Source organism: Acanthopagrus latus, chromosome 6, assembly GCF_904848185.1.
Source record: "Acanthopagrus latus isolate v.2019 chromosome 6, fAcaLat1.1, whole genome shotgun sequence".
Taxonomy (NCBI): domain Eukaryota; kingdom Metazoa; phylum Chordata; class Actinopteri; order Spariformes; family Sparidae; genus Acanthopagrus; species Acanthopagrus latus.
This window is the reverse complement of record NC_051044.1, coordinates 26,393,676-26,535,009: the sequence shown is the minus strand read 5'-3', so window position 1 is coordinate 26,535,009 and position 141,334 is coordinate 26,393,676. Positions and strand designations below refer to the sequence as shown.

The window sequence follows — 141,334 nt, the reverse complement described above, 5'->3', positions numbered from 1 at the left end:
CCTCCGCCTGAACCTTAAAATTATAGACCCGGCCCTCACTTTCAGTCTCGGAAGACACTCAAAACAGATTTTTTTTTTTTTATTATTTCTTTTAAGGAGAATTTATTTAGTGCCACGCAGAGACCTCAGAGTTCAGTAAAAGTTAGAGTGAAGCCTCTAGCCTCTACTGCCCTGTCAGCAGCTCCCACATAAACAACGCGGGCAGGCACGTGGCCTCACGGCACAGCGGAGCATAAATTAGCCAGAGGTTGTGATCTGGGGCCCTGAGGCCTGCCAGCCGCGGGAGCCAGTGTGTGCCGGTGGAGAGGTGAGTAATAGATTGTCTAGAGGTGGAGAGAGAGGGGGGTCAGAGGACGTCTGAGCTGAGGTGTGTGTTTTTGTGTGTGGTTAGTTAGGTGCACTTTGCGCTTGGACATCGCCAGTCCTTTCTCATGTCAGGAGGACAGAGGTGGACTCCAGTGTCACAGGCTCTGTACCCCTGTTTGCTGTGATGGGTTAGGGTTAGGGTTAACCCTTTAAATTCACAGTTGTGCAGAATTTTTAGCTCAACTCAGTTCAAGGAAATGTAACAATGTAGAAAACGCTAAAGCTAAAGTTAAAGTAGGTCTATAACAGGGAATTGTGGATGCCCAACAAACTGATGTGCCTGGTTAAAAACATACAAGGGAAGTAAAAAATGTCTTCTTTCAGACGTAGTGCAAAGAAAACGCCTTTTCAGATGAGAGTCTTGCTCTGGAAATTAGCATATATTTAATTAGATAGGCTCATTTGCATGATTAAATATAAAATCTTAGACAAATTTGACCTGATTCAGAATCGTTGTCTAAAAATGTTCAAAACATATCTTTAATGGCTTTTTTTTATCTAAAGTTTTATTTCTTTCTCTTCCTCTGAATCTCTATTTCAGCAGCACCTACATATTCTACTACTTCCTGTTTTACTCTGAAGGTTTTTGCGCACCGGATTCTTTGCCTGATTCATATTCCATGAGATTAATAAAGACACGGCACAAATGGCGCTGACAGCATTCTTTCTTAGATTTATGGAGTGATATAAAGAGATTTCCTAAATTCCCTCTTTCAAAACATTTGACTCTCATGTGTCAGAAATGATGGAGTGGTCTCGAACTTGGCGCTGGATGTGATAAAGCGGAGGCAAACGGAGCGGGGGAGAGCGGCAGTGATTTCACACTGAATTGACAGCTGACAGTCGCAGAGAGGGGAACAGATTTAAAGTTTCGACAGCAGCGACATGATTGACTGATGGAGATCGTGACAAAAATCCGCGCGGTTCAACTGGAAGAGTAATGTGAATATCTCATAGAGATAGTGCTCCTGATCTGAACCGACAGTAATCTCCATCAAGACAAGTCAAACAACAAATAATGAAGAACCATGAGGCAAACGTGATGCAGTGAATAGTTTTTCTAAACACATCTGATGGTATTTTCTCTTCAGCGGAGGCTTAGTGATGTTTCAGTCACATGTTTCATGTAGCTCATGATTTATTCACTAAGTTAAGTTTCTATTGCACCTTGTCAATACATTGAAAATGCACAAAACTGATGAATGGAAACGCTGTCTTTGAAACATTTTTTTTTATCAGGAGACTGTATGCATTTACTGTAGGAAGTTTAGTGCAACTCGGGTTTTCACTTCCATGCAACAAGTTCACCATTGAAAGAACTGATATCTCAGGATACGGGGGACATCGCCACAGAGTCCAACAGGAAAAGACACAAAAGCGGCCGGACAGCCAGGACTTAAATGAGCTGCAGTTACTCTATGTAAATAATCAGTATTATCATTTTTTTAATCATATTATTTTACCTGCATTTTTTGTCAGTAATGTGTGAGAAACTACAGCAGTTAAATTAGGTTGAACCAGGCAGATCAGAACCAGAGTTGTCTTGTTCTAAACTGTGCTGTATGTTGACAACTGGAATTCAAGTAAAATTGCAACTCAGATTATCTCTTGGGTAATAAGTTTGGATCTTATTTTTGGCCCTCACTCCAGGCCGTAATTACACTGCGTGTTCACACGATCCTTGGCTGTGCTCAGAGTGTAATGAACCGGAATTATTCTGTAATTCATACCGAGGTTTGGAAATATTCTCCTCATAATTTGCAGATTTTGCACTCTGAAAAGGACAGGAAATCTGTATGAACCCAGGCTAATACTTGAACTTGTGAACCTGCTGACTGTGAGTTGGAAATATCTGTAGTATTTACAGTAGTAGTTCATGCATAATACATGCTTATGGATTATCATAACTGCTGAACATACTTTCAGTCATTAAACTGAATGAGTTCCCTTTTGAATATTAATCTTAGCTACATTTGCAGGTTCTTGTGTTTTTACGTAAACAGTGAAATAAACGCTACACACGACTCAGGAGCACACGCAGGAGGTTTATTACATACATGATCAAATGTGTAGGAACATATATTAAAAATGTCTAAACGCATAATTTTTATATTGTGTAATATGCTGGGGCCATACGTGTTAACAATGTATATAGAAGTCATGTATGTGTAGATATAAGTTTATAACATATATGAAATACCTCTTGTAAAATCTGCATATGTACTGGAGGTAGGTGGGCGGAGTTACCCAGCATGCTTTGAACAGTGTGTATGAAGCAATAAGCCAGAGTAAACTGTGTTTCAATGTCTAATGCAGTAATTATTGTTGACGTTCATAACAAACTCTTCTATAGGTTGCAGCTGTGGTGACATTTTAGCACCAAGAGTTAAGACACTGACACGGTGAGTGACTTCCCACCTGTTAGAAAACCGTTGAAGTATATTATATCATCAGTCATTCATGCAATTTGTTTGATAAGAGTTGTGTAACATATACGTCAAAATGTGGGGTTGACATGCACTTTTGAGTATGTTGAACACTACAGTGTGTCAATATATGTAATAGTTCCAATATCTAATAGGTTTCATAGACTGTTTGTACACAATATAAACAGATTTCATATATGGAAACTCAATATATGTCCCTATATTACATTTGAATATAGGATCATTGGGTCTGATGAAACTTTTTCCTGCTTCTTCGCATGAAATATGAGCCAATAATTAGAAGAGGCTCCAGCTACAGTATTTCAGCTTTGTCTGTTGGTGAAAGAGAGTGGGTGATCTGACCTCGGGGGATTTTATTTTACACACTTACCGGCATGTGACTGCTTACTGTACATCCATCCCCTCTGGTGGGATCATTGTTATTACATGAAGGTTCCATTACATGCTGTAGGTGCCTTGTTCTTTGTGACTGGCTTCATGTGGGGCCCTTCTTAAGCACCATGTGCAGGCATTCCTGCTTTTCTTATGTCGATATCCGCGGCTTCTCCCTGACACTCCTCGTGCCACCTATGGCCTTAAGCAGCCAAAATGGCTCTCTAACATGGCACAATGATAATACGACTCTGTTTCAAAAGACCACCCACCCAATAGACTCTGTAAGACGAGCTTTTGAAGTATGTCTGTGCCGCTGTAATCAGATTGTGGCTCTAGCTGTGACTTCTATGTCCCCGCACAATGTGACATAGTAGGCACATTATGTCACTGACCACATGGCAGCCAACCATGACAATGTGCTGTAATGTCATCACTGTAGCGTCTTGGTGTAATGGTGTAACTGGTTGTACTTGGTATATCATCGGCGGTGATTCTGTCGGGACAATGAGCAGCTCAAGCGCCTCTTCCTTTGCTGTTGCTGGGAGAAAGAGACTCGAAGTAAATTGGTTCCAGCGTCTCGCAGAGCCGTACATCGAGGCACTCGTCTGATGCATTCACTCAAAATGTTTGTTTTCATCACGATAAGACAAAACAAAAGATGCGTATCGTTTCCACATGATCTCATCGCAGTCCAAACTGATTAAACCTCTGTGCCTTCCTCAGTTTCCCCCTGGAGACGCACATTAAACGTTAGCGTGCATCTTGATTGCAAAGAAGAGGAATCCAGTCTTTTATCTTTTTGAATGACATGAGGGGAGCATAATGTCTCTGAAATCAGCAGTGTCTCTGCAGTGGGATGACAGTTTGCCCTGACTGTTTGAGTGTGTTTGTCTGTTTATCTAAACCTTTATCTTTCTGTCTCCTGCTATCATCTCAGTTGAGTGTATTTCATGGCTGTCTAGTCCTGATCTGAGACGCTCACAACGGCAGATTGAATGTGTCACCACTTTAGATACAGATAAAAGTCACAATAGGTAAATACAAAAGGTGTATGAAGTGTGCAGCGACTGAAGCATCATCACTGACACGGGCCTCCTTTGATAAGAGTTTGTTCTGGCAGCCATAGCTAAATGGTATGTCAAGATCACAATGACAATGCGGTGTCATTGGTTTTGCAGTTATTTAGTCATAAACTGTTTTTTTTTTTTAACCTCAGGATGGTGTGCATATGTTGGTACCACATATATCCACATAATCCAATACTTAATTTTACCAAAAGTAATAAACATCAACCTGCTGGTCACGCTTGAGAAAAAGTAAGGAAATCACTAAAATCAGCACCATTCAGTCCTTGAACCATGAAAGTCTGTAAAAGAAAGCGTCATGACAGTCACTCTCCATCACCTTCAAATAAGAAGAACACACATCAAAAGAAGAAGAAGAAGAAGAAGAAGAAGAAGAGGAAGACACTGTGGCAGACTGCACTCTGTGCTGAGTTCAGATGAGACATTGGAGCTGGAGGCCCAAGCTGCTTCTTTCCGAGTGTGAGTGGTGGATCAGATGAGGGCAGTGTGCCGCCCTTGTTCGACAGTTTGTATGTGAGTGGAAACAAGTCGAACATGCTAATGTATATCAGACGGCACCACCCAGACGTGTCAATCACCGGAGCGAGGCACAAAAACACACAACAGTGTAGCCCCATCTAAAGCTGCTGAATGTCAAAGCAGAAAGGGCCAGAGACATTACTGAGTTATGCACTGAACCCCTCTAAAAGCCCTGCAGTTGTCCAAATACAAGAGTCAAAAGTCAAGTAGGTGAAGTTTAACTCACATTACTAACATTTAGTTTTATGAACTCTACATTTTGATGTACAACAATGGCTGTAACTTGTATAAAAATAAGACATATTTCTCTCCACGCAGCATGAAGTGAGCCTGAGTGAGAAGTGCCACACAGCAGGGATAAAGGAAAAAAAAACAGCTCAGTGGCTCAGTGATAATATGGACACAGTTGGACCTGTGTATGAAATGTCATTTTGTTTGTCCCCTGTAACCTGTGATTACATACTCCAGAGTGAGGCGCTGAACAGAACCTGTTTTCATAAAGACTTTTCCTTGAGGGGCACCGCAGTTTTCCTTTATTAAGCCTCAAAGTTAGAGAAGAAGGAGGATTGTATTTCCCTCATATTGGGGGACCAGTGCCAAGCATGACTAACTTTGGGTCATTTTGAGAGTTCGCTCGGTGTGTGCACACAGTACCCACACATATATACATGTACTACCTCTCACATATGCTCCATATGTGCAGTGAAACATACTGTGCATGTATGCACACAAGAAGCAGTGTTATTCCCTCTAACATACTTTGCAGGCACACCCCGAGACCCACTTGAGTTCTCTTTGAAAACCTAATTAGAGTTGTCTGAAAACCGCAGTCACTGCAGGTTAGACAAAAAAAAAAAAAAGTTTTCATTTCCGTGATACAACACAAAAGTCACCGTGACCTTTTCAAACTGACAAGCTGTTTCAGCCACACCTATTAGCTGAACGGATGCCAGAATATCCCTGCCAATTTTGGAACCAATCTGACATGCTCTGATTTATATGGCATTATACTGAACAAAGAGAGTTCCTGCCTACTGGAAAAGGTGGATTAAAGAAAAGTGGTGGAATGCAACTACGTACATTTAACTAAGCACAGTACTGTACAGTACAGTCCATGTCCAGTGGTTTTTTTTAATGATATTTCATATTTTTCCGAGTCATTTCCTGATTCTTTGCCAATTATTTATATGAAAAATAACTTAATTTTGTGCTCACACATAAAAAAAATGTAAGCTGTTGCTAAAATGTAACAATGACATATGACCATAGTAGACTTAGGAATACATACGTCATCCTCCAAACTTGGCCTATATAGCCTATAAGAGAAGCATGACTCCTTTAAGGAATAGGGCAGTGTGTAGTGTGTGTGTGTGTGTGTGTGTGTGTGTGTGTGTGTGTGTGTGTGTGTGTGTGTGTGTGTGTGTGTGTGTGTGTTCAGAGAGAAGACAGGTGTTAGCCACAGGAGCAGAGAGAAAGTTAAGTGGTGACGTTGTCTAGTGGCAGTAAACATACTGTACAGCTTCTAGTTCCAGGAGTTACTGGAGTTTTCTACATCTCCTCAATACCCAGAAAGACATTTTGTGAAAGTGACCAGCCATGCCGTCCCTGATAATATCCGTGCTATCATTATCCATGCCAACATCCATGCTATCATAATCCAGGCTAATATCCATGCTATTGTGCCTCACACCATTGGTGAGATAGACCCGCTGATCCAACAGATGTCAGCTGGCGGTTTGATCCCACAAGTGCGTAAAGTATGGAAATGTATGAAGGTACAGTATCCAAAGGAGACGACAATGATGGGTTGAAAATACATTCAGATGCTGCATGTTTGTTATTGGAAACTTAACAAAAGAATGAACATTTCAAGGACAGGAGAGGTCAAATGCAACAGCGACATGGTGGACTGATGGGTCAGTTACACCGTTTGGCATGATACCTTACAGAAACAGCATATAAGCTTACAGACAGTAACAGTGACTGTTTTACTGCACAATGAGTTTTACTTGTCAAATGTTATTAACATTTTGCCAAATCAGCTTTTATTTAAAAGGGCTCCATGTAACAATAAGCATGCATTAGCAAAATGAAGACCTTCCCTGTCGCTCTTGGTGACACCTGCATGGATGATTTTTCGAATTTTATCAAAGGATGTGACTTAATGCACGTTCTTGAGTGCCTCTCTCTAACTCTCTAACTTTAATTCAGAGATCTGTTTGTAGCACAACACAGAAGTTCCAAAGAGCACTTAAAGGGGATTTTGCTTATATCGGTGTATTTTTTATAGTGTGGTATTGGTATTTCTTACCTAAGTAAAGGATCTGAATACTTCCTCCACCACTGTGGAACAGCAGATGTGACCCTTGTACTTGATATTCAAACAGATTATATCTTCTCCATCTCTAAGCTGAGTAAGGAACATTTGGGAGGAAAAGAATTCCAGTTTCCAGAAATTCAAACCAACACAAGAAACTATATGCTTCCCACTCCTCCCAGCCCCCTGCTGGCCGGCTAATAGGCCAGGAGTGATTGACAGGAGAGAGTCACGCCTTCTGCCCCTCAGACTTGTTAGGGTGTATGGGTTTCTGCACATTCAGTTTTAAATTAGGTTACACAGGAATGCAGCTAATATCTTTTCTGTGAATTTGACCTATAACCCTTTTTATATTTGCTCCTGAGCTTTGACTAATGTATATTAATCCATAAAATGTAAACACTGCAGCATTAACAGTAAATCCTGTTTAACCTGATGGATAACCATTAAAAGATTAAAAACTACTAATATCCCAAAGTGTTAAACACCAGCTGCCTTCATGCCCTTTCACAACTCAGCACCTCCTGTTTTGCACTCCAGTTGTGTGTCCGCATTCTTATTCCATCCCACATGTCCTTTTGTTTCATTTCAGTGCTGTCCTGCCTGCAGATGCTGGTCCCGGGAGGGTTCGGGGCTCCACACTCTGTTACCTGCTGACACTAATCGACACTGAAAGTCTCCAGCCGCTACAAGGGCCAACAGCTAGCTGCAAAAAGCTTTTCAGGTCCCCCTGTACGTCCATTTCTTTCCAGCTGAGTGGACGTGGACAGGACTGTTATATTCTGCTGTAATGTAGCATACATGTCACTGCTGACTCTTGGAGATTCTCCCTATATGTGCATGAGTGCTTTGGCAACGGGGGAAGTTTTTTCCTGCAGTTTTCTGGATTCTAGCGCCCAATACATCATAGAAAAAAAAGAACCGTCATGCAACTGTAGCCAATAAACAACAGAAATTGAGACTTCGTTCTTATTATACGATTACAGCTAGGATCAGTGCCCACATGACACATCTCCTTTAAAAGAAATGTTCACCCAAAAATTAAAATTAAACTCCCATGCTTAATCAAGAAAACATTTCTGGAATGTCACAGCAAAATCAGTGTTAAAGCATTCTCCTAAACAACTGAAGTAAACAGGCACTTATTTCAAAATGTTTAAAAAAAACAAAAAAAAAAAACAAGACATAAAATAACTCTTTTGTCTGGTCTAATCCAAGTATCGAGAAGTCCAGAGACCTGAAATTGCTTTGGAAAGATATTATTTACACTTTCACTGCGTGGTCGAGCTTGCGCATCCAATTCAGACAGGCAGGGCTCCAACACTTTTAGCAGCTTACAAAGGGTTTAAAAAATGTCTTTTCAAAACAGTTTGGGATATTTGGGCTTCTGGAGAATTGGATCAACTTGGGCGAGCCATTTTGCTTGTTCAGTTTCAGTTTGTTAATGTCTTAAAACAAGTCCCCACCTGCTTCAGTTGTTTAGGGGACAGTGCTGCAACGCTGTTTTGCTGTGAGGCTCCAGAAATGTTCTGTGGACTACGAAGCACTCAACTCTCCATCGGCATGGGGAGGGAGCGAGTTGGTAACGCCTGAAGTTTCATTTTAGGGGTGAACTTTTCCTTTTAAACACACAACCGCGGGGCAAAATCCAGCGAGGGTCAAAGAGCAAGAAAAGCAACGTTCGTGTTTCCACTTGGGACGGCTGTTATGAAGAGACTGCTCCATGTCCCTAAAACCACTCAGCTTTAAACTTCCAAGAACAAAAAAACTTCCACAACAGTTGTAAATATGTCAGTGCACACGAGTGGTGCCTGCGAGCATCAAGGGGAGAGTCGACGCTGTTCAAAGAGCAGGGGACGATGCTGTGAAGCTGGAGAGCTTGTACATCAGACTGATGTTTCGTCATCAGTGTTGGAAGGACCTTAAATCTCTCTTTACAAACACTGTGTCACACAGTTCGGCCAAAGTTGGCTTGAAAAATACTTTTTTTGTCATCGCTGAGATAACATCAAGCGAGCGCTGGAACGAATGTGATGACAATCTCGGCATACCTAATTAATCAGCGATCAGTCCCACGTTCGGTTCATGAGCAAAAGTTCACTTCTTATTTGTTGCTACACATGTGAGAATGAGGCTGATGTGATGACAGATGTTTGTCAGAGGAGCTTAACTCTTCATTGGTTCTCGTCAGCCAATTATATGCCTGCATTCCTTGTTTCATACGGACTGTGAAGTCAGGCTGATAACAACAGTCACTTCCAGGCAGGCAACTGGTGGTTGAATTGTGCTTTTGAGATATTTGAAATCATCAAACTTATTTCTGTTTCAGCCGGAACTGTCACGCTTAAAGATATCTGGCTCAACATAGTGGTCCGAAATATCTGATCTTTCTTCTCAGCTTATTTTATGTACTGTTGCTTTGCTGGCATTGATGATATCTACCCAACAGGACATCTCAGACTATCTTTGGCGAAACATGACCTGTCATTTTCTTCAGCCTGTGGCCATTTCAACCCTAACATTAGAGAAGGTTTTGTCATTAATGAGATATGAAAGCATCAAACATGCATTTATATGACAGTGATGTATACACTTTGAAATAAAATCATAAAAAACAACAATAACTTGCATGTAAACTGGTAGATGTGGGGGTTTTCTCTCTAAAACACTGTGATTGGTCTTTTGGTCTTCAGATAGACACAGAATAGAGATTGGAGACACATCCATTCTTCCATTCTAAATGTTTAGCTCAGAAATTGTCAGATTTTAATATATCTAAAGTTAATGTAATTAACTGTGGTCTTCAGAGAAGTAAATGTTTGTGTCGGCCTTCTTCTTTGTTAACTTGTTTGTATGGGCCTGAGCCGAGTGGAGCAAACTGTTGATCTTGTTTATGTTGGGAGCACAACAGAAAATGTTTCCATGCTGATAGACAATGTCATTATGTGGTACATGTGCTCTGCTACAGGCTAAATCCTGAAATGCACGGGCTGATTTGTCTGCTTGTCGGTCTAAATAACACGACCAAAAAGTAATCAAGACATGTAAATAAACTCATTGCTCTGCAATTATTTAATAAAACAGAAACAATGTTGCGACATTTGTTTGGTAGACAGATAGACCCTGATGAAAATTCAAAGCCACATGATCCTTTTTACGACAGGCACGATCACTCTGCTTCTTCTGGGCTTGAACAACACTGTTGGGCTTCTTCGAGGTTTTAGAGATTCTCCTCAGCACATAAATGCACCAAAAGTCAGACATAAAATAAGATACATTTACTGTAAGTCTTCACCAAGTTCAAGCGTTTTTCAAGCCTCTGTTGATTAAAGGACACCAAAGGTTGCTTTAAAAACAAAATCATTCAGCAGATTGATGGTCTATGTTTTTGAAAATGACTGGTGACGATTTGTGATGTATGGCTACAAACTGGTTTGATCTTTGCAGGACAAGGGACGGTGGCCCTGAGGGTCAAAATACAGGAACATTTCAGAATACAGAAACGGTAGGACAGCACAGCTTGTCTGTGATTGGACAGAACACAAGTCCCTGGCTACAGTTCAGTGTCACTTCCTGTGTCTATTGTGCACCACTCTCAGCCTCAGGCCTAATTCTGTCAAGCATGCTTTCAGGGTTCCGTGGGACATTTTAAAGGGTTAGTTCAGGTTTTTACAAGTTGGACTGTATGAAGTACTTATCTATAGTCAGGGTAGTACCTACAGTAGATGGCAGTGGGCACGCCCCCAGTTTGGAAAAGCAGCAGGAGTACTGGTGGAGGGAGCTGAGCGCATCACTGCTGTGGACTGGGGTTGCAGCAAAATGCATCCAAGACACTTAAAAAAGCAAACAGCAAGTTCAATATATCAAAAAAACCGAAAAGTTGTGTTTTGATCCGTATGGCCACCTCAATTAAGAGAGCTACATTTTTCTCCGTCCCTAATTCGAAAAGTACTTGCCAAATAAATGATTTGAATTATTTTGCAGGACACTGTGTGTTTATTCAGGAAATCCCTTGATTTACAAAAATGATAAAACACTATAAAAAGGTTGTTTCAAAGCACTGAATGTGTTGGGTTTTCAGGAGCCTTGGAGCCAAGTTTCTCAAAACAGAGTTCAATTAACTCAGGCAGAGGTAACGCCATGTATGTACCCCCTGCTAATCACCAAATGCTCCACCTCTCTGATCAGCCAAATATGGTGAAAAAACTCACTTCAATAAGCAGTGCTGGTAATTAAAAATGATTGACAAGGAGCCAGGTTAATCCAACCGTCCCAGTCTTGCATAAATCCCTGTGAGCTGTTTTTGGGCCCTGGCTCCGGTCCACCCAGGTCCTGAGCACATGTGGCCTCCAGATGTGGCTTCTGGGATGGATGCGGTCGGGCTCGTGCCTGACTCTGTGAAGTGAAGTCCTCAGCACTGACACAGTCACATCCCTCATGTGTGTCCCTCACTGGCAAGAGCCTGCCTGTCTCGGAGCAGAAAACTGTGAACAGTAAGAGGAATGACTGTTGGCCATCATCAGTGCCAGACCGCTGTGAACTAAGGAAATGTACCTCATTTCAATCCACTAATAAAATGTCATGTATCACACCAGTGACACTCTCAACCCTGGATCTTTAAAGTCATTATGACTGATCTGTGCTTGTGCACATGTTTTTATGAACTGACAAAAAAAGAGGCAAAAACCTGAACTCCTGGCTGTAAGCTGATTGGCGGGGTACTGACATCAAAGGCTTTGAGCAAGTCTGTGGTCATCGACTTAAATTTAAGAAACTCCACACACAAGTGGGGTAAATTACAATGTGGTGTAGGGAACGATTAGTCTTATTGCTGTGACAGCAGGATTACTGTATGAAGAACACTGATGATGTAGCATTTACCTACTGCTAATGTTACATGGCATCTTTAATTGACTTTTCCTTTTAGGTTCTGCTGGATAACCCGAAACATAATTTGGGAATATAGGGTAAACTTTCATTCTTGGCCTGAGTCATTGATTACAGTCTCCTTCATTACAACATAAAGCTTTAATAAACACATCCAATGATCTCTTGAAGGTTTAAAGTTGTAATGTGTAGGATTTTGTGTCATCTGTGAGCTCTGAGTACGGTCAGCTAACAGAGCTAGCTTGTAGCTACAGCACGAAGCAGTTACAGGTTGCTTTGAGGAAACTCTGTAAATCTCAGAGTTGAGGTAAAGCACACTGAGGACATCAAGGGAGAAAAACAAAATCGCCAATAGTTGGTTCTCAATGTGATGTAATCCATAAAGTGTGATGCCCCGTGATGTAATTAGTGTTGGAATTGTGTATCTGTGGTCAGGGTTTAGTTACTTGGGAGGTGAGTGGTCACAGGGGGACTAAGCATCGTCAGCATTTGAACACTTCCCAGTTTTACAGGGAAGCACCATCAATAAGCTGATGAATCTGCAGCCAAAATCTCTGAATTGGAAAAGTATGGGCTCCCCTCATAATATGTGCCTGCGGTCAGCCGCAAGTATCGCTCTGCCACTATGAAAGTTTGCGGATCGAGGGTGACAGGATATACTTATGGTCAAATCTTACCAGACACAGTGGTTAAAGAGAACGACGGGATCGCTGAGAGGAGAGGAAAGGAGCAGTAAAGAAAAGAATTTCAGGAGAGAAATAACAATGGAGTGTTTTGAGAGGCTACTTGAGAATAATGTCCTGCTGAGAAGCCTTTACAACATTCTTCACTGTTATATTCCTTTTGGGCTGAGATGAAAGATGCTGCAGGAAGAGAAAACTTTGCCGTCATCCATCCCCGGGACGAGAGCATAAAAAGCTGAGGCTCTTTCCTTTCGTTCAGACTTCAGAGTTTGGACAACTGGACAGCACTCTCAAGTCAGAGTTTGCGGCTCCGTTTGATCATTTCATTTTTTTGCAGACCCTGGAAAGACTCGGAAACATCCTCACCACGTGGGTGCATCCGTGTTCGAGAGAAAAGGGCGCGCATACCTCTGATCTCGACAGCAATCCCCAGAGAGCAGGTTTTCATCTCTATTCCTGATAAATCTCTGAGCAAAAACAAGAGATTCTGATATTCTTCAAAGGAGGCTGAGAGAAATCTATAACCCGTCTGGGCGGAGCCTTTCATCAATATCACATGAGGATCTCACAGTCTTCTCGTGTGAAGCTGGCGATGGGGTTTTGTTTTTCTACTGCAGCTCTGACCGCAGAAGGCTGGCTTTTTTGTGCGGCGCTGTGGGAATGTGGCAGCTGAAGAGTGTGTGGACACTGAAAACAAAGTAGGTCTTGACAGGTTGAAGGTCCTGAACAGTGAGGGGATTGTAGGTTTGGCCCACAGTTTCACTTTCTTTAATTGGCTGAAGCGGGACTACAGCAGTATTGCCAGCAACTTCGCCTTCAAAGAAACAGATAAAGTTCTTAACATTACATGACTGTTTTGGTTTACTTGATGGATGGATGCTGTCCAGCTCTGATCTGCATACAATCTGTCTGCAATTTTACATGCAGGTGAGATGGCGCTTCCTTTCATTTAGTTATGTAGAAACTAAATGTGTCCTAATAACACAGAAAGAAGATGTCAGTTGTATAATGTGCAAGAATGTCCAAGCAGGGTGGTGATTAGGTTTGATGGATGGGTCAAACAAACAGTCTTTCACCCAGGAGACGGGTGTTTGTGTGAATCCAAAAGTCAACATGACTAGCTTTAATGTAGCTCACTAAGTTTAACTTACATCACCTACATCACGTCATATTTTCCTAAACCTTAGCAGGTAGCTTTGTTTGTCTCTAGTTTGTCTCTGTGTTGATGAAGCTGACATGACCTGGTAACTACCTTCTGCAGCCCGCACCGCCCAAACAGTACAAACACTGCTGAGCAAATACTGCTGATGTCTCAATTTGGAAAGCTTAGATTCTCGTGATTGCATTCATGCAAACCAGTTCAAGATAAAACCACATTCGCGAGGTAAAATCGACAAACGCCTTGACAAACTGGCATGTTGAAATTAACTTGTGACCTCCTTGTGGGTCCCGGGCCCCTACACTGGCCTTGTGGTCGTTCAGCAGGGGAGTCAGCATTATCCGCACATAAACACATTCATACATGAACTCACTAAAATATGCACATTTTACACAGTCCGTGTCAGTATTTTCTGACGTCAAAACTCTGCCTGCACTCTCCTGCTCCTACCTGTCGACCCTCTGGAGGTCAAGTATTATCTCTCTGTTCAGACTTGGCAGCAGCCCTCATCAGCAGCAGCCACACCTGTGTGTCTGTCAGTGTTCTAACCTCTCTGCAGCCCCTCAGGTACACACAAAGACATGCACTGTATGACCCAGCACACACAGAACAAACAACTTTATTCATCTCCGCTTGCTCTCCGCCTCGTTGTTCCCCTTCTGCCGCTTCGCCCACTTCACAAGAGGCGGACAGCAGAAGTCGGTCATCTGGTGGCGAGCTAAATGAGCCTTTGCTGACGAATGATGAAAAATCGCGACAAAATCTCTCATTACAGGAAGCAACAGCCCAGTGGAATGGTTTGGGACATTCTGGTTGGTTGACCTGGAACTGATACCGTTCAGGGGCACGGCATGGAAGGAAATCGTCGAGCCTCACAGGAACAAAGTCAGGGAGAGCAGCGTGAAGACCTCTCGCGTCGGATTTAAGTTGGAAGAAATCCTTAAGTCTTCCTGCTTCAGAACACTTCCTGGCAGAATCTCTGGTACGCACATTGTTGCCTTGCAGATAAAGCATGGAAATAATAACATCACCTGACCTGACCACAGATTACTTACTGTATCACGTTCTTGGAAAAGTCTATCGCTTCCTTGATGTTGCGTCCCCTGAGAATGAAGGGAACAGAGGGCACTGGTCCTGTTTTGGGTCTCGTCAGGCATCTCTTGGCCTGAGACGAGGAGGCACGAGGGGAACCCGGAGAAAAGCCCGGAGAAAAGAAGGAGGCAAAGGTATCAAGTCCCTGCTGACCTCGAGGCCTTTACATTGTCACTCATAATGACCTCAGAGAGCCTGCCTATAACTTGTATGTCTGTCACGGAGGCCCCGTCTGCATGTTTTAAATACTTCACAGTTGCTCATTTTAAAGAAATGCTTACAGCACAGTGTGGTGCTTTCAGATGACCTGGATGGGAAGAACGAGCCTGCTGTCCGTCAAAATGAACATTTCCTCTCTCAGTTTGACACATGACAAAGTAACACCTGCGTGATCCAGAGCAGACCCCTCAGCCTTCTCTAGCCATCGGCTATCGGAGCTGTTTGGATTTAACGCTCATGTGCAGACACACCCTCAGTGGCACATGCGCGCCGAGCTGCATGAAAAGAGCTGGGATGTGAGGCGATTTGGCGTCGTGGCTGCATGGCGAATTGCAACTTCCACGCTTCCCATAATTAACTATTGGAAAAGGGGCTGTTGTAAAACTATGAATGAACTTCCCTTTGAGCATAAAACATTTGGAGAGTTGTATGATTTAATTATCGCTGCTCCATTCATGTGTGCAACCAAAAGTCAGCCAGCTCGGCCAGCGGAAGTCTCACTCACCCGTGCTCTTAATCAGCTCAGCGGGAGAATGATTCTAGTGTCGAAGCTCTATGAGCCCCAGAAACATGGAAGCATGGGGAAGCCAGCAGAGGCTGTATTGTGTTATCGAGGTTTATAGGGAACCAACGCAAAACAGATGGGTTTTTTTTCAGTATTCTGTATCTATTACATTGTGCATTTAACATTTTCTTAAAGTGAAACTCTCGCAAAATAGCAACCTAGGCTGTATTTGTGAATGTATATGAGTCAAAACCTTCGTGTAAAATCATAATTACGACGAAAGAGAATTTACCGTAGTTTCGTTTTCAGGCGAGCTCATTTTCAATGGAGTGCATGGGGCTCTCTTATGCTAGCATCAAAATCTCTATTTTTAAAACACTAAGAAGGCTCAACACAACATGAAACTTTGCTCATAGTATCACCAGGGTCTCTACACATGAACACGAGCACTGAGACTGAGACACAAAAAGTGTCGATCTCCGAGTGCGACCTAACAGGAAGGCTTGAGGAGCTGTCCACCATTACTCTCCTTCCTCTTTCATCGTAATTATGCTTTAACACGAATGTTTGACTCATATACATTCACAAATAAAGCCTAGGTTGCTTTTTAGCAAGAGTTTCACTTTAACACTTGCAAAAGACAGGGGCCAACATGGGGCGCCATCTTCGAATACCGCATCCAGTTTACCTTTATTCATCCAGGTTGTGCATCAGTCCAAAAACATAAGCACTGCCCCCCTCCATAGTTATTGTCACTATGCTTGCAATTTTTCCTTTTTTTAGTGGATAATGCAGTTTATTGTGAGAAGAAGAGCTAATGAAGGGGATGTGGAGCAGGTGTGGAGGGGAAGCAGACTGGGGGAGATCTCAGCTAACTCGACTGGGCTAATTAAACAGATACATGACAGGTGTGGAGGCAAAATCAGGCTGGTGAGGAGCACGGGAAGACAGGAGGAGAAAACAAGACACTGGAAAAGGGCAAAAGACACCACAAATACCTAGAAAACATACAAGACACACATGCAGTGAGCAAAATGACAAAATTATCATGATCATTAGTGGGAGCTCTGCTTCTTGGAACTTAGGATCATTTTTGAAACAATGGGTCCTTAATTTCAAGAGTGTAGTGCGTTTGCCATCTATTAGTATTCTCACCAATTGATCCATGTGGAACACAGACATACTGGTTAAAGAGCAATAACTGCATGATAGGGTAGCTAACTAGCTAATCCTCGTATTAAACCAGAGTACGGTGATGTGAATAAAGTGTTATTCATTCTAAATTTACCCGGTTTAGATGCTTACTACAGAAAAAAAAAAACCCTGCAGAGGTTTAAAGCTTATTGGTTTGTATATTTAAATAGCGTGTTCAACTTTTACAAGAGCAAAGGCTCGGTGGAGAAAATGTGATACTGGCTCAGAAAAAGGGGAGATTTTAACAACATATCAGATTTTTCACAACATGCAGTTGTGTTAGCTTCCTACTGTAGTGTGTAAGGCAGATGGCCAGACCTGCTAATATCTGAAGCATACCATTCAGCAAACAAACACATTATTTAAGGTACTAATATACGCCATTAGGAGAAATCCACCAGGTTGAGTTGTTTGTTGTAAATGGTCAGTTACTGTCTAGAGGCACAGTGCACAAGCAAAAACGGCTGTCACAGGCCTTGGCTGTGATGAAGTAGCAGTTTTCAGCATTCTGTATGAGTAACATGGTGAGTCAGGTTAAGTAAATATACTATAAATGGTTCCTGTTCGGTGCCATAGGGTTAGGGTGGTGCAGAAAGGGTATGAACCGAGCCAATGGTCTTGCTGCGTGTGTCCCTGAGTAAACATGGAGTCATTAGCCACTTCCTCCCGTGTCTCCTCCGCACAGCCATGGCCACTTGACCCTCATAAAAGTGATGAACAGCGTGTCTTGAGATGCTTACTTGTGTTAGCACTAAAAAACCTAGAGAGGTTAGACTTTCCCCCCTCATGGAGCACCTTTTTACTGTCTGCTCAGCTCAGATTGACAAAGACATACAATAAGTTGTCAGACTCACATGACCTGTCTCTCAGTGCCTCCTCGAATCAGTATTTAAAAGCTCTCCTGCTGTCTCATAGTCCTGAACGGGTTTTAAGACGTCTCAGGGCACAGCGGCCCATCGCTCAGTAAACACATGACATTGGTTAATGCACAGCCAGCGCAGTTTCATGGGGTTCACTGTAATGCTACACCACAAGTTGGAGGGCATTAACTCTGCTTGTGTGACTTTAATGGAAACGAGGGAGACTGGAGCCTCCGCGTTCAAGCCCTCAGCTCTCCAGTGTGTTGGCTAACAAGTCTATTCAAACATTTTCCTTCCTTTCTCACAAAAGACACACATTTTCCCTCAGTGTCTGCTAACAATGACTTTTATAGATTATACTTGTCAGGCAATCCGTTGATTTATGTACAGTGCTGCCTCGGTTTCCTAGCTTTAAAGCCTGTCGTGTGGTATGTGGGGATGTCTTGTATACCACATAAGCATGGATGATACACAAACAGAGCTGTGTGGCCGTGCACAAACCCCCTCACTGTTGCTAGGCCTGTCAATCTCACATGCCACTTATTTTAAAAATGACAATAATGGCAGATTTACCACTCAAGGAATCACAGCTATCTGTGCTCAATGGGATACTGAGGTTGCAGACTCATTTCTAGCGATGAATATATGAATTTTAATGTCTTAAATGCCAGAATTTACAGGTACAATCATCTCTAATTAGCTAGTTTGCTAGCAAAAGCAGCTCCATGCATTGATTTAACATGGTTGTTAATTTCTTGCAAGCAGACAATATAAATAACAAATGACAGGAATGTTTGGAAATTTAGCAAAAACTACTTACTAAATGTTAAATTTAACTGTGTACTGTCTAATTGTGTCTTTCGGGCTTATATGCTTCTGATAGCAACTTGAATAAATAAATGTCTAAGCCTGATTGAGAGGTGGTTGAAATATCATCTCAAGAATGAGCTAGCTAGCTAATTTGTTCAAGTAGGTAAAGGTAATGGCTAAATTATCTTTAGAACACCTTACAGTATCAAAAAAGTGTAGTTTGGTGAAAGATTTTTGTTGACAGGAAATTGGATATAATAGCTTAAAATTCTTTTTGATTCTCAGTCCCAACTCTTTGTCTTAGGGATGGTAGGACCAACATCCCAAAGACAAGTTTGGAAACCAAGAGGGTCATCATTTGATGAGTTGTGAATGAGCTATTATCCTTAAATTAGAAACAACCTGTTTCAGTTCTGGTTCTCATCCCTGGATCCTGATACCATTAGGGCTTCTCTGGATGGGTATGGCGCTTTCAATTGTACCTCTTCACTGAGGTAAGTGGACTTGCATTTCTATAGTGCTTTTCCAGTCTGCTGACCGCTCAAAACACTTTACAACACTTGCCACATTCACCCATTCACAAACACATTCCTATACTGAGGCAGAGGCTGCCATGCAAGGTGCCAACCTGCTCATCAGGTGCAATTTGGGGTTCAGAATTTAACATTTTGCCCGAGAGTGCTTCAACATGCAGCCGGGGAATCTAACGATTGACTTTCTGATCACTGGACGACTCACTCCACCTCCAGATGCCCCTATTCTGTCTAGTGATACATTGATCTTTTCAGTATAACTGTAGAACAAAAAGGCTGTGATAGTGGGTTTATGATTGTCAATCTACTTTCACATCAGTGCAACTTTGCGCAACATTTTGCACTGACTCGCCTGGGGCTGCTTCATGAGCCACAGTGACACACACTGACCTGATTGTCTGCCAGGAGAGTTCAACTATGTTTGAACTCTGACCTCCACGATGGCTCTCCAAACACATTCCAACACTGAGGGAAATTGTAAAGTTATAATCAGAATTTCACACTGCAGACAACATCAGGATAAAAAATGAATAGTGCCATATGTGCCTTGTATGTACTGCTTCAGGTAGTGTTTTTAATTCTACATACTTCTGCCTTGCTGTGTCCCTAACTAAGCATGCTTGGAAAGTGGATATAAAGACAGTTTACCTTGTTATCGGCCTGACTTGTACATCAGAATAATTTCCATCCCCTAATTTGAACTGATCTAATGTCAGCACTCAGCCAGCGTTGTGTCAGACAGCCTGCACCATCCACACCTCAATTGCCATCCATCACTTTAATGGTGGGGTAACTTAACACTAAACAGCATACCCAATAAAGACAAAGTATTCCCACCCTTACCTGACTCAGTAAGCCAGTAGTGGTAGGAGGGCTCATTACGGCTCACACGGGGCACAGTGTCATAGCACGACTCATAAAAAACATGGTCAAAGCAGCTGTGGGGGCTACGCAGCTTACTTACACAGGCATTATTTATGCTGGGGGTGTGCAGGGGGGTAGTAAGGGGCAGTTTGGTACCCTGTCTGTCACGCTGCTGGAGGGGTCCAACCTGGGCTCCGTTTTATAAGCCTGTGGTGCCAGGGGCCCCCAGCTCACACCGGCGTGGGAAAGGGGGCTAGCCATCAGGATATGTGGAGGTTTTTTTTTTTTTATGGTGCATTGTCCAGAGTGAGAGTGGAGGCTGGAGGCCCAGAGACCGTGACCTCTGTAACCTCAGTGTACATGTATGAAACATGGCTGCATCCACAAATTGCTCACAACCGCAAACTCAAATCATCTGGCTCCGCTTGTTGATTGTACGATGAGCAACGACGGTAATTTATGTGCTTGGCGGACCGCTTCTTGTTGCTCATCTCTCTCCCGTATCGTATGCATTCAGCCAGGGTGTATGTGTGTTTGTGGTGCGATGCGTCAGCGGGCTTGATGAATCCACATCTTAGGGCCTCGGTTGATTTGCTCCAGTCCACTGCTGAATCATCCCTCTCTCTGTCAATGATTCAGCGGCAACCAAAACTGAGGTACGGCAATGTCATATCCGCATTCTTACTATGACTACTGAAGTGCCGTTGAGCATCATAAACATTCTGGTTCTGGTCATTAAAAAAAATTTTTTTTCTTGTCAGAAGTAATACAGAGTGAGATATAAATGTAATAAACGCATTACTTCCGCTCTCAGAGGTGTCTGCTCTCAATGTCTGGGGAAATAGAAATATCCAATCAAGCAGTGCAATAATAATTAAAAGGAGGGCAGGAAACTGACAAGTACATGATAATAATACTTGCGTTAGCGGGGTTGTGTAATGTTTTGAAGCTAGTATGTGACATCCTGGATCGTTTTAACCGTCTTTTTAAACCCAGCACACACCCTCTCTCACACTCCCCGGTGTTACGGATGTCTCGTCTCTTCCACTGGTATTATAACAGCATTTAAATGAGCATATCTTAATGTTTGGAAGATCTTGTGACACCAGATCAGTGTTCAGCTGCTGTCACAGTGTTCCTAGTCAAATGGATATTTTGGTTAATCCAAACTATACAAATGGAAGATGGTGTAAATGTATGTATGTGTAAGAAAAAAAACAACCTGAAAGAGTGACTTTGATGATGATGGTGAAATGTACTAGTTATTCTTTCACTGAAATAATTTCAAGTGCAATTTGATGCAGATTACAGGGAAAAGCTCTCAGACAGTCACTTCATTTCGTTTATAAGCAGTTGCCGATAAGTAAATAAAGCAGAACAATTATCGAAATGTGCGTGTTGAACCTCTCAATCGTAAGCCTTAGCTCTTTACACAAGATGTTGACAAAAGACAAAAGTGTTTTCCTGAAAACTTCCCTAAGAGGTACCAGGAACTCACAGACTCGCAGAACAAGTTTTAAGATGTTTATCGTGACATCAGGGATGTTTTTGAGCTGTGTTCTTCCCACATCCACCCGGCTAAAAGGGAAACCACCTGCTACATAACTGATGAATCTCTCCCTACTCTGTCTGTACAAACATGTTTTCTATAGTGATTCAAAGTGATGGCCATACTTCATGAATAAGGTTCACAGTATGTATGAGCTATCCTCGTCATACATCTCTGTGCAGTGTGTCATATCTATGCAAACCAAAAGCCAGTGCTTTGCACTGAGGCAGAAACATGCTGTAAGTTCACTTTGCAATTACACTCATCAGCACTGAAAAATATGACTATAACCAGACATATTTTTTAAACAACTATTCAGAATTTCTAAAGGTCCAATTTGTAGGAAAGCTGATTGTTGAGTCTCATCCCAACTCATCCAATACCGACGCTTTAAGTTTACCAGGTCGTCATATATGGTCCCTTTGGGTTAGTAGGTCATGTTTGCTGGGTTGGGAGTGAGATTCGCCTTTGCTGGGATGTATAATATAATTCAAACCATCAGTACAAATCCTTGGAGTGTAAATCAAAAAGCACAACCTCATGTTTACCCCTGAATTTCTATACCACTTAGAGGGAAAGACCCTAAAATCAAAAACACATATTTCTCCTTGTATTTCGTACCCATTTTGCTGTTTATCAGTCTACAGAACATCATTTTGGTGTGGGTTGCAGAGTTGATATGATATTGATATACCCCAGAGATGTCTCCTCTTGAGTATAATGGAATTAAATGTTACCTTGGCCTGTGGTGCTGAAAGCTCCAAAAAACACATTTGAAAAATGTTCCTCAACATTGCTCCCAGACTCAAGGTAATACAAAGACTTTGCTGTGAGCGGTTTAAAGTGGGAACTATTTTATCTCTACCAAACCGAACCCGCCAACCATATCACAGCACAGAGGGAAGCATGCATCTGCTTAGGGACATGAGATTTTCACTCATAAGAACCCAGGTTATAAACAGTAATGGGGTCTGCTGTAACGTTAGCTGGGTGACATCTCCAAAACTCTGCAGCTCACACCTGATTAGGAAAAATATGTGTTTGTGATTTGTCACTCTCTTTAGGGAGTGATTTATATGATACAAGTAGTATTTGGCATGTGTACAGAGGATCCGGATAGTTTGTCTTCTAACTGATGTCTCTTCTTCCGACAGTCCCAGATGTCCCATATGTTCCCTCCATCAAAGCTGAACACTTGACGGGACGTCCCTGTGCTCAGACACAGTGAGGTTCCCAGGGTCGAGCATGGACAAGCCTTTAGCAGGGTGTGTTCCTGCACCTGTCGGGGGTACACTGGAGTATTTGTGTGTCCTCTCGGTGTGTGTATGTGTTCATTGACAAGGTCTGCTGAATGCACAGGTTTTTTAGACAAGTCCGAGACTGATGCTGGGACACACTTGTTTCAAGGATTTAGATGTTTTTGCACCTGCTTAAAGTGCCGCAACTGTCTTGAAGTAAAAATATGGGACATGCATTCTTTTATATTAATATTGATCACTTGTGTAAATAAACAGATACATACATAGATTTGGAGATTTGTCACGTTTGACATATACTGGAATTACTTTTTTGTACAAATAAAATAACCTTTTAATCACACATTTTTAATATTAATTGGTGTTTAAGCAAGCTTTGTGCCTTAGCCTTGGGAAAAAAAACATTCTGCAGATATTTGTCATCAGTTTTATGTGCCTGCCTATAAAAGCTTTTATTTTGGAACATTTAAAAATAGGGTTATAATAATTCAGTATTAATAATAATAATAATCATTGTTCATCATTTCTATCACACCAAACAGTTTTATGTCTCCTTTCTCCCCCCTTATTGTATTCTTTTATTAACTCAGTTGTTTTTATTAAGTTGCCACTCACACTTCATTTGTTAGAGCATAATAAAACGCCTGTATTTCCACAGATGTTTCACATGAGCCCCATCTGCATCTCTATAACACACTATGATAATCCCGCCAAATGACACTTATCTGTTCCTTACGCTAAACAATCAGAGGTCTCCCTTGAGCTTTTAATTCATCTGTGTTGCATCACTCCATACATCTGGGACCAGTTGTTTGTGGCATTTGAAGCCTCCCGATGAGCGGATGGAACCTGAGATCCTGTGCGTTCCCATGAGTTCACGATGTGCTCCGCGTCCCCTGCCCCAGCACGCTGCTGAGCCCAAACCACAGCAGATGTTATTGAGTGCACATTTGTAAATATTTACCCTGGTAGGAAGCCCATACGAAACTGAGGGAGGCGCACGGTCCATGGCGACGCTGACGGAGCGGCAGATATTGGCCTCTGCGTCGGCCTGTGTTTTCAATCTCGGGGGTCGCGCTGAAAAGGCGCTGAAAAGGCGCTGCAGTAATGCGGCGCATTCCAATTTCACAGGAGAGGCTTGGGAGAAGTTTAAACCCAAACTATAGGAGGCGGTCATTAGGTTGGTTGTAGAACTGGCAGTAATGTGCTCTGAACTCAAGCCCATAGCTGGAGGGGCTTAAGTGGAGGGAATAATATGCTTCAGATAAGCCCTCTCATAGTGCCCCCTGCAATGATTTCACATTACACAGTTTCCTGTAGAGCACTGAGTGGTTGAGATATACCGATACACAATCATATTTAGCTTACAGCTGATTAGGCTGATGTTGGTTTATGACTCTTCTTTTAAATGAATGGAAGGAAAACCTTAGGGAAGCTTAGTCAAAACCTTTATTTAACCCCTCCCAGGAGAGCGTGTAGGAAGCACGGGCTTTAAAGAACAAGGAAAGGAAGGAGGGGGGGAAAAAAGGAATTATTTTCAGTCTGATATGAAGCCTGACCTGCTGCCAAGTGATACATCCCAGGAGAGAGGGGTCAAAATGTGCCTCGCTGCTCACAGCCCCTTCTTTCTAATGAAGATAAAACAGGCACGCTGCACCGCAGTCCGGCTGGATGCGAGCCATTACCACAGCTAATTGGTAATCACTAGATTAATCAGCAAAAGAGGTACCTATCATGAACTCACTCAGGTTTATTTAATTTGTTGAAGTTAAGTATTAAATGCTGGCTGCGTCTGGACTCTTGCAAACACATGGGGAAAATGATATTCTTGTTAGATACACTTAAAGGGCCAGTGTGTAGTTTGGGAAAAAAAATCCAAACTCTTTAATATTTACAATATTCATGAGATCATAACATAAAATCACAAATATTTATATTTTCAGAATATTAACTGAATAAACAAGCTGTTCTCAGAGGAATTTAAGCCCCCCACAAAACCGTTTAAAGCTAGAAAGGTGGCAGTGTCCGCCACATATGAACAGTATAACAGCATAAATTGTGTTGTCCTTTAAGGTCAGTTTGTTTATTTAGGTTATTCAGTCATGAAACCGAAGAGAGTTTGTTTATTTCATTTGTTTAGGCGTAACAGAAATCAGTCACTGACGATGTCTCGCGTCTGAGGAACATTTTCTCAGACATAGTGCACCTTTACAAAATCATGCAAAAGCAAACCATGCATGCTATTTCATCACATGAAAACTGTGTCTTGTAAGCACATTAGGCTAACATGTATGTTGCTTCTGCATGCCTCGGGAGCGTTTCTGAAGTGCCTACACGGTGTCAGACATGATATTGCATGTTGTGCCCATGTATCCGGCGGAATTCCTTTGCTTTCCAATGTGAAGCTCCAGATGGGAATAAAAGCATTAATTATACATTATTTGAATGATTATACAAGCATATGAGATCAGGAAGAGCAGTGATCTTCGGTGTTGCAATAACAGGCTGTCTGTGTTGGTACAGCACGCCTCATTAGCACCATTCCCACAGCTGGATGTGGGATAACCAGATAGCCGACATTCACTCTCTAATTAGCTCCTCTGGTACCCCGCATTCCCCTCTCGGAGCTCACCACCGGGCTCCGCTATCAGGGCCTTGCTTTGCCTCGCCGTGCAGGGGGCGAGAGATATTGATTGTGCTTCTTTAATGATAAATTCCCTTTGTGCTACGGAAGCCAGTTAGCGCGGTCTGAAGGACTGGGCAGACCTTTTCTCTGTGAAATGGATTTGGCAAAGGAGAAAGATCGAGGCATATCCTTGGAGTTCTGAATCAGGAGAATCAGAGGCGGCTCTCTGCGCTGTCTGGAATTGGCCTTGAGTTTTGAAGCAAAGCAGCAGCATCGGGAGGAGGGTCAACAGTTTGCTTGTGCACAGCCGCTGAATAATTTGCAGTTAATTAAAAATTTTAAAAAAAAGGTTGGATTTTAATGCCTCACAAAGAATGAGACGCACAACTACGCACATCCTTATCCTGTCCTTAGTGACGGGTGGCCATGCCAGGCTAGTTAGGAGGCATTGTTGGCAGGTCAGACATGACAGCAGCAGCAGTGGGCAAGAGAGGGATGATAGGTCGCGAAGAGAAAAGCGAATGAAGGGGTTCAGAGGGCATAGAGAGGGTCAGAAATCGGGTGCTGTGAACAAGTCTGGGTGAGCCACCCTTTCAGCCAGGGTGTAGGGTGTCTCCACACAACATGCCAGCGTTTATTTAGCACCAAGCAACAAGTTGTAGGGAAATCCAATCTCCTTGCAGGCGGCCGGCCGCTCCTCCTTCAGAAAGGGCCGCCCTGATCTTCATGGCGTCTCCCCGCCCGTCTCGTCTGTCTTTCCCTGCATGAAGTCCCCCGTTAGGTGACGTGGGAGGCCTCTTATAGCCCACCACTCCGGTGTTTCTACCGTGGTCAAGTCGCCACCTCTCGTGTTACAGCGGATGGGGAGAACTCTGTCAATGATGGCCCAAGGGCAGATGCAAAGCCGTGCGAGAAGTTGTAAGGGGAGGGGGTCATCAGTTACTTTCCGAGTACGGCAGTTTGAAAATACTCCAAAGAAAGCGGAGCCTCAGAAGGACCTTCCTGTTCTATGCGCCTCCTGGACCTGTTTCAGCATATGCAACCAGATCGTGAGCCCCGACCTAACGCACTGGTCATTGAAATGTGGTATAGTTTCCAAATGATCTGAGTCCTATTTTAGAGCCCGGCAGTTGATCTCTCAACTGCTAATTCGATATCCAAACTGTTCATGTCGCCAAACTTTGATGTAGGATGACATAATTGATTAATAAAAGCCCCAAGTTGTTATAGAGAGAAAGTACCTCCTAAATACTGTTTCCTATCACACAACATGGATTAGAAAGTGGAAACAGAGGCCATATTACGCCAGTCGTCACTCAGAGCTCTGACAGGACTGACCTTTTGCCTCACTCATATCTCATTAGCATGCTAACATTGATTAGGGATTATCTGTGCAGTATTTGAGGGTTTCGCTGTGGCATGGTGTCGTTTGGGGCGGCATGTCAGGCGCACGCAGAGTCGCGCCTGGCCCGGTTGATTAATGATGGGAAAGGTCAGCCAGGCGGGCTCTCTGGCTCTCCATTTCCAGACAACAACCAGAGGTGTAGGGTTCACTGTTTTCAATCAGCGCCAGATTTATCAGGACTGTTTTATCGCCGCGGCATGTTGCAAGACTGCGGGCTGATGACGTAGCTGTACATGGTACCCCTAAATAGTCTTTTCAATGAAATCCGATGACTAGAATGGAACTTGGGTGACCTGATGTATTATATTTAGACTATCAAGTGGAGATGATTTTTGATGTATTGCACAGTGAAAAATATTATCTGCCTTTTAAAATTTAACAACAATTTTGCATTTGTAATGTCTGGCATGGTAGTGACCCTGAGAGGAGAAAGCATTAAAGTCAAGATGAGAATATTAAGATATGGTAAAATGTTTGCTTATTCAGCCACGTTAGGGAAATAGTGCTAGTGCAAGAGAGAGAGAGAGAGAGAGAGAGAGAGAGAGAGAGAGAGAGAGAGAGAGAGAGGGTGACATGTAGCAAAAGAGCCTCGGATGGAACTGAACCTAGGCCACTTTCATAAGGATTCAGCTGTAGTGCACAGCACAGGCTACCAGATGATGTAGATGCTGACTCTAAGGGTGCCAGTATACTCCATCGGAGCTGCTTTTCAGAAGGTTCAATAGCTTCAGAAAGCTCCTGGCTGCACACTTTCAGACTGGTCAGATTGGGGAGAGAGTTGTGTCCGACAGTTTCTGTAACTTTCCACAACCGACAATCCAACATCCATTCTCCCCTTCACCCATGATTGGGCATCTTTGAGAATCTCTTTAGCGCTCTTCTCTCTAGATACAAGTGTCTCTGTCACTTTGTCACTCTGAATGTAACACTGAGAATGTCTCCCAAGAGAGACTGTCAACAGTTTTGCACTGTTATCCTCATATCTAAAGGATATTGCATCTCCCTGATCTCTATGATGGCCAGCTTTTCACTCTGTCTTCATGTGAAGCCTTGTTTTTCAGTTGATTTGTGATGATTTCTGACAATGTGTCAAATGGACTTCTGTCAAGTATGCCCACCTCGTAAAGTCACTTTAAACTGTAATTTTAAGCTGTTTGCAACAAAAGTTTTGGTAAACACGTTTAACTATCGATCCAAAACTTCTAGATTTTATCCTTGATCACCCACGCCAACAATTCAAACCTTTAACGAACAAAATGCAACCAGTCAGAGTGCGACATGAAATAAAACAGAATAAAACACTTTGTGATAGCACCTGTAAGGTTAAGCAAAAAAACTACCAGCATGCACACAAACCAAAACAATGACAGAAAAACAAAACCTCGACTATTTTGTTGCATTTTCATGCCACTATTATTTACAACGCATTCATTGTACAATCTTTATACAATCTGATGCTGATTGTGTGCAAGAGTTGACTGGCACAATCTGGCAATGACATCTGGCACATGTGCAATACATTTTGTTGTAAGACTGGTATCAGTAATTATTTTCAAAAAGCTTTAAACTATTTTAACATATAAAACATGACCTACCTGACATATATATAGGTCATGTCTCTCGTCCATCAAAATTTCCCAAGCCTCCAGTGATGGTTGCATAGCAATAAGTGTGTGCACACATATGTGTATGTGTAAACAGTAAACAAGAGACAGACATCTAACATCCCCCCAACTTCCAGAACAACGTTTCGGCTGCCATTTCGTTGGCGTTTTTCCTCGCTTAGAAGAGACACGTGATCAGCAGTTTGTTATGGAACACACATTTTCAATCTCTCCCCCCATATGAATTCTATTTTCACCTGATAATCTGTTAAGCGACAAGCCATTTGCGGAATTTTGAGCAGAGACCTGATACTGCGAGGGCCTGCGAAAAATAAAGCGCATGCGGTCGCCTGATGAAAAGCAGATGTGCAGAAACATAACAAAAAGTAAGCTGTAAAGATGATGTACTATGTGGCAAAACCCTCGTGGTCGAACGGCCCGTGTGACTGACGTACAGTCATGGCCTCTGAGGCAGATAAGCGAGAGGCTGTGAGTTTACGGGGGGCGTGCAGCCTGTGCGTGAGCGCCGTGGTCAGACAGGCTCCATGTGTGAGTGATAAAAATGTAAAGCCATACAAACAAAAAGGCATATGAGATGACATCTCTATCTGTGAGGACCTCAGCATTCTCTCAGTAATGATAAGGACGGGTCCCATGGGTGCCTGCATCTGTGTCTGACAGCCTGGGGTCAACTCCACAACACAAGCCCAGTCAGCCAGAGGAGAATACACAAGTGAAAGACAAGTAGTTAACAATACAAAAAAGAATAAACAAACTTCAAAATGTTCCTGATTTTCTGCCAAATACAGATTACTTTGGAGAATTAACTTCACCTTTCTGGAATATCATCTTTCTAATCTTCTCATGTTATACTGTATGATTTTGGGGTTATGGTGAAGATGAATTATTGATGCTCGTGCTGAGAGCAATGTTGGCCCGTTCATTCCCCTCGCAGAGATTCATTGAGAGCTGCAGCAAATGGTGTGTTGCCGCAGCCCACAAGCAATCATGGAGATCTAAGTCAAATACCCCTATTCCCCATCATGGAACAACAAAGGTTTTCCCAGCAGCCACTTGGTATTCCGTGCGGAGAACTTGCATGAAGATGCCTCGACCCACAGCAGGGCGAAGCCTCCCCTCTTTTATATCAGGCATTGTTTTACATATGTCTGTCTTTTGTTTTGAAGTCCGGAGATTAAGACTCGCCAGGAACAAGGCAGGTAATCCTCAAAGCAATACAGGCAATTAAAGCGATTAAAAGATAAGATCAATTTGTGAAATACGGTTGTTTAATGCCAGTTATCGCTGGGGATATAAGTGGAGGCTCCGGAGACATGCAGGTAATTAACAGGGCATGATGGGTGTAAACACGGAGCGCTCACACGGGAGTCACGCTCTGATGGAGACGTGTTTTGCTCATTTATTCACACGAGTTGAAATCACAGTGTTTTGACATGGTGCAGACCCAAGACATGCAGTAGATTGCATATTTGCTTTAACCGGGCGTTGTGTGTGCAAATGTTAGCATTTGGTGACAGTAGGCATGCACAACTGCCAGGAGAGACTGTTCTTGGTGAAGCCTGCTTTCAGTCTACTGGAGACAGTGTGATGAAGGAGCAGCAGTGAAGGTGCCAGAAGGTAGCTTCTCTGCTGGTGTAGCCAAGAAAGCCTGGCATGCTCTGTCTGGTGGTCACACACAACCAGGAAAACCCATTAATTACCTCCGTATCAGACAAATTCACACCTCATGATTCATTTACAACTAACACAGGGAGTAGTGCACCTTGGATGGGGGTGACTGTGTGTAAACGTTACTTCAGTGGACTAATTACTAGTAAGTACGTCAAGGAGCACTGAACCAAAGTACATTCATTCTTTCTTTTTTTTTTTCTTTTTGTAATAAAAAAGGCTTGTTCACAATTAGTCCTCATACTAGATGCTACAAGTGTTATCAGAGTAATATTGGCAGCTGCACTTTATAGGATTTGACTAAGTTAAGAATAGCAGCCCCCACCACTGTACCCTGTTGTTCTGTTTTGTCAGAGGCCTCAGTTATTCTTCATCCTGTAAGTCTCTCTTGTTGTAATGTTGAAAAAAGCAAAGTGCCAAAATTGGAAACTGCATGAAAGCTAAGCTAAGCAGCTAATCACGTCCGATCTCACATATCCTTGCCTTACCAAATAACAGCACTTACTAGCTCTACATACATGGCGCATTGCTTCTTTATTTTTATGTGATCTACTTGGATCACCGACTGCTTAAGATACAGACTTTTTGCTATGTACGCAGGCATGGTGTGTGTATTTAAGACACTTTTTCTAACTTACAATTTAGGACTCTTATCTTGTGACAGGTGTCATTTCAGCCAAAAATTCAATGATTCGTCCGGTGAGATAGTAAGTAAGGCATGAAAGTTTGGGTTAAATGTCACCGATGTTTGTGTCCAGTGTGAAATCAAAAGTCAGTGGTGAGTATTTTTAACTAATGAATGACGTCAAAGCTTCTTTTTGGCGACTCATTTCCGGCTTGCTTTGGGATTGTTGGACGGGTCACATCCAAAAGTGTCCATATTTGACAAGTTGGGAAACATAAAGCATCAGTTTTACTTACATACCAACAGCAGATTTAAGTTATGTCACATTCATAACTGAAGATATATTAGTAGGGTTTTCATTGTAACCCAGTCCACAAGGTTTTCCTGAGCCTAGCCAAATAGTTTTCTTGCCTAAACCTAACCAAACTGTGACATTACAACAAAGGTCCGGAAGGCGGAGCAATAATATGTGTCGCTTTGTGAGTGACTGACAAGTGAGTCACATCCTCATATCTAAAAGATATAAAAATCTGTTGACATCGGCAGACGTAAGAATTAAAATGTTAAAATATGGGTGATAATCTTGGGGTTTTCTCAACAGTTCTTTTGAGGCAATGGGGACATACATACACAGAGATGATCCTACCTCACAGCGGGCCTCTCATCTGAATTGTCCAACATCAGTCACAGAGAGAAATAAATACAGTCAGGGTTCAGATAATCTAAATTTAAAGTAAACTTTCAACCCTCATTCTGCTGTGCTCCCAGTACCTCCAGTAATGAAACCCATAGGGTCTACTGGCTTGTTTTAAAACTGTACTGAGAGCAGAAATCAATATTCTAGGTCACTGGCTTATTAGGAATCCCTGTATCACAAGAGCACCAACTGGTTTTAATAAAGTTCAGGATGAGGCCAAATTCATTCAGTGTGGGCCGAAAAAGTTCAAGAGCTCATAATATGGAGATTGGATTCCCTAACTGTTTATGATTAACATTTCTAAGATGAAGCTCGGAGAAACGATCCAAATGAATTTATTTGTTGTATAGGATCTGATGGAAACATGCTGGTTCTAGAGGAGACATCAAAACACAGCTGGATCTGCGCAGTGCTTTGCATGACATATACACTGTGTTACAAATCAGAAGTTGTATTTATTTGATAGCAGAGAGACTGAAACGCTGACTGTCCAACCTTCCTTTCCTCACTGTTTCACTTGAGAGAGAGGAAGAGGACTTTGTGTTAGTGGCCACACACCGACGTCATTCAGTCAATCATAAAGAAATCACAAACAATAAAGATCTACATTAAACACTGCCAATGTTAGTCTTGTGCCTTGAACACATGATGGAATGAGTCAGCGTGCCCTGCATGCCAAACTGTGGTTCAGCCTTGAACAACCCTCTCCTCTGGTAATCTTTCCACTGTCCTTATCTTATTCGCTAGAGGAAACCGATATTTGTGCGCTAAAACATGCTTCATTGTTGAAAACCATCCAAACCAGAAGTGCTGGCAGCCTGTACTGCCATATACAGTACGCATGTGAACCAGTGGGAGATGACGGAGCTTTGCATGCAGAGCACACTATCGTGCCATGGATTGAGTCTTGAGTTGTTTTGCCTTCAGAGCATGCCTGACTGATAAGAATGGAGAGATGATAGCTGTGATAGCAGGTCCTGTACTCCCAATTCAGAGTTCAGCAAGTGAGCTGGAGACTGATCTGGGCAGACTGGGAGCTGTTATTGAATCATCACTGTCAGCCATCAGTTATGATGACATTGGAGTCTGAATGCTGTGATTCTGAAACACTACAATGAAGTCCGATGGGGCGGAAATGAGCAGTCTGACAATCATACAGGTTGTAAACAAGCCAATAGTTTCGCAAGAGGATCATAGCTGAAGTATTTGGAGATAAAATCTAAGGAAGCACAGAGAGATATGGGTAATAATCTCTCATTGTTCAGGGAGACTGAGTGCACAGTTAAGCAAGAACAGTAGCTAAAAACTGGACCAGTCAACAACTTATGGTTGTTTACAACTATAGGCTCCGTGGTGTGCCCACAAGATACAGATATCTTTATAAAGGCTACAAACTGTACAAAGACATTACATTACCAAAAAATAATGGTTTAAAAGTCAACACAACCTGCTCATAACCATGAAGTGGATGAAACTACTACCCGACTACTAATTAGAAGTTGGAACAACAAAAACATTTAGTGTAATAAACATACATTGAGCTAGGGCCACACACACTCAATGGTCAGAATGTATGATTTCTATAGTGGCAAAGTAGGCGGCATGGTGGTGCATGCTCCACAGCAGGAACCGGGTACTCCTGGCTTCCTCCAACAGTCCAAAGACATGCAGGTGAGGTTAACTGACAGCTCTAAATTGCCCATGAATGTGATGCTTGTTTGTCTCTATGTGTCAGCCCCGTGATGAACTGGACCCCTGTCCAGGGTTTACCTCACCGCTCACCCCATGTCAGCTGGGGTCGGCTTCAGCCCCCTGCAACGCTGCAGAGGATAAGTGGTTACAGATAATGTATGGATGGACTTTGCAATGACTTCAGTTTGAAAGTTACTGGCAGATGCAAAATGACAGGCTTTAGGAAACCATGTTGTTAAATAAATGAAGGTTTATCTCAAAGTTAAAACACTGACATTGTGTCCAAGCCTCTATTTATCTTCATTAGACGACAGTCAAGACAAAGTCCTGTTTCCCGTGGGTGCCCAAACTCCAGAGTACCTGTGGAATCAATGAATGTGTGTTAACACCAGACATTTTAAGCAATAATTGTCTTTTATTCTTAACTTGTTTGAGCAACTACGTTGATGAGAATAACGTGACTGTAACAGATAGGAATCAAATCAAATCAAAACAACCCCCAAAAAAACCCACCCAAATATAAAAAAGGATTTCCTTTGAAAGTGTTGGTGGAGTTTGAGAATGGACTGGAGCCCAGGGAGATCAAGTATTCTAGAAAAACTCTGGCAAACTTAAACATCTTCTCCTCTGTTTGTTCTGGGAATGTCATTACTTTATCCATGATTGAAATATGCATTATTTAGCAGAACACCTTATGTGTAAGCCTCTGCAAATATTTAGAATAAGAGGCTAGGTGATTTGTTTAGCTTTACCAGGATGGTGTAAGCTACCTAAGAGGGAAAGTGAAAAGGCCTTTGTTTGTGTGTGTGTGTGTGTGTGTGTGTGTGTGTGTGTGTGTGTGTGTGTGTGTGTGTGTGTGTGTGTGTGTGGTGAGTGGATGAGAGTGCATTAACCAGACCGTTGGGCTTGACAGGTCTCCTTTAGAGGCTGTCTGCAGAAGCAGAGGGGCGGGAGAACTGTCACAGCACATTCAAATGCCACCGGTTTACACTAAAATCAGCCAGGCTCTGCTCCACATCCACTGAGTTTAACACTACAGGCTGCAGCCAAAGGTCATTGTCCAAAAGGCAGATATCTGCTTCACTGTAACATGATGAACCAAGAAGAATTTGGTCACCTCTTCTGTGAATGTAGAACACAGAGAGCAGCTTTGGCTCATCTTACCAGTCACACGGTTTTGGAGTTCATGCTTATTCCCCTGGTGAAAGTGGGATGCGGAGGCTAACTCATCTACATGCTCGGTCAGACCTTCACCATCAGGCCTCTGTTTGGCACTTTCTCAGAGTTCACTTCTTTAAGAAAAAAGAAAAAAGCTCTATTGAGTCTCTGCTGGCGCAAAGCGATTGGACCTCTGCTCCAGATCACACAGTGTTGCCTGTCCTGCAAAGTGTCCATTTATGGGTTTTGGGGGCCCCTTATGTTGTCATTCAACCTCTTTTCCTAATCATGCTGTGTTGTTTTGCCAGCGGTAGTGTTTCCCTACATCTGCTTCTAATTCCTTGGGGGGAAGCGGGAAAATAAATGCATTTGTATCAGTAAAGATTTAGAGGGAGAGGGTAATTGAGATGTGAGGATTTAGGTTTCAGATTACTCATGTTAATCTGAAACTGATGGAACACCTCAAATTATTTTCTCTTTTGAATCATGGTTCTACCTGTAATTCTTCTCTTGGGCTTTAAAGGAATTTTGGCATACTAGACATTGTAACAAACATAATAGAGAATCATGGATTATTAGTCACTTGGGGCCAGCAGACTGAGCTGGTAACACAACATTATGTCCCCTCAATTAACATGATGAGTTTGGCAAACAATTGCAGAACAACATAAGCACTATATTTTAGCTCTGTTTTGGTCTCTAGAGAGAAATATCTGCCTCTTCAGCTGCTAAATGCTCAACTACATTCAGTTACTAGTTGCTAACTTTGTCTGGCCTTGAAAGATGCTTAGTACGTAGCATACAATTTGAATGTTTGTTTTTTTCCTGCTGCTGCTGGAAACAAGTTTGGAGGGAGCTGTGAGAGTGAACCAAAACAATGAGCTGAAAGATCCTACAATGCTTTTGAACTGCAGAGTTAAGCTCACATTCTTTGTGGGTTTATTTACTAAGAGCAGCACCTTTAAACATTTACACTTTCCAATTTAAAACTTAAGCTTAAAACTTTTGAAGATAACATATATAAGAGTTTGCCACGTATTGAATTCATACTCTAAACACATAGTGAGCATCAAATAACCAGAGTAACCACTAACAGTCACATACTGAAGTTAGCTAGTTAGCTTAGTAAGTTGTGCAGCTAGACATCTGGATAGGGAGCTCGGAGCACCAGGGGAGTGTTAGTGTTTACGTAGGTGCTTTGTACCGGGATCGGGCAGGGCTAGCTGGTTAGCATGCTAGCTTCAGGAGATATCTCTGCAACGTAATACACAGGCATCGTGAAGTGATGAACAACGATTCATCTGTCAGATTGTCAGTACTATCCCAGTAATGAATGTGGCTCTAACTCACTGAAGCTAGTGAGGACATACATTTTCAACACGTCCCAAACAATAACTTCCGAAATCAGTTTTAAGCTAATGCTATTCATACAGAAGTAAACAGAACTATTATCACAGCCACATTATCACTTTTGTTGAGCTACAGATGCAAAATAATGCATGTGGGACTGACGAGTCAAGACTAAATAAACTAAAGTGTTTGTGCACATTATAATGACGGAACATGTCATCCAGTGTAAACCTGTGACTCACTGATGAATGTGTTTTTATAAGCTTAATTGAGCTTGATGGCACAGAGGAATGAGATATATTGGGCTTTGGATAAATAGAAAACTCTTGTTGGTGGAATCAGTTTATTGTGGTTTTTGGTCTTTTCATGGGATTTGGCAGAAGTAAAAGAGTCAAGCTAAGGGATGATTAACTTATTATATGGGATATGTTGGTGTAATTTCTGCTCTGTCAGTTATGAATGGTGCCACTCCCGGATAAGTCTGTAAGTAAGCAAGCAGATAAGTCTTGTGCGCTGTTATTCTGTCACTGAACTCATTGCTTTTGGACTTTCTCACTCAAGTGGGCAGATGATTCAAGGTTCAAAGTTCATTTATTTGTCATTTTACAACAAAATTCAAAAGCCTCTCCCTTTATACGCTGCATAAAACACTTTTTTTATGCTAGAATGTCAAAGATGGGTTCAGGAGTCTCATAGCCTATAGAAAGAAGCTGCTCTGCAGTCTCTGTATCTTTGGGCAGATGACAGCAGGGTGAAAGACAGCATCCACCCCAGCCACAGGTATTGTCTTTTAGCACTTTAGTCCTACCCAACACCAGTAATGCCCTGTAGATGGGTACCAGTGATGTTCCAGGCAGTTTTAATGCTGAGCCTTTCCCAGGTTGTGTTTTCAGTCACTGATGGAGTTCAGGGGGGCTTTTCGTGACAATCAGCATGAGGTAAACCGGGAGGAAAATGAGGTCTTTCTGTTGCGGACCCTGTTGTGCATCAGCAAAAGTGATGGTGAAATGTTGTCACATGCTGAAAACAAGGCACTCCCCTCACTGCTGATGTTTGATCTGACTCAGCTCCTCCACGGTCACTGACCTTTAACTTGACTCTTTGCTGCACCAACTGTGACTTTATTTCTGTTCATATATTTAGTTTTTGGTCCTGGCGATTGAATTCTTTGGTCATACTGTACTTTATAGACCAAACAACCCTTTGACCTTCACATGTTCCACTGTGTGAATTCTTTGCAACACAACACCGGGCCCTGCTACACTGCTTACATTGTTGCTCATAATTTTACTCCACAGTTGTTGCCCCGCCGCCACATGCACATCTGTATTTGATGATGCTTTCAAGCTGAGTTCAAGGTAAGGTCACTACAAATTACAAGAAAGGTCACTGCATTTTATTACACAATGACAACTGGTATTTTAACTGAAGACAGTGAATTACAGCCGTGCCTCCCAGAGAGGAGAGGGGCATTCCTGCACTGAGATATTATCTTCTCTTGGCCATTAGATATTTTTCACCGAGACCGAACACTGATTTCACCCAACCACCGCTCTGCCCACATTATTTCTGCAGAAGACGTGCTGTCCACAGGGACTCCAGCCAGTCACCACAGTATCCTGCGCAGCTTCCCTTGTGGAACAAGTGTGGCTTCTAATTGCACCCAGGAATATGGGTGGATGAGGGGATTCAAAGGAGCAGTGTTAGTTGGTGCCCTCTGCCAAACAAGTACATTTAGATGACATCAGCTTGTTCATTTTAATTATCCTCTAATCCCCTCTGCTTTGAACAAGGCTCATGGTAAGCCTGGCAGTAATGGGCTGTCATAAGCGAGAGTAGACAAGGTTTGGGCTTGTTCGGATAATCAACCAGCTGATGAAGAATGGAAAATCAGGGTGGAGGAAGAGGGCAGTTCCTTTTGCTTCTCCTTTCAGCTCCCAGCGAGGCCTGCTGATTCAGTGATTCTGAACTTGTTTTCTCAATGAGTGAGGCCGAAACAGGCGTCGAACGTCAAGGAAAATCTGTCTGTTCAAGAGTTTCATCAGTGTCAGTATACACAAGACTGCAGAGCAAGTGAGATCCAGCTGCTGCCTTTATGAGCAGATTTTGATCAGTTTTGAATTTGAGTTGGTGACACCTGGGACTGTAAGTTTAACCAATGTAAACGCTTGAGCTCTATTGACACACAACACACTTATTGATCACTGGTGACAGGGCGGGTGCTTTAGCAGTCACTGCTCAAAGCTGCTTGATCCAAAATACATTAGGAGCTTGACTCTGTTTACCCTGCACTCAATAAAACCACAGGCTGAGAGGATTCATCACTTTACATTGCAGTAAGGCCATATTGATGATAATTTTGAAGGCCTTGGAAAATAATTCTTTTTAAAATATTTTTAAAATTGTTGTTGGGCCCAAAAGGATTATTTTATCTTTATTATTTCAGACAAATCTAGTTCCAGCCCCGAACACGGTTTCTGGCCTAATGGCATAACGGTGTTGGTATTTCTGAGTTCCACAGTGTACAACCAGCAAACTGTACTACCCTCATGTTAGCTTGCTAGCCTTAACAGCAAGGTTAACATGAGCAAGTGTAGATGGAACACATCACTTAGCATGTTACCCGTAACACCTTTAAGCAAAGATTAAACAAGAAGCAAAACTAAAGAACAAGCATGTAAAATACAAGCAACAAGTTAGTTCTCTATTTTGAATTCCATATAGCACTTTCACATTTCCTGCATCTGGGTTTAGTGGGAGAATGACGGACTCTGCCACTGATGATGCAACCTACAGTATATAGAGTGGTTACTAATGTGAGTTAATAACAACAAGATATTATTTGATCATTTTGTATTAACTGTCATAACTAGTAAGAAAAATTGGGCTTGATATGAAAGGTGACCTCTGTAGAGAGAACACTGTTTTTTTTTTCTTTTTAAAATTTTCCAGACTTTAGATGTTTTCAGGGCCTTAAAGCAACTATATGTAACTATCTGGAGAAAGCTGTTTGATAAGTCTGATCCCCGGGTTGTCATATACTGACACTTTTGGTCAGTGATGGACCCACCAACCCAAAGCATCAGTGACACTTAATCAAATGTCTTGCTCCAGAAAGATACATATTGTTGCTTTAATGTCAGCTTGTTGACTTAACCCACATTTCGAAGAATACATAAATATAATTGATGGGGAGTCATTGGTGCAGATACATTTTGGACAGTGTTAAACCAAATCCAGATGGTGACACTCATCTTCTTTGCACTCTGACTTTTCTTTTTGTTCTGACTTTGAGAGAGTTTGTTATGGAGCTGTAGGGGAACTTTTTGGTGGTAAATCATATTCAGATTGGATGGAAATTATCTATTTTTGGACACAAGTGTAATAGGTTTATTTGCAGAGCCTTGCTCAATTCAACAAGGGCAAGTGAGCATAATATACTAACTGGAATTGCCAGTGAGTTAAAACATGTACAGCACATTTAAAGACGTGTGTCGTCAAAGAGCTTTAACCATTGTTGCTTTGTCACAGAGTCGTGCAGCTGCGCCTTCAGAGAAGAACATTGGAAATCGCAGGCGGCAGACCAATCAAGTGCCTGCTGCTACACCCTGCTTACAGCGTGCTACCTTTAACAGATAATGGAGGCTTTCACTTTAACACAGCTCTCTGTTAATCATTGCCATGCTGCTTCTGTGACTGCTGTGGTAGATGAGTTATAATTTTGGTCTGGCATGCACAGTACAGGAGCGACTGTGGTTTATCATTTAAAAGCTCTTGTGAATGACCCGCAGTTCATTAAGTTATTAACTATTTTAATATTTCAATTTCTGTGTTCCATTTTGTGTTGGTTAAATTCACCAGTGAGCAATCCCCAGAAGGGTGAGGGTTAGGTTTGTGTGTTCTGTACAATCTTCAGCTTACAGTAATGTGTTCATTACATGTTCTGGCTGACCTCCTCTGCACACCTTCTCTTTAACCTCTAAAGAAGATGAAAGATGACAAATACGTTGTGTTGACTGAAGAGCCAGAGAACGCACGAGGAATCCAGTAAGAAGAAGGAATTTGACCTCTCGGAGGTGTTCACCACAGATGATATAGTAACAGCTGTATTCATCTTCAGAGTAACTGTGTGAGGGTTGCTCTCTTTTGAAGTGTGAATGGCACAGCCAGTTAGTCTTCGCAGGTCAAAGTAATTACAGAGCGGCTGGAAGAGAGAGGCCACGGGGTCAGAGAAAGGTGCCTGCTCAGGCCTCAGATTACTACCTGCTTCAGCCTGACCGCCTCCAGAGGTTACTCTTAATACGGAAATCTTCTCTATGTTTTGACATCATGTAGAAGGCTATAATTCAATTTACACCTAAAGGTCTGTTTAAAGTCAAATAATGAAGATATCTACGATCATATGATAGGCCACACGTTTGGGTTTTGAAAAGAGGGGGTTTTTCTTCTCGCATTTACAACAAATCCTTCGTCTCTGCAGGGAGACAGGGTTGTTTGAGGTATTATGCAGCGCCGTAATGTATCTATGGCCATCACTTATCATGACTAAAGAGTACCTTTACAAAGATGTTAAAGGGACAATATGGTGTTTTGGAGAAGAGACTCAAACTCTGAATTTTAATATTCACAATATTAATTTGGTGATAATACAAACTCAGAAATATTTGGTTGAACTGAATACAAGCTGTTCTGAGAGGTGAAAAAGCTCCCCAGGACACTGTTTGAAGCTTAAATGTGGCAGGGTCCACCACATATAAATGGCATAAAACAGTATTACAGAAATATACAGAAATTGTGTTGTTCTTTAAGGTCACTTTGTTTATTCAGCTCATTCATCTATGAACACAAGGAGAGTTTGTTTGTTTATTATTGGCAGAAAAAAAAATATGTCAATGACGATCGTTCTCTTGTGATTAAAATTTGTGATGTAGCTCACCTTTTGAACAGTGTAACATTGTGACCTCACACACAGAAACTTAGACCTAGATCCTCCAAAGATCCGATCTGCTTACCACATGCAGCTGATTAAAAATGGAGTTGTTTCACACGAGTGCAATCTGGCACCGAGTGCATCTGGACAATTCTGTCTTGATTAACTTGAGCCCTTTTGACACCGAGATCTCACAGTACTGCCGCCACGGACAGCCTTCTTTAAGCCCCCTTCGTTAATTTACACTGAACCAAACAATAGCAGCATAATGCCGTCTCAGTGTGTGACTCATGACACACCAGCATCTGCGTCTAGGGTAATGTTTTACATATGCGCTGGGCAGCATTTTCTAACATAATGTGGTGTAACAAGGCAGATAAAATGAGAATGAGAACATGGAGAAAATGAAAACTATGAACTCTAGAACATCTAGAACCTCCACCAAGGCCCAACAGTCCCCTTTATCTACATCAGATTGTACTCTTAGGTACCAGCTACCTAAATACTATTTTTCATCAATGTCAATGCATTACTTCCTAAGAAATCAACAAAAATGCTGAAAATCGCTCTGTATCTCGATGTTCAAGAAAGTTAGAAACACCTCCTTGTTCCGTTCCCTTATCTGGGTCTGGTCCAAAGGTCAGTACAGTCTATTCTGGGCAGAGAACCGTCCTACAATCTGCTCAGTAGTTCACAAACCAACCAATCAACAACAAACGGGCATGGGCAAGAAAAAAACTTCCTTGGTGAAGGAAACAACCCCATCATATACCGTCTCTGTTATGTGACAGTTGGTATCGTCTGCTGCTTGGAGGGTAAGGAGAGCCAAGATGCTGTGATGTCTACAATGTCCCTGGCATTTTGGGCTCCTGTTGCTTCCAGTCTCCTAGTTTTGGGTTGCACACATAACACATTATCAAAACAGGGGCTTTGGACAGAGCTCTAATAATGCCCAGTTTCAGAAAATGCCTTTTTAAACTACCTTCACATTTTGCTGCTGCACTTGTATATTGTACTTCTCAATGTCACAATCAAGTGAGATCTCGCAGCAACATCAGAAATACAAAACAGATGTTTCTGTCTGTTTGTCTGGCATCTCCAAGCACAAGGCTCAAAGTCTCAGCTAATGTTCAGTCTATAACAACACTAGAAGCTAAGAGCCACGTGAGATCCACACATTAATTGTATTTTCTATATTTAAGACGTGCATTTGTCATGATCCTGGATTTAGAATACAAACAATAATGCAAAGTCATAGTCATGGAAATAAGAGGTCATACATTACAGTAGCCACCATGAGAGGAGATTGTTGTCACCTGTGCACATTTGTTGGTTGGTTGCTTTGTCAGCAGGATTACACAAAAACTGCTAAAAAGTATTTCCATAAAACTTGTATGGCTGATGGGCCTCAGCCTGGAACTTTTGGTGTAGATCAGTACAAAGGGATAGATACAGGATTTCTTTTCTCATTTTCTTTTACATTGTAAGCCTCTCCCTAATTTTTTGATAACTAGTGCATTGCCCGTAGGAAGCATGTATTCCTATAGAAAAGTGAGAGGTTAAGTAGCTTTTTCATGGATGGCCAAATGAGGTTGTGTTTGACGCAGACACAAAGCAAACGTGACGGCAATGTTCGCGAGAGACATTATTTACCGGTTTTGGACATGCTGGTGCGTCCATCGACTCGGGAGGTGGGCTGTGTGGGTTAGGCGTTTAGTCTCTTTAATCCAAAACGGTCAGTTTAGATGCACAGAATGGGACAGAACCGCCGGCAAAATCCTGGTCCAGCTTGCGCCGCTGCAGGTATAAATCTGCTTGTTTCTTAAGGTATGTTGTGGAAGTGAGCTGTGCAGTGATTGGCTCTGGTGCACATGACTGTGGTGTGCAGTGATTTGCTGTGGTGGCTCAAACTCAGAATAGGCTGATTGATTTCTTTTCCCCCTGAACACAGTTTTGAAAGTGGTTCCATAGAGGTATAAATCAAAGCTGCCACCTGTAATTTATGTCTGCTTCATGTTTTGTGTTGACTTCCTTGTCAGTTGTCCATGTAACTGTCCTGCTGTGTGACAGAGCTGCTGCTGCTGCACAGCTGTCTGCTGGCTTTAAGACTCTGTGGTAAAACACTGGAACATGTGTGCCAACCATGAGGTCAGTGTGTGGGAAAGCATGTCAGTCTGTGTGTGAATGTGTGTGATAGGTCACAACCCTGGACTGCCCCAGATACCATGAATGGTCCCGCGACAAGCGGCATTTTAGCGCATTCATAAATCACTGTTAGATCAATACAATACAGTTGACCTCGCTCAACGCCGTTACATGTTTTCTGAGGCATGTATGTCGTTTTTATAGTTATAGTTTCTCCGTCTGAGCCAGAATGCTATTACAACAACACCTCGTTCATACCTCATGTGCTTGTCCAGAAATAATGTACATACAGCCAGTGTCTGAAATAAAGTCTCCACTGCTTATTCCTCAGCTCTCTCTCTCTCTGTGAGGCTCGCAGCCATAAAAGAAAGAGCAGGTCTGGGCCTGAGATGAAAGGGGATGTCAGTCAGCATCTGCAACGAGGCTGCCCACCTGCTCCAAATACCACACAACCAGATAGCTAATGAGATACCTGACTGGATTAGCAGAGGGATGCTGGAATACAGTATTTCATTAGGGGTCACTGCTGCTTGGCTGCAGCCCTGGTATTGAGCGGTGGCAGGGCATGGATGCAGCACAATGAGGTGATTATCTGTCACTCGATAATGCTGCCAAATACCAGCAGTGCCATGTTGATTGAGCTGCTATCAAATGCCAGGATCTGCGTCTCTGGGGAACAGGTGGTAAGTGCTTATTGGAGCCTTAAGAGACCCCTCCCAGGTCCCCCCGCGGTCTGCAGATGCTTATCTCATAATATGTAACTACTCTCTTCTTTTATGGAGTTTCGCTTTATTGGCCATGTTGACATGGACAGGAAGGAAACACAGGTCTGCAGGGTCTCTCAGGTAAATAATGAGCTGGGCTATGTTTAGAGAAAACACTTAATTATTCCAGTGTTCAGCAAAACAGGTCATTAAATAAGAATGTAATATCTTTACTGTGTATTATGTCTGTGCATGGATGTATAGGTCCTTATCTCATAACTATATCTATATGCCATAACTGCCTAAAATTGGCAGTACCAGTTGTTGACACATCTTGTTGCCTTATCCTGACATGTGTGTTCTCAGTGTGCATTCACATCTTCACCTGAAACTGGTCTACACTGTTGACTAGTTTAAAATGGCACAAAAAAGGACAGTTCTGACCGAATTTGGTCAATAGATGCTGTGCCAAGTTTCCAAATATCCCTTATGGGTACCGAAGGCTTAATTAAAAAAAACAAAAAAACAACAACAACAACAAACTTTTCTTTCAGAAGCCGAGGTCACAGCAAAGCGCGGTCACACTGCGATGGCTTTAGCCTGCAGACATGAACAGGTGCTACAGCGCACATCCAACTCACACTTGGCCCCCGACATTATTCCCTCAAACCCTCCATAACTCACACCTCATTGCTTTTTTCGTGTGACAGGGAGCAGTTGCTCTGTCAGGTTTCGTGGAAACACAACAGTTAACTATATTTGGACTAATACCACTACATCAAACCACTGTAACCAAAGCAGACCGTGTTTTTTGAGGCTTGTTGCTTCGCTGATGAGCTCTGTGAACTGACGCTGCCCTGGAGGAAAGTGTAAACACATCTGCATGATACTGTGATTCTCTGCTGCTGTCAAATAGAGAGGAGTTGGAACTTGTTTTATTTCGCATCAAAATAAGAGAAACATATTAATATGAATATTGCTGCGTCATTACATTAACACTGATATCATTGCATATGGAGTTTAGTTTATATAGAATGCATGAAAATGAAAGAAATGTGACCGTTAGACATTTTGTTTTACTGGGGTGAATAAAATGTCTCTCATTAAATGGTTATGAGCATGATTTGTCTGGATGCCCTCTTAAATAACACCATTTTATTTTTATGATTTAGGGTATTAAAACACTTAATCTTACAGTTAAGTGTTGGCTCAAAAGCAGTATCTGTTTTTGCATTATCACATTAAAAGTCCAGTTTGAATATTGATACCATGAATGGAGTAGTTCACTTGAACTGTGTTATTATTCTAGTTCTCACATTTACCAACAATGGCACACAATAAGAGTGTGTCCGTGTCTAAATTTAGGTCAACACTCACTATTTAGCACATTACAGTATGGAAACACTGACAATGGAATGAAGATAAATCCTTTTTAATCCCAAATGGTAAAAAGTAAACTGCTCCAGATCTGAGCAGTGGCTCCCTCCACAAAACACTCTGCAAATGTCTCATATTTTGTTTTGATGGGGAGTCCTCCAGTGGCGCTAACTGGATTTAATTCCTTAAGATGCTAAAGTTAATGGATACCTTATGTCTTGAAATGCATAAAATCTCTTGTTTATGTCCATCATTTATGTTCCCTATTACTGGGCAAACTTCTTACATATTAAGGTTGTCAAAGGTAGCACTGCTTTGATCCTCTTTCGATACCACGTACAGAAATCAATATGATATCCACATTCGCTTGTATCAAAAGTACACAAACTAATAAAGATTGATCCACAATCGTTTTTAACCTGAGGCTCCACAGATATGAACAATACAGATGTGTTCAGCCACTCTTTCTGTACCGACACTTTGCAAAGGTTGTTAATCAAAATAAAGAATCCATTTTGTGTGACTGAGACTTTTTATCTTCATGCCCTGGTATCCAAAGAGTTGTCAAGTATATATACATATTTTTTTTTTTATTTTAAGGCAAGTGCTTCTGATATTCTGACAGCCTTAATATATATATCACATTTCAGTACCTTGCATTGTGCCCACATATCTATTAGTGTCTCTGTTACTTCAACACACATATTTAGATGTCCTGATCGTGCACATCAGCGCTGCTCTTGGACGTGTCTGCTCACGGTCAGGCTGAGTGTTTGGCAGACTGCTGAGATGACAGGGTGGTGAATAATAGCCGTTTATGAGGGAGACAAATCAGCTCCACCAGACACGAGCTGTAAATTACTATTATTATTCGGGCGACTGTGACATGCTCATGATCGGACGGACTCAGTGGATCTGTGTTGAACTGAAAAAAATCCTCACTTTCTGAATCTGTGATTTCCTGTAAATTACATGTGTAGAACTGTAGGTCGACAGAGTGATTTATGGGGCAGGTCTGTTGGTGTGGATCAAATCAGGCATGTGCATGAGGACATTTATAAATACCCATAAACCCTCTCTGATAGCCACTTATGTTTAGAGCGGGGCACCAGCTATTTGTAAGAGCTTCTTCGCACTAGTGAAAGTTTGATTTCTCATTTAAAGTTGCCTTTTTTTTTCTCTTCACTGGGTAAACACATATGTTTCAATATTTCATCAATAATTCATATTGAATTCAGTGGAGTCTTACAGTAGCAGCACTTGCACAAATTAGGTGTCAAATTTCTGAATTAATGTCAGGCTTTCATGTACAAAATTCTGGCGAGTGAAGAAGTTGCTCAAAAATGAATAATTCTTTAAAAACTACCCACAAATGCCCTCAAAATCAGGCAACTCGTTTCTTGCACTCTGATATGAGACAACTATCGGCTGTCAAATACCACCAAAACTGATTCAATTTAAAAAATGTCGTTCTGAGGAATCACAATAAAAGAGGCAGCGGGTTTGGTGACCTGATGGTTTTGGCATCGCTCTTACCAACAAATAAAAAGCCAACAGTGTTATTCACAATCGCCGGTTGCTATGGCCACCTGACAATGAAAGCGAGGCTGAGCTGAGAGCCGCTAATACGGCTGAAAGTAACATTAGCATGGCTCTGATCTAGCACATGAAAGCGAGACGCGCCAGGCTTGCTTCGCCCAACTGGAGACACTTACAGGGTCTAGACACACAATGCTGGCAGAGAAACCCTCCCTTTAACTATGGGGTGGTCACCATGGTTACCACATACTCAACACCAATTTCTATTACTCTCCACATGGCACTGTGTGAAGGCCACACTACCTCAGAAAATCCAAAGCGTCAGAAATGAAAGCTTTGGCTCTTCCTGCCCGGTGCACTATCGCAGGATGGGGGGTCACTGTCGAACTGATCGTCGTTTTAAATGGTGCGGCCAGATCACGAGGGATTTGACTCGACACGTTGTTAACTCCACCGCGCACCGTCGGCATCAGAGCCCATGTGCTACTACGATCCTGCATACACACATCCATTCATGAGGTCTCCCACATGAAACACAATCCTATGCACACACTGCAACCTCAGAAAGCCTCAATAATTTAAAGCCCAAAGTTTCTCTGCCTGTTTCTCCTCTCTGTTTTTATCAGATATTCCTTTTGCTTGGTTGCTCTCGTGGGAGCAACAGTGCAGGGCTGGAGAATTTCAATCTGGTTTATTCATCCCCCTCCCCACCTTTCCATCTCTATGTCAGTCTGGATCAAACAGTGGCATCTCGTCAGCTCCAACTCACCTAAACCTGCCATGGCCAAAGTTTTTTTTTCTTTTAAATAAGAACCAGTTGTATAATTTTAGAAAGCATCGGTTATAACAGTTTGCCCCCAGCTGTCTGTGCTGTATTGGAGGTCAAGAAGGCATTTACAAAGTTTTCTGAATAGGACATGTATTTGTGATAAGATGTACCCATTATTACAATGTACTTCTGAGGTTTTTTTCAAAATGGATCTGAAAAAAAAAACAAAAAACCCTCAAATAAGTAATTGGTGTAAACTCTAACACAAATATAGATACCCCTTTCACACTGGACACAACCCCCACTGACATCTGGCTTTTATTTTCCATGCTACAGGATACGGTCAGATTTCATTCCCCGCTCAAATGATGCGACGCCATGACGCGTACTGAAGTTAAGGACGCTGGCATGTAAATCCTTTTATATCTGTCACACTGAACAACGCTCAGCCAGTATTGAAAAAAACTACCTCAGTCACTGGGTCACTGACCAGATATGTCACCTATTTTCTTTGTGGGTTTAGCTGCTTTGAAGAAAAAGAAAGCCTGTGTTAATTTTGGTGTTAAAATGGAGTAAGCAGTTCTTTGAAAATGTACTTCATAGTAATACTTTTGCTAATATTAGTATTCTCATGCTTTTAAAAAGTCAGTATGTCGGGTGTTGATGTTTAGAGGGTACAATGTTCATCATGTTCTCTAGCGTGCTGACATGCGTGCTCAACGGACTGCTGTTTTCTTTTGTTATGTTTCTGTAGTCCTTTGGTGACCTGAAAGGCGCTTAAAAATAAAATGTATTATTATTATTATTATTATTATTATTATTATTATTATTATTATTATTATTATTATTATTATTATTATTATTATTATCATTAAGGAAGGCAAACGGCTTCATGCTCTGGGGACCATGATCTGTCTGATCATAGAAATCAATCCAATAATTGAGATATTCTGCAATGAGTGAAAATTCTTCATGAATTCTGGATTTAAACAGCCCTCGTCAAACAGTCTTGGACAGTCCTGGGCAGAAGGCGGCAAGGTCCTCGAATCTGAAAGAGCTGGGAGGTTTGGACATTTGTTGGCCTTTGTTTCTAAAACCAAAAGTCACAGTCAGCACGCGGTTCCTGTGCTAACTCTGACTTCACATCGCATCACTTCACTGTATTGTCCCTTCCGATGAAACTCACCTAACAACAGCAGTAAAAAAAAAAACACGACGAGAGGCATGACACACGAATGCATTTATTATGTAAAAGCCAGCAAACATCAGCAGCAAACAAGCCAAACACCTGGAGGCAGGAGAGCACCGAGCAGCAACTGTGCAAGTAAAGGAGGAGAAAATGTTCTTTACGCCTCAGTGAGCTGCTGTTCCTGGAAAGACACTCTTACTGATCTCTGTGTGATGCCGCTGTTAATAATACACCGTTTCCTAATGACAGACACATTTCCCTGACAATGGACCTCCAGTGTCCCGCAGCTGCTTGTGATGTAAATACACACAGCAAGGAAGGCCTGAGGTGAGGGTACAGGTAGTGGTCGAATGAATGCATGTATGCGTGTTTGTGTGTGTATGCAGTGGAGGGGGGTCAGTGTGTGAGTGTGTGTGTTTGCATGAATGTGCATGAGAAAGGAGGAGACAGGAACAAAGAGGGAGAGAAGACATGGGTCAAAGAGACAGAGCAAGACTTCTGTCGGGCACGAGTTGTGTAAGTCACATCAGGCGGGGTCAGAGTTCACTGAGCAGCACGCTCACTACAACCTCCGCAAGTGCTTGTTTGCACAAGCTGAAAAGCCATGGATGGGTTTGTTTCTGTAACTGAAGGAATGTCCTCTTCAGTACGTCAGCTGATCATTTACCAAATTCAAACAGACGTCAGGACGCCCGCTTCTTTCATTTAAAATTCTTCTTGAAACAGAAATGTTTGTGGTGACATGATTTTAGCCATGACAACAGGGTTCTGCAGGATAATATCAGTCTACGACTTTGGTCCTGACTGAAATAACTTTACAAATAGTGGATGGAAATTTTAATCATGGTCCTGGAGGGTGAATCCTAACACTTAATGATTGTAAACTATAAAGATGACAAGTTCATTTAGTGCAATTAAGCAATATTTTATTAAAACATGAGTTGTTCTGACTTGATAAGTTGAATGACAGTTCATTCAAATTAAGTTTCTTAAGAAACATGATCACTGTATTAGCTTACTTCCCAGCATGCATTGTTTGAGATATAGCTGTGCTAACATAACTGGCAACAGTTCTGTGTTTCCACTGCATGGTACGGCTTGGCTCTACTTGACTTGTCTGTACTTGAGTCACTTTTGGTAAGAGGTACTTCTCTTGATTTCATTTTCCACTGCTCCCTCGATGTAGACAGGGCCCTTAGCTGATCGTCATTGTGATGGTGAGTAAAACTGCCGTGAAATCAACTTTAATGCAACACAAACACGCACACAAACACACACGAACGGAGAGTTTGGGAAATCCTACATCAGGGTGCAGACGACGAGAGGACTGTGGTTGCTCTGTGACACGCAAGTGATGATTTTCTCTGACCAATCAGTGGTCTGCAGTGCGCTAACCTCACCCTCAAGTGTCTGCGCAGAACTGACAAACGCATCAGGTGCTATCAACTTTTACCACTGAAACCCAAAAAAGAACGGTTCTGAGTGAGGCGCAGTAGTATCGCTGTGTCAGATGCAGTTCCTTCAAACTGAAATGAAAAGTTGATCTGACTGCACTGAGTATCAGTTTAATGGTTTAAATTACTCTGGTCTGATCTGGGCACTCATCAGGTAAAATTTTGAATCAAACCAAAGACTTGAAATACAACTGAAGAACCACCTTGCTGGACACAGCAAAAAGCTGTCATGGAAATAATAGGTTGTAGAGTGCAGCGGTGCCGATTGTCACGTTGTGTCTGAGAGACCCTCTGGCATGCTAACACGCTAAACATTACCTGCTCAACATCAAAGCATTAACACTGGCATTACAGTACAGTACATCATCACAGAGTTGCTGGCATGGCTGCAGTCTTGTATGATTCATTCTTATGACTCAAGGTAATACGTTATTGTGCCATGAAATGAATCCCTTATCATGACAAATCCCAATTACTCCTCTCAAATATGAACTGTTAAAGTAAACCAAATTAAAAAATAAATTTTGTCCTGGCTTTTCTTTAATGTCAAAACCGCCTAGAGTTTGCACAAGCTGAATGACACTGACACCAACCACTCAGATATTCCTGTAGTACTAAAAAGTTAAAGAAAAACACAAAGTGGTGCAGTCTTACAAAAAAAAAAAAGCCCATGCCCATCTCTTCCACTTCTTTTGTTGTCAGACATTATCTCTCCTCTCTAATCGCTCAGCTGTGTGTCACTATCCAGACCTCCATCAGAGAGCTGCTTGCTAATACTTGAGTGTGCTGCCGGGCTGCCTGCTGGGATAGGGGGATTATCTGATCACCTGTTCCACACTGCATTCTCTCTCTCTCTCTCTCTCTCTCTCTCTCTCTCTCTCTCTCTCTCTCTCTCTCTCTCTCTCTCTCTCGCTCTCTCTGTGGGAGAGCTGCAAGTTTTATTTGCAGGTGCTGTTTTTCCTCTTCAGCCCTCCCTCTGTTATATATTCCCCCATTACCTTTTCTCACCTTCTAACAATGGACAGTCCTCCAATTGCTGACCATTGAGGGTCACTATTGATGCCATAGATTTGCATGTATCCCTGCAGGTATTTCTCGCGAGAAAACTTTCGATGTAAAAGTAAGGAGTCCTTCCAGAGGCCAGCAAGAGATCCTTTCATCCTTTCTTATTCGAGAGGGGAATAGCCTTTGTGCCCTGGAGATATTTGCTTACACATCGCTGCAGAGGGTCATTTCCTACTGTATACTTCCAATAAAGACAAATAAGTGGTACAGACATTTAAGGGAGATGGCAGACTATAATAATGGTGCCATAACAATGGCGCTGTCGGCTGTTTACTCCTAAATCTAACTGATGTTCTGGACATTGCAGTCCAAGCCGGGACAGAATCTTTTTAAACTTGTACTCCAAAACATGCAAACAATGATCCTCCCCTCAATGAGAACCAGCCCAACATGCTTATCCATTGGCTCCAGTCTGTGCCGCTGTGAGGTGGTCTTTAATCACGTAATGGATTAGGACAGTCCCTCCTGACAGCGGATTTGTTTTTTTTCCCCCCTTTTTGTTTGGCTTTTTATAGAGTGCTTTGCCTGTCATCAATACTGGCTCCATAGAACCAACAGCAACAGATCCACCCTTGGAAATAAGTCGTGTTTTTTGACTCTGATCCATCTGTGGCCTGTTTTAATGACCTGGCATTGGTCCGACTGGGTGACAGGCGCGTGCATTGTCCATACTTAGACGTAAACTCCTGCACAAATATGTTTTCCTTATGCAAACCCAAAGAGCCCGCTTTGAAGTCAAAGTATTTTCTGACTGCGGGTGAAAGGGTGTCTTTCGAATGTGAGTCATACTGACGTGCCAGAGGTCTTAGTAAATTTTCGTGCATTGGGCTAACGTTTGACGCCAGGGAGCAGATCCATGCTGGAAAACCCTCTCGAGGTGACACTGCCAATAGGTCATATAAGGAGAGCACAAAGGGTTTCAGGGGAGGACAGAAGCGCAGCCAAGCCTCGAGACCGAAACAGTTTGTGGTTCAAAAGGTTCATGCAGAGTGCTGTTTGATGAAGTCCCCTGCTCTTGTTTTGAATGAAATGAAAGCCAGTGTCATTTCAAACAGCGTGTTACTGACAGGATCGCTGTGTAAATGCTAAATAGAAAACTATTAAAGGACATGACAGATGGTGGTTAGGGGAGTATGGGGGGGGCCCCCCTTGGCACGGGCCGTCACGTAACTTGCTCATATATCATCTGAGGAGTGGGCGATCCACTGTGGCACTCAATAATTAGAAGTGCATAAACCCTGATGACTTTGTCACCTGGAGCCCCGGGTTAAACATCTGCAGCATATGGGCATGGGATGTCATCTGATCATGATGTCTTTTCAAGATGTCCGCTCGGTCGTGCACTCACATCTGAACTAACGCTCAGTGACTTTTTTTTTTTTTTCACCGCCATTTATGGAAAAGAATAAGAATTTGCTTTTGATGGATAGGGTCAATTGCTTTTAATTAAAGGAGTGGTTTGTCCAAATTAGGAGCAAAAAGAAAAGAAAAATCCTATTTTCCAGCTGTAGTGGTATCTGTCCATGTAGATGGTTTCATGTGTACAGATTTGGAGATTTCTGTTGCCACAGTAATACAATAGAGATGAGGTGTCTGTGGGGCTCACAACCTTGAAAAATTACATTTAAAAGTTCAACACCGACATCTCTCTCCAGAAACAGCACATGCTGTTAGCGGTTGAGGATTGGTTTCTGGGTAGAAAATACATCTCATAACTGAAAAACTGCTCACAGTGTGGTCTGTGGGTTATCTTGAGCAACAGGAATGTTCTCTCTTGAAAGACACAGTGTTGTTAAATTTATGAAATGTCATTTTCAGTGCCAGGAAATGCCACAAATGACATGCAGTTCATCTGAACTGTGCTGAAATTGCAGCAGAATCACTGCCGGTAGATGTAAGATTCATGGCAATATCAACCCTGCTTAAAGTTCAATTTGGAAGCTTCTCAAAAAAAGCTTTATACATTTGTTGTTGGTGGTGGTGGTTATACACTTGTATCATTGTTCTATGGGAGCACAATAGCATTTGTTGTCCAGTAGTTGTTGATGTGGTGTTTTTGCAAGAGCATTATAATTAATGGTGTTCTAGGACCTTCATTGCACCTAACCAGTCACACTGCTGTGATGTCATAGCATAGCAGCTCGTGTTGGTGTTGTTTCTGGAACATCATAATCAAAGAAGCTCCGGGATCATCTTTGTAATTCAGCAAAAAGTGACCTCTGGAGAAAGCTGGTTAAGTACAGGAGACTGGAGTTCATGTCAAACACAATTAAACCCAACATACCTCCAGAAAATCAAAGAACACACTTCAGAGAGTAGGGTTAACAACTGTTTTTTTTTTTTTTTTTATCGAGATGTTCATGCCTCGAGTTCATTTGGAAAAGGCATCTGCTCGCAGTGTAAACGCAGTCCCATCAGCGATATTTGATTAGACCTGCTCCGTTTGGTCACCATATCAGCAATCTGTCAATCTTTTGGCAAAAACAAAAACATATTATTTACACAACCCAAAATCACAATCACATTGCCTCAGTGGGCTTTACAGTGTGCGCAGTAAATCTCTGTCTGCTCACGCTCGATTTCAGTTTGAAAAAACCTGCCATATAGGAAAAAAACCTTTTGACAGAGGAACACAGGATGGAAGACACCACAGCAGGAAGATCCCTCAGGATGGATGGACATGCAATTGATGTCCAGCACAGAACGACAAAATCACAGTTTCATTTAAAGAATATCTAACACATGGTATTTGCATTAAAAATAGTTGAAGAGTGTGGATGCAGCAGGAAGACTGAGCAGGCACTGCCAAGTCGTGCCCGAGCCACAGGGCCTCCACTCCACCATAGTGACAGATATTAGGAGATAGGGTTGTTTATGTGTTTCTCCATGCATCTCCCATAGACTTCAGTACATGTGTCAACATAGTCGGGCCCCAAAGCAAGACTCATTAATGTTTGTTTGGATATGGATGGATTGGTATGGATTAAAACAGACCCTCACACAATGTAACCTCATGTGTGAACTTCTTTGTGTCTTATTTCCGAGTCACAAAGCTATGATGCTACAAAAGGCAACACTGATGTTGTTTCAGGAGCAACACCAGCACAGCAATAGTATATTATGGACTGTGTTTACCTCACCATGGTATAAAAGTGTATTACTTTGCACCAATGTCGAAGCATCGTACCAACAGCAGCACAGCCCACTGCATTTTTTAACACAGTGCTGTTTTTAGTCTGAACGCCTGATAACTCCTCGGCAATCGTCACCTCACTGCACGTTTTTTGAAAAAAAAAAAAAAAAAAAAAAAAAGGCAGGAGGAGTTATTGAAGACTTCCAGGGGCACACGGTGTTCAGAGCAGCAGCCACTCCCATGACATCATTCAGTCCCAGTGGGTTTAGTTCACACCCAAACACAGCGAAGGATTAATGTATCAGAAAGGATTGATCTTGTTTATGTAAAGTCCGCAAAAGTCTATTGTAGTAATTAAGGATAAATCTAAACCTGAATCTGTTGAAGTATACAGTACATATCCTTTATTGACGTTGACAGTGTTACCCTGTTCCCAAAGAAATTAATTCAATCCAGGCTTTGGCCTTCAGTGCCTGCTGGCGCTGTGTAGTCTGCAAGCTGAGCAGCAGAGCGGCCCAGACATGCCGGGCCCACAGCCCCTCCAGCACTATGGCAGACAACAAGCACCTCACATAGAGAGCGGGAGTCTCACAGTACTTAAAATGCAGCGTTATTAAGTCTCCTGTCACCCTCAGAACCCCCATGCAGGCGTGTGTCTGCGCCGTCCCACAGGCCGAGGCCCATGTGGGGTGACTGAACCTCAGCTGCAGGCCATCAAAGTGTACAGGCAGCGTGCAACTGCTACAGTCGAAGATGGCTATCAGACCATTTTCAAATCCTTCCTGCTGCCAGCCTTTATTGGAATCCTGCTGAGAGATTTATGGGAGATACCGAAGTGCCAGTATGTGTGTTTTTGTTATTTCCTCAGGCTCACACCTACTGTATCTCAGTCACAGTGGCACGGCAACTGAGAGATAACATGAGTCAGCAAACAAGGTTTTGGCACAGGAGGGGAAATTTGGTTTCGGGATGCCATGTCATGACAGCCACAACAGCTTTATATTTAGAAGTGAGTTTCCATCGATATTAGGTGGTTCACATGCAAGTCACCCGCTAATGTGTGTCTAAGCCACACCCGTATCTACTGGTACTGTAACCATGGCCCTGGTATCCCATGAGCTGGTGAACAGGAAACACGCCGACGTCAGCAGGGAAGGGGAAGTAAGGAGGGTACAGCGTCCTTCCTTTAAGGACAAAATACGTCAACAGTTCTCGTTTGAAAAGTTCCTGTTAGTAAGATAGTCGATTTTCATGTCTCATTCAAACTCATCAAATCTGGCATTACTATTTGGTCCTAACACTTTTTTACCAAAGGAAGACAATCTCCTCCCTGATGGTTACGACTGTAAAGGGAAAGATGGTTTCAGTTGTAAGCGGTAGGTAACACAATGTGGGCCTGTAATAATGAAAAACATTTTTGTATAATGCTTGTATGCTATACAGCACAATGACTTACTCTCAGTACTCTCCAGACGCCTAAAACAGAACATTTCTATGTCCACAAATATGTAGAAAAAGGTTCTATCCTCTCTTGGAAAATGAAAAATGTGCTCAATACCTGAAATATCAGAAGAGTTATACTTGTATGTAGCAGCACATTATATTACCCAGCAATCAGAGCTTGGTAAGAATAGATTACGTGCGCTCAGACTTACATAATCTGGTTATGAACAATAAAGATTACATTAGAAAAAATGGTTATTAGATCATAGTAACATTGTCAGGAATCACTCGATTACGTTTTTGATTATGCCTTTCAAATGTAGCAATTTCAAAACAATGCAACTAATAATCAATGCTCCATTAACTCATGAAAAGTAATCAAAAAGTATACCAATGATATTATATACTAAATCATCTGATCAAACCTTGTCAGAGATGTTGTGAAATATCCAATTAAACTTTTTTTTTTTTTTTTTTAGACTTACACACCTCACCTTCAACTGTTTTGTTCATCTTTCAGAGATTCCTTTAAACCTTTCACCAATTCCTGGAGGACACGTCTGACCTTTCCTCCAGCAGAATGTAGGCTCATCATTCAGGTGGAAACAGCATTATCAAGACGCAGCAAAGAGAAGGAGGTTTACCTGGTGAGAAAAGTTATGACACTGAAACTCTGATATGGTGTTGATATGACTGTCTACTGCCGGTTTTCAGGCCGTGGTAAGAACAGGCTCTCTGAATGATGAGTCGCTGCAGCTTTGTTTGACACGAGCCTGAGAAGGTTGACTCATACAGGAAGTGTGGCTGCTCTAACCTGTTAACATGGACGCCGAAATTAAGAGGCAAGACTTGAAGCCGGACATGTACTGCTAACACAGCCAGTGTGTCCAACCTGCAACTCTGTGTCCTTTATACGAAAACCAATGATCTGACAGTCAAAAGTGAGAGTAATATTCAGTGCAAAAGGAATAGACCCAGAATTCTTAGTAAAGATACATATTGTATGTTTTAAGTTGCATTACATTAGTAAGTCATGTAAATATATTAAGTTTGATATTGCGTGGGTGACTTCATGGTGGCATGAGTGAGGGTGTGGGAGAGGAAGGGAGTATCCTGTCCCTGAAGAAACAATGCAGCAGTTGTACGAGCCGGTATTGAGAGTTTGCAGGATTAGTTCCCATAGAGAGTTTAAGATAACCTTTCAGCTCTGGCAGTGGCAACTCCCAACACCTCAGCCGGGCTGGCTTACACGGTTGGCATGGAAATAGAGACACAGAAAAACAAAAGTGGCGCCACAATTGTGGTTTTTCGCCCGGTGGGTTGCATTATCTACAAAGACTTCACTGTTTCACTGTTTCGGTGTTTCACATTTTCGAGTGTAGATAAACTAAAGCACGGAAACTTTGATTCTTCATGGATATTTTGTCTTTCAGGATAATTAATGTCAGGATCTTACTGACTCACACTCGGTATGGTAAATTGGAAAATGAAATGCTAGATCAGAGACAAGAGAAACCTTCAGGTTGAGCTTCCTTCACTCTCTTTTCAGCAACTATAATTATGCATGCTTTATCAGTCTTTTTAATGTGGGATTAGCCCCTCAAGCGATCTGTGTTCTGGCTTCTGTTTTTCGCTATTCATGCCATGTTAGCAAACAAGGCTGACATCCATCTCATCAGTCACTGCTAATGATGTCTGCAATCATCTTCTTGACATGCACCTAAGGTGAAACTGGCCAAGCAGGTTTGAGAGATTTCCACAGTATTTACCCCTGATGGAAAAATGACAGGAGCTCCGTCAGATGGGCAGAACCTGAACATGTGTTCGATTGATGGGGTCACGACCTCAGTGTCCTATCCACTGGCAGGAAGAGAGCTGAAGCCTGGAGGAAGTGTTCCACTCCTACCCACTATGAGTCCCATGACATCCTCAGGAAGCGTCCATGAAGCCAAGTCACTAGCACAATAGATAACAAGCCAATGGAAGAGAGTGCACACTTGTTTTTTTAAAAAAAACTGACTAGGAAGGCACTGTGTTTGTCAGGATTTAGGGAGAACACTGAAACTTTGTAGGGGAGAATTTATGGCATGGACTCTGAATCTGTCAACCCAAAGAGAAGGCACGCAGGAGCTGCTGACAGAGGCAGAAAGAGTGGTTGTAGTTATTAGTGTGGTGGATGTGTAATGGGTTTCTGGTAAGTGTTTGAGAGTTGTTGTAGCTGCAGCTTAGGGAATAGAGTGGGTATCATGTGGCCGGCTTTTTAATATGATCAGCACACACTGAGGGAGCACTTCATCTCAGAAACACTGAACAAACTGATTAGCATCAAATCTGACCATGAAACAACCTGAGCTGAGAGATGCAAATAAACAGCGCAAGTTCAATATCCTTAATGTTAACTCAATAACATTCCAAAGCAGACTTTTTTTTTTTTTTTCCAGAGCTGATCAGGCAGCTGACGAGCACAGAAGCCAATAACGGCGGTTGAGCTAACCGGCTGCTGGCTCCAACCGCATGTTTATCAAACGCAACACGCAAGGCAAATCTTCATTCAGACAATGGGTGGGACCATCCGGGACAACAGCTACCATGATGGAGGCTGGCTGTCAACCAAGTTTTCCATGCCCCAAGCAAACTCTGAATAATGAGCCTCAGGACAACATGTCAACAATATTGTTATGCAAGTGTTGTTCAAGTTATACAATGTCTTGAGGCCAGTGTGAGCACACGCATGTACGAACAGATACACTCCCATCATCTTCTTCTCTTTTTCCCTTAGTGGTACACTGATATACTACAGTACTAGTACAATGAATGCTGCTACTCAGGTATTGAAACAATGAAAAGTATAAGTATATAACATTTCTCTAGGCTTCCCTGAGAGTTGGCACTGCCCTGGTTCCCTCTGCAAAAATCCAGATGGGGTTTTTGGATTAAACACACGTTTATGATACTTTCAAGTTTTGTGCAGCAAGAGAGCTTTCACAGATGATCACCACGTTCTTGAGCATGAATGAATTACCAAAAGTGAAAAAGCTAACGTTAGGCTAACGTCAACACCAAGCATCCCACTACAATATACTATACACACTTCACTATAAACTGATCACTCTGTAAATTGAAGAGTGTGATTTTGGTTGAATAATCTACAGCTTAAACAAATAATCAACTTTTAGATTTTATAGGTATTGAGGATGGAGCTCTGATTGAATATCGCTTTGATAATATTTATGATGGGGGGAGGTCTACTGAGTTTGATGATGTCCCTGTTGTGATGCCGCTGTATTGTGCTACTTGATGATGATTAACATGCCGAATGTCTTCATTTGTGTTGTGTCTGAATAATTCCATGAGGGGATGGGTCATGACACGAAAATCAATTCATTCATTCACACGTGAAATTTAGATTTTCAAAGAAGCTTTTCACGTAAACAATAGATAAACTCAGTGGGGAGCATGAGTCCTGTTGATGGTGAAGTACTCAGGGAGTTTTCTGGAGAATGGGCAGGCTGTATTAGGCAATATGTTACAGCTAATCTGTTGAGGAGAATGACCCTTGCCAGAGCCCTTCCCATTTTCCTGTGAATTTTATGGTTATATTGTTGGATGGTAGCGGGACCTCCCAGATAACTAGTTTTACAGATTCTGATACATAATCAGGCAATGTGTGAAAATGATTTCTGTTTCGTATCTAAACACTTCTGCAGTTCAGTGATGTAATCCAGTTTTAACCTCTCCCAAAGGTCCTCGCAGCACAACATAAACTCTGTCCTAGTTCAGTACCTCCCAGAAAGTCAGCGTGATGAGGAAGTATGACGCATACTGAGTATGAATCATTTTTGACCCACCTAGAGGACTTTCTTTTTTTTATATAATCCTGCCCAGTCCTCTACTGGATGAAATCACCATTCAAACTTGGGTAGATGGATTATTTATACAAATTTTGCCACTCAGCTGTATAGTGACAGCCAAAAAAGAGAGCCCAGGCGTCCAGCCTCGGAGAACAGAGGTGTATTGAGAATCTTGGAGTGGGTTGGCTAGTTCTCCTCGGGCCGATGTCGCGGTTTGTGATTTTATTCAATTACAGAGCATTTACCTTTCACATAATGTCAACACTGATGTAGAGCAGCAGCGGGTAGAAATGAACTCACCTGTTCCTCAACACACGTTATATTGTGTCCGAACACATGCACAATTTAAATGACACAGAAAGAAATATGCACGCGCATGCACGCACACACACACACACACACACACACACACACACACACACACACACTGTGGCATGAGTTTGTTTATCCAGCTCGGTCGGGACTCAAGCGCACGCTCGTCGATCCCCTGTCCATTTGATGTGTGAAAAGTGGAAGGAAATCAAAGTCATTTCCTTCATTCGGGCCGGTGTGGGTTGTGGTTCCCTGGGGCAGGACGGGCGAGACTGGCAGTAAAGTATCGTTGAGGCTGCAGAGTCTGGGAAGTGTATGGAGCGCCACACGTTGCCAAAGTCAACAGAGGAAACTGTTGGTCACAGGCACCAACCGCAGGTAGGGGAAAAGGAAGGTGGTCCAAGCGCTGAATTGTAATCTCCGCTCTGAGGAGTTGCACACTTTCATTCAGTGTGATCAGAGAGCCTGAAATCCCCTTCTTCCCTGCTCTCGCGCCTAATTTGTTCATTTGCTTGTTTAACTGAGTCACATTCTCAGGTGATGAGAAAAGTTTGCTCTAAACACAACTTGAATTGTCGAACAAGTTCTACACCATTGAGAGCTTTGCTGTGATCTAGATATGATGCCTTTCCTTTCTCATTTAAATGCTAATAGCTTTGAGGACATCATCTACAGAAAGTGCCGGGAGCAAAGCTTTTCTCCTATCTGGTGGCAGCACAAGGTGAGCACCTGCCTGCTGAATTTGAAATATTACTAAGTCCCGACGTTGAGCGCGACAAAAGGCAGTTCGAGCTTTGTTTGAAGGCTTTTCTTGTTGTGTACGTGCGCACAAACATGCGAGTGTGTTTGTGTGTGAGGGAGAGTGTGTTAGCTGCGCACCTAATACTTTCAGGAATCAGTATTAGCCTATGTTCAGATGCCTGGCAATGAGGTGGTCGCAGGCCAATGTGAAACAAAGAGCACATTGTGCTTTAAATTCACTTATTGGAGAGCAGGGCCAGGGACTGTCCAGCACCTCAGGTGGCGATCTAAAAAGCATTACTTAGTAGGCCTAATTTGTTAAAGTGCGATTAGCTGTTGCCAGCAACAAACAGTGATTAAAACGAGAAATTCAGTAACTGCATCACAGTTAGTTTGCCCAGCAACAATCAATTACTCCCAAAGTTTGGCAGTGCCGCACCAAAACGCCTCGCCATCGCTCGCTTCATCTTCCCATCACTCGTGGGTACTTAAACTCCTTCACCTGTGGCAGGGGCTCACCCCCCCAGACCAGGAGGCAGAGAAACCGTGGCCTCGGACTTCAAGGTCCTGATCCACATTCAGACCACTTCACGATCGGCTGCAAACCGCCCCAGTGCCTGATGCTAAGCTAACCAAATTAGCTTCAACACTGAGACAATAAAAGTAAAAATTAAAAGTACATCACTATAGAGTCTCTGACTTTGTGGGATTGCTACTTTTATTTGATTAAACTACATTAATACTTCTTCCATCTTCTATGCATGTTAAATTGAAAAGTGACAAGTTAAGCAACAAAGTAGAGGAACAACATTAATAAATATGTTTGCCTCTGAGTGAGTTAATGCTTTTACTTTCTGAGTAACTGATTAATGACTTGAGTAATTTTCAAAGTAACTTACCCAGCACCGGTCATGATTTATGTTTTCAGTCTTAACAGAGACAGGGCTATGAAGGACAGATGATCCAAAAACTGTGAAGTAAATGAAAAAAAAAAGAGAAACATCAAGAAAAAAACTCTTCGCCTTCGTTCGTTTTCATCTCACCAGCTTGAGATGAGAGCAGAAACCTCTCACGGTTCAACACAATGCAGACACACAAAGCAGCCTGTATGGAGCATGCAACAGTGTCCCATCTCTCCACACTCACTGAGACCGGGATTGTGTTACAGATGATCTCTTGAACTGTGTAAGAATCACAAATGCTGATATAACTCCTGGCGTCTGTTCATGCCCTGCAGGCAGAGCGCCGCAGAGAGCAGCGATCACACCTCGGATGGAATGCAGGTTCCTTCTGCAGAACATTAAAGCAGCTTCATACACCACTTAGATAGATGTCAACAGCAGCTTGGAATCGTGCGCTGGCAAAGAGTTTTATGTGAATTATTACAGTCCAGGCCCACTTAGGAGACGTCTCTGGGTGTAAATGCACACAGCTCACCTTGGATTACAATCAAAGCAGAAATCTACAGGCGATCAGGGCTGACAGCTCCTTTTTTGTCTCTTTCAGAAAAAACTGGACCGAGTGAGGAATGTGTAGCGACGTGGCTTTGGAGGCGCTGGAGGCCCAGATCCTCACAAAATCTGCCGTGTCCTCGCTGAATAGATAAAAAGCGGAAGAAGTCTGCTCGCGCTCATCGAAGTGATCCTTTCCTATTTGACTTCTGCCAAGTCACTGTAAAAAAAGAACCTTTATGTCGGGTCAGACCGCAGAGCCAACATCACGGCTTCATATGGAAGAAAAAGTTGGGCCGGACAGCTTCTTTTGACCCCATTGAGCTGACACCTGAATAACTGACAAACTTTCTCTCCAACTCCCCCGACGAACTGGCTTAATGGTGAATTGAGCACACGTAATTTAAAGCTCAAGATTGAATGGGGGGGGGGAACAGATAATGCAGGTGTGAAAGACCACTGAATGGAATATGATTAAAAACGGGAAAATGTTTAATTTTCTCAATGAGCTTTAGAAAATCTTCACAGGCGGTAACTCTGCGCCTTTGAAGCGTCCAATCAGTGTTTGAATAGAGCGGCAAATTAAGCATTTTAATCGACATTTTTCTTGCGTGTACCACCAAATGAATTTCATTTCTCGCCCCTTTATTTTTTTATTTCAAATCAGTGGGTACATAACCACGATAAGACTTTTAATTTCTGATAAGTTGGACCCAACAATCATCGCATTGTCTGCACTCCAAGTCAAGTAAAATTGACTGGGCAGGTCAAACACCGAATGGGATGAAGTCAAGTTACACTGTGATAAACTCGCATAATGAAACTTTTACCCAGTGAGTGGTCTTCATAGTGCACACTTTCGAAAGTATAACTCAGGTAGGTTAAAGTTAACTTGTGAGAATGCGCGAAGAGGACTGACTTTAAATCCACCTGCTTGTTGAGTGAGAGAAAAAGAACACATGTAGACCAGTTTTAAGCCAAACCCTGTTGAACGGTTTCCCTCCCCACCTCATGTGTGGGTGGCAGATGGTTGCTCGCCCGGTTGTCACAGCGATAGAAGACGGGAATACAGGCGACTGATTCAAACACCTCCTTTGTGGGAGACGCTCCTCTTACTACAGCAGCTGTGGGAGGGAAAGAGACCTGAGCTGAACTGGATTTTTTTCTCTAATCAGTTTGCATCAAAGCACAAGTTCACGATGTCTTGATATTTCATCAAGTAATAGCGACATGAGTAGCATGAAAACTGCATCACTTCATGCTACTTACTAACAATCCATTTAGACCGCAGGGCTTTTCTGGCAGCTGCTGCTGCTGCTGAACATGTCAACAGTCAACCATATGAGCAGTATCTCCTCAGCCTACCAACAGACCCAAAATGTTGGATTCAGAATAATGTTTTGCTTCCTCTTCCCATAAATAGTTTACAACAGGTGTTGTAATGTGGAATGTGGAATGTGATAATGTACGCATGTTGTGCAGGTTTACATTTCAGTATGTATTGTCTCTGTAGCTTAACTAGATGTGAAAGGTTCGGCTCACAGTGACCAACACACAGAGAATTAAAACCAAGTATGAAGATATCCTCAGCATCTTTTAGCTCAGCCATTTAAAAAAAATAAAATAAATAAATGTGTCAGACTCTGTGGAAGGACTCCCCCTCTCTTTAGAAAATAGGTTAATTCTGATGTAATGAAAACACAAACGTACTTAGAATCAGGTGATGAGACAGTGATGAAAATATAATCACAATTATCATATAATTATCATATTTAAAATGATATTACTGCCAATAGATGGCCCCAAATCCTACACACTGGACCTTCAAGTGAACTCAAAGCTTGTTTTAACAATAATGAAAGATTGTGTCCAGCAAGTGCTTTGTATCACTTTAGATTACATTATAGACTGAAACACAGAACCAGATTAATACTAAGTGGCTTCATATCTTGAGTTTGATAACAATGTTTGCCATATCAACCTAAAATGCCTGTCAGTAATGTGGTTCAGCTTTAGCCCCAAAAATTTGCTGCTGGTTTAAAACTCTGGATTTTCAAATGTAATAATACAAGTCATATTTTAGAAAATATTGCTCAAATTAGGCCACATTTTTAATTACTGTGCTCAAATAATTGAATATATTTACTTATAGAACTAACATAAGTCATTAAAGGGACACTGTGAAGTTTTGGAGAAATTCAAACTCAATATTTTAATATTGGAGGGTGTAATACAGTCCGAACAAATCTATTTATCTTCGCCATAACTGAGTAAACAAGCTGCTCTTAGAGGAAAATAAGGTCCTCTGAACACTGTTTGAAGCTAGAGAGGTGGCGGGGTCCACCACATACTGTATATAAGTTAAACAGTATAAGTTGTGTTGTCCTTTAAGGTTGGTTGGTTTATTTTTAGTGGATTCAAAGCAAGTGTATTTTTCCAGGTTTGGCATAAGATAATCAGCCAATAAAGCTCTTTCTCTTCTGTTAAAAAAAAAAAAAAAAAAAAATACACAGTGCACCTTTAATAAGAACACCTGCTGGCCTGCCAGAGTTTGGAAATTGCCTTTGATTGGTTTGACAATTTGATCATCTATTTGAAGAGAAGGGCTTCAGACTGTCTGGACCAAGATATTACAACTTATCACAGCATCCATTATTAACAATGATCTGTTATATTTATAAGTGAAGACTAATTCTGTGATAAAGCAATAAACATAATAAACAACATGTATAACTACATTATCACCAATTGTTTATGTCATACTGGCAGGCTTACATAAAGTAAATGATTGATTAACCAGTGATTAAGTGATTACGACACCATCTGTATAAAAGGTGCCATATTAGAAAGTCACGTTTTGACCTGGCATAGTGCTAAAGATGATTACATGAATAAAGATAACGACAATAATAATAAACGTTGAGTGTTGAATATGGATGAGCAGGGTCCATCCTGTGGCCCAGCCCGCTCCTGTGACAGCCTACACGGTGTAGCGCGGCAGTAAATCACGTCTCTGCCCCCCCCGGCTGGCTGCCTGGCTGCCTGGCTGGCTGATGGGCGGCTCGGCTCGCCGCTGCCCGCCCTGTGGGTGTGTTTAAGGCAAATGGGCCTCTGCATCCACCTGCTAGCGCCCTGCCTCCCTACAGTCAGGAGCGCCCAAGTTTTCCTGAGGAGCACACGCTGCGTGCCTGGACCTCTTGTGCGCCACGGGGACTTTGTTTCGCACGCTGCTTTTTCCCACGAGATGTTGGCTGTGGCCGCGCGACGACACTCTCTCCTCGCCTCGCGATTCTCTTAGACTGAACTAAAGAAACATTTCCTCCTTTGTTTTGTTTTGGTATTATTTTTTTCCAACTGCTATTTTGTGACTGCACGCTGAGAACTCCGGGGCCAGTGTCTGACCGCGCAGTGCGCACAGGTACAGACTGCGCTCCTGAGCGGGGACTGAGCTGAGGCTGCACCGGGATTTTCTATTGTTGTTATTGGTCACAACTTGGAGACGAAAGTGAGCGAGCTGTTGGAATTGGTTTGTTCAATGACTTGTAAGGTCGGATCTGAAGTTATATTCGGAGAGCTGTAACATTAAGGTAAGCTTCATGGAGCTGCTGTTTTCCCCTCATATCCTCTATTAAACCTGCTTTATTATGAATGCTTTATAAAGGTGACCTGTCCGCAGCTGCGCGCTTTCTTTTTTTTTTTTTTTCTTTTTTTAAATCTCTGGATTGTATCATGAGGAGCGTTCCTTCAATATTGTTCTGTTTCCTCCTTTAAACCATAAATTTAATTTCCGACAGATCACACCCATAATTCTCCCATGAATCAGTCTCACTATTTATTGAACCGTGCGCTCTAATACCACACCAGACTGTTTACAGTTCTGTCGCCCATGTGTAGCCAAGGCTGCCAGTCTGTTACGCACACATTTCACTCTATATCATGTTTCAGCAACACTGAAAAAAACAAAAAACAATTGCGTACATTTTTAGCAGATCATATAATGAAAATGTGTTCAATGAAGTTTTAAATTTCTACTGTTTGCAGTCTCATATTTCCAGAATTTCAAGCTGAAGCAGAGTGGGAGTCTTTCTATTTGTCCCAGTTGTTGTTAAATGTGACAAATCATCATCCTCAGTGTTTCTGTAATGATCTGGACGCTCTCCAGAATATGGATCCTTTTATTGTCCGTTGAATAAACCAGCGCATGATTCAGGAGGAGGGTTGTGTTGCAACTTCACACACTGATCCCTGACCAACATGTGCTTTTTTTTGTTTGTCTCTGACTGTAGGACTGTAAGTTGCATTGCATTTGTCCAACATGTGGCAGTTAACAAATTGCACACATAAAGACAGAAGAAGCTGAAAGCGTCCGTGGATGTGATTTTTCATACAGAAATGGTCCAGTTGTAAACTTGAATACTCATTGTACGGCACAAAATGAGCCAGAGTAGATGTGTTTGTCTTCATGGTGTGATGTGAGTGGTCTCTCTCCCGAGCAGTGCCCTGTTTGACTTCATCAGCTTGTGTGAAGCACCTGGCCTCGGTCTCAGAATAAACAGCTGGACGGTTAACAAATTGTCAGTAAATAGCCGAGGTTTAAACAGCTGGTTATTGCTCATAAAGCCAGGAGAGCCGACCGGTCTGAGTGCTCTTTGGCTCTGCTGACGTCTCCGAGGGTGCGTTTGAGATGGAGACCTGCTCCGGGTGGGCAGTTCTGTAGGTCCGGATGATGTAGAGCTCAGCTGGAAAAAGTTTCATCCAACCTTCTGTGAGTGGATACGATGGAGAAGGGCAAGAGGCGACCTGTTGGACGAGTGCCTCTGATGATTTGTGATGTTTTGTGGGGATCATTGTGGTCGCTCCCTGGTGTCCATCATTCATTAACTCTGGAATTTACTGATGAGCACCGCTGCATTGTGTGGAAGACTTGTTGCAGTAGGCGTCAGAGCCCGTCACCATTTGTAACCCCTTTAAGACAGAAGTTAATATTTTATTTTTGCAATTGCACCGATCACAACATCTTTTTGTCTCTAGTAAGTGTGAGGACGTGGTACAACCTGGCATTAGGTGAAGCTGTAATTACAGAGCAGCACATCGTGTCATGAGGCAGGAATGTGTTTTGGGAGAGGACCAGGAGAAACGCTCCTCTCGCTGGAGTCAGCGTGATCTTCCCATCGGTTTGTCGCACACACAGGCACGAACTCCGAAAAACAAACATAATTTCTACCAAATGGAAGTGTGTACACATCTCTCTGAAAAAAAAAAAAAAAAAGCTTGGCTCCTCAGTTCTGCGGAGCTGCCACAGATCTGGGTGTAATCTCCACACCTCACTGCTGCATCGCCAAAAAACTCGAGGAGATGATGGGGCCCCTGGGAGCCGGTCGTGTGACATGTCACATAAATTAGTAAACGAAAACAGACTGATTGTGGCAGAAGCATCTCTTCTCACGCCTGTCTTCTTCTCTTTTTCTTTTTTTGTTCCCCGCAGAGATTTTTTTTTTTAGAAACACTTTCTGTGAGCGACTGGAGGTTGGTCGACCATGCAGCTGGACGGTCTGTGGACGGTCCACGCCCTCCTGGCACTGACCGGCTTCGCTCTCGGGAACCCGGTGATCAACGACCCGATGGCCGCGCCCCGCGTCTTCATCTCCTTCAAAGGTAGGAACCTGAGGCTAATCCTCCGCTCTCTCTCATTCCTGGGTTGCAACTGGTGTTTCCAACTCTTCTTACATTCTGCTGGTTTCTCAAACTCCGCTGTTGGCTCGTCGTGTGACCGATGACATGACGGTTGTGCAAGTGGAGCGATTGCGGCTCTGATACGGGCTGAGGGTCTCATGTTACACCGCAGAGGAGACCACAAGCAGATCCTGCAGTTCCCATCCGCTGCCCCCTCCTCGGTGTAATAGTCACCAGATGCTTCCACTGACTTGCAAACAATTAAAAATGCAAACAATGACTGAGCAGATGCACGTATTGAATGGACTGTGTGAACATTGTTGGGGCTCATTTTGAAACAATACACTTGATTATTGTTTTAGTTAATCGAATGCCGAGTCTTTATCCTCAATCATCTTTATTATGGAATCCCTAAATTGGAGCCACAAAGACAGCTGGGATAATATGGAGCATGTAATAACTCCACGGCCATTATGTGATTATTCCCCTGGTGAGGCAGGCGTGTACGCCAGGGGAGCCGTTCCTGTGCTTTTCCGTGCAGATTAGGTGAGATGGGTTGCCGGGGTCCGAGGGGTGCAGAGTGACGGGGGGACGGGGGGGTATTATCGGGAGCAAATTGCCAGGATCAGCCAAGCAGAGCGACGTCCCCGAGGCCTGTCCTGCTCCGAGATCAAGCCTTTGATTAGCATCCAGAGAAAAGCTGAGGAGGGAGCGAGCAGCAGCAGTTTGCTTTGCTTTCCATTTCCCAGCGCCACCCCCCCCCACCCCTCCCAAGTACAAGTTGACTTAATTAAGTGGACTGGCACAGTTCATTGTTGAAGGCGTTTTCCTGCTTTAATCAAGTGGGATTTAACACATCAGTGAGCTCACATCCAGAGCTCAGCAGTTTTTTTTTTTTTTTTCAAAATATCATTTTAGTCAGTTCTTCTACACAAACGCTGTGTTGTCTTCAGACAACTCTGCAAATGGTGCCTTTCTGTGAGCACGCTGATTGGATGCCTTTGTGTAAGTGCATCTTTGGATGGCTGAGCTCACCCGAAAGCGGGCCGACTTCTCTGCGGCTGACACGCAGGCTGGGAGGAAAAAAAAGGCTCTGCTCTCCTGCTTACCTGTGTGTGTTTGCCTCTCCAGTCAATATGAATTTCACAGTCTGCTGCGGCTGCCTCTCTCGGAGGAATGCACCCCCCTCTCCATTCAATATTATGACTCTCTCTCCCTTAATTGCTTTTTGAGAGGCCCATGTAGTCCTTACCTTGGCAAGCTGGCTGCACTTCCCCTGATGCATCGTGATGGTGTTAAGTTGTTTTAGCTTGAGCAGTTTGGGGAAGGCAGTTTGCCTCTGAGCTGCAACTTTAATAGAACGCAGTCTGTCGACAAGTGTGGACAATATGCAGGGGGTTTTTGTAATGCGAGGGAAAGAATGTGTTTAATTATCAGTCCCCTGTTTATAATTATTGATCATTATGGCAGCGAGTCACCTTTAAGAAAAACTTAAGTTGCAGCTATAAAGCCCAGCGTTTCTCTCTACACATGTTCCAAACTGATTAACTCGGTAGCTGAGGAGCGAGGTTCACAACCATGACCTCCATCTGGGAGGCCCACACTTCCCTTATTAAAGCAGGTAGAGTAAATCATGGGACCTAATTGCTTTTCTTTGGCTTCTTAAAGTGTGCACAGATTTTTATGGCGGGGAGACAACCTCCTGTGGTATTGGAGGAAGCCAACATGGTCTCCAAATATTCAGGGGATGGAGGGTGAAAAATAAACACATTTCGATAGAGTTTGTAAAGGCTGAGGGATAAACCGTGGAAGTAGACTTTGTTCAGGCTTATCACGTCTTCTGCGCTCGTAAGCCGAGGAGGAGAAAGGGCAGAGTGAGCCAGGAGAAAGAAGTCTGCCTCAGTTTAGACAGAAGATAGGTGTAATCAGTGTCAGACGAGCACAGCGAATGTTTCATAGAATGAGGAGAAGGAGTGAGGCAAACGCGCTGTAGATAATCAGTTGACAGTTTAAGGATAGTTGAGACAGGACTGCTGTCGCCAGCAACCCCCAAGAGAGGAGTCATGTTAGAAAGTCAACACGGAACTGCTGAGAATCTGATCTTTTGAGTTAACGCACACCTAAAATTGACCCCTGGCATGAAATTCAAGAATACTGTGGGCTAGCAGTGCAGAGTGAAGGTATTTGATTGTAAAATGGTTCACTGTTTTGGACCAGAGTCATGTTTTTTTCTTCAAATCTGCAGTGCAGAACTTTTGTCTCTCCCTTCTGGCAGCGATAGTTGCTGTGTTGCTCCAACACATCCTCATAAGTAAATGACTGATTAGTTTGATGACCAGTGATTCCCATTCACATGATAGAGGAGGCATACTAGCAGCAGGTGGTTCTTCAGTCGCAGGTTTGGTTAGGTTAGAAAGCTACATGGTTGGGTTTACAAAAGAAATGGTAAAATTCAAATAATAAGGCCTACATATGTTAGGTTATATTCGTGACTTTATGTATGCGACTTTTGGTTTTCCCTTCTGTCCAGCTCAACTGCCTCCCGATGCAGACTTTGCCACTCTCTATTCTCACCTGACTTCCACCTTTGCTGTCGCATTGATTACAACAGCCGCTAGAGGTCAACGTCCAACAATAAATGTCAGTGTTTCCCACACATAAACTTTATTTTTGTGGGCCACCAAGGGATATTTATTGGCAAAATATATTTAGCAACTCTTTATTTGTACAAGAGAATGACAGGATAGGATAACTGGTAGAATATCTGCTCTCGCTCTACACCGCCTGTCTGCTGACATTCACACATGCTCTGCTGAGAAATGTGACCTCACCTATTTAATGCAGACTCACCTGTGATGTTTTGGTAGTTTTGGCAAACCAATCTTTAATGGTTGACAAAAAAAGACATGGTCACTGGTGTGCCAACACAGGAGAATCACCACAGTGTCCAGATTTAAAAGCTCAGTGCTTTTAAAATACAAAGAAATTTAACTACATTTTATAGGCTTAATCAGCATTGTGTGAACTCTGCAGATTTGACAAGAGCGTGTGTTGATTCATACATACAAGTCCTGATCTGCACATTTAATGCATTTCAAGTGGGGCTGCAACTCATTCACTATTGATGAATCTGCCTGTTATTCTCACGCTAAATCAATTACTTGTTTTCCCTATGGAGTTTCAGAAAATAGTGAAAAATGTCCCATAGCTCAAGCTGATATATGAAAATCACTGATTCTATTCAGCCATCAGTCCAGAACCCAAATACATTCACTTTACTGTCATGTATGTGCCAGTTATTTTTTTGGATGACTGAATAATTGATTAATTGACCACTGTTTGTAGATCTAACTTAAAGTGACAGCATTTTATAATGACACACTTCACTTTGATAATAAATCGATCCCTGTCTGGCCAATTTGAATCAGTTCTTTAAGTTCCGTGGAGCCGTGTAGGTGTTACATTTTGAGACCACTATTGTTCTTTGTGAACATTAGCAGAGTGGTTGTATATAATAACATAGCCCATAATAAAGCCACCGTTCTTGAATTAAGCCCTTTTCAAATTTAGTGCCATCACGTCGGCACAGTTTTTTAAGCCACCCTTCGCCGAAGTGAAACCCTGAATTAACATGTGAAAGGATCGCGTGAGAGCGTCGCCCCTCCGTGACACTCCTAAGTCATGCAAGTGCCTGGCGTGAATCCATTAAGAGGTCGACTGATTTTATAAGAGCATTTTTTTTCATCGAGCTGTGAGGTAAAGAAAATATCTCGTGTGTGAGTGTGACGTTACTGCTGGTGGCCCACACTCCCTCTGTGACGTGTTTGAGTTCCTGCATTAAGCAGGTCCCAATCTAAATCCACACTTGTGACTCTGCAACTCCCGGACCTACAGCACAACATAAACCTCTGCCTCATCTGGGCTCCCACGGTTTCATTCACAAAACATCAGCTCTTTATGTGCACTTGTTTACAATGGCGACTTAAAAAGCCTTTGGAGACATCTTAAAGATGTTAAACCACGGCTTCTCTCCGCCTGCTTAGATAAACAGACAGAGGGTAAACACGGGTTCAGAATGCACAGAGGCACAGGGTCAACAATCTGCACGATAGTAAATTTTCACTCTGTAAAGGCCATGCAGACGTAACCTACAGCCGAGGGAGGAGCCGCGCGAGAATTAACGCAGCGCACCGCTCATTTGGTGCTAATGAAATTTGAAACGGCTGCTCTGACAACTAAAGCAATGGAATTATGGTCTCTCAGTACAAAGGAAAAGTCCTTTAAATACCATAACAGCACACAGGATTACAGCCCCCCCATCCTCCTCCCTCTGAGTACACACGAGGCCAAATCCTCGGAGACGACACCAGAATGTGGGTCAGAAATTGCCACAACGCACAAGCTCACCGCTGCCGGGGCAGGTGGCAGTGAAAGGAAGCGGCTCTGGCTCATCATCATTCCAAATATTTCTCATCTGCACGCCCTCCTGTGAAGGGCTAACAGCAGGCTCCTATTTATACTCCTCAGCAAAGTCTTTAGTCTATATCGGGTGCGAGTGTGTGGGTGAGTGCATTTGAGTGGGCAGAGGGTTAGAAACTCCCCTTTGGGGTTAAATGCCAGGCATTCTGGCATGTGTCAGCCCTTGTTATGCTGGAGTTAATGTTCTTGGTGCTCAGGAGCAACAACAGATGAGGATTAAATGTGAAAATGTGAGCTAAAAGCAGCTTAGGAGCGTGTCCATACAGTGAAGTAGATGTTGTGATCGGTCAGCGGGCCGCTATCAGTTCATCTCTGGGCTCTCCCGTTTACTGCCGCCCCGTCACTTACACTGATGAATGTTTAAACTCTTTTTACTGTCGTTTCACACAACGCATTCCAGCGGTCACTTTCTTCCCCGCGCCGCCGAGGCACACATTAGCGGTCGAAATGACGCTCTTATCACTGATTGACTGTGACATCATGCAGCCTGTGTGTGTGTTTAAACGAACAACTATAATGTGGTCTCCTTCGCTGCAAATGCAACATGACTTATTTGTTTGTTCAAGGTGATCAAATATGAAGCCCCCCTGTGTCTCATCATCAGGATACCTTGAGCACACTGGTACACCTCCGTCCTGAATCTAATGTCACGGTCCTGTCAAACCACATGTAGAAGCCACAAAACCACTGTCCCAGTAGTCTGGCACCGAGGCTGATGTTTGGCTGTGATGTCTAATTACCGTTTGCGAGGCAGCGAAGTAATGACTGACAAACCACTATTTCTCTGGCCATGCCCCAGACCTCAGCTTCTCTCCACAGCCTAAGCCAGGTTATATTTAGTGTAAAACTCCTCTCCCTCAGCAGGCGCACGGCAGTCATTTGTAGCGCCGTGGTTAACCATTGAACACGGTCGGCAGGGTGGTGCCGGTGGTTTAAGTGCAAACGCAGCTTGGTCCGGCACAGCTCGCACTCCGCTGTGATTCAGCTGTCGAGACTGTCACTTTATTGCGAGGTCCCGGTTGGCCAGGAGCCATCCTTACCAGTGTAAAACATTTGATATTGGGCTGAGTGGGTGTCAAAGAGCGCTGTAGCGAAAAAGAAGGCTGTGGTGGGAGGTCTGGTCTGAGCCCAGTGCTCCAGAAACTGTGTTAATCCTCCACTGTGGTGCACATGACTTCAGAACTACGATCCCTTCTAGCTAATGCATCTGGAGGTGTGTGTTTTTGTGTCTGGGAGGTTACCTAACGGCAAACTCAACGGAGTGGAATTTGTGACCTATTTTGTCCATGGATCACTGTGGAACAGTATAAAACTCATGCAGGGCAAACATGCCTTCAGTTGTTTGTCAATGTATTATTCCAGAATAGAGCTGTGCAGTGTGATGATGATAAAAAAAAAAGTCTATGGTTTGGTATTATGCTCTTTATTTATTTATTGTTTGTCACCAGTACTTTTCCTTTTGGTTGACGCTTTGTGTTCTGCACAACATGGATGTAGGCAGGAAACCTGCATGAAGGCAACACAAACAAAGATGGAGAATGGTGAAAGTGAGACATTACAGGGCTCCAGGGTGCGACTATTTTGGTTGCACACGCTCTCAGAAATGTGGTACACTCGAGGTTATCGCAATTTCACGTCGCATCTGCTGTGACTCAAATGAAAACACGTGTTTGCACCTTTATTCTTGTTTTAAATCATTTACATAATATGTCAGGAAAACAAATTAGAATTCAATTAAAAATGTGATTTCAGGTGCACATAAATGAAACAGTTCAGCACGCCAGTGCAACTGTTCAAAAAGTTAGTCTGAAGCCCTTCAGAATGGAGTTAACAGCAGAGGGACTCCTAAATACCTAAAAGAGGGGCTGCTTCTGTCGCAGATATGGAATTCCCGATATTGGGATAAAAGGTTTTGGTGACGTAGCACAGCCCTAGTCTGGAAAATCAAGTTGCTTCATCTCTGCGCTGACAAACAATAAGCCGTGGTTCGCTCAAAGATGAATTCATGTCAGAGCTGAATGTTGCCCACCTTACAATCCATTGATCTCTTTGACAGTTCTGAATACAAAGCACATAGTTATGTATGTCAAACTGTGACTGTACTCATCATTGCATTCCAATAACAACAATCATCCTGATATAAAATATGATTGCTGACCGGCCGCAGTCATCATCCGAACTCGAGGCACGGGTGATTTTCTGGTCAGAGGTAATCGTTAAACGTATATAAGTCTGATAGTCTCAGGGTGACAGGTCAGGAATCAGAGATTGATTAGCTGTCTGCCTCTGAGACCCTGGTGCCTAAACTACGCCCCCTATTTGGTGGATGACTGATAGGAACATGTTTGCACTTATCTCCGGTCCAGTTGGTTCATTGTTTTCATTTGAATGCAATGAAGATGATCATGACAGCTGGAGACAAAAGGCAATAGCGCAATTTACATGGTGTTTGGTCACATTTAAAGAGCAACGGCAGTGCAATTCAAGAAATCTGTGCAGATGGCGTTGCTAAAGCTGCAGATGCATATTTATTCAATCTGATCGAAATCATTCACATTAAACAAAGTGTTCAGATAAGATGTGTGTTTACATGCCCCAAAGCATTTAATCAGAATGTAACTCTCATATGCAAAGTGGCTTTCGCCTGCTGTGAAGCATCTAATCTGTCAGAAATATAACAGAAGAGGAGAAAACTCAGTTCAGCTCACTCGTTCATTGCGCCTGTTGATACAGTATTTAAGATGGACCCACATTGTGTCCTTTGAACAATATTTGTGTTTCTGGTTTGGTGGATCCTGTCTGCATTTGAAGCCTTTTGGCCCTCGAGGCTCTCAACAATCCTTATATCATTCAAGATGGCCAAAAGAAAAGTTGGGTGGTCCATAGACCCTGTGGCAGACACACAAAAAATAAAGAGGGCACCAGCTGTATGCGGTCTGGCACCAGCCAAATGAAAAGGCACTGGAATGGCACTTCACCACTGGAAGGGTACCATATCGTGTTTCATCTACCATCAGGTACCATCTACCATCTAACAGGGCACTTTCACTGCGTTTTTCACTGCGTTTTTCACCTACTGTTAGCCACACGGGGGGCGAACATGAGCAGAAAAAATATATTTATTTCAACCAGAGAGAAACACTTGGATTAAGTGTATGTATGTGTTTTCCTGAGTGGGCTATTGTTCTGATTATTAGTGGAATATTAACATCCGCGTCTGACACTGATTCCGCATTTATCGCTCTCGAAGCAAATCTCCCCTCTCCGCTTGTAGAGATCAATCAACATAATTTTGCATTTGATTAGAGCGTGTTTTACTCTCATCAGTAAGAAAAAAGGAATGTCATGCTGCACCAATCCGCCTCCATACGGCTCAGCAGTTAACCTCAACTATTCAATCTGCCAGCCACATCGGTTTCTTTTGCAAGACAGCACTGCTCCTGTTCTCACCCGGCTGCCTGTCAGGTGTATGTGTGGGACAGACGTGTGATATTCCTCAACGAAAAAAAAAAAAAAAAAAAAAGGACAGAAGATGCCGGCGCCTTTCAGCACGTTGCCCCCGAATCCAGCAGTCATCTCGTGTCCGTCTCTGATGGCGGCAGTTTCCCTTTTGCAAATGAAAATCCCGGTCACGGTGTCATCCCAGCGCCGCGCGAGCCAAACACGAGCGCTGTCTGCGCCTCCCACCCGGCGCTGAAGCTGCAGCTCCTGGAATATCTGTTTTATTCTCCCCTTTTCCCAGGGTTGTTAAACGCACACAGGCCTTTCTTTATGATGAGCGATGAATCGAGTCATTGTGTTTGAGTGTTAGAGAATGTAGCCACTTGGCACCTTGAACTACTTGATTCTCATGCCATATGGCCGCCAGTTTTTAAAAGTGTATCGCGGGCTGCTTGGGTGGTCCTGATGTCTGATGAAAGAGGGAACAGTATCAGTGCTTTGTCTCTGGGTTCTCCAACATCTGGCCAATGGCTGCTGGATGTATATATTATGTGTGCGCAGGTAACAAGTATTCAGAACATCTCCGGGGATTTATCGTGGGCAGGGGAAACTGAAGGTGACACAGTGCCGTCTAAATATAGTCCCACTCATCTCTGAACGCTCGGTTTCCTGCTGCACTTCGCTCCATCTTCCCTCTCCTTCTCATTTCTCTTCCCCTGGCACTGGACGGGCAGTAAATGCACAGAGGCCGAGGTGTTTGGGATTCCTGGCATGGAAGCCCTGCTCTCTTTTAGGATCTGCAGAAAGAGGGATATGTTGTGTTGAGAGCCTCTCTGGTCAGGGTTTCACCTGTGGAGCAGCCCCCTGAGTCAGGTTACGGGCTCTGTCAGTGCCTCGCCTCCAGTGAAACCGAGATCGTCTCTCCCGAAGACTGAGGACCCAGTGTTGTCTGTCCGTCTTGTCTTTCACGGGCATGTTGTTGCATCTGTTACCCTCCCCTTGAACCCCTCCCCGCCACACTGGAAAATACCGACCAAATTGTCCAGATTCTGTGAATCACTCTCTCCCCACCGGTGCAGCATCTCCTCCCATCCATGTGTTTTTATTTATGGAACTACAATGGTACTTTTTGGGTTTTTTTTTTCCTCCCAGCTCTACATGAAATGGACAACAGCACAGAATTAGAGCAGCCATTACAAACAGAGCGGAGCTGATGCAATTATGCCTTTTATGCCTATTATGCAGAATATGGGCGAACATGTTGGCGAAGTAAATGATCCCACATGGTCAAAAAAAAACCCCCAAAAAACGGATAATAAGTCTGTACTTGGTTATTTCCTGTAATCACAAAGCCCGCCAGGCGAGGTTCTCTCCCTCTCTGTGGTAGCTGGAGACCGTGTCAGTCACATCGTGGGAGTCCTGTCAGGTGTGATTAAACTTTATGAAACATTCCAGTGATGTGGAGAAAACTGTCACTCACCCTCTTTTGTTACTTCACTTCCCCTTTGTTCAGGAAATGCGCTCTCAGGCCTGACATATTGGTTGAACCGAGCGAGGTGGCCAGGTTCATCCGAGCCCGCGACTTGTTATGTAGCACAACTGCCGAGCGTCAAGGTTGGTCCCTTTTCTAGGTGGCATGATTAAGACTTCCTGTGGGATTTTGTGTCTTTTCACACCTGTGAAAGCAAGGCATTAGTGTGGACTGGATAAACAGGTTGAGGACTCAGACTGGCTTTGTCTCGGGGAACGCCACTGGGGCCGAACACTGTATATTCTTAGCGCTAGTGTTTCTCTTGTGGCAGATTAAGGTGTCAGGTGGAATAATGGTCCAGACGGATTAGATGTGTGCGTGGACCCAGCTCAAACCTGCACCCAGGTTTCATAAAGGGTTTATACTTGAGAATGTTCTTCTCTATCTTCTCTCAAAGTGTTTCTTGATAGAAAAAATAAATAAATAAAACACTGTGAATAAGGAGGAAAAAAAATAGAAAAGGACTTATGATGGGGTAAGAATATGCAAGGCAGAGAATATTATTTTTATCATTATTTTTAGGCTTTTAGCCTTTATTCAGATAGAATGGAAAATAGTTTGAATTGGGGAGAGACTCAGGGGATGACCACAGGTTGGATTAAACTCCGGGCTGTTATTGTAGGGAAAACGCTCCACCAGATGTGCCCGGCCGTCCCAAGTACTTCTTTATCTTGTTGTCTGGGTAAAGAGTTGATTTGACAACCAATGTCATTCAGCTATCCACATACACATTTTGTTTTCTGATATTAGCAGACAAAGAACTGGGCCTGATATTTGGTGCATTTAAATGTTAGTTTTGTCTGTTTCTATCAGTTCCCATGAAGAGCTCCAGCGATTAGTCGATAAATCGATTAGTCAATCGAAAGAAAATGAATAATCTATTTATCTGTTCCAGCTCCTTAAATGAAAGGATGTTTTTCTCTTCTTTGTCATTTATGACATTAAATGAAGATTTGGGGGGATTTGGACTGTTGGTTGGGCAGAACAGCAATCTAAAGACGTCACTCTTGGCTCTGGGAAATTGTGATGAGCGTTTTTTTACTTTTTATGGACTTCATTTCTGGTCCTCCTTGTCCTGCATGTTTTAAATGTTTGCCGCCCAGCTCATCATGGAGCTCTGCTGGAGCCTGATAAGGAGCCATTCGTTTGAATCAGACGTGTTGGAGCAACAAACGTCTAAAAGAAAAAATTGCAGGACCAGGGTTCCCAAGGGTCAGGGTGGAAGAACACTGGACTGAACAATCAATCTGTTAAGCGTGAAAATAATAATGATAGATCAGTTGGTAATAACAATAATCATTCGCTGCACTCCTATTCCCTTTTATTCCAAAGTACCTCCTTCAGTCCCTGGACAACTCTGCAAACTGTCTCGTCTGCAGTCTCTCCTGTAGAAGCTCCCTCCCTCCACTGGCTCTCTGTAATTGCTTGTATCATATTTAAAGCGCTGGCTCACAAAACCTTTGAAAGGATGCAATCCCATACTTCCAGTGGTTGAGCCTGTGATTCCAACCCTTTACAACCCCCCCTTTTCCCTGCGCTGTGTGAAGGTGCAAGAAGCTCGCTCCTTTCTCCAAAAAGCCAAGTCGTCACTTGTTCAATCTTGTCCCTTCCTTACGGCTCCTAAATGGTTACAGCGCTCTGGTCTGAACAGCAGAGTCACGCCATTCTTTGAAGTTGTCATCTCAAGGAGTACTTCATATCCTTATGAATCTCTGAGTCATGTTTGCTCTGAACTCTTCTGCTCACACTAATCTCTCTGGAATGACATTCAGACTGTATCCTTCGATCTGATTTCAGTCTTTTATTGTCTATGTTAATCTTAAAATAAAGTTTACTGTAATGCTGCAGATAGCGGATGTCCCTCTAGATAAACATCTTGGCCTTTAATGTGAATGCAGGTCATCTAAAGGTCTTCTCAGGGTCTAGACTAACGATTGATCTTGATTGACTTGTGGCTCGGATCAAGAATTAAGATCGATATCCACAAGTATTCAAGTTTATGCCTGCATCATTGGGCCTCGTTTATAAGAATGGTGTACATCCTGGCTAATAGTAGTGCATATGAAGATTTCTTCCCCCTGTCTCCAAGCCTGCGTTGATCCCTGTAGACGTTAAGTATATGAGAGTCTCTCGTAAAGGTCAAGTGGGCGGGCGTGACCCTGACTGGAGAGGTCAAGGCCACGGCCCCCCTCTGATCTACACTTCAACATAATTTCTCACCCTCTGTCAGTGGGAGATTCAGTTTCAGACGCGTCTCGCTGCCTCGGAGCTGCGGCTCACGGCCCTCTAATGTGACCTCTTTCCTTTGAGGCCTACAGTAAATACACCATGAGTGAGACAGCGTGCTGTAACATAACCTCAGAATGAGGCGGAAGATAATTGTGTGTCGATCAGAGATTACACACACACACGCCGGATAGGCGTTTCATTTCGCAAGAAGGGAGATAGATGTTGTGCAGGACCATCAGGTTGTAGCTGAGACGTTACAGTGTGTTTCTTTCCAGCTTCCAACGGTTTCTCTTACTTTCTTTGAGGAATGTGACTCTTTGGTGTGTTACAACCAAAGTGGAACTTGCAAACTGTACAATGCACTGCAGTACTATGTAATAGCTTATATCCAGGTCAACAATTACAATGGGTTTGTCACAATTTAAAGTACCATATTGCATCAGAATGAGACTGCCAGAAAGCCGTTCTAAAATGTGGTTAACATTGTTAAATGGTTACAGTTTGGTTAGATTTAGGCACCAAAACTACTTGGTTAGGTTCAGGATTTGGTTTAGAATAAGCGTGTGCTGTTACATCGCATCACATTACATTACGCATGCAAGTACATAAAGTTAAAATAATGAGAACGATCTGTCATATCAGGAGCAGTTGGAGGAACTTAAAAGACCGAAGCACTTGTTTGGATCCGCTGCAGCGTTGTAAGATCTGGACAGAACAGCTAACGAGTTGAAGTTTTGATCGATGACAGTCTCGATACAAGTTGCTCAAATACCGACCACAAAACCTGAATAAACATTACGTCATACCGATTGAGGTGAGTTGATCTCCTGGATTTAGGCATTAAAGTAGCCAAGTATGTTCAAGACACAGATCTATGTATGTGCAATATGTATGAATGAAAGCCATATATGGATAAACTTAATCTGCAGCGTGGTTGCTATTAATCAGTAGTTAATCAGTGCAGTTTGGTGCGTTGTCTCGGTTGGGCTACACATCAGATCAAAAGGTGAAACGGGAGACTGATCTGAACCAGACATGCTGCAATTTGGCTTCATATCACAGGTCCAGAAATGTCTTACCTACATGATAGAGTACAGACACGGTGCAGCAGTTTGCACTCAGAGAATCAAAATTAACAAGCTACATGTGCTCAATATCAAGTCTACTCCTGTGGTTTTAGTAGAAAGTCAGGTGGAAATGTAGTTTTCGGTTTAAGCTGAGATCACAGAAACTGGATGCTCTCCTGATCATTGTTTTGGAGTTCACTCGAGCGTGTTCGGAGTAAATTGCAGTCAGCACTTCACTCTCTCGTCCGATCCTTTCAGCATGTTCGCCCCTGCGCCCACCTCCTCATCTGGTCAGTGATGAGGTCATACACCACTCTACGTTTGTCAGAGGAAATGAGGCTGTTTGGAAGACACACTGAAGAGTTGAGCTCATAAGGGCACTCAGGCATGTTACAATGCGTGCACTTTGATGCCTTTGTTGTGGTGTGGTTTTGAAATGCTGATTTGGAGATTTCCCCATTGCTGCCTCCTGCCTGTTGGTGGAGTAGGTGTTAATTGCAATGTGTGGGGATGGACTCTCATTCACACCCATTGAGGCCGGGCCAGGGCCGGCGGTGACCCCCCGACAGTTGACGTTTTTGTCAACGGCCCATCCTTTCAGGCCCCCTCCTGCGACGGTGCCTCCTCTGAAGGGGTGAAATAGAAGAACCCTGGCATGCAGCTCCCCCTGTTGTTGTTGTTGTTGTTTGGCGTCGCCCACACACTCTTCCCGCTGTGTAGGTCCTATAGCTGCAGGGGTGTTTGTGTAGGTTTGCCTCTTATTCACAGAAGTTCATTCACGTTCTGGGAGACCCGGGGGTGGGCGTCAAACTGGCATCGGGCCTTTTTTTGTCAATGAATGCGGCGCGCAGCGTCCCGCGGGCCTTTCTCTGTGCTGCCTATAGATTTCCCGAGCCCAGGTCCAAGGAGCACCGCTGAGGGAGGACAGCGGTGTAGAATGGAGGTGAAAAATGAGATGGGAAAATGAAAGTCAAGAGGAGCGGAGGGCATTGTTTACATCCTCCACTCCAGCCTGGCGCACTGCCAAACCAGTAGTGGGCGATGTGTTGCAATATGAAAGCACAGAGGATTATGAGTCTCAGGGGTAATGTTTGAGAAACTATTTGGTAATGCCCTAATGTTGCTCACTTTGTCAAATAACCCCCCCCAGTCTTTTATTCTCTGATCTCCCCTGCTTGTCTGAGCGGGATGTACATGGTCCGCGAGTCGTCCCATTGTTTTGTAAATCCTAAAATGAGTGGGGGTGGTGTTACTGCGTGCGCTAAATCCCTGTCTGACTTCTTAACTTGCTTGTTTTCCTGCTTAGCCCCTCAATGGAGGGTTAATGAATACTTTATTGCCACTTTACTGTGTGGATCTTAGTGGCCGTATTTAATTCCCCCCCCCCCCCCCCGGGGGACGTCCTGTGGCGTTTCCCAGAGTTTCGGAGCAGCCTGCTTTGCATTTCCTTTCTGTGAGAAGACAAACGGACCCGGAGTCCAGGATGAAGCGCTGTGATGGAGGGAGGGCGAGACAGAGAGAAAGGGGACGGCGAGAGGAGAGGGCTAGGATTTCACTCCTACCTCTCTCCCTCCTCGGCCTGAATCAGTCCAAAGTCTCTCTCATGGGCTACAGTGTGGATCGAGTTTTACCCCCTCTTGTCCTCTCCCACCTTCCAAGTTTTGACATGCTTATGTTTTACCTTCCAGGGTGGAAATAAAAGACAGACAGTGAGGGCGCTCGGTGAGGAATGGAGCTCCAGAAAGTGCCGAAGAATTTTTGTTAGATGAGCCTCCCAGGGCAGAGAGCTGCACACACAGAAAGTCCCGTCAGTAACTGAGCGCTGCTGGACGCGTCCGTATTCTGTCACTTCACTGGTGTGTAATCAGGCAGACGTCCATGCGTTTGTCACCAGTGTGGCTGCGTGTCCGCCAACTTCCCAACTCCACCTCAGGTGACTGATATCATCACCCACCTTTGCAGTGTTTTCTCCTCCTTAGCTCATAACTCTGTCAGACGGTGCTTAGTAATGCAGCTCAACTGTGACCGTGTTTGCTATTTTAAAGCCTCTAATTAAGTCAGTCAGCCTCCCTTCTTTTTTCCGTCATGATGCACGGACCGAGAGAGGGGCTCCAAGGGTCCCAGCACCCACCTCTGTCACACGCTGGACCCGGTGGTGAGCGATGGCTTTTTAATGGAGGCCTCCCGGTAGACAGAGAGAGAGAGAAAAAAATAGGCCCCTAGGTAGTGGAACCAACCCGAGGGAACGTTTAAAAGACTGGCAAAAAGAGCAGCCATGAATAAGCAGCTCTTCCTGTTTTCTTAAACGTGGTAGCAGCACTGAGTATAGGTAATCGTACGGAACTAATTAGCGCTGGAGAGACAAATGATGGTCAGGTGAGATGCTGTGTTTATAATGACGCGCTGTGGGGATGGAATGCACGGTGGAGTTAACTCCTCAAAGCTCGGGCACGTGCTCGCGTTAGCGGGTTAATCTCCGCCGAGGCACCTGAGGACTCGCTGGCTGCGCCGGAGCGTGTGGAAATTATTAGCGAATCGAGTGAATTTTCCAACGTGACTCTTAAGTTGTTTTTGAGCTGAGGTCCGAGATCTGTTTTCCTTGGTGAAGTGTTGCGCTGGAAATAAAAATTGCTGTGAGGAGTGTCTGTTTTGCTTGGGCCTTTTCTGGGTGGCAGGTGCGCTTGTTGCGCCTCACAGAAGGTGCATGATCCCACTCATGTACGTGTCCACAGTCCCTCACCAGCAAGGATGCACGTTTTGTTTCCAGATGGGGACAGACGCCCCATCAAAAGCCTTTGATAACTCTGAAGTTATTACACAATGACTGTATTTATTATGGTTTGCGTGGCTGCAGGAGACAGGGGAGTATCTTCTGGCTCGAGCAAAAGCGACATTACAAGAAACCAACTGAAATAAAAATCAACAAGGGAGCTGAAACCACAGCATTTTTTAAAATTGCGCTCTTGAGTTGCACAACATCACCTTGTCAAAACATGGCAGGGAGAAAAACCTCTTCATCCAAGATCCACGTCATGGTAAAGTTCTAAAATAGCCTCACCTGGCAGACAGCAGAGTCGCCGATGGACGCAGCCCTGACTCCTCTCACAGCAGGGGGGGGGCCACCTCTTGTCTCCTCGTCCTTCTCACGTTTAACGCATCCTCAGTCCTCTCTCTCTCAGCGTGCACCAGCTGCTCGCCCATGGCTGCCTCTCGAGATGTCACGAAAATTCACTTTCACACTCTCACCAGAGGGTAAGTGTGAACCAGCACTGAAAAGAGCTGTCATGGCCCCGGACGATCACTGGCACACCTGCGAGTTTGGCTGTCAGAGAGTTCCCCCTCCTTTTTAATTCCTGCTTCATGATTTGAGTTTATTGTGACGGAGACTTGTTCACGCGTTGACGCCTGTGGATGTTATCGGTCTTTAACAGAAGCTGTACTGTGTCCGATCTCCAGTTTAATGAAAAGCTGTTTCCAGGGGAGATGAGAGATGGAGGACTATATTGTACCGATATTTATCCTCCCTAACGTGGCACACAATCGATTTGATCAGAAATTAAGATTGACAAGGGATGAATGTTACAGATCGAGGCTATTCAGTTAAACGCTCCATTTCAGTGGACGTTGGAGCCGCAGCCTCGGCTCAGATTTCATCCTTCACATGGTTGTTAGGGAATAAAGAGGCCTTGAGGTTGATTGTGACAAATATCATCGGAAAAAAAAAAAGAGCCCTCGCCTGCAATACATCATTGTTAAACTCAGCAGGCTATGGAGTGAGCAGATATTTATTTACGACTTACATCTCCCTCATGTCAGGAAAAGTACTTGGAAAAACTGCGGCTACGAAAGCGATGCATCATGTTGTCTTGGGAATACGGAGTAAAGTGCAGGCAATAACGTCCACATGTAGAAATGGCTTTTAACTCATCGTCTGCATCATGATACTATGATGAAGGTTCCCAGATCTTTTTCCTGTCTGTGGGACACAGCAGCTCACCCACATAACGCCGCTGCCAAACCCAGTGCGGTTTATGCAAACGGTGACATGGATAATATACTTTACGGGATCATTCCAATAATGCACGTCTCACTCCCTTAACTGCAAATTACATGGTCTTTACTGCTGACCGTAATCGAAACCATCATGTAGTTTTCTTGCTCTCAGATTCTGGTATGTTTGTCATGGTGTAACTGCGTGACATCCAACAACGTCAGTGTGGTGTGAAATTCAACTTGACACTTGTTTGAGATCGTGTAAGCAGTTGAAAGTTAAGAAATAACTTGAATAGCAACGTTTTTGCTGTAAGGATTCACAGTCAGCTTACATCTTGACATCTGTGTTTGCATGTGTTTGGCCCAGAAGTCGGAGGTTGTACGAAAATAAAAGCGTTAATATCATAACAGCAGTTGTTTCAGCGAGTTTCAAGCCTATACTTGGTACATTTCTTTCACAGAAATGAATGAAAACCACATTGGAAGTAGACAAAAAGGCATAAAAAGTCCAAACCAGGATGATTGTTGGCAATATACATGTCTGCAAACCATGGATATATTAAAACTTTCAGTTTCTTTCTTTTCATTTGTTTTTTGTTGCCACAAACTTGGCTGGAAATGTGCTGGCTTCCTGTCGAAAATATCTTTTTTTTCCGACACAAACACAGTTTGAAATTGTCCCGAGTCCTCCTTGATAATATTCAGTGGTGTCATGCTTACAAATGTGGAAATGCAGTTTTGAGCTGTGGTCACTGGTTGCCGGCTGCCTTGCCTCTAACACAAGTCAAGGAAACACGATATGTTTGATACGATACGTTTTGTGGAAATGTCAGTATGGTACGTAGCCAATGACACGTACAACTATATATGTGCCAGTGGTTTGCAGAAACGTTGACTGCCAACATGACTGGGCTGAAAAGCTTGGCAGTAATCCAACACACGTGATTTGTAGCAAATGGGCTAAAATATGCGAGAGCGCTGGCATGACCCTTTAATGGAGATGCGCACCAATTCATCTCCCGCTGTTCCCAGTGGTGATATCCTGCACTTAATCACACATTATTCCCAAATATTTTCTTTGCGCTGAACTCTCTCTGGCTGAGATACGGGCCGAGCTGCTCTGATGAATGCTCGACATTCTCAAGATAAACTTGCCCGAGGAAGCGGATTACTCCCTCCTCTCACAGAGGTTCCATAGGAGCTCTGTTTTGACACGTCCTGCTTAATTGCTGTGTCAATTAAAATATTTTTCAGGAAGATCATGCGGGCGGGACAGGGGCCGGGAGGATCGTGCGAGGCTCCGTCTTGTTCGCGGCTGTGTGTTGCCAGCAGTGTTGATGCAGTGAGAGAGTGAGAGAAAGTGAGGTTGGCTTGCTCAGGGGGCCAAAGCGGTGAACAGGTGAACTCAAGCATTAGGTGTGTTTTCCTGTCCAAATCAGATTATCGTATAATTCTGAGATAGCAGTAAGCGTGAGGCACCTTTATCAAGATGTAAAGTGTACAAAGTGTGAGATAAAGCCTGGCTGCTGTACTGACGATTTAAAGTATGTCATCAAGTAAGATAGCAAAATGCAATGGAGCAGGTTTTAGATGATAAAATGAATGGATGAAGTCACTCAAACACAAGGGCAGTGCGTGGCCGTCCGACGCTAACTTCAGGAGTGCTTAGTGAAAGTGATGTGGTTGTTATCACCATGGTGTTCTGCGTATGTGCTGTCAGTGGAGCCAATCATAACATGCCAGATGAAGTGCTCACACACTGGAGCTGAGATTTGTTCTGTTTGGCGACGTGTAGGAAATCTATTAATGTTGTCTTTTGGGACGAGAAGGACTCGACCCGTGATGGGTTTCATACCATACTGACGGTCAATTGCCGATTGCTGCGAGGCCACGGAAGAGTGTGAGAACGAGGCAGTTCACACCATGGTTGAGTTTGCGTTGGTGCTTAACAGAACTTTAAATGTGTGCGCTTAATTTAAATATGGGCTGCATGTTTGAACTCCTCTACAGTGAAGACATGTGGGATATGGTGATGTTATTCAGGCTTAATGAGCTCTCTTTGGACATACAAACAGAGCATTCAGAGTCTCAGCTGGGGATTTTGATCTCTTGCCTGTTTATGGTCACTTCTGTGGATTGTCATGGATGTGCTGTGCATCAACTCATTCACCAACCAGAAGGCTGGTGTGAGGATGCATGCCTTAAAGAAAAGCCCACATTTCTGGACAGAAGGAGAAACACCTTTACTTTTTTTAACATAATGAAAGACGTGCATGTGAACAAGGTTTTGGATATGCAAACATCACAACATCACAACAATTATCACAAGGAAGTGGTTGAAGGAATGAAGGTGGGAGGTCTCAATTCTGTCACCAGTGGCTCCTGCCGACCCACTTATCCATTTCTTGACATGATAAACAGGAATGTTGGGGTAAAAGGCAAAAAACATTTTGTGCCTTTCAGCGATGACAAAGTTAAGATTTTGACGCGCGAGGCAGCGTTTTAAAGCGCTCTCCTTATCTTCCTCCTTTTCAGCAAAGCCATCCTCCCTGCAGAGCCTCTGCGATCACCATGAATGAAGGGCAAATCCTCTCTCTGTTGCTTGTGTCAAAAAGTGAATGAAATAATGTAAACAGAGCCACGTTGAAGGATATATTTTCAGCATGATACAGAAGAAGAATGCACACAAGAAAAACTTTAACCCGGCCACGCTCTATCCTGCAGCAGCATTGGCCAGCTAAATACATGAAAGCACACATTCCTGGCATGTTCTACCATTAACCTCATGATAGCCGAGAGGGAGGATCAAATGAAATACAGGTTATAAGATACTCCTTGACAATTGGTGTTATAAACCCCAGTGCTGTGTTTTGGCCACCGATTAGCCTTCAGACTCGTTGATCTATTGCTCAAACGGAACTTCCTACATCGTACTTAATCCTCCCCATACCTGTAGCAACGCGCCCCCACCAACACTAACACCGTGCTATGTTTGGTCTGAACACTCACTCAGGTCTGAGCTCCAAAGAGGAGCCCTCGAGGTCCATCAAAGCAAGAGCACTGCCTCAAACTGGGATAAAGCTGAGACAACTGCAATTATCTCAGCTACACTTGCCTCGAACTGAGCAAACTTTTGGGCCCGGCATGCCTCCTCCCCGCTGCGTTCTTGTCTTTACCGTCCTAGGAATTCACCCGGAACAAACGCTCTATTTTGGCCACTTTGCAATCTATACTTCCGAACCTCTCCCGCAGCTCATTACCCGCTGCCAGAGCTGCTCTAGAGGAGGGCTGCAGGGTCACCGCGTAGGATATCCTGCCTGTCAGTCAAACATCAGGGCTGTCAGGTGTGCAGATTTAAGCCCAAGTGGTGAAGGACTGACTAGTCATTAAAATCTTGCAGGGAGGCCGAGTTTTGATTTTTTTTTTTTTTCCCGGAGCTCAGTATATTTCCACAGCTGTCAAGCTCGTCATATGTCTGCCGGCATGTGTGGATGTCACCTCAGGCACGAGTGAATAGAGAGAGAGATTTCCTCTGGGTTAATGAGGAACAGGGATGAAGATGGTGGGGCGTAGATGAGGAGTGTGTGTGTGTGTGTGTGTGTGGAGGGGGGGGTGATCAACCCTGAAAGTGTTTTCTTTATGTCGACCCCGTGCTGACCCTGGGTCGTAGGGGATTAATATTGCGACCAGTGGATGGATGCTGAGTTTATGCGCGCAGAGTAGATGCACCACAGGATTTAGAGTGGTTTTAAAGAAATGCATGCTGGGACTGCACTGCTCTTCCTCTCAGTCCAATGACCCTGAAGGAACATGGCATTGAAAAGGCGAGTCACAGCCTACAGTATTGATGGGCAATCTTGACCGATTTTAGATTGCATTCGATCTGGAAGGAGCACAGTCCACCTGACGTGCCAGATGGTTTCCACGGTAGCAGAATTGCGCGGAGTGATGGCACCTGGGCGGATTGCCCCTGTTTGCCAGATCTGAGCCACAAGCTGACCATACCATAGCCAGTTGAATAAACCGCCCAGGTGCCATCATTCCACATGTCAGATGAATGTGCCTGGTGCAATTTTGCTATCTGGGTCCATCATAGACAGCCATCTGCAAAGGTGAAGCTAGAAACTGCTTGGAAAAGGGCGTGCACAGTCAAAAAATACTACAAATGTGATTAGAGGAAGCATCTGTCTATCACAGGCTAACTTCAAGCAATCGGATAAAGAGAAAGACAGTTCTATCAAAGTCAGTTAAGAAAAGAGCAAGAATATCAGACCATCCAGAAAAGCCCTCAGATTTATGAGATCTCGAAAATCCATCTGTATCACAAGGTAACAATCTACATTTCAGGTGAAGAAGATCATTAGAGTTAATGTCATTTTATTTCTGTTTCTAAACGTTACATAGCTTTGGATCTGTGCTACATGACCGAGCCACTGGAGTGATGGAGACAAATAGATGGCAAATCATGCAACATGAGTTACGGCTACAAAGATAGCGGATGAGAAGCTTGTGCCTAATAAGATAAACAAACTTTAATGCAAATTATAGGAAAAACTGCGACTAACCCTAACCCTCTATCAGCCTGGCTATAGTCTACAGGGCATGTTAAAACAAGATCACACTGTGGTTTGGGATTTCATTTACATAGACGTTTTGTAGTTGCCGTTTTCTGACTTCTTTCAGAGGAAATGCTTTCAACCTGTACTCTTCATGGCACTGGTCAATAGGGAAAGCATACTAAATGGGCCTGTGGAGAGACACGTATTGTAGTACAGTGAACTGGTTCGCTCCGTGTAGACCCTCCATTTACTGTTCTCCTCCCATCGGCCCTCTCCCACTCCTCCCACCTGCTGCGCTCCGCTGTCATGCCAGTCTCAAAAGTTATAAACGACTGTGGATTTGGGAGCGTTTCATTGGTTTGTGCAGGGGAGCCCCTTTTGTAAGCTTCAAAAGTTTGGGGTCAAATCAAGGCTATCATGCACCCAGAAGAATCATGGATGTGTGAAGTGCGAGCTTGTTATTGAAACGATAAAAGGAAGTCCTAGCGGGACAGTATATCATCCCAGTCCAAAAAAACAACACAATGGTTGTTAGAGGGAGTATGGACCTGTCAAATAAGAAGAGCGAGTGTTCGGAGAGATACAGGATGCCCCCCCACACACACACCTGGCTGTAGCGCAACACTGCTAGTAAGCGCCAGCGCTGACCTCTAAGTGCACTCAGTCTCTCGGAGAGATTGCAGCCTGTGACAGACCACGATGCCGCCCCATTAGCTGAGATAAGGCAGGCAGGGATTGAGAAGCTCAGATCAATGAGTCATTATGGGGAGTGCAGAGCTCTGGCCGCAAACGCTGCCAGAGCGGGATGCTTACAGTCCTGGCTTAGCAGCAAACGCAGCCCAGCAATCCCTCAGCTGCTTCCCACCGACCTGCAGTGAGGCCAGCGTGGTAGAAAAAAACCCAGCAGGATTTTCTCTGGATTAACAGCTGATTCCTTGTCAAATATGCTATCCAGGAATGATGAGACAGGGCATCAGCCTTTTCACCTGACACTTTTTTTTCCAGATTGCTAGAGCAGCCAGTAAGTTTACTACCTTGACGTGATTTATTTTAATTCCCATTTATGGATTCTGCCTTCCTGAGGAATGCGGTGATTACACGTAAGGCTTGGCGCTCGTCTTTGCCCCGTGGTCTCAGGTGTTCTTTCATGTGAAAAGAAGACTTAGCTTCTATTGAAAAGAAAAACTGGCGGGTAAAAGGCAGGCACTTAACAGGTGGTATCGCCCAGCTAAGATCACTGTTAAAAGCGTTTAAAGGTTAATACCAGTTTATTACAAGTTAAAAGCATCAAAATGTACCTTCCAATGTCTTTGCACAGATTACTGCGACTGTGCAGCCTGTCAAAGCAGAACCAGGAAGTTAATCTTTAAACTATGATTGATGTTTACAGCAGGCAGCTGAGGTTTCCTCTTGCTTTCATTTTCTCTTCCAAATAAACATTTGTTTACATCCTGTCTGATGGTCTGACTGCCTGTATTCGTTGCCCCCTTTTGACCTTCGAGTTCATACCATGTATCATAACTAATAGAGATGACAGTCAAAACTACAGAAACATCAGTCATTAGTTATGTGAAATGAATGATCCTTTAATTTGCATGCAGCCGCTTCATCTGGCTCTACCTCCGGCTCTCATAGTGGCTCTGACCATTCGTGCTGGGCTCGTAATGAACAGAAAATTTAGGATGCTCATTTAACGGTGACATCACCAAGTGAGCTCACAATGCATACTTGTTTGTGGCCATCATGCTTGACCGACAACATTATCCTTACAAGCCGCTCTGTTGTGCGTGTCCTGGCAGACGACAGCGAGATAGATGCAGGATCAAGTGTGTGTCTTCATTTTAGAAGTCCGTTTGGTGCAGTTTGAAGGCTTGGTGTGCTCAGACCCCCTCCCTCGTCCCATTCCTCTGCATAGACCGACCATTTGAAATACCCTATCTTCCCCGAGGCTCAATGCTCCCCTAATAGCCACTCCTGTGTGTTACTCTCCGACTACTTTTTGGCTGATATTGATCAAACTTGAAAGGGGAGCCCTTAAGTGAATGTGTAAAAAGTCCTGGTAATCAATGATTGACAGTTGGTATATCTCTCATCAAGGTCACTTTGCCAATTTCAGTGTGTGGAAGAGCCGCAGGGCAATCAAGTGATGAGTGAGAAAGAGGGTTTTGTTTTGTCTCTTCGGATTTTGCCGTACCAGAGGGAGGTCGAGCTGAGAGAACGACTTTCAATCACAGCGGTGCTTCAGCCGCAAGAGCAGGACAGAGCACGGCTGAGAGGAGAAAGGAGGAAAATCGATCTTTGTGCCACTATATCTGCGCCTGGCTAGACATAACGCTGCTGGGATGTGCCGCTTCAGTCCGCCGTAACAACTACAGCTAATTGAACTAAGCTCTGAAACAACCACAGAGCCGTTTTTGTGCTGTTTAATGCAGTCAGAATGAGTAAATCACACTTTTTGCGTGTTATTCTTAGCCATTTGAGTTCTGTAATATATACGCATTGTTGAAAAGAAGACGTATAGCCCTGTAGTTAGAGGTCAGCCAAAGCAACCTGTGGAGTGGCATTTCACCTTAAAGGGTTGCATGTTACTGTTTAACCTGGTTACACCTCAAGTCATGAAAACACATTTTGACAAGCACGCTTAATGTGTTGAAGTTAAAACGTGAGTAAATGAGGTTGTGCTGCACTGTCAGCGGAAGGTAAGACCCCTCGAGTTCACCACTTATGAGCCTCTTATTTAAGATTACTTGTGTGCATTGCTCCTGGTGCAGACAGGCAGCAGGGCTTTGTGTATAAAGGTCTCACCTCTTCAGATTAATTGTGTTTGGCTGGGAATGCTAGAAAAATAGAGAAGCGTCCCCTGATTTAGAAAGCATATTGTCTGAGTTGGAAAACAAATGAAGTGTTTATGGTGGGGCAACAAGAGGCCACACTGAGGGGGTTTGAAAGGAAGGGAGCGGGGATGCTTTGGCCGTGTGTCCGTCTTTTTCTCTCCGAGCGCTGAGGGTTTTTTTTTTTCGCCAACATTGCCAAAGCAAACACCTCCATATTCCACCTCAGAGGAACCAATATGAACCTTTCACACGCTTCTTGCTTTCGCCAGCTCTGTGTCTTCCATCTGGACTTACATCATTGCTTTTGCATGTGTAGAGAAACTGCTGTAATGGACACTTTCAGTTTGAATCCATGACTAAGTCTGGCCTCATCAACCGACTATTAACTAATGAGCCCCGTGCCATCGTCACATCGAGGTTTAAAGGCGCCACACTAGAGAGTAGTGTGTTCCCTCAGAAATGGAGGGAGAGAGAGGGAAATAAGTTGGCTGGTTGGTTGGTTGGTTGGTTGGTTGAATTGATGATTGGTTGGTTGGTTCATTGGATGAATGATTTGTTGGTTGGTTGGTTGGTTGGTTGGTTGGTTGTTGAATTGATGATTGGTTGGTTGGTTCATTGGATGAATGATTTGTTGGTTGGTTGGTTGGTTCATTGGTCAGCATGATAACACAAAAACTGGGGTATAAATTTCAACACAACGTCAATGGAGGATGGGTCTTGGCCCATAATAGACTCAATTAACATGTGATGCAGATCTGTATAAAGTTAAGTTTTTTTTTTAATGTCTTAAACATTACTAGGGCATTGATAGGATCTTATTTGCCATATTCCTTAATAACTCAGGGAATAGTGCATTGATTTTGATGATTCCTTCCCAACCGCAGTATCACCACAGGGCACTAGTGTTTCACAGCAAACATCTTCATATGTGAATCCAGTAGACATCACCCAACCCAATCTGTCACAACATTATCGAATCTCATGATTCCAGTGTGTTGAAATGTCCCCAGATGCCACATGCCACATGTCTAAACCAGCAGGAGTCACACTTGTGTGCGAGGAACTTCACTTGCCTGTCCATATGTGCATGTTATGCATATTATCTGTACGTGTGTGTGTGAGATACTGAGGGATGAGGTCCAAGAAGCCATGCACACTCACACTCAGCTCCTTTCGCTCACCCACTCTGTCTGCTTCTCTCTTTATCCATCCCCTGCAGTTATCAGGCTGATTTTATCACCCTGTTAGCTGCAGGGAGATTACCAGTGACAAACTGGGATGGCTAAATCGGCTTGGTAAACTCGCTGACCCTGCAACCCCCCCCCCCGGCCACTATCTGCTTAACACCACCTTACATGGGTGTAGAGCGTGGCCTGCCAAAATAACAGTCTTAACAGATAAAGGTCAAAGGAACAACCTGAATTAGGAATTAAAATGATGAATGCCCAACAAGAGAGTTGGGATGCTGTACTGGTTAGTTAGTACGTTAAATAGAGGAAATTAAATGAACCTTCTCTGATAACAATTTCTAAACATGATCAAGGGTTTGGGTTATGGACAACATTCGGGTATTAATTTGTAAGTGTTCCAAACGTCTGGATTCCACTTCTGAGCATTATATCAACCAAAACTGAACTGTGAAAAGATGCAGCAACATAAATTGGTCAGTTTGGACACCGGATTGATTCCTCAGGTCTTAAGGGAACCTATTATCTCGTTCTTACTCGGAAAGAGGATAAGAGTCCAGAGCCTTTGAAGGCCCTTTAAAACAACCACGGTTTACGAACAGCAGGCTTATAACATCAGAGAGCACGATGGAGTCAGGGACTTTTGCTCTTCACTGTCTTGTGACCTCTGAGCAAGACTCCTTTAGTGGCTGCTGAACTGGGCTGGTTCAGATGGGGTTATTGTAGGATTGTGCTTGAGCATAAATAGTTCTAATGTGTTTAAAGCTGTTCTGATTTGTCAGACTAGACAGTGGAAATGATTATGGTCATTGTTGATGGTAAATAGTGAATTACCTTTGTGAGGACTTTGATAGTACTTTTGTAGTCTATATATTTATACACATATTCTTATTCTTATCTGGGGATGGCACCGCTGACCTTCCAATTAGTAGACAACCTGCTTTACATCTTTGGCCTGTGCCGTTCTCCTGCCGTTGATGAATCTGTCTTTCATTTTCTCAATCAATGATGATAAAATGTCAGAAAATGGTGAAAAAAAATATCAATCTGTGTTTTCCAAAAACCAAGATGATGTCATCAAATGTGTCAAATGTTTTGTCCCCAACCCAAAGATAATCAGTTTGCTGTCATAGTTAAGTAAAGAAACCATAAAGTATTCACATTTAAGAAGCTTGAACCAGGAATAAAAATACTTTTTTTACTTAAAAGGTCAAATTTCTCAGTCCACAACTCATTAAAATATTGATACTTTGTGGCCGGCCCTAAGCTGGAATGAGACTCAATAACTGACTGTTTCACATACTGGACTTTTTAAAAAAAAACTGACTGGAAGTGATTAATTGATAACCAAAGTAGTTTAAACCAAAGTAGGGGATTTATTTGGTAGTTGACAATAATCCGTTAATCTTTGAAGCTCTGGTTCACACGGATTTGGAATGTTGGATTGTTGGTTTCAGAAAGTTATGGACATTGTTGGACATAGCTCCTCATTCCCCAGCTATGACATTGGAAAGCACTTCTGAAGAAGCATACTGGCAGCTTTAGCCTGTTGACCCTCCATTCCCATGGGGCCATGTGTTAAAGATGCAAACCATTTTAGTCTTCCCCTGTCTGAAGGGCCCAGCGGTGCAGCGGCAGCCGAAACCACAGAGCTGTTTACAAAAGCTAATCGCCTTCATTTCAGATGAGCGCCCTTTGGATAGAGAAAGTAAGTGATGAGGCAAAATGCGATGACGCTGCTGAAAAACGCGTTGAAGAATGGGATTTGTCCGCTAATCCCACTTCCTGTCCCCAGGGCCTGGGAATCAGGGACTCATCGGAAGTCAACTGATGTTCAAAGAGGGGATGAACCAGAGGGATGTCCCGTCAGCCTCCTGCTTCAGTCAACATCATCTGCCTCTTGTTATGTATGAGATGATGGGCCAAAGAGACTCAAACAAAATGGTAAAGGCTTTCCTGCCCCAGCCCACAACTTCTCCTTCACCCTGTCCACCCCCCGGGGGAGCAGGAATACAAGCGCTGAGGTGGCACAGCGTGCACTTACTCAGGGTGGAGGAGCAGCAGGAGCCTGGTGGGAGGAAGAGACCTGGAGCAGAGCCACAATGGCTGCTGTCACAAACTATCCTGCCTTCCTGTCATTCTCAGGACGAACAGGAACAACAACTGGCCTCCCACACTGTGACCCCACACTGCTTCAACAAATAAGGCATTCATAACCACGGGGCGTGATAGTGGGCCACTGGTGTCACATACATTAGGTCCCCATATCCTGTATCTGTTCAATTGTAAATCTGCCAGCAGCCTGTCAGGATGCACCTGAGAGACACAAGGATGTATTGTTGCATTGAGACATGTTTCGGGGCCGCCTGACGTAGTTTTCTCAGTGGTGGATTCAGGCTGCCAAGAAAGTCTTTTTCCTTCTAAATTCACTGTTTTCGAGGAGAAGATGTTGCTCCGTAGATACAAATAAAACATCTTTCCTCATTTGGATGGAAACTACTTGGACTGCAGAGGATGCTTGTCAGAGCACAGCGTGGAAAACCGTTGACATGAAGTTAATAACAAAAAAAGAAAACTGAAAACATCAGGTGGAAGTCAGCCTGTGGCAGCTTCAACCTGCCTTTTTGATGAATTTGTTGTTTGTGGCAGGTGACATTAGCATACTATTTTCTCTCTCAAACCACAACTATCACAAAGATCATCCTAGGCTACACTGTGACATTTATGATGAAGGGTAAATATGTTCCAAGGAACTCCCCGAGCAGATTCGCATAAAAAATGACAGACCCACCGTGGATTCAGCAATCAAAGGATCACAGTGGTGCTGAAATCTGACAACAGATTTTGGCAGTTTCACTGCAACTGGAGATTTGCTGGCACAATTGTTCTAAACTAAAGATCCCAGTTTCACGTTTATAATGCATTAATTCATTTCACTACACGATGCTTTAAGATCACATGAGCTAGTAGTGTTGGGTTTTGTCCCCACAACATTCCTTCAGCCTGCTGGTTGTGGCGGCAGTTTTTTCATATTTTCCTACGGAACAAGTGTTGTTTAGAAAAATAATGCACAATAATTAGTTCCTTTATGAGAGTGAGAACTGAAACGATTAAGAATGAATTATTTTCGCAGCAGAAAGCTAAGACCATATAACAAGATACGCATGTGATGATGTCAGTATAAGTTTTGGAATGTTGAGAAATAGTGTGTTCACTTTCTACATTTGAAATGATTTTAATTTAGTAAAATTTGATGAAAAACATGTACATTTTATGTTTTTTTTATTTTTTTATTTATTACATCATTATTATTGTTATTACCCTTTATTTACTTCCATAACCTTATAGCATAGGTTGTACAGATTTCAGGAATATCAAGCAGTTAAATATACTTAGAAGAAATACCAGTGTAGGCACTGGCGGATCATGTCTATTGCAGAGTTCACAGGGCCTGTGTTAATAGAGAAATCAGTTCATCAGTTCATCACCGCATCCCGAGCTGGGAAACAATGGATTCATTCACTTTTATTGGCCTGCTCCCCCTAAACAGTCTCATAGTGTATCTATCCTAGTTCTGTTATTGGTTAAACACAGCAGGGTTCCATATTTTACTCTCAGCATTCCTATAGAGCCTGAGTTTTAGACCTCTCCATTTTCGCTAGCTTTAATGTTTTACAGAGAGAGAGAGAGAGAGAGAGAGACTGCGAGAGATCCATATTCATCACAACAAGGCTGTACTGGTCTCGAAGCTGACGTAGCCTCCAGGTGCAGCACCCTCAGGAACCAGACAGCAGAACCAGAGATGGTAGTGTGTGTCCAGTATGTGGGGATTACAGTCTGACATGAAGCTGAGACATGCCAGGTTAAGATAAGGGAGGCTAAAGGTAACAGGGCTCTTCACTCAGGGTTTATGTTTAGTCTTCATGGCTGCTCCCTTCTTCTTCTTCCTCTTCTTCTTCTTCTTTTTCTTCTTCATCTTCTTCTGCAGCGCTCTTCCTTTGTTCCTCGGATGCAGACACTTGAGCGCATGCTTGCCTCCTGTGGCCTCTGTACTAAATCAGCATTAAAATGAATTTACCATGCTAGATGTACTCAGGAAACCAGAAGGTATGCACATAACTGCGGCTAGACAGACACCATATACCAGTGATTCATTGGTTCATGGGGTGTAGTAATTCATTGGAGCATGTGGGTCTCTGCTGAGCTGGAACTCAGGGCTGCGGAGTGTTATAGTGATGGCAGAGAGGTTACAACCCTGAGCCCAGTGAGTCATACTGGACATGCACTCTCTCTCTCCCTCTTTCTTTATTTACCACTGTTGAACACAGGCTCATTGCAATTCTGCACCGGCCATGCAGTAATGCCACTTTACCCCAGGCAATCCCTGTTTCCTGATTCCACTCAGGCTGAGGAGAGATAACCCTGACCCTGAGCTAATCCCAGATTAAACCAGAACATAAAGCGCTGCCACTGCTGCCCAGTGACCTCTGACCTCCTCACGTCTCCTGGCCCGGCCTGCAGCCGCCCTGCTGACCAGCACTCGCAGAAGAGGCCCGTCTAAAATTGAATATAATCTCAATAGATAGCTCTGGTTGCTTTGGATGGAGGCAGCAACCACTGACATGTTCACTAAAGTCCCCCGTGACTGACATTTTTCTCTTGTCACAGTGCTGTGCTTATGTTGTAGTTTAGGCACAAAGAGTGCTCTGTTAGGGTTAGGGTTAGGTAAACATCAGAGAGGTTTCCTTAAAAATGTTCACTGGTGTCCCGCTTACAAATGTTGAAACACAAACTTCATCTGTAGTCTCTGGCTTGGCAGCCTTGTCGTCTGTAAAGATGGCACGGATCCACTCTAAGGAGAATTACCTGGTGATGTCTCAGTTTACTTATAATGCAGCCCACAGAATATGACAAATGTTGTATATTTTCCTACTTGGCTCATTGACTTATGTGGGTCAGAGGAAAGTTTTACAAATACAAAACATCCATGGATCAAAAATTCATAATGGAAAGACTAATAATTGACCCAGCTTGCAGTTCTGGGTGTGCTTTTTGGGCAGAAGAGGACTTTTTCTCTGCAATACCGCAAGTGGCCACTGAGCAAAATGGGAAGCAAAGCTGAGCAGCTCCACCCTATCCAGGTATAAATGGTAGATTTATGGAATGGACATGCGGGATGGGAACGGGGCAGGATGTGTCACTGTTGAGCTGGAGACTGTTAATAAAACACATGTCAGTTAAAACACAGCCGTGTTTGTGCAGATGTGTGCGATTAGATCAAGACTCTCATGGGAGGATCTCCTTCCCTACTAGTTCTCCACATTTCACATCCTCCTCAGCTGGGCCTCCACCTTTATACGTTTCTGCAATATTGAGGAAGAAAGGTCTTCATTTGTTTAGACAGGGAACTAACCGGTCACATTATTAGCTTAAAATGTATTAAGAGCTCCGGTTTGAGGTCTAGAGAAGAGTCACCGATGGTAAGTGTGATTTGGGTTTCAGTCGTAGATTCCTCAACACCTTCTGTTTGTGTTGTTCGCCCGATTCTGTACCAGAGGACATCTGTCTGGTGTTACAAGCGTCCATATGAAAATGGAGACAAGTGTGCACCTCCTCCACCACATCCACCCCCGCTCCTGCACGCTCTCTGCCTGTCCGTCATCGCGCCGGGCTTGGCAGGCAGCAGGAGAGGGGCTTAGGTGATGGGAGCCAGAGGCCCTGTGATAAGGCCATCTCTCCGCATGAGAGCTCATCAGAGCTGACAGTGAATACAAATTGGTGCCATTAGCAAGGGGGTGGGGGGGTTGTTGGACAGAGGAGGCACTACAGTGGCTCCTAATTATAGAGTGGGTGTGCCCCCCAGGTCGAAGGGGAGTGGGCGGGTGCAGGGGGGCGCGGTGGTAACGAGGTGACGACGGTGGTAAACAGTGAGGTGTCATGTCTCACAGCGCATCATGGTGCAAGTTGTGAATACGGTGGGGTGCTTAATGATGTGTGATACGGGACGCTCTAAGTGCATATCCATTATGAGGGATCACATTCAACATGTGTTGAGACAAGAGAGGGTCACACCTTTCCCCTGGTGAGGCGGCGCACAGCAACAGGATATAAACAGCACGCCATGAATAGCTAAGCAGCTTCACTTTGTTGTGGTTTCAGAGCCGTCGTAGCCCGGCAAGGAGTCAGATCACTTATATTCTAAATTACAGCACAATCATGATTTATTGCAGTGTGGATGGGAGCTGCACCTTTTATCTGCTCATCATAATTCTGTTGTTGGGATTCATTTGAGGCTTTCAAACTTGGTTTTGTGTTTCCAGTTTGGGCTATTAACTGCAGCCTTTCCGTGCGCAATCAGCACGGTTCGTCACCTCAGTGGTGGTTTAACCTGACAACAAAGCAGAAATCTTTCAAGAGGGAAATTTCAGCAAGACTTTTTTTAAGTTTCCAAGTGAGGATGATATCCGTTGGCTTTGGTTTTCAGATGATAATCATGAAGTCTGAATGTGATACAACGTGTTTTGTATCTATCCACTCCAATGAGATATGATCACCTGGCGATACATTAAGATGAACACAACTGAGGCATCAGTAGGCTAAAACCAAGGATGCGTTACCCCGAATGTGTTACCAACACTGGAAATGTGGCTGCGTCTGTCAGCTAATGGAAGTTTCCAAATCTGACAGTCTGACAGTCACTTCATGCAATAATTGACCAGGTGTACGGACATGTACAGGATTTAAATTTATGAGAGAGTTAATTTTTTAATCTCATTCACAACTAACTGAAAAATCGATTTTCTCGGACCTTTAGTGTCTCTTTTTTGAAAGTGTTTATGAAGCATCAGAATCAGACTGAACACCCTTTTAAGCTTAAACACGCCCCCCTTCACAAATTAAACTCAAAACAGCCTGGAGGACAGAATCTGCGACAGGATGAAAAGATTTTAAAAGAGACTGTGCATCCATGTGCACCTTTAAGTTACCCTTTAAGCTGAGATAGATAATGAGGAGTCGTGATGTTGATCTGAAACAGTGTTTTCCGCAGTTGCTGTGCAGATCATTGTAATGCTGTTCTTGGTGTCATGTCTAGTTTATTTCGACAGGTAGAACATGGCAGGGAGTGAAGGTGCTTGTGTATGTATGAGGCAGGTGTTTGTACAGGCATGCTGTTATGTCTGTGTTTTTTTCTCCTAGCAGCAAGCTGCAGAGCCTCTCCTTCCAACATGCACACACGCACACAAACACACACACACACACACACACACACACACACACACACACACACACACACATATACAGAGGATTCAGTGAAGCTTGACCACATCACTAAAGATTCCCCTTTCCTTTGTGGGCCGGGATCTTTGGCATTACCAGTGGGCCAGATCATATCTGTGGATCCTGTGCCCTTGAATGTTTGGTATCTGCTGAATGACTCGTCCTATCTGATGTGACACAGTGGCCGAGCCTCTGGCCGCTGTTATTATCCTCCGTCCCACAGAGTGACTAAGCCGAGGCGAGCAGCTGCTGCGTTCACATGCTGTTACCGTTCCTTTTCATTTAGCTGCACAGCTAACCTCAGAGCCACTCTCCAGTAATCACACAGGCATTCTTTAACAACTGTGTCACCTCTCGACTGGCTTTGAAGCGTGCAGCTTTGTGCAAACCCAAATAACTCCTCCAAATGTTTGACATGAAGACAAGTCGTGTTGAAAGGCGCTGTTGAAGGAGAGTGAAGGAAGACGCTGTGGGCCCAGAGAACGGCTGATTACAAGCGACCGCGCTAACAGGATAGCCGCGCAGGTGCTGGGTCGGGCCTTCCAGCGGCCACACACTTGTCCGTGCAGAGAGGAGGCCACTTTAATCTTCATCTTGATGACTGTGAGCTCAGCGATCGCCCCTATATTAGACGCTTCCTCATCCAGCAGAGAAAACAGGAAATCAGTGTGAGAAAGTTCTGCTAGATTGAGATAAGTGAGAGAACAGCAGCTCTCAGATAGAGGCGTCTGGATTCAAGCCAACTCCACCCAAAGTATGTAAAGTCAGTAAAATGTGGGACTAATTTAAAATGATAATCGATTAGTTGTCAACTCTTAGATTAATTGTTAACTATTCTGACAAACAAGAAAATTTGAGTATTTTTTTTGGAAAAATCATTCTAAATTCTCCGATTTCATATAAGTGAATGTTTCTCTCCATGGCTGTAAACTGAATATCGTTGGGTTGTGGACAAACACTAGTGGAAAAAAGGGCACCAGCATTCAGAGAGGGCACTAGATTAATACCATAGGGGCATCCAAGAGGGCAGTTTAACAGCTTTTATACCAACATGGGGGCACCAGGGGGTCACTGCTGGATGGACTTTAACCCAAATTCAACAATCAATTATCTTCGACAATTAAAATAATAGTCACTTATGGCCTCAATATTGAATAAACAGCAAACTGTACTCACAGTGGAAAAATCCAGTATTCTACGATGCACCCAGAAAAAGCTGGTGTACAGGCTGATACTATTTTTGTGCTTTTTACAGCTTTGGGACAGATCACAGGAAGGTGTTTATTCATTTACACCTAACTGTTAAACAAACCACACAGCGAGTCACCACGCTCAGGCCCAAATTATTCTCCGACTGAGAGCGACTGGCATGTTTCTAATGAACAAGTAGAAAAATTCTGCTGAAACATCATGTTACAGTACGATGAGGACTGAAATGACAGATGCACCCAACGTTAGACATCATTTTGATTCATGTGAATGATGGTACGCGGGAATAAAGCTTAAGATAAATATGTTTCTTAATAGAAATTGAGATTAAGAAATTGCTACAACTGTATTGTTTAAAAAAAATAATAAAGTGCTGATGTTTAAAGTGCACGATAAACTAAAAAAATAATAATAATTAAACATTGTGTTAAGACTGTAGTGTTTTTCTCCTGTCTCACTGGAATCCTGGCTGTACATGTCGTACTTGTGGATGTGCTTTGGATTCTCTTTGTTTGTTAAAAAGTATTTCATACGTTCTTTATAATCTGACCTGCTGAATATTAGCCACAATGGTGCAACTGATGAAAATGCCTCGAACAAAATGGCTGAACCCTGACCATCAACCAAACAATCTAAACTGTAGTCAAGCGAACAAATGCACCTTTATGCAGGTACGTGGCAGCAGACACTCGCTAAATATTTCTCTGACTAACGCTAAATTAATAAAGTCTTCCATAAGGTAATGCAGGTCTCCTAAACCTGTGCCACTGTCGCCCGTGGCGTCTCAACCCATTACCGCTCCTCGTTAAAAGCTGACCCAACTGGCAACCAGGCAACCTCGCAATTTTCCAATTTGACTGTTATTCTGTGCGGAGCTCCATCACTGCTGCCTAAACGAAGCGCTCGCTCTGAGGAGTGATCAGACTGTTTTCACTGGAGTCTTCCACCGTCTGCATTGACAGCATTCAAAACATTTGGCCAGGGCTCCTGACAAGTAGCTGCCTTTGATGTGTGAGAGCATGCCACCTCTCCCGCCCCCTCTTAAACACCCCAATTATCACTCCTGCCTCTCTGGTGTGTGTGTGTGTGTGTGTGTGTGTGTGTGTGTCTAACACACCTCTTTCTGACGGGTTGGAAACTGCCTCAGGACGCTGCTCAGGTAGTGCAGCTTGTTTACGATGCGCCGGGGGGGCTGAAGGGGTATTTCTGTCAATTTATTGCACAACCTCAGACTGAATTACACCTTATTTAACGCAAGACTTTTCAATTTAGCATTCAGCAGGATAGATCATAGCGTGTGTGTGTCGCAGATTTAATGCTCCCCTGTGATCGTGGGACAGAAGATGCAGTGTGTGCAGTTTCTAATTATCAGCCACGTGCTCCACGAGAGAAAAAACCACAGACCTGGGAATTGTGCGGGTGATTGCTACACACCGCGCTCCGCATTGCTCGTCGCTCCCTTCCTGTTCGGTGTCAAAGCAACAGACCGCAAACTTTTTTCTCTCTTCCCTTCACCATCCCCCATCCTCCTCACCTTCAGTAGTTCTCGACAGGGAGTAGTAGCGAAGGCTTCAAGCGGCAACACGCTCTGCACTGTCATTGGCAGCAGCCTGCACTTTTAATTTGCCCAATTTGAAAGCAGAGAAATATGCAGCGGGGCGGGACACACATGAGTGTCACGTTGCCGCGCTGTCAAGTGGCAGGAAGTGTCTACATCATGTATCTACTCCCTCTGAATTCTTTCTCCGTCCTCGATGTTTTGTTTTAAACACAAAGTCCGGAGTTTTCCGCAATCCAATCGCCTCCCCGATGTCTCTTGTGAATTTGCCAGGAAAGTTTGGAGTGTGTATTGTTTGTCACGCTGCACGCAGTGGTCGTTCCTCAACACAAAGGAAGTTCTGATGTTACCGGCAGAGTATAGGATGCATGAACAGCCAAATATGATCCGTCAGATCCAGCCTCCCTGTTTCCCCTCGTGTGACAGCGTGGTGGGAAATTGTTAAGCAGAAGACAGCGTTAGCCGGCGAGCTTTCTCATTTCTGGAGATGTGATCCTGAGAGTGCGCAGCGTGCCAGTGAACTTTTCCTGTCCAAACATATTTCCAAAGTAAACTCGGCCCGTTGGCTATTAATTTAAGATGGAGAGATATGCTATAACATGCAGGCCTGCAGCCCCTGAGATCACCGTCAGCAGCCAAGTATTCTCCGAGGAGGAGGAGGAGGAGGAGGACAGTCAGTCTGACAGTGAGGCATGTCCTTCTCCTCTGAGCTTCTATACCTCATTTAACCAGGCAGGCTGACAAAAATGCGTTCATATTTATAACAGTCTGAGGGTTGTGATCATATGGTGGGTCGCATCCAGTGCTTCCAAGAACAACCTCTGCATTGTGCTCGCCTGCAAGTTTTAGCAAGAAAGTCTGCAAACATGCATGTGTGATGTTACTATCCGCACAGGAAGACACCGTTGCAGAGCTTATATGGTACTCAGGTACTTGGTCACAGCAACCTGTTTTCAATCTCAGAAAATAAATCTAATGAATGCAATAAAACTATATTAGCCAATAAATGAAATAAACCATCTGTGTACTTCTCACAATTTGGCTCCTGGTTTCAGCCTTGGCCCAGCTTCAGTGCTACTGGATAGACTTCCCCGTTTCTTTTTTCTCATGCAGAGAACATATTGGTGTTGAGATTTCGCAGTTGTTCATGCAGGCAGAGAGATCAAACAAGTGACCTCACAACGCCAGGCTCAGAGCGGTCCGAGGCGGCGCAGGTAGCGATGGTGCGCGTATGGACAGATAGCTTTTTTAAAAGGGGTTTAAGTGTGCAATCTTGTGAGTATTTCCAGGAAGCATCTGTACATGTGCGTACACATGTTGGCCAAAGAACATCTGTCAGTATTAATGTGAGTGCGGAGAATCAGTGTTTTTAATCATAAACGTTAGGTAATCGCTGAGTTGTGTGCCAAGAATTCGACTTTAGCATTGAATAAAAACTGGGACTGACTCCAGCCCCTCCACAACCCTGCAAAGACTATGCAGGATGATGGATGGAAACAGCCATGTCATTATAACTCAATAGCATACACTTTATTGAAAAAAAGAAAGAAGAAAAAAAAAAAAGAAAGACATGATAATCAATAGTACAAATCTCATGTTGCAATGGACCAAAACCCCTATGGCTATGTTCCACTTTGAAAACTTCTTTGGAATGGTATTGATAAATGTCTCAGCACATTAATCAGCGGGATTGATTTGCTATTCTGTTTTCCTCAGGGAAGGTCATGCTGTTGAGTCCAGGTGACCAATGGACACAAAACTGAGTACTGCTGTCAGTGGAAGAAGCACTCGGATCCTCTCCTGAAGTGAAAGTACCAGCACCACAATATGGAGCACTACGAGCTAAAGTCCTGCATTTTAAAGTAGAAGGACAGACATATTATCAGCTAATTCTACCTCAAAAAAAACAAAGTAATTGTAAGGAAACATGTCCCTTATGGCATAATTTATAGATTGTAATACAGTTATATCAATATGCATGCAGCATGTTACTGCTGTGACTGGTCAAACTATACAATGAGGTTTCTTAGTCCAGAGGTTTCCAACCCATGGGTCATGATTTAAATGTGAGAGGTTGTGAGATGATAAATGGGTTGGAAACTAAAAAAAGAAAAAAAAAATCTTGCATTTTTTTTCGCATCTTTTCTATAATTATTGCCGTGTTGGAATAAATTGCATCTCTGGGCTTTTGTAAAGAAGATTAAACGAAGCCATTGAAGAGGTTTAGAAGATGAGATCGCTCACTGGTTGAAGTCCGAACAAGGCATCTGAAACGAGACATAGGTTCAACAATACGATGTGTTGTAGATCTTATCAGAAAGCTGATGACCGAGAGTCGTGGCATTTCTCACAACCTGTGTGCAGTTGGCTCTGACGCTGACATTAAACCAGAGTGCGATCAGGACTCGTCTTACTCGGCGCCGTGTTCTCAAACACGGGCAGGAACGTCTCCTACGGCCCGAGCGGAGCCTTGAGTTGTGGGAACCTGCAGCGAGCTGTGTCAGCCAGCAGCACCTTGACATGCAGGGAGAGAGGAGAGGATTGTCTGTGTTCAGCAGACTGAGGAGAGCTGACCGGATCGACTCTCACTGGAGACGCATGGGCTCCCTCCTGTGTAATCACTTAACTCTCTGTGTACAACTACATATACGCTGCTAAGACTGAAAATGAGAAGAAAAAAAAAAATGCCTGACCTCCTCTTATTTGCATGTAAGTGCAGGGGTACTCAGAAAAAAAAAGTCAGTGAATGAGTGAGAGTGAAGGCAGAGACATCGGGTACGAGGATCAGGTTCCCTCACTGGCTTACTTTCACCTCTAATAGAGCCATTGCCATTCCTCGGGGGGGAAGTGGTGCGTTCCCCGAAACAAAGCGCCTGCTGTGTGTGTGCAGACCCCCCAGAGTGAACCTAAACCGTACACGCAGTAATGGGCTACTTTGAGAGTTTATCTGGCTCTAATAGACACACTCGTACGCCGCTCCCAGCCTCTAAATCTCCGGGATAAGTCTGCGTGTGCGGAAAATGCTGTCATGCCTTAATGCGGCTGACAAAGAGCACGGTAGTTCAGCCTTTCCTGTTCCAGTTGTAATCTCTGAGAGTGTAGCTGTGTGTTGCAAGGGAGGCAGCGGACTGAGCATGCAGCGGAATGTATCTGAGCTCAGTGATAGTTAACTGGTGGAATAGATCAGGGATCTTGTTTTTGGTTTTTTTGGGGGGTTTTTTTGCAAATTTTATTTTCATGAAACTTCAAATCTGTTATACATGCAGGGGAAAACATGCCTCGAACACATAATCCTACAAATTCCTCTTCATCCTTTCAGTGGAGGCGCCACAAGAGCCGCTCCTCGGCATCAGTTGATCTGGCACACAGCGCCACAGTCTCTCTGCATGCCTCTCCAAAGCTGATTGTGACCGGGTGTTTGCCTGGCACCGGCCTCAGTCCGGGGACCTGCTGGGCTTGTTTCAACAGGCGGCCTGACCTCCGGAGCAGCGCAGCGGCCGTGCTCAGTCTGCTGCCATTATACGTCCTTGATCAACATTTCATAGGAGCACAATGCCGTGTGGCCCTGCCTGAGGCGAGGCTTGACTCTGGGAGTGAATTGGCTGACAGAATAGCTGGAATGACTTCACACTTTTTGAACCGGATTTCTTCCCCTTTTATAAACTCTGAGACTCACATTTTATGGTATAAGAAGGCCCATTGACATTTAAGCTTCAGCATGACCTCCATTATTCCTAAATATACATTATTTAAAGGCACATTTGACCCTAAAATCATATTTTTGTATCTTACCTATAGTGCTATTTATCTGTATGCATAGTTTTGGTGTGAGGCAAGCCTCCCAAGTTTGGGAGGTATTGGCTGTGGAGACGATTGTCTTAAATCAAATGCAATGGAACATGACATTGCGAGATGTAAACACTGACAGTGCCCTCCCTGGCTTAGCTGTCTTACTTACTGTTAGCTAGCCTCTCATCCATCCATTGATGCACATTTTCTGTGCGTCCGAGGAGTACGCCATTAATATTTACTTCCTGCACTGTCACCAGCAACAGCCTCCAGCCATCTTTTTGCCACTTTGAGCACCACAAGCTGAGTGGAGGTAAGTCAGACATGGCTGATGTCTCCAAATCATGGCAGCTCACATTAAAATACTCCAGATGGATAAATAACACCACGTATAAGAGAAAAAGCACATATTTGAACTGTCCCTTGAAGGATACTTAAGCCCTGATTCATTCTTTCATAATAAAAGACCAGGGTTTTCTGAAGGGTTGGATTTCTCCAACAACACTGTCACCTAACAGGCGTAGCGCTCTGCGCTACATTGTCTACATTACAATTAGATATGGAGGATGAGGTGTGAGGGAGGACATTCCCTTAGAGTTCGTTACGTGTTTTTGCTGTGATGTGGAAATTGGACATGCTGCGGAGTTCGTTCACACCGGACTGCCCCCTTGCATTGCCATACGATTATGAGATTAGGTTACACATGTGTTTGTTTCCCGATCTGTGGCTCTGTGTGTTGTTACTATGCACAGTTCACAATCCCTCCTCAGCTGACAGATGGTCCCATCCAGCCACTCTCTGACAGCAAACACGCAGTGAGAAGTCGCTGACAACCTGCCTCAGGAAGGGCTGCGACTGGCCCTCGGAATGTGTGTGTGTGTGTGTGTGTGCGTGCGTGTGTGTGTGATGGGGACTCATCATTCAACCTAAGTCTCCAACACAAATAATCAGAGGGTCTGACCACATGTTGCAGCTCCTCTGCCGCGGGCTCTGACAGCTGTCAGTCACTCTGCTGGCCTGTAAACATTCCTCTGGTGGGCACAGTTATTAAATCAAACTGTACAAATATAGCAAATCTAATGCTATTAATCTTTGCTTATTGACGTAACCCCGTTTTAAATTTAGATCTGGCTGGAAAGACTGGTAATATCAGATTCCATAGGGAGTCTGTCTCTAAAGGTCTGTAGTTGGTGTTTATTTTAAGGCCCGATGGAGGGCATGTTGATGTCTTTGCATGCTTTGGTGTCCAGACGCCTTCCACACAACCACCTAACAGCTTCGCAGGAATGCTTCTTGGTAACGTCAAACACGCTGAACATGACTTTACACATAGAGCCACAGTTCAACCGCCCGAAGCAGTTTCAGATCCTGAAATGCTTTTTAGTTTTATAAGTCGGGGTTGTTGCTTTTAATGTCCGACTCCCCACGTTGACTACATTTCACACTTCCTTCCTTTTACTATATACTGGCACACCTCTGTCTGATATGTCATTTGTAAACAGTCAAACAAAGCTAACTGTATTTGACAGTTTACCCTCTGGTTTCCCTTCACCACATCTTTGGCTGCTAAGTCAACACTAAAGAACTCAGGGTAACCTCAAAGTATGGTTGCCTGTTTCAGCTTTCTGTGGTCTGCTGCTTGTAGAATAAAGCCAAACAGTGAAACGGGACTTTCCTGCTGTTTGAGTGAAACCTCAGTGTTTGTCCAACAATATGTGAATGCCACCCTCCTCCTATAGATCGTGGAGGAGTGTGTTTGCCTATGGCGTGGCATGGGGCCTTCTGCTGCGGCCTCTCTGGCCTGCCTGCGCGTGGTTGCTGAACCAAGAAGAACATATCAAACAAACACTCCAGCGCAGAGCTGGAGGAAGATTGGGTTACTCCTGCCGACATAAGAGGACGTGTCGACTGTGTTTTGCTACCAAAGGCGCACACTCCTCTGACCTTGTGTCCGACCAAGGATAGAGCAGTTTAAACCTATCTTGGAGAAGACCTATTATGTTTTTTCATTGTCTTCCATTCTTTCAGTCATATATCTTATATGTTCCGGTGCATGTAAAAGATCATGAAAGTTGAAAAGGTCGAAAGTGTTCCGCTCACAGAAAACACTGCTCTTGAAACACCAAGTCAGGTGTCCATCCTTTAATTCTATGACTTTGTGACATCACCTTGTCACAAATTTGCACAACTTATGCCCAGCAGCTAGTTTAGCACGTAAGAATTAATTTAGCAAAGATGCTCTGTTGTTGTTAGATGTGTTGCAACTAATCATTTTTTAACAAATCATGTAAACCTTTTCTGGTAGTTAATAAAATGATGAACCTGAAAATCAGAATATCATGTCCTCTGCGCCCAAAAATCTGTCAAGTGCATCTCAGCATTTTCATCAGTTGCAGCGATGTACCTGAAATTGAGTAAATTAAGTTTATTTTTTGAACAATCATGGTCATCTCAATTTTGTTCTGTTTCACTGAAGAATGAAGAAAAAAAACAGCATTTGTTCCTTTATCCCCGTTGACCTTAATTTACATAATGTGTTAAGAAGTTTTAAGTAGATGCAACTTAGTGAAGGTCTGGACCGTTGTGCAATTTAGTCTGGAGTTCTGCATGCACATGGCCAGAGCTTGTAGCTATCATCATATGACTGTCAGCATTATTTGTCTTTTCTGACTTCGGACTGGAAGTCACACACCGCTCCATGATGAGAGGCTTTCTAGATCTTCTGATCCACTCAGGTGGTATTAAGCCGTCAACACAGTGTGACAGTCTCTCAGTAGCACTTGTGTCTAATGTGCAGTGTTAAGTTACAGCAGTGTTGGTGGAAAACCATCAGATAACTCCACGAGGGTATGCAGGAGTGGCACGAGGAATGTGTCAGTTGTGCATGCGTCTGTGTGTGTGTGTGTGAAAATGTGCATGTGCACCACAGCTGTCATTAATGGACGTATCTCTGTCTCCAAACAGAGCTGAGATCCACCGGCACCGCTCATCACTTCGCCTACATCCTCAACACGACCGACTACAGGATCCTGCGGATGGACGAGGACCATGACCGCATGTACGTCGGCAGCAAGGACCACATCCTGTCCCTGGACCTCCATGACATCAACAAGGACCCGCATATTGTAAGATGATTCCCATGCCCCAAACTGTGGCCCCTCTAATGGGCTGTTGCAGTGTGATGAAGCAAGCGCCTTCACCGCAGCGGTACAACAGCTGCCCCCCCAGGGCAAAATATTCTGCTCTATTGCCCAAGGAGCAGCCATTTTGGTTAGCTCACATCTAGTTTTTGTTGGAGTGCAGTTTTTCGAGCGTTGGGTCATTAAAACCCTGTAATTGGGTTATGACAATCCCAACCGGACTAATAGTAGGCTGGGTGGATATCCCTTTTGCAATTTTAGCCCAGAAATCTCATAAATGCCAGTGATGTATAACGGGTTGGATTGTAACTATAAAATGTCCTCTGTTCCCCCCTGGCAGATCCACTGGCCAGTGTCCGAGCGAAGAAGGATGGAGTGCCTTGTGAGTGGGAAGGATGCCAATGTAAGTACGCCTGTTGACAGCGCTCATAACCTCGGCAGGGTTGTTCAGCAGAGGTGATTTCCGTCGACTTGATAGGCTAATGCCGTTTTTCAAATGCACAGAATTAAAAGTATACGGCTCTCTCCATGGTGCACATTGGTTTTAATGCGGGGAACCTGCATAAAAGCCACTCACCTGTGGAGTTCGGACTTGGCCCAGTAAAAGCGATGGTTCCCTTCTGTCTGGCCAAGGAGACAGGAATGAACTGGACTAAAGAATCTCAGTCAGTCTCACCTCCCTCCTCTCTGCCAGCCACAACACCACTGGCTGACAGTTTGACATATTGTCTGAATATATTCATGCAGAAGGGCAGTTTTATTGGTTTCTTTTTTGTCACTTTCGGTAAATCTGCAGGAGGGGTACCAGTAAAATACGGCTGTGACTGGCCTTTCATTAGTTGCAGTTTAAGTGACTCTGGACTTTGTCTCTCCAGGAGGAATGTGCAAACTTCATCCGTCTGATCGAGCCATGGAACCGGACTCAACTGTACGTCTGTGGGACCGGAGCTTACAATCCAGTCTGTACCTTTGTCAACCGCGGACGCAAGCCTCAGGTAAGGGTCAAAAATGATCCTTCGGTACACCTACTCAGCTGTCAGCTCTTTCCATCTGCATCATGAATGGCACAGCTCGGCCTCTCCCCTTTTCTTTGTCTTACCCAAGTTCCTGCTCTCCATCTACCTTAAGCTAGGTTCCCCTTATGATGATTTTTCTCCATCATTAAGCCCGTTCGCGGTGCTGTGTCGCTGCATCTGGCAAAGCAGCCAGCTCAGCCTCACCAGCACACAGCTGTCATCCCCAGCGAGCTGTTAAAGCTACTCTGTTTAGTCTCAGCCTTTAATGGGACCTCTTGAATTTCCTAAACCAAACCAGGCATCACTACCTTGCCATACTCAACTTTAACACCTCACTCTTCTTTAAATATCACACTTGTTCCCTAATGACGGCCAGGGGACTTTTTAAACACGGGCAAATAAAAAGTAAATTTCCCATCTGACTCTCCCTAGAGATGCACATACAGTACACTGCAGAGAACTTAGGCAAGCAGGGCTTGCACGAGTCCCTCGCTGCATACAGCTCCAACACGACCCTTTACTAACAAAGGGCTTCCATCCATTCGCTCACCTATCCATCCACCCCTTCATGCATCCATCCAGGCCACCCGCCAGCCTCCACCATGTGAGACGTTGGGTAATTGGAAGTGGGAGCTCCCATTATAGGGTGCCGGTGGAATGTTCCAGTTCTAGTCCATTAATGAGGGGGCTGTGTTTTTGTCTGTCACACTGAACCGACAGGTCTGAGTCGTCCCCCCCGTGAGCACCTTTCTTAGCTGGGCCGGGGAGTTCAGTCTGAGTCTGAAAACATCAAATGATACACTTGCACACACACATACACGCTGACATACATCAGGAAACGTGTTCTTTCATTATAGCTTCAACAGTCAGATGGATTGTCATTTGATTACACCACTGCAGGGTATATGCTTAAGTTCTCCAGTGCTGTAAGTAGGAGTTGTAGCTTTTGTAAACTGTAGTAGCCAAATGTTTTACTTTGGCAGCAGCTTTGAGGGAAATCTATGTCGCATGCTGTGAGCGCCTTTATTGACTCAACCACAGGATAGAGAACTTTTGTTGCCTTTTCCACCATCTGGCCAAATAAAGCTGAACACATTCCCTTAGCAATCTTGCACGCACTCATATATTTTCCTCATGCACTTACACTTTGTTGATTTGAGCGTTGGTTTGGGGTGTTTCTCACCGTGTCTGGAAGTCAGGACAGCTTCAGGATCCTTCCTCCTCAGCGGCGTAACATCCAGACTGTGTTGCTGTCTCCTGTTTTAGACGTCCATGTATCTGCAGATGGCCCAGGCCAGAGGAAGGGCTAGCCGCGCAGCTGATGCCAGCGCGGTGCACGAGACCCTGGGACTAAAGGTGCGATGTGGGCCCTGTCTGCACCGCAGCCCTGCATACTCCCTGGGCTCGTGGTCACCAGCAGCATGCCCCCTCTCTTTGTGTCTGAGCACATTCTTTGTCATCACCATCTTTAATTCGGCCATCGTTTGTTTATCTCCATAACATTTGGCATGCATCCTTTTCGGTCCGCGCACAATCCTCAAGTCTTGTGTCATGTGGAACTGCATTTAATTTCATGTCATTTCGTTCCTCCCGTGTTTCACCCATATTTCCTTTGTGTGAGTCTCATTGTCTGAGCACCCTTTCACACCCGTCATTGTCTTTTTTTTTGTGCTTTGCGTATGTGCTAAATGTCATGTTTTGCATGAGAGCTGGGTTATCAAGTGGAAATGGCTTCTCAGGCTGCTCAAAAAAAAATCTGTTGACTTTTGCGAGGCGCAAATTTAATTAAAAATGCTTTCACTGCTGTTCGATGCATGGCATTATCACTTTTATTTAGCATATATTTAGCTTTTTTTTTTTTTTTTTTTACAACCGATACCAGAATCATTCATTCCGCTTATCTGAGACAATGCAGGATGTCCCACCCATCAGTCCATCACCCCACCGAGCCCTCCACCTTCTGTAGGAATGTGGTGCAGTCGCTCCCACAGAGGCGGCAGAGCTAGTCAGCATCTGACCCACTCCCACAGCAGGCTGTGTTAGCCCAAAGCAAACATCAGCCATCTGTAGCCAACTAGCTGTGCATTATAGGAAATAAAAGAGCCACATACTTGAACATGCCTCCACTGTTTGAGCTCTCCAAGCACTTTGAAACACAGAAAGGGACTTTTGAAGGACATAAGGACTTTAGGTGAAGTGCGACACTTTGAAAATGTTGCAAGTTTTTTTTTTTTTTCTAGTTCAGTTTTTCTCTTTTTTTTTAATGTGTTGCAACTTTTTCTGAAGGGTCATATTTTACTGCGGGGTTGTAAAAACATGTTCAGGGCACGGTTCCCTCCGGTGCACATAAATGTTTGTGACCTTTTTTACACGTCAACATCTGGCATGGCTGGGAGTGAGCTGCCAGCACCTACTTATTTGCACGAGTGGTGATTTTAATCAATGATGAGTAGGGAATTGCAGAAGGGCGCGTGTATGATCCAGTGTTTGGCACACTGCTGTAGCGCTGATGGACAACGACACAGATGTCTCCATCTCTGCACCCGCCGGGAATGAAAAACAGGGATTGGCCGCGCTCTGGTCTGCGGGGCGGAGCTACAGGACATGTCATTGCATGCCACTGATTCATTTCCCCCGCTCTCATACGCAAATTCCTGCCAATCACCCTTTCAGTGCTTGCGTGCAGGGACGCCATGAGCGGTGAGCATCAGTCATCCAGCCTCCATCCCAGCTTTGTTTTCACTGCACTGGATTACAGGTGTCAGCGGTAGGCCTGCACAGCCATAGGCACCAAGAGGCTGAGAGATATTTGGCATGCGGCTTATTATGCCGAGGGAAGCAGCCCACGACACATTGTTTTCCGTAGTAGAGTGGCATGGAGATGGATTAGGAATTCTGTGCTTCCCCTGCATGTATTTTTCTGTATGAACGCACGCTCATTATTCTAATACTTCATCCCCCATCAGGCCGCATATGTCCCACAGGAGTCAGGGAGAGCACATTCGCTGGCTCGTTTTTCCCTACACAAGGGAATCACAGTGACAAGATGAAGAGCGGTGAATTTATTGCCGCCTCCATATGATTTTTCCATTTCAGGAAGAAATCTTCCATTTGGAGCCGGGCAAAGTGGAATCTGGGAAGGGAAAGTGCTCCTATGACCCGAAGCTCAACAGCGTGTCAGCTTTGATCAGTGAGTATCATCTGGGTTTGGTCACACAAGGGCGTAGGCATGGGTACAGTCAGGCCCAGCGGTCTGCACAGCAGTGGCAGTGTCATCCCATATGGATTCTTCATCTTTTATCTCCTGTTTCTTTATATGGCCTTCTCGCCGCTCATGATTTATATTCTTGGCAAATGTTGGTAGCAGAAAGTATTTATCATCTGCCATTGAAGAAAAAGTCAAGAAGGTCAGGCCAAGTGTCCTCTCCATCCTGTCTCTATTTCCCACAGAGAGCTGCTCAGTCTGATCAGCCCAATCGTTATTATTTGCTGAGGAATTTTCCCTTGTTAGGGGGAGATGGACACAGTAATATGTGCCTATTAATATGTGAATACCTCACTGGGGAGTTAGCGGCGTCCAATCAAAACACTTAGGACATGTTGGGAAAACGCTTCAGTGCTAATATAAACATTTGAAAAGTATTTATTCCCATTTTTACAGGGACCCTAGGGTTATATGCCAACGCGTCCTCATACCCAAACTACTGAATAGGTCGACTGCCAGTGACTCCCAGAATGACATAAATGGTAAATGGAATGCATTTATGAGGAGTTTTATCAAAACTTACTGACCAAGACAAGTCACAACACAAGTCAGCATTCACCCATTCATACACACATTCTCGCACTGGTGGCATGGGCCAAGAAAGTACTTACAGGTAAACCAGACTGAAACCGTCAACTTTTAAGAAGGTTGTGGGACAAAAACTAGTTGGTTATGTTTAGGATAAGATTAAAGTTTGAGTTAAAGTAACTAAGGGACTGAAGAAATATAATGTGCTTGATTGTCCCAACCCTATCCACCTGGTCCGGATTTTCTCACTCTTTAAATTAGTCACATTATGAAAAAATTTAAAAAATGCAGAAAGAGCCCGTTTTAAAGGTCTACCATGACCATGCAGTGACAAATGTGACCCATCAGGGTGTTTTTCTGGTGCGGACGTGCTGGTATTTGCACGCGTCGATGGTCCAACAATCATTTACTTAAAAGCTGACATTATTACAGACAGGTGACAAGTTAAGGGTGAATGGTTTGATGGTATGAAAATTATGTGAATGATAAGCTACTGCCTTTGCAGTTACCCAATTTTAACCCAATGGACACGTATGGCGAGATTTGAGATCATCATGTACGGTGGCATTCACCCTCCAGTAGAGGTCCAGATGGAGAATCAGTGCCAAGGAATCTGTTCTGGAGACTTATAAAGGCCTAATACCTTACTAAGACACTTAAAGAATATTTAAAAAAAAATAAATTAGCCGGTTTATTTCAGTGATGACATAATATCCATCCTATCATAATAAGTTAAATTTACATTTATCTGTTGTAGCATTCACACAGGCAATGTCCCCTGTCCCTCTGCTCAAGGTCACTTAGTCAGGTCCAGACCACACAGTTGCCACCAGTGAAAGGCGATCTTCTCTCTGTGGGGTGAGACAGCGGGTGTAAATCACTGCCACTGCTTTCCCACATTAGCGCAGTGCCATCTGACCAGTATGGAACCAGTGTTGTCATCCAAGATGGATATACCTCCCACTCTCATCAGTTAGCATCATTCAAGGGACACTGTAGTGAGTGTGTATAAGGATTAAGAATCCTGTACAACAACAATGGATTCACCGTTGACCACCGACTGCTCAGCTCTCCACCACATTAGACTTCCCATCATCCGTGGACGTTTTAATGATGCGACATCAATCTCCATATAGCACTGCCCAGGACCATGACATTGAATATAATGGTGGTCAGACAGTGTTTCTTGTTTCCTCTGCTCCACCTCCTGCTGTCTCCTCACTCCATCTCTGGGAGCTCTGACAGTCACACCTGCTCTCCAGTGGGGCCCTCGCAGCAGCTGGAGAACCAACACCTTGCCTTCCTGGGGCTTAACAAGGCTGTTGTATACATTTGTCAGGCTGCACACATGGATGTGCTCATATTTTATGTCTTTATGGAGTGCGTGTGAAGGCTGTTTCAGGAAGTTTGAGGCCTTGTTTTTTTGGTAACAATTCATTTTACGCGTCTAGTAGTTTCATGCCAGTTTCCTGGAAAGAAGAATTTAAATTGATACGCATCACAAAGAAAATTCCAAAACATATATTTTACCTTTTTAAAGAGAGAACTACAAAAACAGCTGAGGAAAGGTTACAGTGGTTCAGTAGGTGGTAGGGTTTTACAAGCAGTTGATGATATCCCAAGGAAATTCCTAAAAATTCAACTAATAACTAATAACATAGTAACTAATAGAGATCCACTTTAACTAAAACTCAAGTTTATTATTTGAAAATGCGTTTGTTTATATTTGTAAAATATTATTCTGTGTGCAATCTACTACACTACAAATTAATGTAAGATGTTAATGTAAGCGTGTCTGGCTAACTAGTTTACTACCTACAGTAGCAACCTTAGTAGCATTATTTCCTAAGGTAAAGGGCATCCCCTTTTCCCCCTCTACTTCAGGGACAAGATGCCTCAGAGCGAGGAAGGAAGTTGCTAAACTAGCCAGAATTAGCCAGCTAGTCTGTCGTAAACCTTGTTTGTATTGCTCATTTGTGACGGGGCATGGTTTTCCTTTGTCATTTGCTGTGTGGTCAACAATCAGGACAATAGCCCCCATGATACAACAAACTTATATAAGTGCTAGTCCTCTAGTGCCAGTTGTTATTTCAGCAGAAACAAGATCCATGGAAGTTAGCTTAAAATAAAAAAGGCTTATTTCACCCCTTTGTGAAGTTGATTGTAATTGTTTACAAAATGACACATCTTAGCATAAATACAGAAGAATGTAAGGTTTGCCAGCCATATAGGGATGGGGCTTAAATAAGTCAGTCAAAATATGTTAACATTCCCTGTAATTGATAACAAATCAGGCTTATTTAGTACGTTAAATAGTCACATTATCAGCTATATGGGACCCATGAAATTAAGTGTTATCCTGCTCTGCGCCTCTCATCAATCATCCGCTTTGTATCTAAATGAAGGCAAACGTGAAGATGAAGACTTTAGAATATTGAGATGTGGGGCTCTAAATATACACTTTGAAATAAAAGCCTTTGGTATTTTTGGCCAAGGGTGGTGCTGGAATAATGTCAGAGTCGAGGAATTTCACTCAACTGAACTGTTTTCTCTCTTTCTCAGATGGTGAACTGTATGCTGGGGTCTATGTTGACTTTATGGGAACAGACTCTGCCATTTTCCGTACTCTGGGGACAAAGACGGCCATGCGAACAGATCAGTACAACTCCAGATGGTTGAATGGTAACTGTCTTATTTAGCGTATAAATGATACGTATTGGTTTTCATCCGGCCAGTGCGGCCCCCCTGCAGGAATTTTTCAATATGCGAAACAGGACTTCAGACGTGTCGCTGAAATGTAAAGACTCTGGTGTTTGCATATGTTTAGAATCCCTCGTAAGATGCGATAAACTGGAAATGCTAACAGTTTATAAAAGATTTCGGCCAGATGTGTTCGCAAACTTACCACCTCTTCTCTCCACAGACCCCTCTTTCATCCACGTGCAACTCATCCCAGACAGCGCCGAGAGGAACGACGACAAGCTGTACTTCTTCTTCCGGGAGAAGTCCTCGGAGATGGGCCAGACCCCTGTGACCCAGTCGCGCATAGGACGCATCTGCCTGGTGTGTACACAGCGCGAGGCGTGTTTGTTTTGTGGCGTAAACATAATGAAAAGAAAGCCTGCGTCGATATGAAAAACAGGCCCGGAGACTCCCTGAGGCGAGTCGCCCGCTGTGTTTGAATGTTTACGGGTGCCGAATCAGTGTTTGGCCAACGCTGATGTGCTGGAATCCACATGTGTCTTTAACCTTCCTGTCTACAATGCATCCCTCTGTCTGTGAGATCGCCCTCTGACCTCCGACCCTGTGATCCTCTGACCTCTTCTCCCTGGTAGTTCTACAACACTTGAGGGTCTAAGTGTACATGGCGGCCTTTTGAAAAAAATAAAAAATACTCTCGAGTCCCTCCTCCACAAAATCCTGTGTCCTAGAAACACAAACGACAACAAATAACAACCAATGTCTCTGGAAGGCCTGTTGCCCATCTTACAGTGTTCATACGGTGTGGGTGCGAGTGTATGCGTCCCTCATGGCCCTGCGTGCATGTTTGAGCACTGCAGCGGGTGTCCGAGCACGGGTATGAGTGAGAAAATGTGGCGTACGTGTGCTCGGCGCCTCAGCTGTTCGCCGCCATATTTATTTGAGGGGGTCAGGCGCTGACCCGGCACACAAACACTCATCTCCGTCTCAGTGGGCTCCGCCGCGGCCTCCAGAGACCCGGTCCTGTCATTCTTACTCGGACACACATCTGGACGCTCTTACCCGCCCTTCACTACAGCGCTGCACACGCCATAAATACACTCAACTGTGATTACACTGGGAATTATGAAAAACATTTCAACAGAAGCGCGCGGGGAACGCGAAGCACAGGACCAGTTTGAAATGAAATATTAAAGTATTCATGCTTCTTCGTCGAAGGGCGACATCTTCTCTGATTATGGAGGAGGACTCCAAAGCACACATACTGGTCTCAGCTCTTTCTTACTGGGAGAGATTCTGGCCTCGCTCCACCACAGATGGAAGAGTCTAAATAGGAGGAGACGGTGTTTACCATCTCAGCCCCCCCCCACCCTCCATCCTTTTAGCTTCCTGGCTTTGCAAACCAACATGCACTGTATAGTGTGTGTGTGGGTGGCTCCACCTGGGTTTGTTTTCAGTGGGACGACAGAGGAGGATGTGAGTTTGAGTGATGGGGAAACTGCTCCTGACTGTGTCTCCGCCCTCTCGCATACAGAACGATGACGGAGGCCACTGCTGTCTGGTGAACAAGTGGAGCACCTTCCTGAAGGCCAGGCTCATCTGCTCGGTGCCGGGGGCCGACGGCATGGAGACGCACTTTGATGAGCTCCGTGAGTACAATGACCCAGAGATTATGCTGTGGCTCCTTTCGCTGTGTTCAGTTGGAGCGGTAGTCTGCGGATTACATGCTGGGGCTGGGGGCGGCGGTGGTGTTCCGACTTCCTTTCAATCAAACATGCTGTCAGGGATGTCAGCCATGTCTCTTCCTCTGATGTTTATGTAGGTGGTGCTTCACTGGTCTTGTGCCAGATTACATCCTACACACCTTGGGATGCAATTTATGATTATTATAGATTATTCTTTCATATCAGTGGTCCCACGTGTCGCTTATTTTCATTGTTTTGAATGCTTTAAAGGTGCATTGTGTAAGAATTGGCCACCTGTTGTTCATTACCCCAAAGTAAGAGCAGCATATCACTGGTTTAACTGCTAATTGCTGCTAACTGTATCCTATTTATACATCTATGACTGAAGCCACTGTTAGCTTCTCAGCTCAGTTAGCCATGTAGTTGGACTGCTTGGAGGAAAAGGTTTACAGGATTGGTGCTAGCTGGTTAGCATGCTAACTTCAGCAGATGTCTCCACACAACAAACATTAATGTCTTTGACAAAACATCAACATTGTTTACTATTTGTCAGCCCCCAAACCAAAAGATATCAAGTTCACTGTTACATATGGCAAAGAAAAGAATCCAATTCTCATATAACAGAAGCTGGAACTAGATAATGGTTGCCTCTTTTGCCAGTAAAATAAAGTAATGGGTTAAAAGATATGATGAGAGAAAACAGTAAAGGAAATCTGTGTGACGTGAAGTAGCGATGATCTCCTTCTCCAAAAATGTCAGTATCTCCAAAAGATCCTGTGAGTAAGTAATCCTGTAAGTTTTTATATAAGCCAAAGAACTTTTGTTACCCACAGCTTTTTTTTTTTAAAGAAACTAAATCTTTTCTCTGCGCAGTTAATCATTTTGACAGTCGGTATCAAATGGCGAAGGAAAAGGACAAGAAGGACATGGCTGGATTTATTTCAGACATATTCATTTTCAGGTTCCTGTCATGTATGATCACGTCTGAAATATTAAGTAGAGAACAGTCCGCTGCAGTTTCTAGCTGCAGCACCTGCCAACAGTCAACTTGTGCAAACACACTCCAGACCTCAGTCACTGGCCCATATGGCAGCCCACTCCCATCATATGGTCCATATAGTGCTCTGTAATGGGAATGACACACACACACACACACTCCCACCACTGTTGTTGTCATTTTCTCTCAGGATGGCTTAAACAAAAGTGTCTGTTATTTTGTGTCTGTAAGGAGGTGGCCTGATCCGATCGCCGAGCAGGAATGTCTGCGACTGTGAGACCGTTAGCCTCTCCGGGGGGAAACTCTTTCTCTTTCTGTCTCACAGGTTTAAAATAGAGCCAAAGAGTGATAGGGGACTGATGCATGGGGCTACTGTTGCTCTTGAACTAATCTCAAGAATGAAAAGTGCTGTGCCTGTTGAATCCGAGGGCAGTCGTTTGTCTCCTTTATCCGGCTGACACATTCTTTGCTTTTATCTCGACCTGCCCGCTGTCCTAAAAGCACTGTCATGTTGTTTACAGGTGACATTTATTTTATCACTCTTTGCACAACTTAAAAATCCGCACACACTTGAAAACTCTCTGGCCTTTTCGTGTGTGCGGCCACTTTACCCAAAGCTGTTCTGAGTGGGAATGGACTCATTTTGCCTCGATGAACGAGGGTTCTGCCTTTAGTGGTCAGTGGTTCTGTGAGGGAGTTAGACAGTCGTTAGTGTCTGATGATTGGTTTTAAACATATTGCTTAAATAAGGCTTTAAATGTGTGCTGGGAATGACCGAGAAGAGGAATGACAGGGTAGACATGCCCGTAGAGAAGGAAAGACTGCATGTCAGTTTGCAGGACAGCCGTCCCTGCCAAGGACTCCTGGAGGGGACAGTAAATTGGACCTGATTGAGTTTCATAGTAATGGCTTCACGTTTACTGTCTAGTTTGAATGTTTATGAAGCTGTCGTGCCAGAGTTTGTCTTTACAGAGGAAAGTGGGATTTTCCTGATCTCACAAGGGCAAATTGGTCTTTAACGGTTGCACTCTGAATGCACATTAAATGCAGGTCATTAAAGGAACTGGTGGGCATTTTCAGAAATGTCTCATTCTATCTGAGAGTTGGACTGATACCACTGATGTTCAACATGAAGCTACAGCCAAGTGACAGCATATGAATTGGAGAAACAGCTAGCCTGGCTACAACAAAATGTATCAACTAATGGAGTCTCCATTAGTTCAGATTGATTAGACACAGAGCGTCCTTAACTTTAAAGGTCCAGTGAGTAGAATTTAGTTGCATCTAGTGCTTTGTTTACAGACTAGGCAGGATTTAGGCATTCTTAGAATTTCACAACAGTAAAAACAATTCATAATTATGAATATTATAATGCATTTCTGCCAATATAAGTCCCCTGAAATCCTACACACAGGACCTTTAAAGATGCTGGCAGGTGACCTACTCACCTTTGGACAGAGCTCCAGCAGGCTGCCTTTCTACTGTCTCTCTCCAATATCTAAGCTACTCTAAATGGCTTCTGGCTGTAGCTTAAAGTTGGCAATATAGATACAAGACTGGTGTTCATTTTCTGATCAAAATCTTGGCAAGAAAACAAACAAGCATAGTTCCCAAAATGTTGAACTACTTCTTTCAACGTGTACATACATACGGCATGTGGTAATGAGGCTGTAGATTCATTACACAGCAGAGCTGGAGGTTGTTTGAAGCCAGGACTCGTTGGGAAAGCTCACTCAGTCTTGTTCTAGTGTGAAGATTTTTAAACTTCCTCCTTCTTTTTTCTTTAAGAGTTTTAATAAAAATGACTCCACAAGTCATTACTGAGGAGTTTTTGGAAATGTCTGGACCAGCTGTTTTCCTGCTGCTGTGGTCTTGTGCAGAAAAAGCATTATGGCACAGCTGAGACCTGGGGAGTTTTTACAGTTGGAATATGTTGCACTTATTGGCTCTACCTGACAACTTGTACCTAAATGACCCGCAATGATTTAAAACACAGTGTTGGGATGCGCTGTTACTCAATAGCATTAAAACAATAGAAAGACTCTCCTGTATCTTCGATGTGGAACACTTTAAAACAAGTTTAATATCAAGAGCTAGAGAGATGAAATGGTAGAGAGGGAGAGAAAAGAGGCAAATGGAGAGAAAAAAGGACAGAAACCTAGAGGAACAGACTGCATATTTTTATAAACTGATGAAGCAGAAAATTATTATTTTTTCCTTCGAGGAAATGATATATATGGCGGCTAAGATTTTATTGCCGTACTAACATAGGAAACGGTTGTGGAAACTGGATCCTTTCCTTGCTTGTTATCAACACACGAGATCCCCTGGAGCTAAGTCATCAGTGCCCTGTCAGGACGGCTTTTATTGCAAATCACAAAGCTTTTTTTGTTTCCTCCCCATGTTTTCCCGAAGCCTCAATCTGATTTTAGCGACCGTCCACGATAGCTCTATCTCGGCCTGAGCGGCATCTTGTCGACGTGCACTCACACTTGCCTGCTCCTGCGTGCAAATCGCCCGTTTCTGCAGTATAGCAGCTGTATGTCATGACGAGGCTCATCTGTTGTGTGACACCCATGGCAGCCCGTCGTGCTGCGTCCATGCTAACCTTCCCCTCTACTGCTCTAGCTGGGGCAGCTGTGGAAGATGGCTTGGTGGGGTGTGTTATATGTGTGTGTGTGTGGGGGGGGGTGACTTTTGGGAACTTTAGCTGCTGAGAAATAAGCCCAATGTGCCTGCTATCTCTCAGTGTTATCCTTTTTCTGGAGGAATGAGCTCACGTATGGCTGTAGACGGTCCCCAGAGGAAGTGTTAGCGTACAGACGCTCTAATGTCAGCAGTTCACATTCAAACACAATGCCCCTCCATGTATCATTCTACAGCCTGACAGCCAATTTCTCATGCTGGTCTATATGGGACTACCAGCGCATAAATCTGAATTTGTATACTTTTTTTTTTTTTCACATCGATCGGTTCTCCTTCTGTTTCCACACTTTCTGACTCTTTTATAGTCATATATTTAGCTTGATCCCACCGTCTTTTGCCAATCACGCCTTCCCTCTGCGGTCATCCCCCGGCACGAATAGATTCGGAGCACATTCTCCATTTTGTGCCGAAGGCCCTCGTCCTATTGTTGGCAGCGGACATGCCTCCTGGGACTAGTATTTAGGTCAGGTACAGAACAGCGAGACTTATCACCCATCACATGTTTAGCCCTTCTTTATTTGTTGCTGTGGGCTTTACCTCGGCATCAACAAAAGGATCATCTAAATCAGGCAGTGTCCGATGTCAGAGCCCCGTTGGACGGAGTACAGTGTGAGAGCTCGTGATTTAGAGACCTCCACAATTGGCCTGAGAGTATATGACGCTGTTCTCCTGTGGGAGAGAAGAGATATTTCCTTTCTCTCGAAGTGAAAGATATGAGCCATGGACGCAGGAAGAGGAGAATCTCACATAGTGTTTGAATGTTCTGTCTGGTCAGGAACAGTCTCAGGTGGTTCAGCCGTCACGTCGCTCCAGGAGACTGCAGAGAAGCAGACCGCCTGGTTTTTACTGCTCTACTGTTAAATATCATTGCTCAGGCACTTGGATTGAATCGCTTCATTTAGGATTGTCAGGTGATAAAGCCCCTCAAGTTTCAGCTTCAGTGTGTCTCGTCAATAAAACCTTCACCTTATGTGTCCTTCCTGGGACCATTGTCCAGTTTCCTGTTGCCGTGGTTTTACACCTGCTGTTTCTATCTTGACTGTGCGGCTGTCTGGGTGGAAGATTTTACCTTTTTATCATTTCGATTAGACTGTTAACCAATGTTTCGTGACCATTTAGCTCATTTAGCTACACTAGCATATTAATCTAGGGATACCAATGCAAAAAACATATGTACCTATTAAACGGTATGCCTGGTTTAAGACTCCTACTGTAGCCTGCGAGCAACAACTCCATCCGCTGCAAGTTTGCAGAGTATTACTCTCCTGCAGCAAGATGTTGCTCGAGGCGAGCCACAAAACAGAAACTCAGAGCAGTTTGAGATACTGTATGTCTAAAGGTTCATGCATGCATCTTTTTTTTTTTTTTGCCAATTTACTTTTTCTTTTTTTTTTCACACATTTAGCGTAAAAGCGGTCTGATCGTCAGCTCATGTTATTGGTCACCACAGCGTGCCGTTGAGTTGTGTTTGTTCGAAAGTTGATTCTAACTGCACCACAAACAATGAATGTAAATGGAAGAACTGAACTTTTTGTTGTCCTGGTGCCAGACCTTCTGTGGCGAGCTGAAGGCAAATTAGGCCCCGTAGATTTATAGAAACACTTAAGCAGCACAAAACTTCTCACATGAACCCCTGACCTTCTTCTTTTGGTCCTGTTATGGATTTTAAGGACTCTCAAAGAAAGCAGAAAGAGACAATACCAGATCCCACTCTGCTCATTATCCAGATCCAGTGGTGTGTTCCATGTGTTTTCAGCCAAGATGAAGGTTCAGTTTCTTTGTTAGTGCGTCGGTCCTTCCAGGGATGTCCAGCCTAAAGGTCTCTCCGGCTAGGAGAGGTTGTATTAGCTGAAAGTTGTGTAAATATTAGTGAAGAAGAGTGCTTGTGCTGCGGAGCGTGATGTTTCCTTCAGCCATTCTGTTTGTACTGACGTGATTTTCTCCTTTCTCTTGCAGGAGATGTTTACATACAGCCAACACAGGACACAAAAAACCCTGTGATATATGGAGTCTTCTCTGTCTCTGGGTCAGTGCAATGCAACAGATCCTGGATATGCACAAAATGTTTTAACATAAACTGCCTAAGTTGGTTTTTTTTTTTTTTGTTTGTTTTTAATGTGATACCTTTCCCTGACCTTTTTCTATCTCTCTCATCACAGCTCTGTGTTTAAAGGCTCAGCAGTTTGTGTCTACTCCATGGCCGACATCCGCATGGTCTTCAACGGACCCTTCGCCCACAAGGAGGGTCCCAATTACCAGTGGGTGGCCTACACGGGGAAGATCCCCTACCCCCGACCCGGCACGGTGAGTTTCAAATCCACACAGGAATCCCACAGCGAGCTGGCATAACAGCGACTTCTCTTTGACTTAAACCTCAAATAGAAACCATCTGAACAAGATACAGGCATCAGCATAACCCAAATCATAATATTGCTTTAAAACAGGCTCTTGAATAGGTTTTTTGTATGCCTTTATGTCCATTTTTATATTTTTTCCAGAGTGTAAGTGCTTATTTATCCTCTTTCAGTGCCCTGGGGGTACGTTCACCCCCAACATGAAGTCCACTAAAGACTACCCAGATGAAGTGATTAACTTCATGAGGAATCACCCTGCCATGTACAACGCCGTGTACCCGGTACACAAGCGCCCCCTGGTGGTTCGGACCAATGTGGACTATGAGTTCACCACCATCACTGTGGACCAGGTGACAGCTGCGGACGGCAACTATGAGGTGCTCTTCTTAGGGACTGGTGAGTGTTTGATTAGACTTCACATTCGACTTTTAGGTTTATAGAAATCGTTAATTTTTTTTAAGTAATGGGAGCTTTTTAAAGGTGCACTACGTGGGTTTGGAGAAGAAAACAATCTCAATCTAAAAATCTTTTTATAACCCAAGTCTTCTAAAAAAAAATCTGCTTTTTTGTGACTGAATAAATTCAATGAACAAACAGAGCTCAACAGCACAATTTTATACTGTTTTACTCTGTTCTGCCATGTTTCCTACTTTCTTACAGTGTTCTGGGGACCTTTGTTTCCTCTGAGAACAGCTTGTTTATCCAGTTTCAGAAAAGATTGCGTACTTTCACCTCATTAATATTGTAATCATTAAAATTCTCAGTTTGAATTTCATCTCCAAAACTACAAAGTGCCTCTTTACGGTTATTTTAACATGAAGTCGGTGTGATCCCATGAACCCTTTGAATGCAGGATGACAGTGTCAGTGGGAAGTTGAATAATGGAGGACAAAATCCCCCCCGTGGAAATAAATCCCATGTAAGTGGAGGGCTTGTCTCCCCTGTAATCATTTATCATTAAGAGAAAAGCATTCTTGCCTTTTGTGCTCGAGTGGAAATTTAACCAATCAAAGGGTTTGTGCCTCGCTCCATTCACACGGAGTAAACAAGAGGAGATTTGTACCTGGAGGGCAGAGGTGGATCAACAGCAGGAGGGAGAGAAAAGAAACAGGGGGGTATGAAGGAGAAGAGAAGGAGGGGTACAGTTAAGATATCCATCACCTTAATCTCGCCCACTGGTGTAAGAGAGATAATCTGTTTGTCAGCCTTTAATAAGGCCTCAGTATGACAGCCACCGCACAGCATGCAGCCCTCACATGTTGCATATGACGCCGTCTTTGTTCATGTGTGCATTACGGGGAGGAGAGTGATGGGTTTGTGTGCGATGGCGGCCACTGCCGAGGAATGTTATGTCCTTTCAGCCGCTGTCAGAGGAGGCCATTCAGCCCCGCGCCGGGTCTCAATGAGTCATAATAAATCTCAGGTATCCTGCTCACAGAAACCAAGCATGCCAGGGAAGGCCGGGGAAGGTCTTATGGTATCCAGATGAATAGGTCAAAGTAAGAATGGAGCAGAGGATGACAGAGGAGGTTTGTCATGGTGGTGGCAGCAGAGTACACTAAGTGGGACGGAGCACCACGTCATTGAGTAAAGGTTAAACTGGGGAGAAGCTGCGTAACAGAGGTGAGGAGCACAGTGGAGCCTGTTGATATGAGGATTAGCCTGGGTTGGAGGCCGCTGAGAGAATAAAATGGGAATCCAAGGGGCTGTTGACAGGCACAGGGGTGTGAGGCTGCAGGTATGTAGCTGACAGGTGTGTGTGTGTGTGTGTGTGTGTGTGTGTGTGTGTGTGTGTGTGTGTTGTGGTCCACAGACAAGGGAACAGTTCAGAAAGTCATCGTTCTGCCCAGAGATGACCTGCAGACGGAGGAGCTGGTCCTGGAGGAGGTGGAGGTTTTCAAGGTGAGCTTGATCCACTCTTTTTCTCCTTAATTCTTTGCTCCCACACCTTTGACCTCCGTTTTGCCTCCTCCCTTTGTTGTTTTGTCCCCTCTTATCTCCTTTTTTCCCCACATCTGCTCCCTTCTGCGTACACACATTTGAATCTGCAATAAAGATAACACACTGTACTCACGGTGAATTCTTTTCTCTTTCAAGGTCCCTACTCCGATTACAACAATGAAGATCTCATCCAAAAGAGTAAGCATGCCTGTGCAAGACATTTTCTTAACCTTTGCTAACGTAAAGAGAAAAGAAACCATCCTCCAGTGAAAGGAAATGACATTAATGCGATTTGGAAAGGTCACAAGCTGCACGTATACAGCTGTGCTTCACTGTTGGGGTCCTTCGTACTGTAACTCATAGATTAGCGGCTAGTCGGGGCGAGACAACACAGGAAGAACTATGGAAAAGACACTAAAGGCTTGGTGTTGTCTTTCAAAGTGATTAAAATACTTGGCTTCTGCTACATGGCATGACATCATTCTCAGACAGAGAGTTAGTGTTACACGCAGCCTGCCAGACTGACAGATTTCAAACAGCTGATCATAAAATTATGATCGCAACCTGAGAGGGATGAGCTCAGTGTCGTCCCAGATGAGCCAGAGGCTGCTGCTGTTTCAGCCAATACGTCCTCATGGCTGAGCAACTGAATAGGTCCACAGCCAATGACTCCCAGCAACATATCGCAGCTGGAGAGCTCCTGCAACAGGCATACCAGACAGAGGCCGTCAAATGGTTGATGTCATGAAACGGCTGCAGTGTGGTTGGGTTTAGAAAAAGATCACGTTTTAGGTTTGAATGAATGAGTTACATTAAGTTACATTAAGGTCAAAAATTGGCCATAAATATTTGAGTCAATTCGTATTGTTAATTGAAGTATCCAGCCTTGATTGCTCATCGTTGGTATCCCAGATGTCCCGGTCTGAATCTCATATCTAGAATTGTACTGCCTGAATTTGATCAACCAGATCTCTTGACTCCAGATGTATTGTTAGATCAGAACTGATCTTAGTGATTTACAGCGATTGAATGTGTTTTTTGAATATTGGGCTATCCATGGTTTAACCCTAAAAAAATACATATACTGGAAATGAAGCTTATGAAAGTGCACAAATTGAAATTGAATACAAAGAATGTCAATAATGACCCATATTTCCCGCCATATGTTTGACTCCGCTCAATGCAACTTCAGGATGCGTTCTCTGTCCCTTTACTCTCAGTGTCAAACTGCTGTCCAGCGCAGTGTCTAACCCCACGTTCCATCCTCTTCTCCTCCACAGCAACAGCTGTACGTATCATCTGGAGTAGGGCTCACCCAGTTGGCTCTGCACCGGTGCGACGTGTACGGCGAGGCTTGTGCTGACTGCTGCCTGGCCAGAGACCCTTACTGCGCCTGGGACGGCAAGTCCTGCTCCCGTTACTCTGCCTCGCAGAAGAGGTGAGCGCCGACAGCATGAGCGATGCCAACTTTATCACTAACTGACTGACTCGACTTGGTGTGCTGAGAGATGCTCGAATCAGACTGCCTGGATGGCTGAACGGCTGTTTTAATGGCCTTGTAATGTGTTTTAGTAGTATATTTGTCCTAGTTTTTGGGTTATCTGTGGTTAACAGACGACTAATAAATCGTATTCATATGGTATTATAGGATTAAGCAGAAAGCAAATGATGTTAAATAATATCTGTGTAATCAACATTAATGTGATGGGTTGTGTTGAGAAATCAAAGGGGCATAATGTAGTTTTAGAGAAGAAATTCAAACTCCGAATTTTAATTTTTACAATATTAATAAGGTAATAATACAAACTCTGATATATTTATTTTGTCTGTAACTGAATAAACAAGCTGTTCTCAGGGGAAAACAAAGTCCCAGAACACCATTTGAAGCTAGAAAGGTGGCAGGGTCCGCCACATATAAACAAAACAAAACCAAACTAAGTTGTGTTCTCCTTTAAGGTCGGGTTGTTTATTTAATTTGTTTAGGCATAAAAAAAAATCATGCAATGGAGATCTTTCTCACCTGATTAAAATATATTCCCCAAAACTACACAGTGCACCTTTAATAGCATCATGTATTGTTGTATGGCTTTGAATGGCTTGCAGTTGCTTTATGCCTCTTTTCTCTCCTTATCCGGCAACACTGGTCTGACCCCTTTAGACGGAGCCGGAGGCAGGACGTCAAGTACGGGAACCCCATCCGCCAGTGCCGAGGCTTCAACTCCAACGGTAAGACTCCTGTTCTACAACCCCCCGAGTTTTCCTCTCCGCTCCTATTACTTCCATTTGCTTATTAATGAACTCAGAAGGTTGAGAATAACGACACATCTCATTACCGCTGCTCCAAACAGCTCGTGGTTGTCATTGTTATTGGCTGTAATGACTGTACTCCGGCAGCTTTATGGTAATACGCAAAAGCCGTATCGCTAAAAAAAGGTCTTTGATTTGCCACAACTGAGATTTTGGTTGTAAGGAGTTCATGGTAATGAGTGTTTTGGTTGCCATGGAAATCCCTCTCTCTCTGTGCCCCGCAGCCAATAAGAATACTCTGGAGATGGTGCAGTACGGGGTGGAGGGAAGCAGTACCTTCCTGGAGTGTCAGGCCCGCTCTCCTCATGCTGTCATTAAATGGCATCTGCAGAGAGATAACAGCGACCGCAGGAAAGAGGTGAGCCGCCACTCACCGTGTTTCTCAAAGATGCTGCTTACTTTACCCGAACACACATTCCCCCGCCCCGCTAAACTTCCTGATGTCTCGCATTGGCTCGAACTTCAGCTTTGATGATGAGCATTTCCACAGATGAACGTGAAAAATGTCCATATGGGGGCGGAAGTCACTCCACAACCGCAGTATTTCATTTCATGTTGTTTCCTCGTTGTCATGGAGAGACAGAGGTTTTTTTTTTTTATATGCAGTCTGACACATCTGAGAAATGACCCCGGAGTAATTCTTTTCCGATTATCTGTTAACACGATTAAGCGATCGAGGCTCTGATTGAGCGAGGCCTTATTTCTCACACAGACCTCCGACAGTCCTCAGCACCCAGCGGAAGGACACATGAAGGGGAGCTGTGAAAAAAACTCTCTATGATATAAAACCCTGAGGCACTGCTGAAAGTTTTATTATCGAGCTATGTTGTATCGCTGCCTCCCTTTTATTGACAACTGCTTTGGACGGTCTCCATTCCCACAAGCATCGGATCCGGAGCTGAAAAGCTGGCATCTGTAATCAGATTCCATCCTATGGGTGTACAGATGGATTAAGAGAGACACACCCAGAGCTCCTGTTTGATTGAGTTTGAATTGACTGATTATTTTCTTGATCTGTTGGTGGCCTCTGATCTGGACGATCTCTGTGTCAGCCCTGACCATTTGCAGTAGTGTTTAATGAGCTGCTGTTTTCTGTCTCTGCAGATGCGTTCCGACGGTCGGATTCTGAAGACAGAACAAGGTCTCCTCCTGCGGTCTCTGCAGCCCTCTGACTCCGGCATGTACCAGTGCACGGCCACAGAGAAGAACTTCAAGCACTCGCTGGTGAAGCTGCAGCTGGTGGTTCTGTCCAGCCGGGCCGTCAACAACGTGCTGGTGGAGGGCGCGGGAGGGCTGGTGCCTTCTTCTCTCCACTCCAGCACCCAGTGGACCCCGAGCGCAGGCCAGTACAAGGACCTGCTGACCATCCTGAGCCAGCCGGAGATGACCCTGATCAATCAGTACTGCCAGGACTACTGGCAGTTCGGAGACCCGCTAATGGGCGCCCTGAAGGCCAAAGACCTGAAGGAGCTCAAAGAGCAGAAGAAGCCCCGCAACCGCCGGCATCACGGGGAGGGGGAGGAGAACGAGGAGCAGGAGGAGGTAGAGACATGAGGAGCCCAGCTTTGCGTCGGAAACACCCTCAGCCACCCTCCCCCCCACCCCCACCCCGTGAAAACTGGGAGAGACTCATTGAGAGTAGCAACGTGAAAAAAAAAAATCCACAAACCGATAAAAAAGAGCAAACTGAGAAAAAGATAGGCTTACAAACAAAAAACCCCACATACTTCCTCTCAAACAGTAAGATATATGATACACAGTATTTATTGTATGTTGTATATAGTATCATTCTGTGGATTTCTTTGTACTTATAGAAAAAAAAACATGCTCTTTGTGTATAGGTACCTTTGGGGCAAATATTATTGTTATTATTGATGTTGTTAATTTTATTGTTGCTGTTACTGTCATTACAAAACTCATCTGTCAGCATCATATGACCTTGGCGACTGTTTGGAATGTGTTATCAGGTGTGTAAGCTGTCTGAGGCGAGCTCCGGGAAGCTCTCCGTGACGAGGAAATGAGATGTTGATAAGAGGTGATGGGATCTCTGTTGTTTTCGTGCTTGCTTTGACTCAATGCCAGGACTCTTTCATTTCTGGACACTCCAGGAACGCCTGCGATGCAACCTCCCCATGGTTGCATGTGGACAGAGACTTTATATTGCAAGGGGACCATCGACACGTGGTCCTAATTATTGAGGGGGGAAAAAAGTCTTTCTCCATGGGAACCCAGATGTTCAGATGACTGTTCAGATATTCTCGCCGGTCTACTCTGGCCTCTTGATAAGAATCTTTGTTTTGTTTATGTCCTTCCTGACTGGAGGATTGATTGTAAAACTATGCGGCATCTTTGCAACTTTTCAGCCCAGTTACAAATATCAATAATTTAATTCCCAGTTGTACCCGTGACTAACCTGCAGCTTCTTCTGACGGAAGAGGGATAGGACGATGTCAGAAATGTATTTGAGTTATGAGCTGTAAGTCAGAATTTGGACGTCTCTCATTCTGAGAATGAGAATTAATCAGGGGCCGTTGTAGCTCATCGGGCCGTATTGTACTTTTTTTCTCAATGTATTGTATTCAACTGTCTCACATTCTGAGAAAAAAAAAAAGTCTGAATTCTGCGAAAGAAACCTGGACTTCTGAGAATAAAGCTGAAATTCTGAAACAAAAGTCTGAATTCTGAGATCAAATTTGAATTCTGATTTTAAACTCTAAATTCACAACTCATACAGTTTTCACATGTGGCCCTATTCATCTTCTGGATTTTCTGGCCATGAACTTGAGCTTAAAGAAACAAGCAACAGATTTTTTTAGTTTATAATTAGTATAATGGTTGGATTCTTTTCAAATGCAAACATCCTTTGAACAGAGATCGAGGTGCAATATCGGGTCAAGGTTCTGCACAAAGGGCATTACTCTTTTACTTTCAAGGGACATTGGCTGGGGCCAAATGCTACAAGCACACTCGGGCAAGCTATAGCTCACTTCAGTTAAAAAAAAAGAACAAATCCAATTTAAGATGACAGAGGTGCCCAGATCAGGCAGCAGTTTTTAGCTCTGAGCACACGAGACATCTTTTGTTCTTTCTTCCTTTGACATTCATGTGTGGAAAAAAATAAATAATTGCCCATATACACAACAGAGCATTGTAACAATGTTGTGACACTAACCAAAATATTGGGAAGCTGGCTTTCATTGTGTGCATGAACCTGTATTTGTACTGTAATTCTGATAACTGTGTGGTCATTTTTTTTTTTGTTGTTGTTGTTTTTTCTTCTGTTTTTCATCTTGAGGGGTGTACAGCACGGTCTCAGTACAGGACGATGTGGAAAACACAGGCTTTAAAGATGCACTCATTTCAAATATACCCTGTATCAAGCACGATGCATCTTTTTATTGACACAGATTCCGTCAGATTATTTAATGAAATGATCTCAAGTGTGTGTTTGGATATCACATAATATGGAAAAGTATCATCTAAAATGTATAAAACGGCATATTAATTATGTAGACAACAAGTTAAATTTAATGAGCGAGCTGTTATTAAATATGAGTGATAGTTCTATTGATTAGAATTTTTATGCTCACCCCTAGTAGACTGTGCTCTTAAAAACACTTCTCCAGGAAGCATGATTAACAGCATTTTCATGTATAAAACATATGACCAGAATACAAACAAAAACAAACAAACAAAAAAACCCATCTGGAAGGAGATGCAAATTAATTTTCATATCATTCTGATATTTCAAGGCAATTAATACACCTTGTCTAGCGTCCATTCAGGCTGTGTAAAAGTCATCTTGAACGCCTCTGGGAAGATGCATCAATAATTCATACAGGGGGTATCTGTATCTGCTCCTCAGTGTGGGATGTCTGTCTGCATTCCCAGAATCAATCGCAGCTTCTGGTGGTCTCCTTCAAATGAGTCCAGGAGTTATACAGCAAAACAAAAAAAACAAAAAAAAAAAAAAAAATGCAAAGAAAAGGTTGTACAATTTGTTGGTATTTTTAAAAAATATGTCTGTAGTTTTTTGAGTGTTTTCATTTGTTTTGTATTTTTGCATCATCAGACTTTATGGAGAAAAAAAGAGAAAAAAAACTAAATGCACAGAGGTGATGTTATTGTAATGACTCGTGTAAATTACTCTATCTTCCCTTTCCATTGTTGTTGCTGACTAATAAATTAAAGCTCTATATTTTATAAGAATGGAATGCTCCCCCCCTTCATTGTGATTGGCTTGATTCTGGATGTTTTCCATGTTCTGCCCAGAACCCTCTGGATCCTTGGAATAAAGTTGTACCTGTTAAAGAGATATGTATGCACATTTGTATAAAAACATACACACTGCATTTGTATTTAAATGAATCCATTGGAAGGTAAAACGCCTCCAATGAAAGGACACGGGAGGAGACTGCTCTCTGTTATTAGAGTGTCTTGTTTGTGTAGTGTAGTGTAGTCAATCGATTATACAAATTCCTAATCCCCTTCGATTAATGTGTTCATGTGAAGTGCGATCAGTACTCAAAAGGTTCATTAACTCAGATTTCAAGCATTTAATAATGCCAGCTAAACAGAAAATACCTCCGTTAGATTGATTTTGTTGTTAATCAATTCTAATTTCTCAACAAGTCGACCAGAGGCAGAAAAGGTCGCCTTTGCAAAAATCACTACAAACACAGTCTCGCATTTTCAACCGCGCAGTGATAAGTATCGTGTGACAAGCCATGACCAAACAAACCTACTCTGCATTCATTACACTAAATCAACTGCTTTTACATAAAAATCTCACTCATGTCTATTTTACTATAAACTGAGACAAATCACTTCAGTAAACCCCACAACAACATATGACGGCTGGAAATAACCTGCAAACTGGATCCGATCTTCAAGTAGTGGTAGTCCTGAAGTGGTTGCAGTTTGTTAAGTTGAGGTGTGAAAAATGACATTAGGCTTAGCGCACAAAAATGTTATAAGTTTTAGCTAACAAAAATATTCTGTCAGGTTTAGCTAACAGAAATTCTTGGTTAGACTTAAAAAAAAAGTCACAGTTTTGGGGTACAACGAGCAAGCTATGTTTATGACATTAAAAATGTGTTACATTGTGACGTAGTAAGTACATAATTATTACTTAAAAATTAGTACCTTAAAAGGACTCACCATCAACATTGGTTCTCACACAAGACATAAATAGTGGCTAGTAAATTTAGTGGCTTTTAACATTATTGCATAACTATTGGTAACATCCACAGGTACTTTTATCACAAGCCTCAATGTTGTTGTGAGAAGTCTATATCTCAATCACGCTCCAGGCAACAGGGTTCAACTACAGACCTGATGTCTGGTGACCCCTGGTCTGTCAGCCAATGAGAAGAGAGTATTGTCCCCTCCTCTAAGGTGTGTCACTTCCATTAGATCTTTTTTATAAAACCTGATTTAACCAGTTTTTTTTCCACAAAGAAATTTGAGAGGCATCAATTCGATGTAATGATGTGAGTCAGGTAGCAAACATTAGCTAAATATAGTATTTTGTAGTGTGTTTATGATATATTACCTGAATATATACCACCTGCTTGATGTTATGTATAGTGCAGGTGGTGTTAGCCTGTTGGAGAGGAAATTATAAATCATAAATCCACATTAAACAGAATTTAACACCTGAATCTCTTACAGACAATGTGCCCAAATCACTGCATTAAGGTCTACAGTTGTAATTCTATAATCATTTATTGACCATGACTGTCCATGTTTCCAACTATCGAGGTTGCTTGGTCAGCAGTTTCTTTCCATCCCATAATGAATCATAAGAAACGTGTGATGGAAGTAATGAAGGCGAGTCTGGTTCACACCACCCGAGGGAAACAGGCTGCTGTCAGGTCTGACAAGTGTGCTTCAGTCAAGCCCAACAGGCTTTCTTCACCTCATAAAAGCCTTGATGGCGGAATTGACCCCTGATCAGCTCAAGGGTGACTCACATACTCCCACAGCAATCTAGGTCAGGAGCAAAGTGGCAGAAAAGAGGAGCGAAAGAAGGAAAAGGCCACTGAGGAAGAGCACGTCAGCACCGCACGTAAGACACAAAACATCTTTACATTTCCCGGAATATCTTCAAGGGCTGTAGGTTCCTTTATTACGTACATAACGTGCATATACAAACCTCTACTTATACATGAGTAAATGCATTACCAATTGGAGTATGCTGGTGTAATTAATATATTTAAAGGTCCCATATTATGAAAACACGTTTTCTCTGGTCTTGACATATATAAACTGGTCCTCCCTGAGCCTTCCAACTCTGCAGCCCACCCACTGGTAAAACAGTGCTCCTACAGGCTGTTCAGATTCAGCTCCTTTCGTTACGTAACAAAAAGAGTGATTATCATAGTCCCGCCTCCTCTGCGCGGTGATAGGAGATATCTGAGAGGGGGGGCATCAATCCCCGAGGTGAAGTTCGGTGTGTCCAGCGGTAAGATAGCAGTGTTTCGCAATGTTGTCGCTCAGAGGTAGACACACAAATTACTCTGTTGTTGGTTGTAAAAATCCACAACAGTGCCTATATTCTGTCCCAGCTACAGAACAACAGAAGAGACAGTGGTTGCGTTTCATTTTTTAACGACAACATGCTGGCTGCGGCTCGATTAGCTTGTGTGTGTGTGTGCTAACCACTTTACATCGGACTGCTTTAGTGACGAGAGTCAGTACAAAGCTGGCTTTGCCTCAACACTGACCCTCGTAAAAGGATCAGTCCCACCTATACCAGACCCAGCAACTGCACCAGAGCCACTGAAAAGTGTTGCCACGGTTTAATAGTACTTACAGTTGCCTACGAGCACGGTTAAGTCAGATGGAACTAGTTAGCTCTGCTTCGGTCTGCTATGCAATGGCGTTTGAAGCGAGTTTAATGTTAATAATATTACGATGGAGCTTGGTTGTCACCGTAAAAAGTCTGGAAACATTTGCAGACTGGAGACGGAGACGATGCGAATGGTGTCCAAGAATTTTGAGACGAATAAACTAACATTATTCAGACACACTAACCATTCTGAAATGTCCTGCTGCAGCCGCAGAGTCTGTACTTCTTCAGGAGCCTCTCCCTCTGGGTCTGATTCTGGGTCAAACTGGTATGGTTGAACGATAGTATCTCCACGAGCCATAGCGATACATATGTACTGTACATCCAGCATAACATTAGCGCATGTTACCACTAGCATAAGAGGCATCGTCTACCTGAGAGGGTTGTGAAGCAGGCAAGTAGGCATTGACAGACGGAGCTTTAAGCTTTAAGGATTTAAAGGTGCAGGCACAGAAACAGCCTGCTCTCAGTAGAGCTCACTTGAGCGACTTTTAGACAGCTGAAATTCAGGATCATGGATGGGTTTGGGGCAATTCATATCGAATACAGTGGTGTTGGACCTCTTACAGCTGTCTGAAATTGATGAAAAACAGTATAATATGGGACCTTTAAGAAATGTGAAAATACATGAGACACTGTCAGGGCCTTTACACACTGAGTACCTGACAAATCAATGACTGAGAAAACATGAAAATACTCCACTGCAAACGTTTTGCATTGAAACTAATCAGAAAAAAATGTAGGGATTCAACATCATCCACAATGATCTTGTCTTCCCCCTCCTAACTCGACAAACAAAGAGAACATTCTGGGTATATCCCTTTTTACACATTATGTAAATAGGAGTTCCACTGCCTCATGGCTCTGTTACCTGTTTTCAGTTCCAGGCAGAAAGATGGCCCAGAGAAACACCCCACAGTAAGCAAAGCAGCTCTACTGTCACATGTCTGATAATAAGGTCCTCTGGGCTTTGGTTACGTGGGGCATCTTCTGTTGTTTCTGCTCCACCTGGGACGTGACGTCACATCCATTCTGCACATGCTGATTGAAAAAAATGTATATCGTTCTTTCACAGCCTAATACTGGTCTTCTCTTTGACAGCACTCAAGACAAAATCAACAGTCGGAGAAAAATAGACTGACATGCGAATAAATCGCACCCACAAAAAACCACCCCTGACATGTAAAGGCATTAACTTTAATAGCAAGCAGTTCTTGAGCTTTTATAGCTCAGTTAGCTGTGCCACTTGCTAGACTACCAGGGGAGTGTTGGCTTTAACACTGTTAGCACACAAGATTCAGACGGCTGGGAGAGGTTTTCCCTCCCACGTTTTCAGATCCAAGGCTAGGGTTGGTTAGCATGTTCAGTTCAGTAACTCCAGTAAATATCTCTGTAGCCCATTACATAGATGACTTTGACACAAAATCAGGCGTGTTACTTCTTCACATTTTGTTTATAGTTCTTTAAAAATATTTTTCAGCAACATATTAAGGAAAAAAGTGTCAAGGTGTTCCACATGAACACACTTAAAAATGCAGTGACTCGTACCATCGGGAATGTGGCGATGTCCTCCAGGGCAGTCATGGTATATGAAGGTATTATATGATTATATTATATGACCAATACAATAAACAAGTGGACAATCACTGTATGAAGGGTCAGTTTTGGTAAAATACAAAAACTATCCAGTCCCTCAGCTCAGACATTGGAAAGGTTTGAAGGGAGGAGGTTTGAGATTCTTTTAGACGAACTGAGGAACACATGGTTTCATATTTGTGGGTAACATGGCAAAAAAGAGCTGGGAACAAGAGCGCCCTGGCACACCTGTCTCAGTGTTTCTATTGTGCTACAAAATGGATTAAATTATAATGAAATTCATTGAACAAAATGTCACTGAATTTGCTCATAAAGGCCAACAATCGTATGAAGGTTGAATATCAGATGAATATGTGGGCTACTGTATACGTAAGGTGTCAATGCTTAAATGCTACCCTCAAGCGTCAACGTTTGGCTCGTGTAGAGAGCCAGAAACAAACTGCGATGTGAATAAGTGACGAGGAATGAATGTTTGCTGAACTCTCAGACCAACTCGGATGCTTCATAATTCATGAAAGTTAAAACATGAGGAAACCGGAAAAAGCCACTGATGCAAAACATGTTGCATTTTTGTTTTTACTCACATGCATAATGGATAAAAAGCGGATCAGAGTGCGGATGTGCTCCTTGTCTGGGTCTGTCCTTTTCATGTAGTTCCCTACGACTTCACACAGCTGTGCACCGTATACCCCTGTTACATACACTTGTTTAGGGCTTGGAATATGCTTGTCGTACAGTGTGGATGTCACGAATGCTATCCCACAAGGAGGACCTCCTCTGCTCCAGTTAGCCTGGATGACATATAGGAAAAATGCAGAGATGAGAGCATGTCTGGAGACACCTTTTTCATCGCAGCACGGGTTTGTTTCAGGACAAAGCAGACAATAGGTCAGACAGCTTTGAAAAGCATCACGGGGCATTCCAGGCATCAGATGACATCTGGGCCCGACAGAACTCTGTTGTCCACTTTTTTTTTTTCATTCCACCACATAGACTGAGCTCTGTTCTCTCTCCGCTTATCTGATTCCCAAGCAAGGAGCAGTGGAGCAGACGAGGAAGGGGTCAGGGTGACAGCTCTCAATAGAGGACACCAATATTCAGGGTCAGCCTCCCACACAGTGGCTGTTAAAATTATATCTGCATCATCACCACGTCGCTTCAAATCCGTCCACCTCCGCCTCTGAATCAGAAGCTGGCTTCAAACCAAGAGGCTGATCAACACTGTGGAAATTCAAAACTACCCACCAAGGCGGTTGACCCATCAGCCGGTTCTGCACACAACACAGCAGAGATGTGTTTCTGCGGGGCATTGTCTCCACGGTGCATATCGCATGACATAAAGCCAGGCCGCGGCATCACTCGCATCATTCAGTTGACTTTTCAGATGTGGAATCCAGCGCCGTCTTATCGTCCGGTCTGATCTGCTGCTCGGTGGCTCAGAGGCAGTCGTGGCATTCTCTTGGTTATCTGCTCCGTCTCTCTCACAGCGAGAGCTGCCGGACACTCGCTGCATTGTTGGAGCAGAGAGACTCGGGAGTTGGATGGTGAGAGGCAGACATTTGGCATGCCATGAGGCTGGTTCTTTGTTCACAGGCATCCCTCTGAAGACCTACAGCCTTGGCCACCGTTGAAAACTAAACTCAGTCCATTAGAGGCTTGATGAGCTGACATTCACTTAATGCCTCGACCTGGGATCTGTCACAAACTGGGTTAAAGAGTTTAGCGCGGGGTGTTTTATTGGATGCATCACACTACATTCTGGCACCCGTGAGCTCTTAAGTTCTAACACTGTCAGACTTTCTCAGGCAGCAATCGTACGGAGATGAGACTCTGGGGAAAGTGTGGAATAGCCATTGTGGACCACCAGTGCCCTCTAAAGTACAGCAGAGCGAGGGGGGAGCAACACTGCTCTCTGCTGCTGCTGCGCCATCACAACAGGGGTGCAGCTGCATTACATGTGATCAACCAGCAGATGGCAGGAGGCAACAGGGTCAGCAGGACTGTTCATATGGAGCAAAAAGGCTTGTTTATCGAGAAACACACAAGACCTCCATTTAGAAATGTGCACAAAAAACAGACTCATTAAGATTTACGTTACTATGTGTGAAATTAAATACAATTATGAAATTTGTACCTTGATGTTACATGTTGTTTGCTACATAAAATTTGGAAATAGCCAGTGTTGGAAAAAGTACTCATACTCATTTTGATAAAGTAAATATACTCCATTATAAGTCAAAATCATGTGTCCAACATAAGCGCAGCGAAATTTACCCTAATACTTTAAAGTTGTAGTATTCATTCAGCCAGAAAATAGTTAATGTGTCTGTTGTATCGCGATGTATTATGGTATTAATATCATGAGATTAATAGTGTCTCTACAGTGTGTTTGTAGCATTTTGTACCATTGTAGCAGGTTGAGCTTGAGTTAAAGCATAAAGGAAAGGTAAAAGCATTAATTTATTATCTTACTACACCACAGTCGCAAAACAATACTGAAGTTTGGGCCCTTTATGCGCGTGTGCAGGACTGAGTAAATGGTTAAAGTAGATTAGTATAGCTCAATGGTTCCCTAACTCAGGGTTGCTCCCTCTCAAGAGCCACAAGTTAAATTTGGGGGTTATTAGTTGATTTGTTGAGGCAGGAAAGAAGAAGAAAAGTTCTGTTCTACACATCAGTCTTGCAGACTTTTATCATATTGATTCATTTGACCTCATTCCCAGTCAACATGAATGTTCCTGTATCCTGCAAGAGATTCATGTTGACAGGCTGTGTTCTCTGCTCTAGATTGTGTCTGTACAATTTCCCTCCGAGCTGGTGAGGAAGAGAAGCATTAAATGGATATGTGCAAGTACAAGTACAAGAACCTCTAAAGTGTGCTTTAGTACACTACTTGAGTAAATGCAATTAGTTACACTCAAGAAGAATGAGCAGTTATATACTACAACATTTGCATGAATATAGTGCTGCAGATAGGCTGTTAAACCAGCTCTGTAGTAATTATACTATATATTATAACAGTATAATAACCATCATTAATACATGATAAATTGATCGTAAATTAAACTTTGTTTTAAAATGATTGCACTGGCAAATAACATTAATTGAGACTTTATAATGGCCATCCAAACGTTTATAGATGAACTACACACTATGGTACACTAACGCTTTAGAAGCATTACATTGTTGTTAACAATAAGTTTACTAAATAATAACTAATAAATAACAAAGTGAAACGATCTATTAACTTGCCATCATTAATGATGTTTATTAGAAAGTGTTTCCTGTATTAATTATAAACCTCATTTGACCTAAATGTAATCACTGTCGTTTGATTTTTCTATGTCAGTGGCTGTTCCTCACATTGATCGCAGTTTATAAGTGAAGAAGATGCAACATTATGTGTTTTCTGCAGGACCTCAGTGGCTGCAGCAGTGATTGATCACCTTTTAACCATTCCGTGCCAATAAATCTGATGGCTGATAGAGTTTCCTCCAAGATGGAAACATCAATAGCGCAGGGAAAACACTTATAACAAGCAGAGCGGCGTTAAACTCAATGAGTTGTGTAAGTAGATTCATTCCAGCCTGCTGTTACCTAAGTATTTTTGTATCGATCGCTGCACATAACTCTGTCCGCAGCGTGCAGCAGGCAGCTCCTCTTTTAGCTTAGCTAGTCTGTGAGTTTGGTTTTGCCCAGAGGATGTACAATATTTTGGTATTCCTTGTTAAATTCTCGTTTCCCCTCGGC

At 43.5% G+C, this 141,334-nt stretch overlaps 1 protein-coding gene across 4 annotated transcripts; it reads left to right on the top strand.

The window, feature by feature from the left end:
• Positions 1-64,783: 64,783 nt before the first annotated feature.
• On the top strand, positions 64,784-133,448 carry sema3fb (sema domain, immunoglobulin domain (Ig), short basic domain, secreted, (semaphorin) 3Fb). Of its 4 annotated transcripts, none has more exons than XM_037101934.1 (19): positions 64,784-65,256; positions 67,155-67,324; positions 109,461-109,621; positions 109,977-110,039; positions 110,512-110,631; positions 111,919-112,008; positions 113,749-113,842; positions 117,008-117,127; positions 117,369-117,508; positions 118,680-118,794; positions 124,490-124,559; positions 124,693-124,837; positions 125,061-125,283; positions 126,701-126,789; positions 126,985-127,026; positions 128,109-128,266; positions 128,987-129,054; positions 129,360-129,493; positions 130,240-133,448. In XM_037101934.1, the coding sequence occupies exons 2-19, from the start codon at positions 67,207-67,209 to the stop codon at positions 130,687-130,689; spliced, it is 2,400 nt and encodes a 799-aa protein (XP_036957829.1). In that variant the 5' UTR covers positions 64,784-65,256; positions 67,155-67,206; the 3' UTR covers positions 130,690-133,448. The 4 variants fall into 4 exon arrangements, with proteins under 4 accessions (XP_036957829.1, XP_036957832.1, XP_036957828.1 ...); XM_037101933.1 differs by having other exon boundaries at positions 64,785-65,256; positions 128,972-129,054; XM_037101937.1 differs by lacking the exon at positions 111,919-112,008.
• Positions 133,449-141,334: the final 7,886 nt, after the last annotated feature.

Excerpts from the sequence above, each read along its gene's own strand:
- sema3fb (XM_037101933.1), top strand. The coding sequence starts at position 67,207 with ATGCAGCTGGACGGTCTGTGGACGGTCCACGCCCTCCTGGCACTGACC. Across the intron at positions 110,632-111,918 it reads ACCGCGGACGCAAGCCTCAG|ACGTCCATGTATCTGCAGAT; the intron begins GTAAGGGTCAAA and ends CTCCTGTTTTAG. Across the intron at positions 124,838-125,060 it reads CCTACCCCCGACCCGGCACG|TGCCCTGGGGGTACGTTCAC; the intron begins GTGAGTTTCAAA and ends ATCCTCTTTCAG.